Source organism: Microcaecilia unicolor, chromosome 8 (assembly GCF_901765095.1).
Source record: "Microcaecilia unicolor chromosome 8, aMicUni1.1, whole genome shotgun sequence".
Classification (NCBI taxonomy): domain Eukaryota; kingdom Metazoa; phylum Chordata; class Amphibia; order Gymnophiona; family Siphonopidae; genus Microcaecilia; species Microcaecilia unicolor.
This window is the reverse complement of record NC_044038.1, coordinates 183,454,372-183,596,876: the sequence shown is the minus strand read 5'-3', so window position 1 is coordinate 183,596,876 and position 142,505 is coordinate 183,454,372. Positions and strand designations below refer to the sequence as shown.

At 45.0% G+C, this 142,505-nt stretch overlaps 5 protein-coding genes across 11 annotated transcripts; 3 read left to right on the top strand and 2 right to left on the bottom strand.

The window, feature by feature from the left end:
* The first annotated feature begins 3,883 nt into the window (after window positions 1-3,883).
* On the top strand, window positions 3,884-12,281 carry NOP16 (NOP16 nucleolar protein). Of its 2 annotated transcripts, XM_030212021.1 has the most exons (6): window positions 3,884-4,058; window positions 6,573-6,681; window positions 7,688-7,754; window positions 7,873-7,979; window positions 11,676-11,835; window positions 11,874-12,281. In XM_030212021.1, the coding sequence occupies exons 1-5, from the start codon at window positions 3,952-3,954 to the stop codon at window positions 11,826-11,828; spliced, it is 543 nt and encodes a 180-aa protein (XP_030067881.1). In that variant the 5' UTR covers window positions 3,884-3,951; the 3' UTR covers window positions 11,829-11,835; window positions 11,874-12,281. The 2 variants fall into 2 exon arrangements, with proteins under 2 accessions (XP_030067881.1, XP_030067880.1); XM_030212020.1 differs by having other exon boundaries at window positions 11,676-12,281.
* Window positions 12,282-20,018: 7,737 nt separating this feature from the next.
* Window positions 20,019-27,437, bottom strand: ARL10 (ADP ribosylation factor like GTPase 10). Of its 2 annotated transcripts, none has more exons than XM_030212842.1 (4): window positions 27,280-27,437; window positions 25,858-26,029; window positions 22,376-22,551; window positions 20,019-22,111 (listed from the first exon to the last, which is right to left on the bottom strand). In XM_030212842.1, the coding sequence occupies exons 1-4, from the start codon at window positions 27,418-27,420 to the stop codon at window positions 21,941-21,943; spliced, it is 660 nt and encodes a 219-aa protein (XP_030068702.1). In that variant the 5' UTR covers window positions 27,421-27,437; the 3' UTR covers window positions 20,019-21,940. The 2 variants fall into 2 exon arrangements, with proteins under 2 accessions (XP_030068702.1, XP_030068703.1); XM_030212843.1 differs by having other exon boundaries at window positions 25,858-26,026.
* A 90-nt stretch (window positions 27,438-27,527) lies between these two features.
* KIAA1191 (KIAA1191 ortholog) lies at window positions 27,528-52,342 on the top strand. Of its 3 annotated transcripts, none has more exons than XM_030211189.1 (8): window positions 27,528-27,577; window positions 28,019-28,130; window positions 30,689-30,879; window positions 31,599-31,719; window positions 32,538-32,662; window positions 36,389-36,501; window positions 42,459-42,598; window positions 49,812-52,341. In XM_030211189.1, the coding sequence occupies exons 3-8, from the start codon at window positions 30,724-30,726 to the stop codon at window positions 50,018-50,020; spliced, it is 864 nt and encodes a 287-aa protein (XP_030067049.1). In that variant the 5' UTR covers window positions 27,528-27,577; window positions 28,019-28,130; window positions 30,689-30,723; the 3' UTR covers window positions 50,021-52,341. The 3 variants fall into 3 exon arrangements, with proteins under 3 accessions (XP_030067049.1, XP_030067050.1, XP_030067048.1); XM_030211190.1 differs by lacking the exon at window positions 27,528-27,577 and adding an exon at window positions 27,584-27,854 and having other exon boundaries at window positions 30,719-30,879; window positions 49,812-52,342; XM_030211188.1 differs by lacking the exon at window positions 27,528-27,577 and adding an exon at window positions 27,584-27,854.
* An 11,801-nt stretch (window positions 52,343-64,143) lies between these two features.
* On the bottom strand, window positions 64,144-101,661 carry SIMC1 (SUMO interacting motifs containing 1). Of its 3 annotated transcripts, none has more exons than XM_030212185.1 (10): window positions 101,335-101,661; window positions 90,089-90,862; window positions 89,457-89,686; window positions 88,934-89,003; window positions 88,017-88,162; window positions 87,502-87,600; window positions 86,866-86,994; window positions 65,519-65,681; window positions 65,271-65,355; window positions 64,144-65,184 (listed from the first exon to the last, which is right to left on the bottom strand). In XM_030212185.1, the coding sequence occupies exons 1-10, from the start codon at window positions 101,539-101,541 to the stop codon at window positions 64,952-64,954; spliced, it is 2,136 nt and encodes a 711-aa protein (XP_030068045.1). In that variant the 5' UTR covers window positions 101,542-101,661; the 3' UTR covers window positions 64,144-64,951. The 3 variants fall into 3 exon arrangements, with proteins under 3 accessions (XP_030068045.1, XP_030068047.1, XP_030068048.1); XM_030212187.1 differs by having other exon boundaries at window positions 90,089-90,859; XM_030212188.1 differs by lacking the exon at window positions 101,335-101,661 and adding an exon at window positions 92,069-92,467.
* Window positions 101,662-102,239: 578 nt separating this feature from the next.
* Window positions 102,240-120,546, top strand: THOC3 (THO complex 3). Its single transcript, XM_030212068.1, has 6 exons — window positions 102,240-102,682; window positions 106,791-106,950; window positions 108,960-109,164; window positions 116,861-117,022; window positions 117,456-117,556; window positions 118,949-120,546. Exons 1-6 carry the CDS (start codon window positions 102,503-102,505, stop codon window positions 119,110-119,112), a joined length of 972 nt encoding a protein of 323 aa, XP_030067928.1. The 5' UTR covers window positions 102,240-102,502; the 3' UTR covers window positions 119,113-120,546.
* The last annotated feature ends 21,959 nt before the right edge of the window (window positions 120,547-142,505 follow it).

Sequence of the window (142,505 nt, the reverse complement as noted above, 5' to 3'; positions counted from 1 at the left end):
TCTAATTTGCAATGAGATTTGGTGAATCTTTTGAGCGTTTAGGAGATGAGATCTTCCGTTAATATCTCAAAGTTGATCCAGGTTCTGTCTGCTGGGTATACACCAGGGTCTGGATCTAGGCAATCAAGGAGTACGGCGTATTTGATGGTACTGGCAGGTATTTGTAGTCGTAATTGTACAATTTTCTCATTGAAGTATCTCGCAAGATCGTCTGCTCCTGGTGTGTCTTTACTGTTGGTTGTGATTGGTGTGGTGTCTAGTAGTTTGTTCACAAGTTGGAAAAGTTTATGTGTGTCCTTGTAGTTAGGTCCAATTTCAGTTTGTAAAATAATCTTTTGGTTTGTCTTATGGTATATTTATATTTTCTTTGGAGTTGTTTCCAGGCATTAAGTGTGGAGTTGTCTTTCTTTTATTCCACGCTCGTTCTAGTCTTCTAACTTGTGTTTTGAGTTTTTTCAGTTCTTCATTGTAGTAGATCGAAGCGCTATGAGAGCAGTGAACAGCCTTTAAGATGAAAACTTCCATTGTACTTTCTTTAAGGAAGGATTTGTGGTACTTGAGGAGATGGTTTATAGAATGTTCCAAATGTAGGAAGTGGCAGAATTCTGCTTAAAACATTTAAACTGTAAATCACACTTTATAGGAAGGATTTTAAGAATGATATCCTAGATTGAGGACCAATATGTCTGAAGGTGAAGACATTCAAATAAAAGATGTTTCAGGGACCCCAGTTCTTTGACATAAGACCAGCATATGAGGAAAGGCTAAAGTGGCTAGGAGGCATATTTTCAAAGCACTTTGGGAGGCTAAGTTCCATAGGTTTCTATGGAACTTTGGGAGGCTAAGTGCTTTGAAAATGAGCCCGTAGGGCTCTTCAGCTTGGAGAAAAGGCGGCTGAGGAGAGATATGATAGAGGTCTATAAAATAATCAGTGGAGTTGAACGGATAGATGTGAAGCGTCTGTTCACGCTTTCCAAAAATACTAGGCCTAGGGGGCATGCGATGAAGCTACAATATAGTAAATTTAAAACGAATCGGAGAAAATATTTCTTCACTCAACATGTAATTAAACTCTGGAATTCGTTGCCAGAGAATGTGGTAAAAGCGGTTAGCTTAGTGGAGTTTAAAAAAGGTTTGGACGGCTTCCTAAAGGAAAAGAGCATAGACCGTCATTAAATGGACTTGGGGAAAAACACTATTTCTGGGATAAACAGTATAAAATGTTTTGTACATTTTTGGGATCTTGCCGGTATTTGTGACCTGGATTGGCCACTGTTGGAAACAGGATGCTGGGCTCGATGGACCTTTGGTCTTTCCCAGTATGGCAATACTTATGTACTTAAGAAAGGTTAATCAGGTGGGATCCTATGGGGGTTCAAATAGCTCTATGCATCAGTGGCGTACCAAGGGGGGGCGGTCCGCCCCGGGTGCATGCCGCTGGGGGGGGGGTGCCGTGGCGCGTGCCTGTCGCCCTGTCTCCGAGTTCGCATGTGTTCACTGCTCCCTCTGCCCCGGAATAGTGAACACATGCAAACTCAGAGGTGACAGGCGCATGCCGCGGCCCCCCCCCCAGTGGCGTGCACCCGGGGGGGGGTCATTTCGCCAGGGGGGGGGGGGGTTCGCGCTGCACCTGGGGGGGGGGGGCATCGGCGATCCGCCCCGGGTGTCAGCCAGCGTCGGAACGCCACTGCTATGCATTAAAAAGAACATGGATTGAGTAACCACTTGCCTCCACCTACCCTCCTCTCTTCCTTCCCGAATCCCGTTCACATTAATTGATTTGATTTGCTTACTTTATTTATTTTTTTGTCTATTAGATTGTAAGCTCTTTGAGCAGGGACTGTCTTTCTTCTATGTTTGTGCAGCGCTGCGTACGCCTTGTAGCGCTATAGAAATGCTAAATAGTAGTAGTAGCAGGGGCGTAGCTACGGGTGGGCCTGGCTGGGCCCAGGCCCCCCAATTTCGGCCCAGGCCTGCCCAGCGCCCGCCCCAGCACCCATTGCCGGCCACTGCTACTTTTCCTGTTGAGCAGCAGGGCCGGCGCTACAAAAAGAAGAAGCGCTAACGGCGCTAAGGAAGACGAAAAATGTTTTAAAAAAAGCGCGGCACCGGCAGGCACTGTCTAGGCAGACTTGAGGCATTGGCTGCTGGCTCGCAGGCGTGACGTAGAGAGGGGAGGAGCCTGCGAGCCAGCAGCCAATGCCTCAAGGCTGCCTAGACAGTGCCTGCCGGTGCCGCGCTTTTTTTTAAAAACATTTTTCGTCTTCCTTAGCGCCATTAGCGCTTCTTCTTTTTGTAGCGCCGGCCCTGCTGCTCAACAGGAAAAGCAGCAGTAGCCGGCAATGGGAGCTGGGGCGGACGCTGGCATGCAGGGCGGGCCTCGTCGAAGAAAAGAGGGAAAACATGGAAGAATGGGGAGAAAAAGAGGGAAAACAGATGGAAGGATGGGGAGAAAAAGAGGGAAAACAGATGGAAGGATGGCAGAGAATGAGGGAAAACATGGAAGGATGGCAGAGAAAGAGGGAAAACATGGAAGGATGGGGAGAAAGAGGGAAAATAGATGGAAGGATGGCAGAGAAAGAGGGAAAACAGATGGAAGGATGGGGAGAGAAAGAGGGAAAACGGATGGATGGGGAGAGAGACTCTGGGTGGAAGGATGGGGAGAGAAAGGGGAGAGACTGGAAGGATGCAGAGAGAAAGGGGAGAGACTGGAAGGATGTGGAGAGAGAAGGGAAACTGAACAGAAAAGGGTAGAGAGATAGACACTGGTTAGAAGGAGGGAGAGAGACATTAGATGGAAGGATCAGGAGAGAGGGTAGATGGATGGAAGGATGGGGAGAGAAAGAGGGAAGACATTGGATGGAAGGGTAGGGAGAAAGAGGTGACACTGGATGGAAGGATGCAGAAAGAAAGAGGGGAGACTATTGGAAGGATGGGGAGAGAGAGGGGAGACACTGGAAGGATGGGGAGAGAAAGAGGAGAGCTGCTGGATGGAAAAGGGGAGTAGTGAAAGACTGGAGAATAAGAGGAAGGGGAATGGGGAGAACAAGGGTGAGAAAAAGATGAAAAGCCATAAGTAGATGAAGGAAATTAAAGAATGGATAGTAAGAATGAATTAAATCAGGAGAGAGGCAGAAAAATATTGAAGAAAGCAAAGAAAAAGGAGAGAAAAATGAGAAATGGCCAGGAAACCGTGTCAGAAGAGTTAAGTGAAAACGAAGGAAAGCAGAATCTAGAGACTGAGAGCGACACAATGAGAAAAAGTAAATGGCCATACAAGAAAGGTAAAGAAAATAATTTTATTTTTAATTTAGGATAAAGTAATATGGTACCTGTGTTAATGAAGTTTCAGAGACCAATACTTCCTTCCTTAGGTCAGGCGAGGATACCGTAACAGCATTATACTGACCTGAGGCAGGAGGTTTTGGCCTCTGAAAGCTCACTGAAAAGGGTGTTAGGCTATGAAATAAATTTTCTGAAATCTGATGCACTGAAAAGCAGCACTTTACCCTGTGTGACAAATGCATCTGATTAGCGTGACTAAATTTTGCTGGGGGAGGGGGGGTAGAGAGAAAATTTTGTGCCCATCCAAAATTGGCAGTCTGGCTACGCCACTGAGTAGTAGTAACATTTACAGATCAAGATGCATTGAAATTAATACTCCAAAAGGAGTTCCAGTCTGTAACTTCCTGCTGCCAAATCTTTTGTCTTTAAGCTATTCAGTTTAACGATTGTAACAACCTATAAAGATAGGACGCTATATGTCTTTCCTCCGTCCTTGCTGCTTCCCCCCTCCCCGTCGCCTCCGGATGATGCTTTTGCGCGCGAGCGGAAGGTAGCCTGGAAGTGTGTCGAGAACTCCTTTTCCCAGAGTCCCCAGCGGCCAGGCGGGGGTCGCGTTCTCTTGTACATGCGCTGGAGAGCGCGGGACGGAGGCGGCAGGCAGGAAGGATGCCCAAAGCACACGGGAAAAGAGGCAGAAAGAAGTTCGATTACCGGCTGGACAGGAAGAAGCTGAGGCGGAAGGCGCGCAGGAAGGGGGCCCCCCGGATCACCTGGTAAGAAAGAGCCCGAGGGTTTGGTAGCCGGGCGCCGTTAACCAATCGTTCAGATAAGCGCGTTCGCCCGTCTTCAAAATACAAAACCGGTGTAAACAGCGCGCAGCCGGGGATATGGACAAAAGGACTCTCCTGCAATCTACGCGTAACCTTCTTAGCTTCCTTAAAAGTCTACTGTTGCGACCCCCTTGAGACGTAAACCGTCTGCCGACTGAGGAGGCAGCAGCAGAGGCCGATAAGCAAACGGGGCTTGCAATGTTAAGGTTTTTTTTTTTAGCTACTTTAGCGTGAACGTTATTGTACGCCTAATGCACGGAGGCCCCAACGCTCAGAAGCAAACGCGAGTACTAGTGGCCATTAGTGCCGGACTAGTGCCTGTGTTTGCCAGCGTAGAGGCCCTTACTCAGGGAAACAAGGAGCGTGCCAGCGATCAGCGCTGATCACATGCTACTGGATCCATACAGCATGGCCTTAAAAACGGGTTGTTGTTTTGTTTGGACAGCAGCTGATGCGTTCGGTATGCGGTGCTGACATTATCTGTCTTGCCCCCTCTGATATGCAGGGCTAGGAGGGTGGGTCCTTGCATGAGCCCTTAAGAATTTCTGTGCCTTGGGGAAGGGGTTTTGGTGGGGGTGTGGGGGTGTGTCTGTTGGGGGGAGGAGGGACCCAGGTAGAGCATTGTTTTGTCCTGTGCTAACCCCTTTGAGAGGCATACCAAGTGCAGAATAATACAGCTTGGGAGTCAATAACCTCTGGTAATGTGGTAGTGTAGTGTGTTACTGCAGATTAGCATCTACTACAGTAATCCAAGCCACAGTAAAATAATCCCCCTCCTCCCCCAAACTGGCACGCCACGCACCAAAATCCCCCCCCCCCCCCACTTAAGATCTGAGCAGCAACAGCATGTTAAAAAAAAAATGACGGCCTGTGAGCCAGCACATTCTGCACAAAAGCCCACGTTTCCCCAATCCCCACCTGCCTGTAGACATATTTGCCTAATTCATAGGGGCCCACTCCTTGCATGAATGTCCTAAGCCAGTGGTTCCCAAACCTGTTCTGGGGAAAAACCCAGCCAGTCAGATTTTCTGGATACTTGCAATAAATATTCAAGAGATTGATTTGCATGCACTGTTTCCATTGCACATAATTTTCTCTCATGCATATTTGGTGTGGATATACGGAAAACCCGACTCACTGGGATTCCCCCAGGATAGGTTTGGGAACCACTGCCCTAAGTAGAAGAAAGCAGTACAGACTTCCTTACTTATGCTGATTCCCCCACGCTAGCGATCTGATTTTGACACAGGTGACCATCCCATCATCCTGCAGCTCCCTCACTGCGTTCTTCAGGATGCCACAAGGAATAAAAGCAGCTCTGCATCCTCAGGTTAAGGTGGCTCCGGCTGTAAGGGGTCTGCATGCATTTTGTGCCACTGCTCTCTCTTTTCTAGAGTGTACACATTTTGGAGAAGAGAACTAAGGAGGTCTGACAAGATATTCAGATAGCTATTTTTCCTTTTCTTGAGAGGAGAATAAATAGAACACAATGTTGGCGTGGCGTTCTAGAGGCAACTTAGAAGCAACGTTGGAAAATATTTCTTTGTGGAACGGGTGGATATGTGTAAGGGGCATCAACTGAAAATGGTGGAAGTGTGGGATTTAGACACAGAGAATCCTTCATAGGATGCTTAAATCATTTGTGGAGTGGAGGAGTGGCCTAGTGGTTAGCGTGCTGGACTTTGGTCCTGGAGAACTGGGTTAAATTCCCACTGCAGGCACAGGCAGCTCCTTGTGACTCTGGGCAAGTCACTTAACTCTCCATTGCCCCAGGTACAAATAAGTACCTGAATATAATATGTAAGCCGCAATGAACCTGCTAAGAGTGGGAAAGCACAGGGTATAAATGTAACATAAAAATTCTGGGAACTCTATGCAAAATCATTCAGGCAGAGACATTGGCTCATCAGATATGTGAGGGGCAGAGGCTGCATCACTTTGAATACTTTTACCCTTATCCTACTCTGTATTGCTCACTAGAAGCTGTAGTCCCATTCCCCGGAGACTTATCAGCCTCATTGTTATTTCTTTTCTCTATATACTACTATATGTTCGTCCCAGAGTTCTATTCTCTTTTTTGGAAACTTATCAGCTTCCTTGCACCTACTGTTACTCTATTTTCCACTCTATGTATTCCCAGAGTTGGCACTCTCCTCTCTGGAACCTGTAAGCCACATTGAGGCATATTTTCAAAGCACTTAGCCTTCCAAAGTTCCATAGAAACCTATGGAACTTTGGAAGGCTAAGTGCTTTGAAAATATGCCTCATTGAGCCTACTGCTATGTGGGAAAATGTGGGATACAAATGTAATAAATAATGTTAGGAATGGGAAAGGAACTAAACAGCGGGTTTGAATCCTTTTTTGCAAATATCAGTTTTGTAAATAAAATGTAGAATATTGCATGAAGAATGTTTGCTTTCTTTGCTTATGAACAAGTGTCTGTTTTTATTGGTCAGTGAACAGATCCGAAATGCCTGGGATGACTCCAAATCTGTGGCCAGAAACCTGGCAGAAATGGGCCTTGCAATTGATCCCAATAAGACTCTCCCCATCCAGCAAGCAAAGGTGTGTGGATTGGTGAATGACTGTGTCTGCACATGCACGGTTACATGTCAGATCTCCCATTTAATAGTAGTTTCAGATATATTTTCCTTCCACTTACCCTCTGATATGCTGCATGAATTGCTAAAAATGAAAGGAAAACCTTAATACAAAACAGAGAAGTCCCTGTAGAGAGCATTTTATATTTGCTGTAGTCATGCGGCAGCCTATGATTTGGATATAAAGTATTGTTGCAGGGAGGTGGAGATGGGGTGGGCAGACACAGGTTTGTTAACAAAAGTGGCTTCCGCCTGGAAAAAAAAATCATTGCTTTTGGACAAGTCTGGTGGAGAATTCCACTGTTAACATACTAACCCTGCTGAAAGTCTTGCAGATAACTTCGAGGTCATATTTGCATAGCGCTGAAGGTAAATCTGCTAAGCTAAATGAAATTAGATTGTGATGCATCACATGTGTGTTTGGTACTGGTGGCATTGCTCAAGGGGCAGGTAATTGTGGTAAAGCTGTTTTGAACCACTGAAGAGTGAAGGCGAATCTGCAAATAAACTGGAGAAATTGTTTCTTCAGTCAATGTGTATTTAAATTCTGGAATTTGTTGCCGGAGAGTGTGGTAAAAGCAGTTAGCTTAGGGATTAAAAAAGGTTTGGATAATTTCCTAAAAAGATGGACTTGGGAAAATCCATTGCATATTCTAGGATAAGCAGCATAAAATCTGTTTTACAGTTCTGGGATCTTGCCAAGTACTTATGACTGGATTGACCACTGTTGGAAACAGGATACTGGGCTTGATGGACCTTCAGTCTGTCCCAGTATGGTAACACTTATGTTCTTATGAATCTGGCATTCATAGTGCTTTCAGTAGGGTAGAGAGGGATGAAGAATGGAGATGTGCTAGTTGTCTTTCAGGCCCTGGTCTACCCAAAGAAGGTTGGGAAGCTGGCAGTTGCTGCCAGCAAGACTCATAATTTAAATTATTATGCCTCAGAACACTGTTTTTCTTGTGATGCAGATGATGGAGACAGAGGTTGATCCTACACAGCCTGGTGTGGTTATCCGGAAGCCTTACGTGTTAGAAGGTGTGTACAACAGGCCCTGTCCTGAGTGTCTCTGGAAAGCGCCTCCCTTGTAAAGTGTTCCTAAATTTCAGTGATCTTTTCTGTTTGGTTCCCTCCTCTGATCTCTCATTGGTTGCAGGGCTGCTGGCTGAGGCAAGTCTTCCTGAGAAGAGCTCCAGAGGGATCTCATCTGACATGGTGGAGTATGTGCATTACATGATTAGCAACCACGGCAAGAACTACAAGGTGGGTCTGGTGGTCGAGCCGGGTGCTGCATTTCAAGCCTGAAAAGCTCGTGTTTAAAATTCTATTCAACGCAAATGCTTTGTTTGCGGTGGATTACAATGATTAACATAAAAGAATACACAAAGCATAATGAAGACGAGATAAAAATTAAAATAGAGAGCATATCATCCATAGGTCCCTCCTCTGTTACTTATATATTGATATTCTTTGATATGACTATTTGATTATGCCTTGTATTTTGCATTTCATATCCCTGTATCATTATAAATTAATAAAAAAAAATGTCAAGAGCGAAAATATTAAGTCTTCACTTTTCTCTTGCCAAAGTTCAAGTGATAAAATAAATTGAAGAATGCGTTGAGTTTCAACTGAAATGCATCCGCCCATGAGTGCATGATATGTAGACTTTGGTTGATGTCATTTGAAATTTTGTTTAGATCTTGTTTGAATGGGATGTAGACCATTACATCGTCTGCATAAATGTATGGGTTAAGGTTTTGATTTGATAGTAGTTTGATCAACGGTATCATCATTAAGTTGAATAAGGTCGGTGAGAGGGGGGATCCCTGTGGAACTCCGCATTCAGGTGTCCATGTGGCTGATGTGATCGAGTTAGATATCACTTGATATTAGCGTGTAGTTAGGAACCCCTTGAACCAGTTAAGAATGTTACCTCCTATTCCGAAGTACTCAAGGATGTGTAGTAGAGTTCCATGATCGACCATATCGAAGGCGCTAGACATGTCAAATTGCAGTAGTATGTTTTATTTTTATTTATTTATTGCATTTGTACCCCACATTATCCCACCTTTTTGCAGGCTCAATGTGGCTTACAGTGTGTTATTATGAAGTATTCATTACAAGATCTTAAATATAATCGATAATAGGCTAAAGGTGAATGGGGATAAGGATGTAAAGGTGTTAGGTAAGGTAGTGTGAGAGGTGTTTTTTGATGCACATGAGTGGTTTAAGGAATGATTAGTTTAATTGAGGATTACTTTTGTAGGCTTTGATGAAGAGATGTGTCTTCAAAGATTTGCGAAAGTTGGTTAGATTATCCATGGTTTTCAGGGCCATGGGTAATGCGTTCCATATCTGTGTGCTTTTGTATGCAAAAGTAGTGGCATATGACTGTTTGTATTTAATTCCTTTACAACTGGTGAAGTTCAGGTTGAGGAATTTGCGGGCCGATCTTTTGGCGTTTCTTGGTGGTAAGTCCACTAGATTTAACATATAGAGTGGGGCATCTGCGTGGATGATTTTGTGAACGGTTGTGCAGATCTTGAACTCAATTCGGAGTGGCCTAGTGGTTAGGGTGGTGGACTTTGGTCCTGGGGAACTGAGGAACTGAGTTTGATTCCCACTTCAGGCACAGGCAGCTCCTTGTGACTCTGGGCAAGTCACTTAACCCTCCATTGCCCCATGTAAGCCGCATTGAGCCTGCCATGAGTGGGAAAGCGCGGGGTACAAATGTAACAAAAAAAAAATTTGTTCCTTGAGCGGGAGCCAGTGCAGTTTCTCTCTTAGGGGCTTCACACTTTCATATTTAGCTTTACCAAAATGAGTCTGGCTGTGGTGTTCTGGGCTGTTTGGAGTTTTTTGATGGTTTGTTCTTTACAGCCTGCATACAGAGTGTTACAGTAGTCCAAGTGACTTATCACTAATGACTGTACTAGAGTGCGGAAGATGTTTCTTGGGAAAAAAGGTTTTATTCTTTTGAGTTTCCACATCGAGTAGAACATTTTTTTCGTTGTATTCTTCACGTGAGTATCGAGTGTGAGGTTTCGATCAATAGTGATAGCCAGTGGCTATCGTTTGTTTGAATTTAGTCATGAGAGTTACTAGTACTGTTTCAGTACTGTGGTTAGATCGGAATCCTGATTGGGAGTCGTGTAGTATTGAGAATTTGTTTAAATAGTTTGTGAGTTGTTTGGACACCATCCCTTCCATTAGTTTGGTTATTAGGGGGATGGATGCTACTGGTCTATAGTTGGATAATTCGCTAGCACTTTTCTTTACGTCTTTGGGTTTGGGGTGAGTAGGATATTTCCTTTTTGCTTCAGGAAGAGTCCATTTTGTAGCAAAAAGTTCAAGTGATTCGTTAGGTCTGTTATAAATTGTTGAGGGGCAGTTGCCATAAGGTTGTTTGGACATATGTCTAATTTGCAATGAGATTTGGTGAATCTTTTGAGCGTTTAGGAGATGAGATCTTCCGTTAATATCTCAAAGTTGATCCAGGTTCTGTCTGCTGGGTATACACCAGGGTCTGGATCTAGGCAATCAAGGAGTACGGCGTATTTGATGGTACTGGCAGGTATTTGTAGTCGTAATTGTACAATTTTCTCATTGAAGTATCTCGCAAGATCGTCTGCTCCTGGTGTGTCTTTACTGTTGGTTGTGATTGGTGTGGTGTCTAGTAGTTTGTTCACAAGTTGGAAAAGTTTATGTGTGTCCTTGTAGTTAGGTCCAATTTCAGTTTTGTAAAATAATCTTTTGGTTTGTCTTATGGTATATTTATATTTTCTTTGGAGTTGTTTCCAGGCATTAAGTGTGGAGTTGTCTTTCTTTTTATTCCACGCTCGTTCTAGTCTTCTAACTTGTGTTTTGAGTTTTTTCAGTTCTTCATTGTAGTAGATCGAAGCGCTATGAGAGCAGTGAACAGCCTTTAAGATGAAAACTTCCATTGTACTTTCTTTAAGGAAGGATTTGTGGTACTTGAGGAGATGGTTTATAGAATGTTCCAAATGTAGGAAGTGGCAGAATTCTGCTTAAAACATTTAAACTGTAAATCACACTTTATAGGAAGGATTTTAAGAATGATATCCTAGATTGAGGACCAATATGTCTGAAGGTGAAGACATATTTGACTATGCCTTGTATTTTGCATTTCATATCCCTGTATCATTATAAATTAATAAAAAAAAATGTCAAGAGCGAAAATATTAAGTCTTCACTTTTCTCTTGCCAAAGTTCAAGTGATAAAATAAATTGAAGAATGCTGTTGTGCATTTTAAGGGCCAGTAGACAGACCTTTCGTAGACAGAAAATTATAACTAGGCTTGTACATTACAAAAACAGATGTAGATTATTTGGATGCAGGCATATATGAAGTTTGATTCCCCTTTTTTTTTTTTTTTTTTTTTTTTTCAATTTCCCTTTTTTTTTTTAATTTAAATTAGGGGATAAAACTTTTATTACATTTAATAACAAATAACTTGTTCATTTGAAAAACATTCAATAGAGTTTGGGTGCAACATAATATAGAGCGAATAGGAGAGCTGCTTCTGCTTTTTGGCATTATAGCCCCCTGATTGGGGGCCTGACAGATACAGACAAACCCAAACCCCCAGTTAGATAAGTGGGTCAGGGCACTAGTGTACATAGTAAGCAAGTATGATCCCTTCATACACTGTGGCAGCAGTTCACTTTGTACTTAGCTATGGAAAAAATTAGTCAGAACCTCTGTCTGGCTTTTGACCTGTTTTACTTCAGAATACTGCAAGAACGATCTGTCCTTACAGCGGTGTCGAGATCTGAAGATGGTTGTCTTTTCATTCTGCTGTCTTCAGAGAAGGGGTGGGTGGAGGTGTTTGTCGTTAATTGCCACTTATGCTATAGGCAGCTGGGTTTCATGGCTCTTTAGGTTGCGGAAGAAATTCCTCTGCCATACACCTGAAATATTTTGTTTGCTTTTAGGCAATGGCCCGGGATGAGAAAAATTATTACCAGGATACGCCAAAACAGATCAAAAGGAAGATTGAGTTGTACCAGCATTATCACCCCGAAGACTTCAGCGCTCTCTCTGCTTCTTGTGAACATGGAGAGATTGAGCAGAAACTGTCCACCTGAAGCTGGAGTAACTGGCACTGGAAGTTGCTCCTGCCCAGAAACCAAGATGGATACGTGTTAATGTTCCTGGTCTGTTCTTTTTTTTGTCTTCAGTGGCCAGAACTGCACCTGCCCATATCCTTGCCCGGAACTGTGAGATGCTTCTGTTTGTTGGAAGAGTGAACATTTCCTTATTTATTCTAATGCCCAAATCTTCCAGTCGCTGATTTACTCAAACTTAGTTAAATGCCATTTCTGCTGCGTCTTTTTCATAGTAATCTTGTGGGGTTTGGTGCTTTAGTTTTTAGACTTGAGACTGTACGCTAGCAGGGCTCTTGTGAAATTTATCCTGCTCATACAATCTGATTACTGTATTGTGGAAAGGGGGATTTATGTTATATTAGTAAAAAAGGCCCGTTTCTGACACAAATGAAACGGGCGCTAGCAAGGTTTTCCTCGGAGTGTGTATGTTTGAGAGAGTGTATGTGAGAATGACTGACTGTGGGAGTGTGTGCAAGAGAGAGTGTGTGAGAATGAGAGTGTGTGCAAGTGTGTGTGTGAGAGAGAGAGAGAGAGAGAGAGAGTGTGTTTCACACAGATGGTAAAATTATGTATCATACCTGATAATTTTCTTTCCATTAATCATAGCTGATCAATCCATAGACTGGTGGGTTGTGTCCATCTACCAGCAGGTGGAGATAGAGAGCAATCCTTTTGCCTCCCTAGATGTGGTCATGTGCTGCTGGAAACTCCTCAGTATGTCGATATCAAAGCTCCATCCGCAGGACTCAGCCCTTAGAGAATTACACCCACAAAGGGACACTCTGCCCAGCTCACCACCGCCGAAACGGGGGCGGGGAATCCGTCCAGCTCATCCCCGCGGAGCGGGGGAGGGACACCACACCCGCTGATGCGGGGGGAACTGGCTTATCCTGCGACCGCAACCGCGGGGGGAACTGGCTTATCCTGCGACCGCAACCGCGGGAGGCGCTGGCTAACCCTAACACTGCCGAAGCGGGAGAGATATAAGGTTGCCCTACTGCCGCACGAAGCGGGAGGGAGCGCCGGCAGAATTTAGATCTCAATCCAGCCCCGTAAAATGGAGAGGAGAGGAATGTAGCAGCTCACTGTAACACAAAATCGTCTCAACTCCAGAAGAATTAAATCGAAAAAAACTTGAACACGAAGATCCTCCTGAACAGGAACAGAAGACTAAACTTGAACCTGAAATGCAACCAGAATATAAACAGTACAGATATCTGGGAGGGGCTATGGATTGATCAGCTATGATTAATGGAAAGAAAATTATCAGGTATGATACATAATTTTACCTTCCATATCATAATGCTGATCAATCCATAGACTGGTGGGATGTACCGAAGCAGTACTCACCCAGGGCGGGACATAGAAATCCCTGACCGCAACACTGAAGCTCCAAACCGGGCCTCCGCCCGAGCAGCCACAGTCAAGCGGTAATGCCTGGAGAAGGTATGAGCCGATGCCCAAGTTGCCGCCTTACAAATCTCTTCCAAGGAGACGGACCCGGCCTCTGCCATCGAGGCCGCCTGTGCTCTAGTGGAGTGAGCCTTCAGCTGGATAGGCGGCATCTTCCCCGCGGCCACACAAGCCGCTGCAATGGTTTCCTTGACCCATCGTGCCACTGTAGGCTTGGATGCCTGCAGACCTTTACGAGGACCTGCGAACAGCACAAACAGATGATCTGACTTCTGGAAATTATTGGTCACTTCCAAGTATCTGATGACGACTCGTCTCACATCCAGAAATTTGAGAGCAGAGTACTCCTCTGGGTAGTCCTCCCTACGAAAGGAGGGTAGCAGAGCTGCTGATTCACATGGAAGCGAGAAACAATCTTGGGCAGGAAGGAAGGCACCATGCGAATAGACAGTGGTGTGCTGGTAAAATTTTAACAGGCTCTCTCCATGGTCCACCTCGGCGCCCCCCCCCCCCCCCCCCCCCAAAAACAAAATTGCAGAGCTGGCTATACCCGGGGGGGGGGGGGGGGGGCCGCGGCCAACACATTACTCTCTCCAGGAAAAAAAAATTAAATTATCCCAGGTTCCAACCTAATTCATGTTTAATATGGGATAAAATGCCATAAATAAGTAAATAAATATAAACTTTTAACGTTCAGCACCTGATTCTCAAAGTGGACATATTCCAAACACTATAATGAAAATAAAATTTTTTTTTCTACCTTTGTTGTCTGGTGACTTTGTTTTTCTGATCATGCTGGTCCAGTATCTGATCCTGCTGCTCTCTATCTGTTCCCTTGACTCCGTTTCCAGGGCTTCCTTTCCATTTATTTCTTTTCTTTCCTCCTTTCTTCTTCATTTCTGGTCCTCTGCAGACTTGACTGTACAGTGGATCCAACTTCTGCCTATTTTCTCCATCCATGTGCAGTTTCTCTCCTCACTTCCTTTTTCCTCATCTAATCTCCTTCCTCTATCTTCCCTCCATGTCCAGCATTTCTTCTCTCTCCCTTCCCTCCCCTCCATCCATGTCCTGAAACTCCTCTCTCCCCTGCCCCTCTCTATCCATCCATACCCAGCAATTCTCTTCTCTCCCCTGCCCCCCTCTACCCACCCATGTTCAGCAAGTCTCTCCCCTGCCCCCCTCTACCCATCCAGCGATTCTCCTCCCTCCCCTGCCACTCCAAAGCATGTCCAACGATGTCCTTCGCTCCCACCCTCCCCTCCGTCTTTTTAAAAATTACCTCCGTCGAAGCGCGCGCCATTTAAAGCCCTGCTGCGTGCTGGCCGTCTCCAGGCTTCCCCTGCTTGATTCGGATGATGATCATGCCTTAGTCCTGCCTTCGCGAAAAAAGGAAATGATGTCAGAATGAAGGCGGGACTAAGGCACGAACATCATCCGAATCAAGCAGGGGAAGCCTGGAGGCGGCCAGAACGCAGCAGGGCTTTAAATGGTGCGCGCTTCGACGGAGGTAATTAAAAAAAGACGGAGGGGAGGGTGGGAGCGAAGGACATCTTTGGACATGCTTCGGAGCGGCAGGGGAGGTAAGTATGGCCTGTGATGGCGCCCTCCTGCCATGCTTACCTCCCGCAATGGAGCCAGCTCGCCCCCAACAACAACCGGCTCGCAAGAGCTGTCAAAATTTAACAAGCGGCTCTTGCGAGCCGGTGCGAGCCGGCTCCAGCACACCACTGTGAATAGACACTCCTGCCTCAGTGAACTGCAGGAAGGGCTCCCGACATGATAGCGCCTGGAGCTCGGAAACTCGTCTGGCTGAAGTGATAGGCACCAAAAAGACTGCTTTCAACGTCAGGTCTTTCAGAGATGCCCTCGACAAGGGCTCAAAAGGCGGCTTCTGCAAGGCTCTTAGCGCTAGATTGAGATTCTGCGCAGGTACCACCGAGCGCAGAGGAGGGCGTAGGTGATTAACTCCCTTGAGAAAGCGCACCACATCAGGCTGCGAGGCCAGGGAAGCACCCTTCAGGCGACCCCTGAAGCAAGCCAGAGCCGCCACCTGGACTTTAAGGGAACTGAGCGACAGGCCTTTCTCCAGACCTTCTTGCAGGAACGCCAACACTGAAGAAATTGGAGCAGTGAAGGGAGAAAGAGAGCCTGCCTCACACCACGATGCAAAGGTACGCCAAACCCTGGCGTAAGCAGTAGAAGTAGAGCGCTTCCTCGCTCTCAGCAAAGTGGCGATGACCTTGTCTGAGAAGCCCTTCTTCCTCAGTCGCTGCCGCTCAATAGCCAGGCCGTAAGACCAAAGGGGGAGGGATCCTCCATCACCACGGGACCCTGATGCAACAGGCCCCGCTCCGCTGGCGGCCGCAGAGGGCCGTCCACTGAGAGCCTGATCAAGTCTGCATACCAGGGACGTCTGGGCAGTCCGGACCCACCAGGATTGCCCGGATGCTTTGCCACCCGGCCTAGCACCCTGCCCAACATGGGCCAGGGCGGGAACACATAGAGGAGCTCCTGTGTCGGCCACTGTTGGAGAAGAGCATCTACTCCCAGAGATTGAGGGTCCCGACCTCTGCTGAAAAAGCGCGGCACTTGGCAATTGGCCGATGACGCCATCAGATCTAGGCTCAGCTGGCCCCAGCGCTTCGTGATGTCCAAGAACGCCTGAGCAGATAGCTGCCACTCTCCGGGATCCAAGGTATGGCGACTGAGAAAGTCCGCCTTGACATTCATGACTCCCGCAATGTGGGCCGCCGACAGCTGTTCCAGGTTCGCTTCCGCCCACTGGCATAGATTCTTGACCTCCTTGGCTAGAGGGGTGCTCTTGGTACCTCCCTGGCGATTGACATAGGCCACAGCCGTGGCATTGTTTGACAGGACCCGAACCGTCTTTGCTGCCAGTACCGGGAGAAACTCCAAAAGCGCCAACCGAATGGCTCTGAGTTCCAGGAGGTTGATGGGCCACTTTGCCTCTGCAGGAGACCAGAGCCCCTGCGCTGCCCTTCCCAAGCAGTGGGCTCCCCAGCCCGTCAAAGAGGCGTCCGTCGTGACGACAACCCACTCCGGGGTCAAAAGAGGCATTCCTGCGTACAGCTTGTCTGTCCTCAGCCACCAGCTCAGCGCCTTGCGCATCGCTGGATCCAAGGGAAGGCGCACAGCGTAATCCTCCGACACTGGAGTCCATCGCTGCAGCAGAGACTGCTGTAGAGGTCTCATATGGGCCCTGGCCCAGGGCACTACTTCCATCGTGGCCGTCATAGAGCCCAACAGCTGCACATAGTCCCAAGCCCGAAGAGGAGAGGCTACTAGGAACTGGTCCACCTGAGCCTGAAGCTTGACAATGCGATTGTCTGGCAGGAACACTGCCACTTGGGTGTCGAAACAAACTCCCAGATACTCCAGGGACTGAGTCGGGCGCAGCTGGCTTTTCTCCCAGTTGATGATCCATCCCAGGGAGCTCAGAAGAGCAATGACCCTGTCTGTAGCTCTCCCGCACTCCACATAGGAAGGGGCTCGGATCAGCCAGTCGTCCAGATAGGGATGGACTTGTACTCCCTCCTTGCGGAGGAAGGCCACGATGACCACCATTACTTTGGAGAAGGTCCGCGGAGCAGTAGCCAACCCGAACAGGAGGGCTCTGAACTGGAAGTGTCAGCCCAGGACTGCAAAACGCAGAAAGCGTTGATGAGGAGGCCAGATGGGAATATGCAAGTAAGCTTCCTTGATGTCCAAGGATGCCAGGAACTCCCCTGCCTTCACTGCCGCTATAACAGAGTGGAGAGTCTCCATTCGGATGTGCCGAACTTTCAAGGCCCGATTGACCCCTTTGAGGTCGAGAATAGGCCGTACAGAACCTCCTTTCTTTGGTACCACAAAGTAAATGGAGTAACGTCCCTTGCCAAGCTGATCTTCTGGCACCGGAACGACCGAACCCAGGCCAATCAGATTGTCCAAAGACTGCTGCACTGCCACAGCTTGGACCGGAGACTTGCAGGGAGAGTGCACAAACCCGTCTTTTAAGGGTCGGCAGAACTCTAGCTTGTAGCCGTCTCTGATGACTTCCAGCACCCAATCGTCTGAAGTTACCCTGGTCCACTCGCCCAGAAACGAGGATAGACGTCCCCCAATCTGCTCTGGGCCATGGACCAGGGCCCTGTCATTGGGTACGAGACCCTGGGGGAGGACCGGAAGACGCACCTCCGGGACGGCGGTCTGCGAAAGGAATGCTGCTTGGGGGAGAAGTTCCTTTTGAAGGAAGAGGGGGCAGAGGAGCCCGACTTGCCCGGGCGATACCGACGGGCTTCCTGAAACCGCCCTTTGGAGGAACCGGGGCGGGCACCACTGGCCTGAGCCCTGACCTCCGGTAACCTCTTGCCTTTAGACGTGCCGCGATCGGTCACAATCTTGTCCAGCTCGACCCCAAAGAGCAGCTTGCCTTTAAAAGGCAACTAAGCCAGGCAAGACTTAGAGGCGTGGTCAGCAGACCAATGCTTCAGCCAAAGCCAGCGCCGTGCAGAGACTGTCTGAGCCATGCCTTTAGCCGAGGCTCTCACGACATCATACAGCAAGTCTGCCAAGTAGGCCAAGCCCGATTCTAGGGCCGGCCAATCAGCCCTCAAGGAAGGATCCGAGGGGGAAGCCCGCTGCACAATCGTCAGGCACGCCCTGGCCACATAGGAGCCGCAAACTGAGGCCTGCAAACTTAAAGCAGCCGCCTCGAAGGACGACCTTAAGGCCGCCTCCAATCTCCTGTCTTGGGCGTCCTTTAGGGCCGTGCCACCTTCCACCGGCAACGCCGTTTTCTTAGTCACCGCAGTGATTAAAGAATCCACGGTAGGCCAAAGAAAGGCCTCCCGTTCACCTTCAGGCAGAGGATAGAGGCGGGACATAGCCCTAGCCACTTTAAGGCTCGCTTCTGGGACATCCCATTGAGCCGAAATCAAGGTGTGCATGGCTTCATGCACATGGAAGGTTCTAGGCGGGCGCTTCGTCCCCAGCATAATGGCAGAGCCAGCAGATGCTGAGGGAGAGACGTCCTCCGGAAAGGAAATCTTCAAGATGCTCATGGCCTGCACTAACAGGTTGGGCAAATCCTCTGAGCGAAATATCCGCGCTGCAGAGGGGTCATCCGCTCCATCAGAGCGGGAATCCGTCTCCTCCAAGGAATCCCCAAAGGACCGTTGGGAGAACTCGGATACGCTGCCCTCATCTACATCAGAGGAGACAGAGTCCTCTAGGGCCTGGAAATCCACCCGAGGGCGTTTGCTTCCGGAGGCCTCCACCCCTTTATCGGACATGGGAGCAGGGGCAGCGTTTTGCGTAAGAAAAGCCTGATGCAGCAGCAAAATGAACTCAGGGGAGAAACCCCCCAGACTGTGCACTTCTGCAGCCTGGGCCACGGCCCTAGACGCACCCTCAACCGGCGCTCGCAAGAGCGGGGGAGAAACATGCTGCGCATACAAAATGGCGTCCGGCGCGAAACTCTGAGGAGCCGCGCGGGAAAAACGGCGCTTTTGCCGCTTTTTTGCCGTCGCCCCAATCAAGGGTGACCATAGCATTAACGTCTCCCACCTCGAGGGTGGCCCAATAAGAAGCCGTCCGAGCAGAGTGGCCGGCCAAAATGGGGGGGGGGGGGGGGGAGCAGCGGGGGATGGGTGTTTATGGCGGGAAAAACCGCCGCACCGGAGGAAGAACCGGGACCAGCGGGGGATGGGCGTTTATGGCGGGAAAAACTGCCGCACCGGAGGAAGAACCGGGACACTGACCGGACTCCAAACTGACGCCCAAAAAAGGCGATTCAGGCTTTGAAACCCCCGCTAGATGCGCACACGTGGTCCGGGGAGCGATTCTTCACGCCCTCGCCCTCCGACGCCATAAGCCACATGGAGACCGAACAGGGAAGCCCCTGCCCGCTACAAAAGGTAAAAATTACCTGCTTCTCGCTCCAAGCTGTAACGAACTGGTGTCCCAGTGAGCAGCTGCAATAAACGCTGATATAAACGCCCTTAAAGGACGTTCAAATTTTTTTTTTGTTAACGGAGCCAGCGGGAGGGGGGAGAAAAGGAGGGACCTGGCACCACCAGGTTTGCACTTGCTCAAGAAGAGCCCTCAACCCCAGGTACTCAACAAAACCTAAGAATTAGGCTTGGAGACCTAGCCAGAGCTGCTGCTGTGTGTGACCACCACCTGCTGAGATAGAGAACATACTGGGGAGTTTCCGGCAGCACATGACCACATATAGGGAGGCAAAAGGATTGCTATCTCCACCTGCTGGTAGATGGACACAACCCACCAGTCTATGGATTGATCAGCATGATGATATGGAAACAGTGTATGCGAGCAAGAGTGTGTGTGAGACACAGGCTCTCTGTGAGACTGAGTGTATGAGACCAAGAGAGTGTGTGAGTGACTGTGGGACACAGAGTGTGTGAGAGAGAGAGTGTGTGTGTGACCTAGAGATACTCCCCCCCCACCCCCTCTCTTTCTGGTGTCTGAGCGTTACTGTGCAGGAAGCTGAGCTCTGGCTGTGCTTCAAGGAACTGACCAATCCTATTTAATAGAATGCACCTCCAACATTCTGAAGCCGAGAAACCTCTTGTGGTTGGTCACTTCTGCTTGTGACTAACCCGGAAGTACGTGATGTCAATTCAGGAGATGGATACAGAGAGCAGGAATGCCTCAGCCATGCAGTCAGCTTCAGAATGTTGGAGGTGCGTTTTATTATATAGGATAATAAAACTAAGAATAGTTTTTTTTTTTAAACTTCAAATGAAAAGTTTATTCAATCACTTTTTAAACTTGTTTAATTTGAAGTTGTTGGAGTTCTATATGCAAGTTTATAGTCAGATCATTTTTTTTTTTTAAGAAAGAAAGGGGGTGGGGGTTTGTGTTACAAATTTGTCTGATAATTTTACCTTTCTGCTTGTCCTTTTTGCTTACTGTGGCCCTGATAAAAGTAAAAATCCACACTGTTTCAAGATAAATAATGCAGGGCTACTGTGAGCCCAGTAGAGAAAAATATCTTCTCACAGATTTAGTAGGCTAGTAAGCTCCAAAGGCTGCTCCCTCTTTCAAAAACAGGCCCCAGTGGACCCTGAGACCAGCCACTCCTCCAAAGTTAGGGCTGGGGGTAGTTGCTACTCTGATGTATCCCCAATGGATCTGGTGCTATTTTACAACATGGAGATGCTGGGGCAGGACAAAGTAGGGACTGCTGCCCCCTCCCCTACATAAGGCTTGGAAGGGGGTGGGGTAAACCAGAGGTTATTGTGTCACTAGGAGTTAAAGCCATCCTTGGGGGTTCTATGTCAGTAGCCACAGGCTTCTGTTAACTGAGACCTGGGGTCCCTCATTGATTACCCCTTCCCCAATGGATACTTTCATTTATGTAAATAAAAATAAAACTTTTACTTCTCTTGGGCTGGAATTAAAATCAGTATGAAGAGGAGAAATAAAAAAAAATCAAAGTTTCACACTTTTTTTCCAGTGTTGGACATACTTCTAGGAAATATTAAACCACCATGTGTACTCTTTGTAGGAAACTTGTGGCAAAGTTTAAGCTCAGTTTAACATGCATTTTTTTTTTTTGCACACTAGAACACATCAGAAGTGTGCTAAGCTTGACTTGCATTATCAAAGGCATCAGAAGGTGGGGTGAGGGCTGGTCCCTGGCTACACCAAAATATTCCTTCCACTCCTTGGGTCCCTGCTCTTGCAGACTAGCATCTTTCTCTATCCCTGCCCCCTCTAATCTTCTGCCAAGCAGGCAGAGCTAAAGACAGGCTGTCGTCAGCCCCACTGGAAACTGTGTCAGAAGAGGTGGAACATGCCAGAAGGAAAGCCCTAGGCAAGCCTCTGCTGCTCAAAGGCAGGGCTGTAGGGGGGAAATGGCAAGCCCTGCGTGTAGACAGTTTCTTCTTTCCTTTCTTAGGACTTATATGAAACTACCCCAGCTACACATGAATTTGTTTGTGTCAGTTCACAAACTGGCAGGAAACAGACCCTAATAAGGATTAATTTGTCACAATAGGCCTGCAGAGGAAGGTTCAGCTAGGGCTCTATCACCTCAGATGATCTAAGCTAGAAGCTGATAACGTGAATTTCAGTTTGAAATGAGGTTTAGTAGGGTAGAACTATAGCTGCTAGGCCAATTTGTCCTGCCATGAGAGTGCACTGCCTTCCTGGACTGCTAAATTCTTAGTTGGCTTTAGGGAGTACCTGCTGAGGAGTTACAAAGCAACCGTACTGAGGCTTCAGGCATATTTAATAAAACATAATTCCAAAGTGCAAATACTGCTGTAAGAGAAATATACAAAACATTCAGAATGTGCAACTGTTTTGTCCTTTCAGATGGGTTTCTGCATGGAGGTACCACTCATTTAGTGCATCAAAAGCTTACATTGTCCTGCTGTTAGAGGGTTGCGTCCCTGTCACCCCCTCTCACTGTCAGAACTGGATAGCAATGGTCAGAGACTAGGGTGACAGGACAGAGGACTTCTAGATGGTGGTGTACAGGGAGGAAATGTGAATCACTTTCATCCTTTCCGCCCCAACACCAGAGGTCACCAGTTCCTAAAACCCCAGATCTGCCCTGTTGTATGGGACAATGCCAGATGTTCAATTTGGCCAACGTGCTGTGAGATACTGTTGGGATTGGCCTAATAAGATGCTCTCAGGAGCTGTCACAAGAGAAATTCAACAAGCAACGCTCTCAGGTCCTGGATGCTTTTGGCAGCTCCCATTCCATGCTGCGTGAGGCTGGTTGCTAGGATGGCAAACTTGCGTTTCCTCTGTACCCGGTCTAGTGCCAACTCTTTGTGCATCTGACAAGCACTGAATGCATCATTTTGGTCCTGGAGAGAAACAAGTAAATACTGATCAGGAAAGATGTTAAAGGTGTAGTAATCTGTCCAAGCACCCACCCCAGCCCTGGTGCACGCTTGCCTTCCAGAATTCTCCTTCACTGCTCACTTGCCTGTATTGTGAATGTGCAAAACCTAGCAACCAAACAGCAGAAGAGACTCCGGAGTGGACAGCAGAGGTAAATGAGCTCATGTCTTCCTGGGGCTTCCATTCAAGAAGTAACTCCTGATTTTAGATGCAGAAGCCTTCATCACCTGTTTGTGAGCGAGCACAATCAGTGCAAGTTCAGGCTGTTCGGCCAACAGCTGGTGCAGCTCATGCCGGACAAGAGGAAAGCGCTTGCTGTCTGCAGAATCCACCACGAAGAGCAACACGCGAGGTCTGCTGAGGTACAAGTTCCAGTAGGTGCGCAAGTTTGGGCTGCCTCCAACTGCCGGGTACATAAGTCAGACAAACAAGTTTCAGTTTGCAATTTCTGTTCTGTGTAAGAATATTTCAGTAGAGCACAGGAGATCATACACCAGGTATCTCTGAAAACTGTATCAGCTAGAAAGCATCACTGTCACCATACAGTTGCTGCATTCCTACCACAAAGCAGAAGTCAGGTTAACAAAATTGAACATCTCGATCATGGCAGTTCATAAGCTCAGTACTGTGCTGAACTGCTGGGACAATCTTACAAGATCATATTTACCCTGGGCCTGGGAAGGATGAGGCATCTATTGTTAGCAAACAGCTTTACACCTGCTTTCTTTCATTATGACAAATTACAGCTTTTCATTGTACAAGATTTAAACCACTTTGTTCTTCCTCTACCAAAGGATGTAAGGTGGTTACTATGGAACACACTACCTGCCGCTATTAAGTTACAACCTTCTTTTCCGTCCTTAAAACATCCCCTTAAAACTTTGCTATTTGCTCATTTTTCTCATTAATGTCTTGTAATCCACTTGGATGCGACACTGCAAATAGCGATGTATCAAGTGTCTAAAATACATTTTCAAATAAACTATACGATTGATTTTATAAAATGTAAAAAGTGATATTGTTCACTGAGGACATCCAACCATATGCTGCCCATTTTTGTAGCCGATACAAGCTTAGCTGCAAGTCCACAGTAGAGGATGGACTTATGAGCACTGACCAAACAAAACAAACTACATCATACCAGCAGCAAAGTAAATAGGAGTAGGGATGAACCACAGGTATCCAACATGAGAAAAGAGGCACTGGAGGTAAAAAATTCAATAATCTATATATATAAAAGGCAACCCCAACGTTCTGAAGCCTCCACGGAAGTTGAGGCGCCCGAGATATCCGGTGTGCCCTGGAGTGTCTGCACCGCCCTCGCGTCAAAACGTCATGATGTCGAGGGCGGAGCTATTGACACTCGAGGGCCGAAACGGCCCACAGCGAACAAGGCAATTAGCTTTGAGGGACGGAGGGAGGGGGCCCCTTGCTAGCGCCCGTTTCATTCCGCTCAGAAACGGCCATTTTTTCCTAGTACTTTAATAAAATCCAAGGGGTGTGGGAGACTCAGCTGGGACACGTTACTGGAGCCATCCTGCAGGCCTTGGACTACAGGAGCTGCTGTGCAAAGCCCCTTCTTTTCATCTTTAAAAGGCTGCCTTGCCGTGGGATGTAGCCATGCGCCCGAATGGGTATGATCAAAGGGGCAAGTCACACTGCCTGTTTCAATGGGTAAGAGCAAGGGAGGAAAAAGGAGTGCCCTGGGGGTTATGGTAGGTGGCCATGGATTTGCATCTTTTGCCATCTGTGATGCAGCCATTACCTACAAATGTGGATGTCTTCTCCTGAAGCTTCTCTATAATCTGGAAGCTCTACTTCTCCCCCTCAACCTGAAGAAATACCAGAGCTGGTTAGCTCTCCAGATTTGGGAGGCGTGGCCCCGGTGAACGACTTTGTCCCCATGAGTGCTACAGCTTCTGATTCCTTAATTGGATCCGTTACCTGTGAAGGTACCTTTTCCTATTTCATTTTCTTATAAACTATTAGCTGCAAATACCTCTTCAGCTGAAGTACCTCTAAAGGATGTCTATGGGGCATGGACCGGAACTTGAAAGAGAATCTTTTGACTTTTAGTAAACGGCCAAACAGGATAAGGTTGGTAAGACTATGAAAATGATGACAAGAATTGTTTTTTTTTATTAGCATGTTGATAGAATAGTTTCCTTAAACAGCAGAACAGAACAGATCATGAATACCAGTTGGTAGCTATAGAATTTTGTTTATATATGCTTTATACAATGCAATGCTAGTAGGAGCCTTTACCAGTGAAGATTTCACTTGTAGTTTATTATCTTTTTTTTTGTGATGTGTTATTTTTTTCTAGGGGGCTATTTTGTCAAGGGTTATTTTGTGGGAGGGGCCATTTTGTTAAGGGCAATTTTGTCAGAGCTATTATGTCAGGGTGCTTAGGACTGTGTCACTCTCTGGTGGACTCTATATGAAAGTCGGACAGACAGACAATGGTTCTGTGCTATGTTAATTATGTTTTCTGATATTGTCTTATCCCTTGGCTTGCAAATAAATAAATAAATGTTATTAAAGTAGTATGGATTGATTTTTACCTCTAGTGCCTCTTTTCTCTTGAGTTGGATACCCATGGTTCATCCCTATTCCTATGTACTTTGCTGCTGGTTATGAGCAATGATGACATGGAGAGATGAGAGGGAATGGATAATTTAACTAAGACACTGGTTCCACCACGTCATCCAAGATATTAGGCGTTTTCTGGTTATACTGGCTTTTTGACAGATCTTCGTTTCTTATCTGAATAGATGTCACCAACAGTTTACTAAATATTAAGTCAGAAAATTGCAGTGTCTATTACATGGGAAAGCATCATTCAGTGCTGTACTAGAGTTGCACAAGGACAGAAATTTCATCCATCCCCAATGTAATCTAACCCATACCCACCTGCACCCACTAAGATCCATTCCATCCCCAAGTTTTCTTGGACGGTATTTACCATTCAACCACTGAATGTTCCAAGCCTCATTCTGGCTCTCCAACTGCCTTTCCCATACATTTCAAGCTTCATTCTGACGCTCCAATTGCTTCTCTTAGTGCGTTCCAAGTCTCATTCTGCAGTCACTAAAGATTTTGAAATCCCAAGGCAACTTCTTCCATACCCAATCCCATTCCCAGTTCTCTATTCTGTACATAACCTGTATACCACTGACACACCACCTGGTGGTGTACATTGCACTGAGCTGAAATGGTGCTGCTGATGTGTGAGGAGAGGAGATAACTACCACAGAAAAACCGAAAAGGAACCCCTAAGTGTGAAACAGTCAGATCATGGAGTAGGGGTGAACCAAGTAGACACTTGCAGCCGAATAGGTAGAGTACAAATTTTTATTAGGCACTATTCAAGACCCGACATGGGGCTGTGTTTTGACAGGAAACACACATTTGCCTCAGGGGTCACACAAAGAGTTTGGATTTTGGCGGTTCTGATGGCGTCTTAATACATACTGCGGATTCTAGTAGCTCCGGTATTCTACAGTTTTGATCTAGCACCAACTCATATAAAATATCTTCTTTGAATGAATGACCCTGAGACAGACAGGTGTTTCCCGTCAAACATGGCCCCGTGCTGGGTCTCGTGTATGAGTGGTGCCTAATAAAGATTTGTACTGTACTCATTTGGCTGCAAGTATCTACTTGGTTCACCCCTGCTCAAAGGAGACTCATCAAGACTGGTACTTACTCTCTAGAAGGTCTATTTTGAAGCCCTCTGTGTTGACACAAAGTGAATTAAATCCATGGGTGGGCTCTGGGCGCTCCTTGACAGTATTGGTGGTCAGATAGTGCAGGATGCTGCTTTTCCCAGCTCCATCTAAACCCAGCACCAGGACTTGCCTGTCATATGAGTCCTTCTGCTAATAGAGCACAAGAATGGAATGTAAGAAGTGTGACAGCACTGGAGACAAAGGGAAGTGTTCAGATCAGTGTGTGACTGTGCAAGAGAGGTACACAATGCCAAACATGTTATGTGAAGACACTAGAGATAGTGAAGGGCCAAGAACTGTGTGCAACGGTTTTGGAGACAGTGCAAATCTGTTCCCTGTATTTTCTTTTAGCAGCATTTATCCCATAACTTATTATTTCTACAAAAGCATGTGACTTCAGAAATCTGCTCTGCCTCAGAGCCTGGCTGGCCTTTGACTTGGTAGAAGGAAGGTGTGGCAGAGACAGACTGGGGTTAGAAGAGGGGGCATATGATAACAATGGGTGGTTAGAGATAGTAGGGGCAGGTGGAGATACAGTGGGGTAAACAAATAGTGGCTTCAGGCAGCGGATGGGGATAAAAGTAAAAGTTGTAGTCAGGAGACAGAAGAGACAGTTGGAGGCAGAGGATAGGGATGGTTGGGAGACACAGCAGTTAAGAAGGGCAGTTAGAGGCAGGGGTGGGGATACAGGAACAGCACATAGGGAGAAAGTGTGCAAGATAGGAGGTACAGTTGGTAGACAGAGAAGGGGAATACAGAGTAAGGGCTGGAGACACAGGAGCAGTGGTTAGGGGATAGAGGGTGCAATTGAAGGCAAAGAGTGGGGATAGGAGGGATCAGGTGGGAATACAGGAGAAGTGGTCAGGGATTGAGAACTTGGATGATGGGGGAGAGAATACTGGCGCAGTGGATGGGAAGTGGGCAGTTAAAGACAGGGGAGGGGATACTGGAACAGTGGATGGGCAGATAAAGGCAGAGGGTGGAAATAATGGGGCAGGGCAGTTGAAGGCAGGGGAAGTGGATACTGGAGCAGTGGATGGGGGGCAGTTGAAGGCAAGGGTGGGGGAGGAGTAGTTGAAGGCAGGTGGGTGGGACAAAGTGTGCAGGATAGAAGGAGCCAGAGAGGGTAAAGGCTTGTGATACCAGAACAGTGGATAGGGGTACAACTGATACCAGATCGGTTACATAAGTATTGCCATACTGGGAAAGACCAAAGGTCCATCAAGCCCAGCATTGTGTTTCCAACAGTGGTCAATCCAGATTACAAATACCTGGCCCAAAAGGTACAAAACATTTTATACTGCTTACCCCAGAAATAGTGGATTTTCCCCAAGTCCATTTAATAACGGTCTATGGACTTTTCCTTTAGGAAGCCGTCCAACCCTTTTTTAAACCTGTACCTGAAGCGGCAGGTAATGGAGTTGGTACCGCCCTCGCCTCGTCCTGTTGCAGAAGTGCCACCTCCATGCTATGAAGAGCACTGATCCCACTGCCGCCACCACCGCCCCCAGCACCGCACCCAGCTGCCGCAGGGCTGCCATACCAAGTCGAGCACGTCCGGTTCATTTAGCTTGCTTCAGTGTGACGTCACCGCGCTCCGGCGGGGGTGGGGGCGGTGTCTTACTCTCTTACTTAGAAGGAGGGTCTACAGCTCCTAATTCTCGCGAGAGTGTGGTAGGGAACGCGGTTGCGCACTGTGTACGTGGTTGTTCTGTGTTGCTCTCTAGTGCCGTGTTGCTCGCTAGCGGTCTGCTGCTGGATAATGGCCGGGACGAGGACGGGGGCAGATTGAAGGCGCTCGGGGGTAGTGGGTGCGATTCGTGGTTTGTCTGGGGCTTTGCTTTGGCTGGGTGTCGTGGCCTAGCTGAGCTCATTTGAGTTCTTGGTGTCTGGGGCTATGTGAGGCCTTAGGCCTGGCTCTGTGATCGTGGCGGCTCCTGGGCCTGAATCGCTTTATTTGATTTTAATTTTCTAGGTATGTATTGTAAGGGTAAAACCCTTCCATAGAGTCTCTCTTTTTCCACCGTGGGAAAAGACGCGCTTTATTTAATAATTACCTCGTCCTCTTTCCTTTTTGGTTCCTGTACGTTTTCCCGAATGTTAGTTCATTTATAAAGTGTGTCTGCTTCTGTTTTGTAGCCTTTCGAGCCCATGGATGGAAACTCCATGATGTTTTACTGTAATCGGCCTGCCAGCATGATGTTCCTTTTCACATCTTGATATCGGCATAGTTTGCACGTTTTGCAGCCTGGTAAGATGGTTTTCCTCCATCCTTCTCACTCTTTTTATTACGTGGGCAGATGTTCCTTTTAAGCCTTTTCTCTGCTTGCTGCAGAAATCGAATGGTTTATTCGTGATAAAATAGCCTACCATTGACTTCTGCTGCCTGTTTCACGCTCTGCCAATAATGCATTGATTTTGCGTTGTCACAAATTCCTTCTGGGCTAGAATAGCAAGACTTGTGATGTGAATTGGGGTGGGGGGGAGAGCTTATTTTTGCTAAATAACTGATTTTTTAAAAATATTTCTGAAATTTTAATAGAAAAAAATCCGTATCAGTCTGCTGTTATGGAACCAAGACAACCTAATGTTCCTGGTAACTTCCCCCCCCCCCCTTTATCTCCTGCTGTACTAAAGTACCTTAGTCTTTGTTTATATCTCATCTGTTGTCAATGCAGACAATTTTATTTAGATTTATTAGAATATGCTCATAACCCTTTTGGAAATGGTACATTCTTAGCTCATTATTTATCTGTATTTATTTAAAAAAGAAACAAAATGCTCTGTTGTACTATGCAGAGCCAATCCAGAATAGGGGTATGAAAAATGAGCTCTCAGTGCTTTACACTGTGGTCAAACATCTTATTCACTTTGACACAATTCTGTTCTCAAGGATAGTTTTGTTATTTGAAACCCAGAGTGGCTTCTTCTTATTGTCATTTCTCTCCTTTGACCAACTGCTTTCTCTGTTGCTTCCATGTTCATTGTCTTTCCCTAGTTGTCTTGCCATTGGAATTGTTTTTGTGAAGTTTCCTTTTCCATACTCCTGAACACCAGCCTTAGAATGAAGATAATGTGACTGCAGATAACTAAAAAGGCCATCTTGTCTTTTTTTTTCCTTTTGCTACTGCAGTATTACAAAAAGTACTTCATTTCAAACTTTCTTTCCCTTCCCACACTTGAAGATCCTCCTCATTTAATCTGTGCTGATGTTAATTGCATTATTGGCTCTACCCTTTTTCTTTTCCTTTTGGAAAGGCTATATTGCAAAATACCTGATTTTGGTTCAGGAGAGGGAGATTGGCCTGGTGTCTTCTTCTCTCACCCACCAGTTCAATTACAGCTGGCTTCTTTTTATGCAATATGTGCCTTCATTTGCAATGTTGGTGTGTGCCCCAATTTTGAACCATCTTTTTAGGTTAGCCATTGTAGTGACAGTCATTGATCAGGAGCCACAGACTGTAATTCCCTCTAGAAACTAGTATGCATGTGTGCTCGATCCAGGCAGAGATTCCTCAAGCTGACTTTGAGTTGTCCTAATGCCTTCTATTTCTGCCTCATCATTTATTATTAAGTTACCTTACACACTTCCCTTCAATTTGGTCTCTTCTTAGAGATACTTAGAGGAAAATACTGAAGGTCCTGACATCAGGTATAGCTAATAAAGGTTAGGTAGGTATCTAAAACGTTTTGATGATACTCGTTTTGCCAAAATCTTTAAGTATTTTTATGGCATGAGCCTTAGTTCATGGTTACATATTTGCAGCTGGTGCAACAACTGATAAATATAATTCATACATTTTTTCTGGTGCTGGCAGATATCTTGTCATAAGCTCTAACTCCTTGAGTTGTAAAGGGCAAGCCAGTTTTCTAGTGACGTGTTAGAATAGGGGGTTGCTTTCTGCATTGCACCCATATGTGTTACAGTTATTTTATGCATGGACAGCTATGTTGTACAAGGAATAACAATTTAGGAAGAGAAGCTTGGGGGTTAGCTTTGCTGCTTAATTCAATGCTTTTTGCTACCTTCACAGTAATCTGATCTTGTGAAGGTCTAATGCTGGTCATATATATGCTTTGGGTTTAACAGGCTTTGATAGATTTTCTTAGGCAATGGCAGAGAGATCTCTCTCTCTTCCCCCCCCCCCCCCATTGTCTCCATTGAAGTGGAGAGTGGTGATTGGGGTTGGGGGGGGGGGGGAATCCAAGGGAAAGGGAAACCTAATAAACTGCACCCCTGAACACCAATGGTAAACCACACAGCCAGCAGCCCCAACCCCCACATAGTTTCCTTTGCTCCCTGTGTGCTGTTGCTCCTCCCCGCCCCCCCCATCATCTAGTCTCTTTCCACTATTCATCATCTGCCACCTCATTGAGCCCTTGTTATCCAGTTGGCTGCCACACCTATCCCTTAGAGCTAGTACCCCTCACCCTGCTGTCCTTTGACTGCCAATAGGAGCAAAAATAACCTCCTTGCCCCACATGAGGGTGTGTGTGTGCCTGAGGCACTAACTCGCATTCTCTCCCACTGGTCTCATGAGACTTGAGAGCAGTGTGAGTTCTGCATTGTGCAATCCAGTTCTGGCAGCGTTTGCAACAACAACAAAAAAAAGCTCAAAAATCTTAAGCACCAAAGATGCACGTCTGTAATTGGCATGGCAACCTGGTGCCTGAAATTTGTTGAATTTTGGGTTTAGCATACTGTTTCATGGATCCTGAAGCAAATATTTAAAGAAATGTTATTAGTTATATATAGTTTGGAAAATCATAACCATTTGAAATCATGTAAGTGAGGTTCTCTGTTCTTAGCTATTGACCACAACACAGGTGGGCTTCTAGGTAAGATGTCACTACCAATTGGAATGCATCGTCGAGCATTCAGTTATGACGATGCCTTGGACAGCACTGATCCGATGTCACCTCCACCTTCAGACATGTGCAGTAATGTCCTGTGGAAACAGCCTGTCATCCCTGAGCGGAAGTACAAGCAGCTTTCCAAGGTATGCCAGGCTGCCTTGGCTTTTACAAGAACTGCTTTTAATGATTTTTTTGTTTTTGGTGGTGGTGGGGTGGGGGGGGGGGGGGTTGAGAATTTGATCAGAGGCTGCTTTTGTACTAGTGTATGTGTATATCTATATCTTGTAGCATTTACACTTTAAAAACCCATTTCTCATCTCATGGAACTGGCAATAAACTGACCCTATATGTTCAAGTCTCTGCTGAATAAATTAAACCACCTTAAAAGTAGGTGAAATAAATGACATTGGGCAGCACTTGTCTAAATTGCAGAGCTTTGCAGGTGTATGCAGATTAGTTTAGTTTATAAGAGCTTCAGATTTTAGCGGCATTGTTGTGGGGTTCTATATTTTGAATCACAAGTTTGCACCAAAAAGGTTCTCTAATTTAGGAATGAACTAACAGATTTTGTCTGCTGGTGCTGATAGTTTAAGATGGATCTAGGTGTTCACTGTTTTTACAAGCAAATGATTAATCTAGCTCATTGATTAAACTCATTACACATTAAAGAACTCTTTCCTTTAGTAAGAACATTAAGGTTTCTTTCGTAATGAGGATAATTCGTATTTCTGTGGATGTTACAGGATTCCAGTTATTTGACATTAAGAGGGTTTATGAAAAGATCTGAGATTCATGGTACTAATGTCTTTTTTTTTTTTTTTCCTTGCCCTCTTTGAAACCTCTTCCTCTGCCTTTTATGTAGATTGAGGAAGGGGAAACTTTGTCCCCTCCTTCTATAACACCCTCCTCTTCCAATGAATCTATCAGCAAGGTCCCTGTTGTGAAAGCCAAGGCTACATCCATCATGAATTCACTAATAACAAGTAAGAGCTCTCTTCCTTAAGGGACCTGTGCTGTGAGGGTAGAACTACATTGTGCTACATTCTTGGGGAATGAGACTGCTTCAGGCTGCTTGTTACTGATTTGCTGGCCTGACTAGATTTCAGAAGACCTTTCTCTGTTCATGTTCTGCCTACTAACAAACAGTATATGTTTTGGGCTGGTCTTTACCTAGTTCAGTTTATTAACCCAGGTCAGGTAGGTATCCTGAATAAAACATTTAAATGTATAGGTTCTAAAGCTTAAATGATTAGTATAGTGTTTTGAATTGAACTCCCAGGATCAGGAAAAAATTGGCCACAATAGTGATTTGTGAATTGCATAATAGCCATGGCTTGTGGAAGAGAGGAAGTAAATATTAGTAGCAATTTGTTTTCCCTTGTGAGAAGGGTGTCTGTCATGTGTTTTCTAGTCTTACTTTTTAAGCATTGCTTGAGTACAGTTAGGAAGGTCTGGTTGAAGTATGGAAGGTCTTAACTCTAGATAGCTCACCTGTAGCTGCAAACCTAGTTACAATGTTTGATCATGGACCTCTTCATGGGCTGCTGGAAGAATTCCATGCATCTGTAAGCAACCCTGCTACACTTCTAGTATAACTGCTATGCAAGAGGACTAAGAACAATTTGTGTTTAAGTTAGAAAAGGAAATGGGCTGAAGGAATTTGCTGTAACAGTGATAGAGTGAGAGAACAGAGCTGGCTGGTTACTCTGGGAATTAATGTGATGTAGTGGAGTTCTCCTTTTCATTACTGTCTTGTCTCTAAATTTGTATGAATGCATTTGTGATCTTGTTCCTCTTGCAGAGCAAACGCAGGAGAGCATGCAGCGTTTCGAGCAGCAGGCAGGCCTGAGGGATGCTGGATACACCCCCCACAAGGGCCTCACTGCCGAAGAAACCAAATACCATCGTGTGGCCGAAGCACTTCATGTAAGGCATCGGCTGGCATTTTTACTGTAGCGGTATTCTGATGGCTGTCATGCGTGTTCTGTTCTCTGATGGTACCTAATGCACCTCTCCATATTTGGTCAGGCTGTGAAGCAAAACAGATTACACCTGTGGTGGGTTACCAATGCACTATGGCTGTAAGGTCTGATTTCCTAATACAGCAATATTTTTTTGCAGAAAGGCAGTGTACTTTGCATTCAGTTTCAAAATTGGATAGAAGCTTGAGCCCAAAATGGGGTTACTTCAAGGTAGTGTTCTATAACTTGAATGGGTTCAGAATTTCTGATGGTCTGTGTGCTCAGAGCAGAGGGACTTTCAATTATGAGTTATGCATTTATTGTCATTCTGGGAACAATTTCCCATAGGCATTGCATCCATTAAATAGTCTGAGGCAGACTAAGCCATTGTACTTCTTCTATGTAAAGCATTCTTGCATATGGGATTTGGATCTTTCTCAGTGGGGAAGGTGGAGACCAAAATCTAAGGTTTTTGATTAGCATTGTTCTCCTTAAATGTGTGTTTTTGTATTGCAAAGGTAGAATTCTCCTTGATATCAAATGTCCATATTTGGTAGGACAGCAAGATTGGTCAGCCTCCTCTGGGTGGCATCATCTGACAGATTAGCTCTCCTAAAGCTCGGTAAACCTTTTGCAGGCCGTCTGAGCATGTGCCACACCCCCAAATGCTGTCACCATCCATTTTCTGTTCCATTTATAGGCAGATTCATCCGAGAGAGGAGGCAGGCGGTTTTGTGTGACTGACTCCCCAAGCTTAGGGGTGTTGTGGAGTGTCCCATTGAGTATGCTGTAGTAGGACAAAACTGTGTTGTCGAGGTTGATGATCAGAAGGAACAGTGGGAGTCTCATGAAGTGGGCGGGGCATATACCATGTTGTGCTAGGCTCTGGATAGGGTCGATGCATAAAGGGAGCTTCAGGAAGACGTATGTAGTGTAAACCAGAATAAAGTAGGTTCACCATGAACTCCAAACACTTAAATAGAAACTATATGTCTGTCTTAAGTTGCACAGCTAAGCCACTGCTGAAGGGCAAGAGTCAGTGGTCCTGTAGTGAGAGTTAGGTCTAAGGCTAGATGTTTGGAAGAACTGGTGTCCTGCTGGAAAGCAGCGGCCTTCGAAGGGTCAGGCCCCAATGTGGCTGTGATGGATCAGATGAGAACACACATTATAAATAAGAATTTGCTTAATGTGGATTAGAATATAGGAGAATGAAAAAAGAAGAAGCCTCAGAATTTTCTACACCTCTCTAAAAGACTGGCTATGAATTGTGATACATAATCACTGGCCAAAAAACTCCCTTTTCAACTCAAATTGCATAAAATACTCTCAGGCCTTATGTTAATAGTTTGTAATGTCTGTTTGAATGTCTTATGTAAAACCAAAGCCAGTGCAATTTCACATTGTGGTCTCTCTTTCAAATTTTGGATTTCCATAAATCAAATGTGCTACTGTTTTTTGTGCTGTTTTGAAGTTTTCATTTAAGTGACTCGTGACACCCTGGATAAATGATATTTGCAATAGTCTGTGACAAAGTGGGCTAATGACATTAGCCCAATGTCAAAAAAACCTCAGGCTTAAAATCTTATCCTAAATTTCCATAAAAGTCTAAATATCTCCCTTCCACTCATGGTTTTATACAGCTCTATCATATCTTCAGGCTGAAGAGTTCAAACCTCTTTAGCCTTTTCTCAACAGGGAATCCTTCCATCTTTTATTATTTGGTCATCCTTGTTGCTCTTCTAATTCTTTTTTTGTGATGCATCAACCAGAATTGTATATATTATTCAGGTTCTGGTCACTCCATGAAGTAATAGGCATTGTGAGATTCTGTTCTCCATTCCTTTCCTAGTAATCTTGTTTTTCTGGTTGGCACTGAGCAGAGATTTCTTCTTTTCTTGTGTTCCCTATGGGCATATTCAAACTTCTCCCTTTGTAGCCCCCTTGTATATAGTAACTCTTTGAGATGACCCCACCCCCATTTTCTACAGTTATTTTCAGAAATGACAGCTCTGTCTAACCAGCTTTCATCTGTCACTTTGCTCATCTAGTTCTGAATTCTGGTTAAGGTTATATCATGAATTGTTCTCCAACTAGAATCTAGATTTCTTTCTCAGGCAGAGATAGACTATCAGTTACACAGGTTTCTAGTCTTAATACTGACCATCATTCCTTGAAGGTCCTGTGTGACAGCCTGTTTCATCTCATGGAATGGCTTTGTCATTTTAAGTTTTTTTTTTTTTTTGTTTTTTTTTGTTCAGTTTCTCCTTTTGTCAAGACTTGATTAATTCACTTTGCTGTAAAACCCTGATCAGTTAGTCAGAAATCATCCAGACTACAGCTATTAGGTTGATTTTTGCACTACACAAGTATGATTCAGTTTTTCTTTTTTTTTTTTTTTAATCCTATGCTGCATTGGTTGCTTGTTACAGCAAGGGTTTAATTTAAATTATGTATTATGTTTAAAATTTTTTTTTAACAGGGGAGGTTCCCTCTTAAATCTAATAACACTGCTACATGGCTCTAAGACAACACCAACTTCTATTACGGTTTCCAGCAATGATTAAAATCTGTGAAACATCTTTTATCTATGCAATAGCAGATGGTAAAAATCTGGACTAAATTACCTCTTTTAAGATCTTGCAGACATATCTGTATTTCTGAAAAAGTCTGAAAACATTCTTCTTTTGTAAATTTGGTTTATCAAATTAATTGATGTATTTTGTTTTGGATTTTTTGTCTGTTTTGCATTTTTGGGGGGTACAGTAGTCTGGTCCCAGGAGGGTATTTGCATTCTCAGCTTCTGTGACAGTATAGGAAATTAGACTATTCAGTGAGGAGGGATGACTGCTTACTTTGCTATTGTTTTTGGTCTGCATCATGCAGCACAGGTTTTTTTCTTGATATCCCAAGATGTGACTTTGTTACTCTGGCCCGCAATGGAGTTTATAAGTTATATTTCTCTTTAGTTGAATTATTTATTTTTTTTTTTTTGCGGTGCTGGGCTCGTGTTTCCTTATGTTTGAAATAACCTTGGAATCTCTTTTCACATGTAAGATCACCTATATTCCTTCCTGTCAGATTTTTTCACTGTGTGTTTGCTGTTGACCTGTGGCAAGATCTGATTCGACTCTTCAGAACGTTTGGAATCAAGGAAGTTAAATCTTATAGAAGATTGAAATGTATTTGTCTTGAGATGCAGACTGGATTAAATGGTGGATTTGTGTGGGCAGTAAGGTGGGAGCAGCTGTGATTTTTCTGCTTGAAGTAAAAATCTGAGTTTTGGGTAGGTTTCCAGATGAGGAAGGCGAACCACCTGCCGACTTGTTTTTGCCTTTCAAAATTCTCGGACAACAGGGATGTTACAGAAATGGCGTCCTCTGTAGTGTTTGTCAGTGATAAGGCTGGCTGTGGGTGTGCAGATTGTCTTGTAGTTGCTGCTAGTTGTCAATGTTTAACAGATGTGAAGTGAGCAGAGAATTAAACTATCTGCTGCTTTATTCAAAACCTTTTTTTTTTTTTTGTTGTTTTTTTTTTTCTAAAGGGGGGGGGGTGGGGGATTACAGTTTGGGTTTTAGGCTTGAATGGCAGTTCCAAGGTGTGATTTCTCTTTTGATCTCGTAGTCATGGTTCCTATAATGAAACATATGTTCTCTGGTGGAAGTTTAATTGACTTCTCTCTGTTTTCTGACAGAAATTAAAGATGCAGAGTGGTGAAGCAACAAAAGACAGAGAAGAGAAAGCAAACTGTTCTGCCCATTCCTCAGCAAGTAACACTCCATGCTCATCTCCCAAGCACAAACCCAGGTACAGCTGGGGCCAGCATATGCAGTTTTTGCAGCTTTCTGTGCAGCTTTGTGTATGGTGTGCATGACCTTAATCTCTGATTTCCATTATGTCCAGTCCAGATATCCATCTGCCAGGGGATGTAGATGGAGAAAAGAAATAGTTCCAAGTGATCCGCCCCTTAAGGGTATTGTGCAGCCAGGAGTGCTCAATATTTTCTGTTGTCTACAAGAGGATGGTGGTTAGACTGTGCAGCTCCTGTCTCAGGCTTGTTTGGGAGCTCCTGACCGGTTATTCTGGGTGTCAGTTGAGCAGGGGGTTTATTTCTGGCTGAATTGTCTCTCTTGGCATTTGTTGTGGCTGAGCTCAGATGACACCCGGTGGTGCTGGGTCTCTCCTCTCCCCACAGTCCAGCTACTCTCCTGCTTCATTCCTTCCCTGATCGGTGACTTCATGGAGTGAAGTTGGTGAGGTGAGGCTGAGATTCTTCATCTTACCTTCTGTGTGTGATAGTCATTGGTGGCAGGTATATAGTTTTCTTTTCGCTACGCTTCAGGAACTGTTCGCTGTCTTATTTTTGTAGTATCTTCCTATCTGGTGTTCCCTTGTTTCCTGGGGTGTCCACTCTTAGTGGGGTTTTTTTTTGGTAGTTATGATAATTAGTTTCCTGCATGTTCAGCAACTGAAGGCACTGCCCTTTGTGTACTAAAACACAGAGCAGGCCAGGAGTCCAGAAAATTCTTTGACAGATGCCCGACATGGCCAAAGTTTTCCAAAATGGCTGCATCAGGAGTTCAATAAAACACTAAGCAGGGTAAAAGCTCTGCTTGTCCCAGCAGACAAATGTATATCCAAGATAGATAGCAATCAGCAGTTCTTAGAAAATGGAAACAGGGCAACAGTCCTCTCTTCTCTCTCCCACAATATCCTCTGCCAGTACACCATGCTTGCAGCCTCTGACTTTGTATGTTTGGGCTTGAAGTCCCCATTTTCTGGCTCCACTGTGTTGCAATCCTTTTGCTGCTCAGTGCTGGATTAGGAGTTATGCCCTGGAACCAGCAGCCTTCATACTAATCTGTTGAGTCGGGGGAGATTCATAGGTTCCACCATGACAGCGTCTTCAGTGCAGCAGAATTGGCATTGCTGATGCCACGCAAGGACCTAAAATCCACTGTATGACGATAGTCTGTTATTGCATGAAGACATCGGCTTCAGTGTTCCCTGAGGGTATCAAACTCTGTGCATCCTGAGGGTGGTAACCTTGGTACTGCCCATGGGATGTATCCTTAGTGTTCATTGACAGCAGCTGCATCAGCAGCCTTAGCACTGTACAAGACACCAGCCCTTGGTACTGTGGAATGACAGCAGCCCAGTTGTGTGCTCTGTGAGGGGCGGCTGGCTTGCTATAAAAGGGTTCACAGTAAACTAACCTTGGCAGTTACATACATTTTACATAAGACATTTAACAGACATTACAAACTATTAACATAAGGCCTTCATCATGAATGCCCCGAAGCATGTAGAATGTCACAAATTCACTTAAGTCATTACTTATCAAATAGGAATGTTTTAAGTTGGTCCCCCCCCCCCCCCCAAAGGTAGAGATAGAGTTCCAGGCGGATTGTGGTAGGCAAGGAGTTCATTGAGGAATGACCATGAAAGAAAATAGAACATTAAAGAATTTGAAGAAGTGAACATTTTTTGCACTTGGGGAACAGAATATCAAATGGTGTAACCTTGCAGAGTGGCCAAACATGAAGTGTTTAAAAATGTTAATTAGCATGACTTGAAAGAATAGGCGGGTAGTTTTGAAATATCAAAGGAGAGGCATCCTACTGTATTCTGTTGTGTAGAGGTGGTGGCCTCTGCTGTTACAGGGTAGTGTCCTGGTACACGCCTCATACGCTCATTTCTTTTGTCTTCTTGGACATAGCTGCTAGAACTATATAAGCTACTGCTGAATTCAGAGCTGGTCAAGTGGATAATGTTTCCAGCTCTGTGGAAAAGCTGTGGTAGGACCCACTCCACAGAGAAGGACCCAGAAACATGAATGGGATTGTTTGCTGCAAATGGCTCCTTCCTTGAATATCAGTAGGGTTCAACAGTATTTTGGCTGTTCATCCCTATCTGTGGCTTCAGAGGCAGTGGCCCATCCTTGCCTTAGATGGCAATGTTGGCAGTGATTTCAAGTCTGGTCTCGGGTGTGCCTTTCCCAGGAGAGGTGTCTGGTGCAGCTGGCACAAGTGTAATTTCTGTTAAAAGCCTCAGGAGTAGTAGCAGCAGAACCTGCAGGGGTGGCAACTGTAGCTTTCTTTCAGCCTCCGTATTTTTCTATCAATGGTATCCCGTACGCCTCCAGTTTGTTCATGGTGTTTGCCTTCAGCAGTAGCTGCCTGTAGGTTCCCGGGGCAGTAGTCATCTGTTTTGCGGCCTACTATGTTTTATGCCATTGTACATCCTGACCCTCTCTGGTATGGTACTCTGTGCCTCACTAGAGGACTCCAGTAGCCACACTAGCCTCTTTGCCATTGGCAGGACCTGCTTTTCTTTTCATGCCTGCTTCTCATAGGACTGTGGAGTGGATCCTACCACAGCCTTTTTTTTTTTTTTAGAGCTGGCTACATTATCCACCAGATCAGCTCTGAATTCAGCAGTTGCTTATATAGCTCAAGCAGCTATGTTCATTCTTTTGAGACATTTGGTTGTTTTCTTCTGGTATCTGTTTGATTCACTTGTCTGGTTTGCTCTGGTCTGTCGGTGAGCAGTTTATCGGAGCTCTCTGTATCTCAACTGCCTCATTTCTAAGGCCATGATTCCTGGCTTTAGCATTGCATCTTTGGGGCAGAGGGTATGGTCTTCAAGGTTTCATATCATCAAAGTCCATGAGTTAATAGCATGACTCTGCATTTGGAGCCTCTTGGGTTCTCCTCCTTGCTTGTTCTATTGGCGTGTTTCTGAATTCTGTAAAATCTTCTTTTTGGGTCCCACCCTAATAGGGACACTGCTTTGCTACATCCCATTCGTCTGTACTTGTCTGGTATAATGTAATGGATGGAAAAATTCCTACCCGATTTTCCTTTAGTTCTACCAATAACTCACCTTGAGCTACTACTAAAAAAAAGTTGTGAGCAAAATGTAATAAATATAATAGTCCAGAATCCCTCCCCATCTATCATTGGGTACTCTTTTTCCACAGATCTCATTTCTTCTGCTTTCCATGCTCTAGCCTTGGACAACTAACATCTCCTGACTATGTGAAATATCTGTCCATCAGTTGAGTACCAGCCTCACTACATCTTGGCCTAGGCTGGAGGGCCACAGTGGCTGTTGAATGTTCTTTGCTATAGAGGGCAATACTGACCATTACTTGGCTGTTTGCCTTCAGCACCTAACCACCATACCTCTATTCAGGAAATCTAGACTGCCCCAACTTGACATTTCGTCCTTTAGATTGTAAGCTCCATTGAGCAGGGACTGTCGTTCTGTGTTAAACTGTACAGCGCTGCGTAACCCTAGTAGCGCTGTAGAAATGTTTAGTAGTAGTAGGATCACCTGAATTATTTCTTTCCTCAGTCTACATCTGTTGGTAGATGGACATAATGCATTTGTCTGGACTGGTCTAGTAGGACTAAAGGAAAGAAAATTATTAGGAAAGACTGTAATTTTTTTCCATCTCTTTTCTAATATGGGTTGTTGTAATGGTTTCATCATGACCTTAGAACAGCAGGGTGCACAGACATCACTAATTACAGATGATGCCATGGTTTTGATGGGACTACACTGCAATATATAGAAGCTTGCAGTCTTGTTATATGGAGTGCAGCCTTATGCATCTGTTTGAAATACTGCCAGAGTGGAATAACTAGCCCTTATCCTTATGTTTATATTGAGGTATTCTGTTTTGAGTGGCTAGTGTTGGACGACGGTGCCTCATCCCAGTCCACTCCATCATTGTTTGCATTATTTTTTTTCTTGCTTTGGAGATAGTTGGAATCTGTTGGGATATACTGAGGCATTTGTCCTGGACAGCCAGTACATTGAGGACTTGAACTTTTGTGTGGAGCCTCAACTGATACTGCAAGTTGTCTGTGGGTACAGGCCAGAATGCATACTAGCCAACATATGATTATGCAAGACCCTACAGGCACCACTGTCTTGTTGTTCTGAACTGACACCTTTCTAGTAATAAGGGGGAGGGTCCTTGTCTTCTGAGAGCTTCAGCAGATCTTTATTGTGCAAAACCTCACTCCCAGATGGTCCAGGGCTTGAAAATACAAGGGAAGTGTGCTCCTAGGTGATACCACACCCTGTTTTATTTGGAGGGTAACCAGTTCCAGTATGAGAATGTCGTCAGATGTGGAAAGATGCTTTTATCTTCCTGGAAATCACAGAACATCTGAACACCCTCTGGGACTGAAATGAGGAAGAATGATGATCTTGCACTAAAAATACTGCTTCCCTAGGACAAACCTGAAAGGGGACGGGACTTGATATATTGCGTTTCTGTGGTTATAATCAAAGCGATTTACATGTTATACAGGTACTTATTTTGTATCTGGGGCAATGGCGGGTTAAGTGACTTCCCCAGTGTCACAAGGAGCTACAGTGGAAATTGAACCCAGGTCCCCACGGTTAGTCTGCTGCATTAACCACTAGATTGCTGCTACTCTGGCAATATGCACAGACAGTAAATCACCTCATTTGACATCCTAAAGTGATACAGTGAGTGCATGTGTTGTAGCCTTTAGATCTAGAATAGGATGCAAAGCACCTCTTTCCCTAATTTTTTTTTTTTTTTTGGGGGGGGGGGGGGGGGTCTGAAAATATTTTCACTGTGTCCTTGCAAAGTGCTGTTTCGGTGAAAAGGGATGAGGGCGTGACTACTTGAAAGATGTAGAACAGTGTCTAAAGGCTTTGACCTTTACTATAGTCCTTGGCCTTTACTATAGTCCTTGAGAACCTTAGCGGTTATAAAACTGATGAGCTTAGTTCTATGGGTCCAGGTAGCACTTGCAGTCTCAGCCATGTGGCTTTCCTTCCTGAATGCTTAGCTGCATGTGTGAGTATTGCATGGCTCCACACCAGTGAATACAATGTAGACTATAGAAAGGTCTGTTCCGATTTAGCAGTTGGCTATGGAGCCATATGACCATAGGGGAAGGGAAAGCTTGATGGTGCATAACACCATTGCTTGTTGGTACTGCCCTGCCAGGTGGCTCAAGCAAGCAGTATGTCTGTCTCTGAATTGGCTCAACCACTGCTTTTTTATCAGGAGTTTTGTTTTTAATCAAAAACAGCAAGTAATTACAACTGGTACTACTAACGGCAATCCTTTTGCTATCGAGGACTGCCCACATTAGGAGAAGCCCTGGACAGGAAGTGATGTAGAACTAAAAAGTTACATGTAAGATGGTAGGTGCCAGGGTTTAACAGATTTAAATATTTTGGGCATTAAGGATCAGTCATGTAAGTGATAGAAATTGTGAAAACATATAATAGACATACTTGAAATGGAGTAGTTGGCCTGCACACGTGAAAACCATAATAAATTGAGGTACAAGCTGGCTTTCCCCCTCCTAAATACCCACCTGATTCTTCACGGTTAACTGCTGTACTGCTATTTTCTTTTCATGAGTGGTTTTATCTCGGATTAATTTATTGTAAATGCCGGCACTATTTAGGTTATCTTGACAATATCCCTATGATTTTAAACTTAAAGGTTTTTTTTGTTTTGTTTCCTGTGATGTTTAATTAGTGTGCTTTTTGAGGCATGGATCATGCATGCTTTCATTTTGATCTGTTCTTAGGAACAGAGCCTTGCATAGTTAAAATAGCTTTTCCCAGTTAATACTCTGGATATTCCCTGTGTTCTGTGTATTAGGCCCCCCTGCCTCACATGATCTGAGTCTTCCTTGCTTGAAGTGTTTTTCTTCCTGAGTATTGCTTGCAATACATTTTTGTTTCTTTCCTGTTGCCAGAGGCTGGTTCAATCAGAGATCCATATCCCCTCTCCCTGGTTCTGAATGTGGCTCCATTGACACCATGAGTGGAGACCGTGGCTCAGCAGACAAATGGAGCATATTTGGGCCTCTTGTTCAGAAATCCTCTACAGATCCAGGTAATAAATTCTCAAAAGCAAGTGCAGAGGTGAAGGGAGGGCATTTCTTGTGTGTGCTTGTAAGTAATTGAGTTGTACATCACTTTACCCACTAAAAGAGGCCTATCACACACACGTTTGGCTTTTTAAAAAAATTGTTTTATTATAATAAGTTTGTAACAGTCAACTTTCATAGAGAGCACGTCCTGCTCACTCGAGCCCACACAGGGGCTAACAATTTCTAGACTAGTACAGCACACTCAAGCTTATCTAGTTGAACTCCTCTACATTATTTGTTATAAAATTAGTCCCTTAAACAACTTCCATACCCCAAATAGACTGTGCGCCAATAATATGCGCCACCCTCCCTTCCAGCCCCTTCATAACTTGAGAATGCCCCTTGATTCTTTGAGGCCAGGGCCTCTCTGGAGGGCGCCGCCGCGGTGCTTACCCTCGCCCCGCGCCGCCGAGGCCTTTAAATCTTTTACCTGGTTGCAGCAGCGTCAGTGAAAGCGCTGCCGACGTCTCCCTTCCCTTGCACTCATTGGTTCCCTCAGTGTCCCGCCTTCTTCTGACGTCAGAAGAAGGCAGACACTGAGGGAACCAAGAGCGCGAAGGGAAGGGAGACATCGGCAGCGCTCCGCTTTCACTGACGCTGCTGCGACCGGAAGTAAAAGATTTAAAGGCCCCAGGGCGCGGAGGAAAGAGCAGAGAGGCATGGATGGGAGGGCAGAGAGACGGGCATGGATTGGGAGGGCAGCAGCAGGGCCCAGGGAGAGGACAAATTGCTGGAAGGGGAGGGGAGAGAGGAGGATTGCTAGCTATGGATGCAGCAGGGAAGGGCAGAGAGGGACAAGGATGGACATGGGGGCCCAGGGAGAGGACAAATTGCTGGAAATGGAGGGGAGGGGAGGAGGATTGCTGGCTATGGATGGAGGAGGGAAGGGCAGAGAGGGACAAGGATGGACATGGGGGCCCAGGGAGAGGACAATTTGCTGGGAGGGGAGAGAGGAGGATTGCTGGCTATGGATGGAGGAGGGAAGGGCAGAGAGGGACAAGGATGGACATGGGGGCCCAGGGAGAGGACAAATTGCTGGAAATGGAGGGGAGGGAAGAGAGGAGGATTGCTGGCTATGGATGGAGGAGGTAAGGGCAGAGAGGGACAAGGATGGACGTGGATGGGAGGACAGGACCCAGGGAGAGAGAAGAAATTGCTGGAAATGGATATAGAGCAAGAAATGAAGAAGAAAGGAGGAAAGTAAAGAAATAAATGGAAAGGAAGCCCTGGAAATGGAGTTAAGAGGACAGATAGCAGCAGACTCAGATACTGGGCCAGCATGATCGGAAAAAGAAAGTCACCAGACAAAGGTAGAAAAAAATCATTTTATTTTCATTTTAGCGTTTGAAATATGTCCACTTTGAGAATTTACATCTGCTATCTTATTTTGCAATGTATAGCAATTTGTTTCTAAGAATATTGCTGACAATTCCTGTCAGTGTAGCAAGTGGTGAGCGATCGTTTTCACCGGGGTGTGTGTGTGTGTGTGATCATTTTCACTGGGGGGGGGGGGGGGCCAACTGATAGTCTGCAGGGGGGCACCAGAGACCCTAGGCACGGCTCTGTTTGAGGCACACTCACCCCCTCTCCCCCCCCCCCCCCCCAAGCCCATCAACATCCTCTAATTCTCCACCATTCTAAATGCGTAGTAATCGCTGTTGGAATCGAGCCCACCCATCCTTATGTCGCAGAACCCCCTCCCTATGATAAGCCATAAGGCGCTCCATTTGTATTAACTGACCTAATTTGCACTTCCAATCACCCAATGTCGGGGGAGGGGGGGGCACCTTCTTCCAATGCTCTGCTATAAGGCACTTGGCTGCTGCCAACCCCCATCGCAGCCATTTGCTCTCCTCCCAAGAATCCCGCTCGTTATGCAAACCCAAGAGGCATACCACAGACTACACACCAGTGATGATTCAGTCAATATAACTAACGCTTTCATAACGGCCTGCCAGAAGGGAACCACTCTTGGGCAGGTCCACCATATATATATGTAGAAAAGAACCCAGCTGTGATTTACATCTCCAACATATGTCTGATGTACCAAGGTACATCTGCTTCAATCTCGCAGGTGTGTAATACCATCTGGATAGGACTTTATATGCATTTTCCTGCACCAAAACATACCCAAGCTTTCTGAACCTCCCCACAAATAACTTCCCACTCATCAGAAAAACGGCAATTTAAATCTTCCTCCCAGGCCCCTGAAAACCAAATGGTCTGGGATCACATCCCCTAAAAAATGTATGTTATCACTGATATTGGTCTAGGCATCCTCCTCAACAAAAGCCACAGATTTTCCAGACTTTCCATCTCTTTGAGGGTTCTCCCCCCCCCCCCCCCCCCCAGGCAGGCTGTACATGGAGCATAGCGTATCAAAACTCTTCACCCCCCCCCCCCCCCCCCGCAGCACAGATCGGAAATATGGCATTTTCTCTCCCTGCCCGAAAGGCGCCAGTGTCGGTACCCTATCAGTCTGTCCCCATGTCTTCTGCACTTCTCCCCACAATTCCACCAAATGCCTCACATATGGATTTTGTATCCCAGCCAAGGTCACTCCCACTCCTTCAGTAGTCCACAAGTAAGAACTCGTCGGCCTATGTGGGCCTGCTCCAACTGACTAGTGGGCTTGGTTATCCCCCTCTCCCAGTCCTTGATCATCCGCAGTTGGGCAGCAAAATAATACCACTCAATATTGGGCACTGCTGTATATCCCCCCCCCCCCCCCCCCCCCCCGCTGCCGCCAATACTCGTCCAGCCAAATGGGGATGCCTACCCTCCCATAAACCCTGTAATTGTTTGTGTTGTCTCGGAACAGCCACTAGCAGTGCCTGAAACAGAAATAACAATCTAGGCAGCACGTTCATCTTCACCACTGCCATACACCCCCACCATGAAAGCCACAATCCCTTCCATCAGGACAACTCCACCCGAATTTGGTCTATTATTTTCCCATAATTAAGACTGTACACCATTCCCAAGTCCCTAAGAATCTGAATCCCCAAATACCGAATGTGGTGCTTGGCCCACTTAAATGCAAGCAATGCTCTCAATCTACTTTTCTCCCCATGGGTCAAGGAAATCCCCAATAGCTCACTTTTATCCATGTTAACTCTGAGGCCAGCATATCGTTCAAATTCCCTAAGAATCTCCAACACCGCAGGTAGTGTCTGCTCAGGATCCACCACATAAAGTAGCACATCATCCGCTAACAAAGCAATACGATGTTCCATTCCCCCAACCCTAATACCCCGAAAATCTGGATGCTGACGTATCATTACTGCCAACGGCTCTATGTACAGTGCAAAGAGGAGGGGCGACAAGGGACATCCCTGCCTAGTCCCTCTACCTATTGGGAAAAAGGGTGTATACCCCCCATTAATATTAAGGCATGCCTTTGGAGCTGTATACAAGGCTGCCAGCCAAGCCCCAAAATTATCTCCCAGGCCCATGCGATTCATCGCCTCGCAAAACCCCCCCCAGCTTACCTAGTCAAAGGCCTTCTCTGCGTCTATAGCCAACAAAGCTGTACTAAACCAGGATTTTTGTGCCTCCCATATTAAATGGAGAGTATGCCTTATGTTATCCCCTACCTGCCTCTTTGGGATAAACCCAGATTGATCTATATGGATCAATTTCAGCAACACTCTAGCTAACCTGTTAGCCAGGACCTTGGCTACTATCTTTGCATCCACATTCAGAAGTGAAATAGGCCTATAGGCACCACAAACCATGGGATCTTTCCCAGGCTTAGGCAGAACTGTTATCCCAGCCTCAGACATGGATACCGGGAGCCCATTGTCCTCCAAAACTCCATTTCCCACCTGCACCAATAAGTCTCCCAGCTCCTCCACAAAACATTTATAAAACATCGCCGATTATCCATCTAAACCTGGTGCTGTAGCATTAGGGAGCTGTTTTATCACGCCCTGTACCTCCTCTAGTCTAATGGGTTCTCTAAGCTGAGCTCTTTCAGACTCTTCCAGTCGTTGTAATGGAACCTGATCCAAATACCGAGCTATATCTGCAGCCGGTGTATCCTCAGAAGCACTATGTAAATCTTAATAGTATTTCAAAAAACAATTTCCAATGTCTGAATTGCAACCTCCCCTCCCCTATCATCTTTCATCTTTTGGATAAGGGAGCGCCCTCTCCTTGCCCGCAAATAACAGGCTAACATTGCACTTGATTTATTGGCAAGCTCAAAATATTGCTGCTTTAGCTTGGTTCTCATAAAATCCACATCTGCCATCTGCAATTGTGCTATTTCCCCTCTCACTTGCTTAAGGTCTTCCCATACCTGCAGTGTAGGGTTTCTTTTATGCAGCTTTTCTAAGTGCAATAACCTCATCTGCAAAGTCAGCGAGTGGTGCTGTTTTTTTTTTTTTTCCCCTTTTCTTGCATGACCCCCACTTAATCAAGGCACCCCTCACCACTATCTTCATCGCATCCCATAACACCCCATCAGTTACTTCCCCATTGTCATTAAAGCGATGGTACTCTTGAATAGTAAGCTTAATATCTTCCCACACTTTCTCATCTCCAAGCAGTGAGTCATTAAGTCTCCAGACTCCTTGTCGTCTGCATTGACCCTACCCAGTTAATTTAATCCACATTGGAGCATGATCAGAAACACAAATAGTCTCTATCGCAGCAGCCCCCACCATATGCCGTCCATTGCGATGCACCCATAACCCATCTATCGGGAATAAGTCTGCACTGCATGTGAGTAAAAGGTGTAATTCCGCTGCACCCCATGTAGCAACCTCCAACAGTCTACCACCACCAACCCCTTCAGCCCTCCTCCTGTCGAGTGATCTAGTCTTGCATCCGGGGCAATATTAACCCCCCCCCTCCCCCCCGCCCTCCTACAAATCCCAACATTTCTTCTTTTAATGTTTGAAAGAATTCCCTCTGCCCCACATTAGGAGCATAAATGTTAGTCAGCTCCTTGCCACACAATGCCCACTGGTAACTCGAAACACCTTTTTAATCACAAACCCACAAGTTTGTCTTATCAAAATGGCCACTCCTCCCATCCTTTTTGGTCCTATTCCCTGATGTACCACCACTTCCCGAAAAGGCCTACGACGCAGCATATGAGTATCTCTCGGTCTTAAATGTATTTCTTGCAAAAACGTTACATCCCACTTCAGCCTGCCCAACTCCTTAAATACTCTACTGCGCTTCCCCTGATTATTTAGCCCGTTTATGTACCTACCAATAAGGTCTCTCACCTCCCCACCCTGCCCCCGCCCTTCCTCCCCTTCCCCACAGGCGATCTCTGCCCTCCCCCCTGCTCCAAACCCACTCTCCTCTGTTTCAACATATCCCCACCCACTCCCCCATCTTCCCCTTTAGCTGATCTATCAGTAAATCAGCCATCCCACGAGGAATCAACGCACTCTCCCAGGACTTTAACCTCTCCAAAGCTAATCCCTAACCCTCCCATCACCCTACATTTACCCACATCCACTGCATTCATTCATCCCACATCCCTCCACCCCCAAACTTGCAAAATTTTAATTCCCTCACCCCAAATCCCTCCAGTTCCATCTCACCCAACATATTCCCATACTCCCCAGGGTACCCTGCCCTCCCTCCCCTCTCCCCTACAGACCCCCTATACATAGCGCCTCCTAAATAATTGCTTATCTGCATAATGTTCTCAATGAATTAATCTTCCACTAGTCTGCATAAGTCTGTGTTCCTTCAGGAAGCTTGCTTGTCAGAATTCTTTCCCCGATCCACCACCCTCTGCCACGCTGAATCCACTCTGGGTTCCTTGGCGGTCTCCAGTAACTCCTGGATTGGAACATCTCTACACCCCAAAGATCGCAATGTTAACCATGCTTCATCCGGGGTCTTTACGCGATTTACTGTCCACCGTTAGCCACATCCCAAATGGGAATAGCCACCTGTACCGGATCCCCTTTGACCTCATAAATATCTTGGCTTCTCGAAAGGATAGATGCTTTTGCAAAGTAGTCCACGGCAGATCTTGAAACACTCCAATCTTAGTTTTCCAAAGAATCTCTTTTTGCTGCCTCGCTTTAGACAATATCTTCTCCTTCATGGGGAAGTCAGCAAAACACACTACAATGCCCCTCAGGTTAGATTCGCTCTGCGGGCCAGCCACTCTGTGCGCTCTCTGGATGCGGAGGTCTGGTAGTTGACCACCTTCCTCAGAATTCAGAATGAACCCACACAACTCTCGAATCACTGCTTCACATAGCTAAATATATCCAAGTCAGGGATTCCTTTGAATCACAAATTGTTTCGGCACAACCTATTCTCCAGGTTTTCCACCTGCTCCCTGAGTTGTTGTAACTCCTGCGTGTCAGCATTCACCACTTTATGCAGTTTCCCATGTCCTGCTTAAGAGTCTTCATCTCCTCCTCCACCACCTCACCGACACGCGTTCCCAAGTCGCGAATTTCAGCCCTAATTTCTCTCAGGGCAGTTTGTATATCCTTTCGGACCCCCACCAGATCGGCCTTCATGTCTTGAAACCAAGCCACTACTTCCGATTTTGCAATCTCGCCAGCCTCGAGTTCCTCCTCAGCGTGCTCTTCCCCGGCTGCAGCCGGACTCGCCGCCATCTTTGCTTCACTCCGCTGTGGCCCCGCCGAAGCCGCCGGCGTTTTCTTACTTTGGTCCGTCGAAAAACGGAATCGTTCTAGTCCCTTCGGCATACCTCAGGGACCTTTCTCCTTCATTGCACTCTTCAGGATGCTGCTCAAGTCTGGGGATTTGCTTGCTCTAAACAATGCCCTGACGGAGCTCAGCGTTCAAACTGCTGTTCCGTGATGTCACTTCCTCTTCCACGTTGGACACTAATGCTAGATGCAGGGTGCGATACTCTGCCGTTTCTAGGGCAATGTGAAGATGTTCTGCTTTATAAACTTAAGTTCCTGTATGCCTGATAATGTATGCATGGAATTAGTGTTAAGAACCGACTTGATGCCAGGTGTTATATTTTATATTGCATAATGTTGGCCAGCTTTCACTAAGCTTGTCAGTATGGTTGTTTCAAGGCAGCCTCTTTAATTTACGTACCTAATATTGCCTTTAAGACTGCTTGAAGTGCTTTTGTGTGTAATGTATGTATCTTTCTTTTTAAGGGGGGGGGGGGGGTGCTGATTGGCTGTAACCTTCACATTTCCTCCATAGGGGGCTTCACTGTCCAGTCCTACAAAGGTGCTCAGAAGCTATCACCTATGGAGCTGATTCGGACTCAGACCACCAGGATGGCAGAGGACCCCAGTAGCTTCAAAGCACCCAAGATGGACATACCATTGGCTGAGGGCAAAAAAGCAGCTGCCCATGCACATAATCTTAAGCATCGTGACATGAACATACTTACCCCCACTGGCTTCTAAGGGTTGCATTTTTCCTTCTTTCCTCTGCGTTGGATTAGTGGTTGTGCTGTGGAATCTGTTGTATGGGACTAAGCACTATGTATCTGCTGCTGCTGTTCCTCCTCTTGCAAACCTTGCAGTTTATTAGTATTTTAAGAGTAGGTTTTTCTGGCGAGTTTTCCTGCTGGAGGATGGTACTCATTTTTACATACAGGTGCAGATGACTCCTTAATGCTGCTTTCCCATGAATTGCAGCATCTTGATTTTGCTCTCCCATAGCAGTCAGGTGCAATGAAGTTGTTCCCAAATGTGCTTGTAGTGTTACAACAATTATTGCACAGTAATACTGCCTTTGGTTTTGAATAAGGTGGTGATTTTCCCGTGTATTACTAGGTGCAGACTGATGGAGCAGGTTGACTTCGGCCCTGTGTATTTGTGCCATTTCAGGTTACAGATATGTAGGATTACAGATGAATATTCCTATTCCCTTTGTCTGACAATATGTTCTGTGTATACACTCTTAATTCCAAGGAAGTGGAAATGACAGGGGGGGGGGGGGGGGCACATTTCTTTCCTAAAAGCCATGAATAAAGGTTTTAAGCATTGCATGGTCTCTTGGGGAGTCTGCCTGGCGGGTGCATGTAGTCCTCAAGCAAATGAACTGACATTGTATGGCCTGCTTCTTGATCTGGGGTCAGATTCTCCCAACTTGCAACCTACTTGCTGGCTGCCTCATTTGTGCAGGGATAACTACAACAGCCTTTCAGATTAGGAGGATCAAAGTATGTATTCTGCATACCACTCTGACACTTTACTGGGTAAGACTGTCTTTAGCCGTAGAGTTCTCTCATTACATAAGATTCAAGTGGTTGACGTAGGAGACTGACTATGTGAAGAGTGTTGCATGTTTATTTGCAAGCAGCCTTTTGTCCGTTAAAGGTTTCCGCTGCAGTTGCAGGAGACTTCTAGTTTTTGACTTTAGGTTGCTAGATGGGGCTGATCTAATAAGGTGTGTGTGAGACTTGGCACAGAACCTGCACTATTCTGGCTGTCCTGTGCTAGCACATAAGACAGTGTTCAGGCATGGTGCCCTGTGCCTTTACATTTGGTACTAATAAAAACATTAGCTATTTAAACCCAGCTTAACAGGAACCCTGATCATCAAGTGTGTAGCTTACTTTGAGGGCTTTTTTTTTGTTTGTTTAGAAAGGCAAAGGTTAAAGATAAATAGAAAAACTATACCAAATAAGATAATCAATGAACACAATACACTAGATAAAAATTCCCCCCAAAATCCTCTCAAGAATCATTTAACACAACTCCCACTTGCTTTCCCCGTTAGGAACGATAAGGCCCGTCTTCAAGTATTTTCTCACGCTTTCTAAATAGCAGACCCATTGCCAACCGCAATTGACATGCACATGACATTTGTTCTTTCAGTGACTTACAATAACCTTTAGAGCAGCTGAGACTAAAAAACATTTTGTAGCTTTACAGACTTGCAAATATTGCCCTAGGAGAATAGAACATCAGCATGCATGATGTCTGTGATTCTCTGCTGCAATTAGGGCATTCATACACCATATGTCCCCACTGACCCTTTGAAGCTTTTTGTGTTCTGAGAAGTTAGTGAGGATTTCATGCCTGTTTTGTCTCATTCTTGTAAGCATCAAGGACCTGCAGGTTCTCCCCCCCCCCCCCATGTTTTGTAGAAGTGGGTTGGGGGTGAGGTGCTTGGACTGGTGAATGCAGGATTTAGGTGCTATGCAATGAGCAGTAGAGCACTCAACTGCAGACACTTAATATCATTCAGTCATACTAATATGCAGAACAGCATTCCAGACATGCTTATGAAAGTGCAACTTGAGGTACTGATACAATGTTTTTGTGCATAATTCTGCTTGCATGGTAATTGGCATGTTTAAAATATGTTTGCACATATAGTTTGTTTTGATTTACATAAAATTTTGTTTACCACTTTGTTTTATTTTAACACACACCAAGCTTAATACATCAGTCACCAGGTCTTTAGACAGACATGGGAGGCTTCTTCCCCATTATTTGTACATGGCTGTAATTGGAGGAAATGTCCAAAAGAGAATGTCATACTTCTATTAAGGCCCACACTCCTAGGGTACTTTCTCACTGGCCTGACTCCATAAGGCAGAGAGCTGCAGTTCCTCTCAAATCACGATTTCAGAACTTACATAGATTCTGTCTTGGGGTTCATTTATATGTTGTACTCGTATCATATGTGTCTAACTTAAACTGTCATTTTGAAAAAATAAAATTCAAATGGTAAAAAGTGCCTGCATGTTATTACTGTACAGGGGAAGCCCTCTGAGGTTTTCTGTGATTTTGTAACTTACATTTTGTTTGGAATATTTCCATTTTTAATCAATTTTATGATACTCATGTGTTTGGTTTATGCTTATAGATACAAAATGAGTGTGGTTGAATAGGAACCATAGTTTTCAGAGACTCTGCTCACTACCTTGCAGTGTCACCTCTCACTTGGCCAAATTGCTTACTAGTGACGGGTATTCTGTAGATGGATGGGAGGACAAAACTCACGTACAGTGGAGGTGTGGTGATTCCTACGCAGGTAGGCAGGTCAAGGAGAGGGGAGCAGGGCAAAAAAGGCTCTTATCAGGGAACATTCAAATGACTCGACACAGCTGCTGTGTTTTGGCGCAGAAGCACCTGTGTCAGGAGTCTACAAAATAGTAAAACATGTATAGTATAATATACTAACGTATCCAAAACCAAACAAATACAGAAAAAAAATTATATAGATATCGAATAAAACATAATGTATTAAGAGAAAAGATGTCATGAAATGGTAATCATTCCATAACAACCTGTACTCACTGTTATTAAATAATTTTACATTTTATTCATCTTACTCTATAACACTTTATACAAAAACACTTAAATCCCCCATATCACATACATATATTATAATCCAATATTACTAACGTTGTTGAGACTTCTTATGAGTGACAAATCCTGCTCATATAGACCACCTAGAACCTTAATAATGTCTTACTCAGCATTTGTTCAATATTGGCTTCTTCTGTATCAAAAGTCCTTCCATTAGATAAATAAATTCTTGTCCTTGAATGTTATAGCAGTTAGCAATAGAAAGTTATATGTATTTTATGTAGGATGAAGGGTGCGGTTCTCCTGAAGAAGCTACGTGCGAAATGCGGTCTCGCATAGAGAACCGTGATATTTAAAGAACTGACGGGGAGAATAAGTGGGCTTGGAAGGAGCCATTTTAGCCTGAGATTGCTGGGACTTCTTATTGGAGGAAGATTACGTCTAAAGGTTTTTTGAAGACGCTATCAGTGCTTTTGTCGTTATTGTGCTGATCAACTGACTTACTGGGATTATGTAGACCTGCTATAACATTCAAGGACAAGAATTTATTTATCTAATGGAAGGACTTTTGATACAGAAGAAGCCAATATTGAACAAATGCTGAGTAAGACATTATTAAGGTTCTAGGTGGTCTATATGAGCAGGATTTGTCACTCATAAGAAGTCTCAACAACGTTAGTAATATTGGATTATAATATATGTATGTGATATGGGGGATTTAAGTGTTTTTGTATAAAGTGTTATAGAGTAAGATGAATAAAATGTAAAATTATTTAATAACAGTGAGTACAGGTTGTTATGGAATGTTTAAAAAAACGTACTTTGTTTTAAATACAATAATTTCCCGATTTGGTAGTAATGAAATGGTAATACCATAAAAATGCAAAAAATCATGGATTACCACGATGGGATACATAATCAAAAGAAAGTAATATAAGCATGCAAATGATATGACAAAAATATCCATACAAAAAGTGTCATATCATTTGCATGCTTATATTACTTTCTTTTGATTATGTATCCCATCGTGGTAATCCATACCGCTCCTCCTTTTTTTTTTGTATGCTTTGATATGTAAAATGATTTTTATGGTATCACCATTTCATGACATATTTTCTCTTAATACATTATGTTTTATTGGGAGAGAGGAGGAGAGAGGTTTTTTTTTTTCATTTGGTTTTGGAGATGTTGGTATATTATACACGGTTTAGTATTGTGTAGACTGACGCAGGTGCTTCTGTGGTGAAACATGGCAGCTGTGTTGAGTCATTTGCATGCTCCTTAATAAAGATTTTGAAACCTACATGTCTCCCTTGTGGTTGGATAGAGGCTTTTTTTTTTTGCCCTACTCCCCTCTCCTTGCCTGGGTCTTCTAGAGATGACAGGATAATGCAGCCTCACAGGTGTTGGTGTCCTTAGACCATCTATGGCGTTTGCTGTCCCAGAAAGTTCTATAATCTGGACTTGCGTAAGGATCTCTGTTTAGGTGCAGTATCCCCTCTCCCTTCAGTTCATATCCAAGCTGGTAGAGCTTCAACTGCCAAGTGGAAGGTAGGGAGAGATGGTGTGGCTGCATTATTGTGTCTGTTGAGAGCTTCCATTTCAGAAAAACAGCTTCATTTTATTCATAGACAATGAGGAGTAAAGCAACCATAGTGACACGCGCGACATCGGAGGAGCTGGGCCGCCATAAACCACGAGGGAAGGGAAAAGCTGTTCCGCAAACGCGCCAAACCAAAAACTCCCTCACACTGCAAAAGCACTGAAGAAAGCGCTGCTCTCTCGTTCCAGCAAGGAATCGAAACCCCCGTTCGGTCCGCTGAAAATAAAGAAATAAATGCCCTTAAAGGCACAGTACTCCAACTCTGGCAGCTGGAAATTGTAAGGCACTCAAGGCTACAATACTGAGAAAGCAGCCGAGGCACAAAGCTGCCAAGCAAAACGAAATAGAATAACTGACCTTAAAGGCACAGTACTCTAATTCTGGCAGCTGGAAATTGTAAGGCACTCAAGGCTACAATACTGAGAAAGCAGCCGAGGCACAAAGCTGGCAAGCAAAATGAAATAGAATAACTGACCTTAAAGGCACAGTACTCTAATTCTGGCATCTGGAAATTAATTGTAAGGCACTCAAGGCTACAATACTGAGAAAGCAGCCGAGGCACAAAACTGCCAAGCAAACAGAAATAGAGAGCAGCACAGGGGGAGGGACCCAAACATAGGTGTAACACCCCAGGGGGAAAAACTGGGCCCCACCAGACCCAGGGCCCCAAAGCACTTTTTTTTTTTTTTTTTTTACACACACGTTCAGGGTACTGCAACAGAATAAAGTTTGGAAGGAAAAAATCCTACGACCCAATGACAAACTACCTCACCAGATTATTGGAGACTGCACAGGCTGTCAACTGCTACCTCTGCTGAGACTGAGAAAATACTGGCTAGTGGAGGTTCTGCACAGGTTATATATACAGGCTTCAAAAGCTTAGTGTTTTCTCAGTCTCCCTCTGCTGGTAGGAGGACATAACCCACGCGTCTTGACCGGTCTGGAGGGTCTAGAGGAAAGAAAATTAGCAGGTAAGATCTAATTTCACCATTTTATTCATAGACAATGAGGAGTAAAGCAACCATAGTGGTGCGGACTTATGAGGATTCCTTCTTTCTAGTTGCAAGTGGCAATGCAAAGGTTACATTCTGCAGTGGAAGGAGTTGAAATGTATGTTATGAACAAGTTAAGACTGTCATCTGTTTTGTACAGCTGGGTAAGGCAGGAATGATTAAAAGTGTGAACTTATGACCTGGGGTTGTGCCTTAAATGAACATAAGTATTTCCATACAGGGACAGACTGAAGGGCCATCAAGCCTAGTATCTTATTTCCAACATTGGCCAATCAAGGACACAATTACCTGGCAAGATAGTAAAACATATTTATGTTGCTTAGCCTAGGAATTGGTTATTGGATAGCAAACAGGGTAGGGGTTACATGGCAATTTCTCTCAATGTAAGAAGGTTAACAGTGGAGTGCTGCAGGGATCTGTACCGGAACCAGTGATATTTAACATTGATATGGAAATTGGATCAAGGAGTGAGGTAATTAAATTTGCAGATGACACAAAACTATTCAAACTTAAAACACATGCTGACTAAAGGAGGAAGTGATGTCACGAGGCTGAATGGCCGCTTGATCCTCTAGCTCCGTACTCTCACCCAAAAAAAGATACCCACAGCGGTTAAGAGCTCCTTCCTTCAAGAAACAAAGCAGCGGAGAGGCGATCCCCGGCGCGATGAGCAAAAAAAATCCCGTGCCGCCCCGGGACAGCGAGCAAATATCTGCGCGGCAGTCAGCGAAAGGCCCTCACCAGCCCCCGTCCCCTAAACCGCGGAGCACGTGCAAGCCGGAACTGCTTGCCCCGCGTGAAGAACGGGAGGACCCTGCCCTGCCAATGGCCCTCTCGACGGAGATGAAAAAAATACTTTGAAGCATTTCAAGTGGAAATTCGTGCATCCAAGGAGGATCCTGGAGCACGTTGATTCTCTCAGTGCAGACCTGGGGGGGGGCAGGGTGGAGGCGCTCGAAGAGAGAATGGACACACAAGAAGAGAAAAACGAGGAGGCCGACAAGAGACTGACTAAAATAGAAGAAAAAGCTGAAGAGCTGCAATACCACCTAGACGACATCGAAAACAGAGGGCGTAGGCAAAATCTCCGCTTTCGCGGGGTACTGGAGGTAGGAGGCCTAGAGGATATCCCAGAGGTAGTGCGCACCATCTGTGCAAAGTTGATGGGGGACAGTTTGGATGTGGCGGTAATGGGCATTGATAGAGCCCACAGAGCGTTGGGGAAACCCAGAGACAACATGCCGAGGGACATCGTGGTCAGATTCACTGAATATAAGAGCAAGAAGCAGATTTGGCAAAAAGCTTGTCAGAGCCCTATGCTGGATTACAGTGGTTCAAAGGTAGCAATTTACCAAGACTTGTCACTGTTTACTTTGAACCTAAGAAGGGAGATGAAACCTGTCATTGAAATTTTGACCAAAGAGAAGATTCCATACCGATGGGCTTTTCCATTCGCTATTTGTTTCGAACTTAAGGGAGAGCGGATTCGATGTCGCAAAGTGGAAAAGGCATGGCAACATCTATTCACAGCAGGCATGGGGGCGACGGAGAACATGTTGGCCGGGATGGAACCTACCACCAAGGCAAGACTGCAGCGGTGGAAGAGAGTGGAGAAAGCAGTGAAGAAGAATACACCCCACACCTGAGCGGGACAGTGCAGTTTCATTTAATCGAAACGGGTGTCGCTGCCTTGGAGGCGGAATACTGCCAGATAAGGCTGTTGTGTTCTTGGATGGGAACTGTATATTGGTTTGAAAGGTGAAGAGCTGTTGGGAGTGAGTGAGAAATGTGAGGGTGGGAAATGGGGTGCGGGGAGAGGGGACTGAGGGGTAATTCAAGTGTAAGTATACTGTTAGTTTGTTACAACATTTGCTTTGTCTTGTTTGGCCAAGTGGGGTCTTGTTCTTCACAGTCCCAAGTAGTGAGGTTTAAACTGCTTGGTGGGTGGACCCTAGAGGACGGGGGAGGAGGGAAGGGGAGGGGTGGGAGGGTTTGGGAAGGGATAGGGAAGGGGGGGGGATACTAGGCGGGGGGGGAAGGGTGGGTATGTTTTAGGCCAGAGGCGGGAGGGGAGGTTAGGGACTAGACCAATCATTCATCCACTAGCTTGTTCTGAATGGACGTTAGATGGCAAACTTAAAACTTTTGACTTATAACATAAAGGGGCTGAATTCTCCCTAGAAGAGGCATGCATTGGGGCGAGAACTCTGTTTGATGCACCCCCAGGTGGTCTTTTTGCAGGAAACTCATCTTCGTAGGAAGAATGAGGGGCTGCACCCTTCTAAGTTATATCCCTTGGTGTGTTGTGCATCAGACGTGAAAGGGGCTCGGAAAAGAGAGGTGGCCATCATGTTTCATAAAGATCTTCAGGCCCAAATCCTGCATGAGAAACGTGAAGTGGAGGGACGTTATCATTTTGTACATGTTATGCTGGAGCAGGAGGAATGTACGCTGGCCTGTATGTATGCCCCTAACGAGAGGCAGGAACGTTTCTTCCTGCGTCTCCAGAAGGATCTGCAGTCATTTGCCAGGGGTAGGGTGCTGGTGGCAGGAGATTTTAATGCGACCATGCAGCCTGGCCTTGACAGGTCAGCACCTCCGACTCCAAGTGATAATAGAGTCTCTCAGGCTTTGAAGAACTTGGTGGATGGACTGGGACTTTGTGATGGGTGGAGATAAGGGAACCTCAGAGGGAGAGATTACACTTACTATTCCCAGGTGCACTTGCCCAGTATTATGAATCGCTCTACAGGGAGGATGCTGCTGTACAGACCGGGGACAAAGATAAATATCTGAGTGACAGAGGCCTGCCGGTGCTCTCAGAGCACAAAAGGAGGGAATTGGAAGCCCCGGTGCAAGTAGATGAAGTAATCAAATCTCTGCCGAATGGCAAGGCTCCGGGTTTAGATGGGTACACGAACGAATTTTTTAAGACCTTTTGGGGGGGGGGGGGGGGGGGGTACTGGCACCGTACTTAACAATGGTTATCAACTCAGTGCGGGAAGGTGACAGGTTTCCCCAATCAATGATAGAAGCTTGGGTGGCGGTAATCCCAAAACCAGGCAAGGACAAGACAGAATGTGCTTCCTATCGACCCATTTCGATACTTAATGCCGATGTAAAGATACTGGCAAAGGTGCTCGCCAACAGTCTGGGGGAGGTGCTTCCCACTCTAATACATCCGGACCAAGTTGGTTTTGTAGCTAAGAGGCAGGCGATGGATAATATACGTAGAACGTTGAATTTAATACATCGTGCAAAAGTAAAGGCCATTCCGATAGTGCTACTGGGATTAGATGCAGAGAAGGCATTCGATAGGGTCCACTGGGGGTACCTAGACAAAGTGTTGCAGCGAGTGGGGATTGGGAATTTCTATAGGTACTGGATCTGGGCTCTTTATTCGGCTCCACAAGCCTGTGTGAGAATTAATGGGGGAAACTCGGGGGCCTTTAGGCTGGGAAGAGGAACTAGACAGGGGTGTCCTCTGTCTCCCTTGTTGTTTGCTCTGGCAATGGAGCCATTGGCGGCGGCAATACGCGAGAATGAGGATATCTCTGGAGTAGGGGTAGGGGCCCAGGAACATAAGATTGCATTATTTGCTGATTACGTTCTCCTGTACATGACAAAGCCAGTGGTATCACTTCCCAATTTGATGAGGGAAATCGAGGGGTATTCTAGGATTTCAGGTTACAAGCTCAATGCTAGTAAATCAATTGGTATGACTGTCGGCCTTCAACTGAGGGTGTCAGATGCTTTGAAGACATCTTTTGCTTTTAAGTGGGCAGAAAGGGAAATAAGGTATCTAGGGGTGCAAATCCCAAAACATTTGCCTGACCTGTTTGAAGTTAACTACCCAGGACTTAAAAAAGAAATATTAAGAGACTTGGACCGCTGGATGTCTACGGGACTGTCCTGGTTGGGGCGTATCGCCACAATAAAAATGAACGTGTTGCCACGTTTACTGTACTTATTTCAAGTAATTTCTATGCGTATGTCCAGGGCTTTTTTGTCCGGTCTCCAAGATAGCATAAATAGGTTCATTTGGAACCAGAAAAGACCGAGGCTCCCCAGAGCACTTCTCTATAAGAGTAGAAAGAAGGGAGGCCTGGGAGTACCTAACCTCTTTTGGTATTATTGTGCCACGCAGGCACGCGCAGCGGTGGAGTGGTTTAGAGCAGATGAGCATAAACTCTGGGTCCATCTGGAGCAATCCCTGGTTGGTTCCCGTAGGTTAGGGCATTTAATGTGGATGCCGGCGAGGCATAGAGATCAGGTAGACAAATTCCCACCTACAGTACAGGCTACATTTTATTACTGGGACCTTATGTTTGGCGATCATCAGCCCTGCACCTCTGGCCTAGCGCCGATAGCGGACAACCCTGGGTTCCCCCCGGGGGTGGGGGACACGATTTTTCATAGATGGGCTAAAAATGGACTACATATGTGGGGACAGCTGCATCTAGGAAGCAAAGTGACACCCTTTGAGAACCTGGTGGAAGACTATAGACTCAAGTCGGAGGACCATTATGCATATTTACAGCCCCTACACTACATGCGGGGACCCATTTACGTGGGATGTACGAGGAGGGAAGCACACCCCTTGGAGGTTATATGTGTGGACTTTAAGACCACACGTGGATTGATATCTTCTCTTTATACCCATTTGTCAGATTGCCACAAACCCTCCCTTACACACAGGAGGAGGTGGGAACAGGAGTCGAATTTCATTTTGCCAGACGAGGCCTAGGCGCAGCTGGAGGGTAGCTTAATGAAATCTGTAAGATCGGTGGCTTTACAGGAGAACACATTAAAGGTTTTTTTACAGGTGGTATCTCACGCCAGTAAGGCTGCACCACATGTACCCATCAGTGACGAAATCATGTTGGAGGCAGTGTGGGGAAGTGGGAAATATGGGTCATATATGGTGGAACTGCCGTAAGGCACAAGCGTACTGGAGGGGGGTTCAGGCTAGGCTCCAAAAATGGATAGGAAGGCCTGTGCAGTGGCATCCCCTGGTCTTTGTGCTAGGAAAGCGGCCTGCGGGACTAAGGTTGAATCAATGGTTGCTGGTGAGGGGAGCTCTGCAGGCAGCACGGACTAACCTGGCAAGGCATTGGAAGGCCCCGAAGGTTCCCTCGCTGTCAGATTGGATCACGAAAGTCAGATATATATGTGAGATGGAGAGACTGACGGCTGTGAAAAGAAGAATGGTGCCCAAATGGGAGAAAGTGTGGCTGCCTTTTCTGAATGCAAGTTCGGGATAGTTGATGTTTGGTCTGGAATGGGGGGGAGGGCAGGGAAGGATGGGTAATAAAAAATTGTATAAAAACATGAAGTATATACTGTGGTTATGGTGGGACCAATGACACTTAAAGTACTTCTTGAAACTATTCACACTGGTGTTTGGCCCATTTGGAATATGATGTTATGAGCTGTGTTAACAATGTTCTGTATTATGTTCTTAATGCTCAATAAAGACTTCTATAAATTAAAAAAAAAAAAACACATGCTGACTGAAGACTTGCAGGAAGACTGGGCATCCAATTGGCAGGTAAAATTTAATGTGGACAAATGCAGTGATGCACATCGGAAAGCATAATCCAAATCATAGTTACCTGAGGGTAGGGTCCATGTTGGAAGGCAGCACCTAAGAAAAACATCTAAGTCTGCTGAAATCATCTGCTAGGAATTATTAGTAAAGGGATGGTAAAGAAGATCAAGAATAATGCCTTTGTATTGCACCATGGTGCAACCTCACCTTGAGTATTTGGTTGCCATAGCTTAGATATAGCAGAATTTGAAAAGCTTCAGAGAAGGGTCCCCAAAATGATAAAGGGGATGGAACTCCTCTCCTATGAGGAAAGACTAAAGAGGAGGTTAGGGCTCCTCAGCTTTAAAAAGATAGAGCTGAGGGGGGGGGGGGGGGGGAGACATGATAGGTGTACAAAATCCTGAGTGATGTAGAAATGAATTTGGCTTTTTTTTTTTTTTTTTTGGGGGGGGGGGGGGGGGTTACTCTTTCAAAAAGTACAAAATAGGGGACACTCAATGAACTTACATGGAAATACTTTTAAAACGAACAGGAGCACATATATTTTCACTCAACAAATATACTAAATTGGTCACGGCTAGAAGCAGGATACTGTGCTAGATGGGACCATTGGTCTGACCTAGTATGGCTATTCTTATGTTCTTAATAATAGTCTTCTACCACTTTGCCCAGGCTAACTGGTGTATAACTTCCTGGATCAACTCTTGGAACCCTTTTTAAAAACTAGCGTTACATTGGCTATCCTTCAGTCTTCTGGTACCAGAACGGACAGGGGCTCTCCTTCAGCGCTATAGCAACCTACCTTGACCAGGCAGAAGTTGCTTTCAGGCCCATGTTGGAGAAATGAAAGTCATGTGACAGGAGCCCTGGAGTAGGGCATTGAAATGGATCTTGCTTACCTAGCATTACCAAAAGAAGCAAGAGCGCTTGGAGTGGTATGACTTTCTGGCCAATGGGCTCCTGAACATCCTGGGGAACATGGCGTAAACAGACCTAGCTGCTGTTCAAATCCATGCTGTAAGGGCTAAAGGTTTGAAGATGGAATGAAATAGCAGGCAGGCATGCTGTAGCAGAAGCGAGGGTTAATTTCCCAGAAAGATGGGTTCATCTTTTGTTCGTGTTAGCTATAGGAACCAGATACCATGGGGGTAGTAAGATTCTATTAGAATAGGCTGGACTGAAAGTCACTGATTTTTCTTAGTAGTCTTAAATAGGTAGGACTGGTGGGAAAGCATATCCCATACTAACCTGTTCACATCTGGTTTCCTGAAGCTTAGGACTGGGCATTTCAGGTGCGCTGGTATGCAAAGAGGTCTATAGTGGGGAATCTATTTCTTGATTCGATGGTCATGGCTGGGCTGAGAGACCACCGACGGGCTCCAGGTGGCAGCTGAGTTGGTCTATTTGATTTTGGTTGCTTGATAGAAGAAATTTAAAAACCAGATTTACTACATACCTAACAGTTAACGAAAATATTAAAAAAAAAAAAAAGCAACCTTGTCTTGGGTTCTCAAAGTAGCAAAACAATATATTATAAATAAAACCATGCTTTCAATTTCCTTCTGAAAGGCAATTAAGATTCCTGCTTTAATTTCCAACAAGTGAGAGTTCCCAGTGGGTACATATTTAAAAGAATTGGAAGATAATTCCAGCCTATGGTCCTACTGAGAGCATAAAGTGCTAGTTGGAATAGTGTTTTGCAGTTCTGAAAATTCCCTTCACGCAGATTGAGGTCATTAAGAGAGTTTTCTATCTTGAGAAATGTTCACTCATTAAGTTGTTTTGTGTGTAAGTTTATTCGTGTTACAAATTTTGATGTATTTCAGCAATGTTGAATATTTTCTAAATTCTTTCCAACTCAGTGAATGTAGGAAATAAACTATAAGGAGCTAAGAATGTCTGTCTGGCCAAAATCACACTCTGAAATTTAATGGAATGGGACCAAATGTAGCATGGGAAAAACCAGTGAAGATTGCGATTTTGAAAATGGGCCAAATCAGACCAGGGGTTTCAGGGAAATGGCAGCTCAGAGTTCAGCGTTTACAGCATTGAAACTTTGATACCTGCTGCCTTTTAGTGATTCTGATGTGTATTTCATTTTTATCAATTTTGCTTTGAAGTTGTGTAGCTGTTGTTGCACCTAATGGAGTGGAAGAATAGTGTAATAAATGGAGCAGCAGGCTCAAGCCAGGTGAGCCTGATTCCAGTTCCACTGCTCCTTGTGAGCTTGGAAAGTTCCTTAATCTTCCATCCCTCAGGTAGAAACCTAGCTTGTAAGCTATCCATCGAAAGGAAAAAGAGCTAGTGTACTAGAATGTAACTTGTTGTGAGCCAAATTCAACTAAATAATGAAAAATGATGTAGTTTGCTACTGGTTTCTGCATATACTGCCTGCTTGTGGTAAACAAAGCAATACCTGCTGCTGTGGAACAATGTAAAATCCATCCTTTGAAATTACAGGTATGGGAAAAGCTGAAGTGCCTCAGGGGAGGGGTGTCGTGTACAGGGATTGATACTAAGGGATGACCCATCTCTTGCTTCTCATACACCTTGGCTTATGGGGTCAGGGTGATGACAATTGTCTGTAGCCAAGAAAATGGTATAGCTTATACTAGAAGCTGGAGAGTGCTTGAGGCTTTGGATGCAGAGAGGGCTTTTTCCTCATTTTGGACTTCTGTTGCTCAATCTTTGCATTTTCTTGCACGATTGTTTGAAAAAAAAAAAAAAAAAAAGGCTTGTCCTTGTCCTTGAAAGTTCAGGTGGCAGCTAGCACCTGCTAATAACAGTTGCTTGACAGGTTCTTTAAGTTTGCACTCAAATGTTCTCAAGGGTATGGGCTCACTGCTCATCTGTAAATCAGGAATGAGAATTAAAGTTCTCCTAGAAGGCAACCGACAAAAGACCTCGGTGACTTATACAAAAAAATGGCAACATTGGCTTTAATTCATTGATGATTTACAGAGTGGGTTTTCTTGCATAATATTGATTTTTCCATTCTGTATTCTAGAGTATTTTTTTTTTTCACACTCAAAACTAACCCATTTGGAAAGACTGCCCACCCCCCCACCCCCCAAAAAAACAGCCTGCAATAGGATGGCTTCATTAAAAAGCATTTAGGAAAAAGATATATATATACATTTACATTTGTACAGTTATTGTGCAAAGAGCAAATAAGGATAGTTGCTGCTAGGCAGATTCTCTGAGAATCATTCTGTAAATTGAAAATACCTGACATTTCATTAATGAAAACCTTAAGAACTTTTCCCAGATACTAACTATAATATTTCTCGGCTTAAATACAGCTGTTTTGTGTCTGGGACCTATGAAAAAACTGATTTAGTATGGCAAAGCAGCACATCTTAGCTAAAATGAGCCTCCAGGACTCAATATCTGAGCAGTTAGTGGATGGCAGAAGCTAGAGCAGAAAGAGGCTTCTAAAAACAGGAAGCAGTTCAGTTGTACCAGTGAGATCAAAGATAGATGCGTGAGCAAGGTTGTAGATGTTTTACCTAATGCTTTTCTGTGCTCTGCTTTCAGTTACATTTTACAAGCCTGACTTTTGTGCTTTGATAGAAGTTGAGCTTTGCGATTTGATCTAAAATGAAAGTAAGAACATAACATATAAAAATAGTTCGTATCTAAAAATGAACAGGTTCTTTCTCCTCAGTGATCAGCAGCAAATAAGGTTCTGTACTGTTGAAAGTCAACAAAAGCAGCGAATAAGGTTCTGTACTGTTGAAAGTCAACAAAAGCAGCTCATGTCTGTAGCGGCTCTTCATACCCAGCCACGTTTTGTGGGCCTCTTGCTTCTAATCATACTTCTTCACTCAACTTCATTGTTGACACTCACCATCAGGAGAGAGCCACAGTTGTACGACAGCTACTCAGTAAGGAGGGGACGCCTAAGCTGACCTGTTCTGGGACGTGGCCATGTCTAGGAGAGTTCTCAGGACACAGATCCTCATCTGAAGGGCTGGGGACAGCACCTCTCCTTGAAGCTGTGAGACCCTGTTGCAGAAAGCGCTCATATGCAGTTCAACATCTTGTGTGCTTATGTCATCATGGTGGGTCAGCTGAGGCTTGACCTCCTGGATTATTAAATTGATCCGTTCAGTCACAGATGTTCTCAGATGTTCTGAAATGAGAAGGGGGAAAATTCCACTGAGACTAGTGTAAGTAAGAAAAAGGTAGAAGGGACATAGAAGTGATGAGAAATCTTACCTGTAAGTATTCTTTGGTAGCTCAGAAACAGCAAACACAAATGGTGAAGCATTTCATCCCAACGCTGCCATTCTCCAGTACTGTCCTAACCATGGAGACAGACAAAGCATGATCCTGAGTGTGAGGCAGAAAACACCACCCCCCTCCCATAGGGACAGATTAAAGGCACGGAGAAGTGCCCCCTATGGCACCCTTGATGCACACCAACCCATTCTACTCTAATTAAGAATCTGTCCACTGTAGACTACCTGATATTCCAGCAGCAGTGTTGAGTGTTTGAGGAAATACAGGATCTTAGCCAAGGAGAGTGGCAGTGGCAAGGAGGGCAGGGACTCACAGCTGTGGTCAAACATGATATTGATCAATTTGGCTCGAAGAAGGGGGCTCTCCATACTGTTAAAGAAGATCTCCCTGAGAACAAGCATAGAAGATAATGTTGGAGAGAGCTGTTAAGTGAGCCACATAAATAAGCTAATACAAACAGAACTCAATAGCCACCACCCAGCCATTCCATACTTGATGATCGCTGAAAACCGAGACTGAGCTGCACAGGTCACTAGCCCAGCCTCTTGGATTCAGTACAGCATAGCTTGAATCCAATAGGAGTGAAGTTCACAGTGGTCACGGTATAGGAAAAACAAACCCATCTGGCGACACTGTCCCAGATGGTACACAAAGAAAGCCTGGTTTGCAAACAGTGCAACTGTTATGGATCTTATTTTTTGCCCTTAGAATTTCTGAACTGTAATGCAGTTAGGGGCTTGTAGGCACCTGTACTATTGTAATACACATTCTGCTAGCCTTCCCACAAAATGGTTTAATATAAAGTGCTAAATAGGAAAATGTTTTCCCTGTTTTGCTCACTCTTCACTAGTTCCAAATTCATTATAAGGATTAGGTTTTTAAGCTGGCTTGTCTCGCTTTCTGAAACTTACATAACATTTGGTCCATATTATCAGAGAGAGACTGGTTAAGTCTAATCCTTCATGTAGATTGCATTTCAGCCAAGCTCAAAATGTTGTGTTAGTAAGCCCTAAGTGGTTTTCTGAATTCCAAGTACTTTGAAATAGCCTACCTCAGAATTTAAAGGAAGAGGACAATTCATCACTGTTTTTGCCATCGCATGAAAACTGTATCTTATGCTTGGATATTTGCTAGGTTATATTTTAGTATTTTGCATTTTTTTGCTTTTATTATGGGTATTAGGTTTTACTGTTATTTTAAATTTATAAATGTATTTTAACTTTATACTTCGCTTTGTATGTTCTGATGCCTGAATTAGGCAGATAAGCACTAGAGTGGAATGAAATATTAACTTCCTCAGCGTCCCTCCGGACTGGCCCAGAATGTGACTGATGACTTATGATTTTGCTTTGAGCCTCTTCTAAGTCCACGGCTTTATCTATACCCAATTACGCATGCCTATGTAAGCTCAACACTAAACCCAACTAGCAACCTAAGACGACATAACACACAAGACTTGAACACCAGACTCACTCCAAAGAACAATAACGACACCCACACAACTATCATCAGAATCAGCTCACTACTAGCCGCCAGTGAATAGAAACCAAAATGAAAACCATCAAACTACTCCTAATAATCTACTGCTTATCATTAATCAACTTTACAACAACCACACCTCTTGTAAACAGAAACACCATTCGCATACTGTACAATCTTCTAAGACCCACCAGATACACCACACCTCATCAAGCAGACAATAAGATAACAAAGGAAGAACACCAACATGTGGACAAACAACACAGAATGCAAAGAAGAAGAGCCCAAGCAAACCTACCCCAACAAAGAAACAACTAATAAAAGTACACACAACACTGGATGCAGAAGACCCAAACCAAACAATCAAAGTGGGCTACATCAATGCCAGATCAGTAGTAAACAAAACAGAAATTATAACAGACTGGATAACGACAGAAAACTTTGATTTACTCTTCATTAATGAAACCTGGATCCAAGACCAAAAAGACCCCATAATCCTAGACCTATGCCCTCCGGGATACAAAATAACACACTGGGCCAGGAAAGAAAAAAAGAGGCGGAGGCATAGCACTAATCTACCGATCCCATTTTACCACCGAAACCACCGCAGAGTCCATGAAACCTCAACTTGAAATTGCCTCAATCAGAATCTACAACAAAACCTTACAGGATTACCTAAATTGTGTCTTGTTCTCCAGACATCCAGGGAACTGGAGCGAAGGCCAGATTAACTTCATCTCCAACACATGTGCAACCAACACCAATGTACTAGTACTAGGAGACATCAACTTACACCTAGAAGACCCAACCTCAACTAACGTGCGAGACAGTAAAGAATTCCTCCAACTATGGGATTTCAACTGGCCACGAATGCAAGCAACCCACGTCAAAGGGCACACACTTGATCTCATATCTCACAAACTTTCAACAGACCAGAACTTACTAATAACTGATACTAAATGGTCAGAAACACCCTGGACCGACCATTACAAACTAAACCTAGCACTACACTGGCGGAAAAAGGGAGCATACCAACTTCTAGAACACACATCATACACAACAAGAGGTCATGTAGATGCGATAAAATTCTGGCAATTGATATACAAGGAATGGACAGCACAAACAGAATCAATATACTACCTTCTGGACTGGGGAGAAAAGATGTAAAAATGTACTAGATGAAATAGCACCCTTAAGAACAAGAATCTCACGCACACGCAGCTCGATACCATGGTTCAACGATGACTTGAAAAAACTAAAAACACTAGGCAGGAAACACAAACGAGCATGGAATAAAACAAAAGATGAACTCACACACAACATATGGAAACAAGCACAAAGAAAGTACAAATATGCAATCAGACAGATCAAAAGATCATACTATAAAACGAAAATAGGGACAGACTATAACGACACAAAGAAACTATATCAACTCGTGAACAAACTCTTAGATACCAATCTGGTTACAGCACCAAACTCAGACATTCCATCTGCAGGCAATGTTGCTAAGTACTTCAAAGAAAAAAAATTATAAACCTACGCAACACACTAACATTGAAAACTTTAAGGAGTTGGACACAAACAATGGAGAATACCCTGCCAACCGCATATGGCTTAACTTCGCCCTCCTTACCAACGACACAGGTGCTCAGAAGGTTCTCCAACACTCACTGCAAGCTAGATACCAACTACCTACTGAAATCCGCCCCTACCCGCTTCATAACAGATCTCACATCCCATCTAAACTATATGCTGCAGCAAGGTTTCTTCCCAAAAGAAAAAGGCAATATCCTACTCACCCCGATACCAAAAGACACCAAGAAAAAAGCAAATGAAATCACCAACTACCGACCAGTAGCATCCATCCCATTGTCAGTCAAACTGATGGAAAGCATGGTAACAAAACAACTTACAGAATACATAAACAAATTCTCAATACTACACGAGTCTCAGTCAGGTTTCCATCCTCTACACAGCACAGAAACAGTATTACTCACTCTAGTAACCAAGTTCAAGCAGGAAATAGCTAGAGGAAACAAATGGCCGCCAGGTAGGAAGCTCCGTGGTGAGCTCCTAGGGAAAAAGGAATTACCTGTGCTGTTCTGCGCTGTCCTGGACCATCCTAGATTGGATCAGAACGGACCGAGATCACAGCACAACCGAATAGGAGACCATGGCATCCTGAGCGGGGGGCGTTTCCAAGATGGCGACTCGATGTTGAATGTGAGCGATCGAGCTACTCTGGATTAAAAACTGTTACCTTGTCTATTTCCTAAAATGCCTCATACTAAGAGGAAAGGAGCGGTAAAGAACCTACCGCCAACGGTTCGTACCTCTTCGCCTATCCAGACGACGCTTGACCGCTTCACAACAAATCTCACACAAGATACCGGCGTTCAGCGGGCCGCTGTGGGTGCCGACGAAGGAGCGTCGGCCCACCAGGCAATCGAAACAACTCTTTCGCCGCCAGAGGTTAATCCCCCACCCTGTCCAGCTCATCAACGGGAAAGGGGGTCAGACCCGATTGCTTCGGAAGATGAGGGCGACGGATCTGTGGATGGCGGCTCCCCCCCAACGAGAGCAGAGGAATCATTCTTGGAGCTTCGGGCTCCCCAGGTGGTGACACTGGAATTGATCTGGAAAGCCATACAAGATCTTACAAAGACGGTAGCGAATTCGGCCCGGGAGACCACATCACTTGTGAGTAAAGTTAATGACTTAACTGAAACTGTGGAAAACTTAAAAACAGATACAACAACTAGAATTGATTCAATTCAATCGGAAGTAGCGACTCTGAAAACGATTAATACAGCTTTGATTAAAGATAAGTTGGCGATACTGAGGAAGATTGAACAAATGGAAAATTTTAACAAACGTCTTAATTTAAGAATATTGAACTTTCCTGTAATAAATGGCCTGAGCCCGATGGAATTATTTCGAAAGTATTTGACTGAAAACTTACAATACTCCCCATCTCATATTCCTCCAGTAAATAAAATTTACTATATTCCTTTGTCTAAAAAGAAAGATGGGGTAGTGAAAGAAATCGGAGACCAGGCCGTTTGTGGAGGGAACGAACAAGAAATACAAGATCTTTCAATGTTTCTGGAACAATCTTTTTCAGTGGTTACCCAGCGTCAAACTTTGATCATATCGTTAGTTTTTGAACAAGATCTCAGTGCTATATTAAAACTGTATTTTAAAAATTCCAAGAAAATTTTTTGTGGATCCCGGGTTTGGATATACCCGGATGTGACTAAAAATACTCAAGACAGGAGGAAATTATTCCTTGCACTTCGAGAGGAAACTAGGGCAATGGGAGCCTCATTTCTCTTGTCCTATCCATGCAAATGTATTGTAAAATATTTAAATGTTAAATATGTTTTCTTCGAGCCTGAGCAACTAAAAAGTTTCTTGGATCAAAAAAGGCTCTCCAGTGGACCCCAGTGAATAGTTTAACAACTGATTAATATATTAAGAAAGTGAATTTGAGTTAGGCCGATTCCTTTATGATTTTGTATTTAAAAGATCTCCTTATCTTTAAGGAATAACCCCCAATTTTGAGGTCTAAGAAAGAGATTAATAATAATGATGTTTGTTTTGTGAAAAACTTTTTGTTTAAAACAAATTTCTAACTCTGTGTTACTTTTACAAGATGTAAGGCTTGTTAAAATAAATAAATAAATAAATAAATAAATATATATATAAAAAAAAAAAGGAGACCACGAGTGGACTACGACGGTCTCGTTGAGCGCCAACGCGGAAGAGCGATTCCGAAGCTGCCCGCAGCTACCAGCTACCTCGTGGCCTACCTCGACTTCGTGGCTTCACTGTGAAGTGGAGCGAGAGAAAGGCTGGGCTTTGAGAGCTGAGATTGGACGGCAGCTTTGGCGTCCGGGCACCAGATAGCGAGAGACATCGTGAAACCCGGAAAAGCGCTCAGGCTGCTAGTCTGGGCCACAATGCGAGAGAGAATTGATCGGGATCCCCAACAAAAACTGCCGGGCTACCTGGCCCTGATCCACAACAACTGCCCGTCGCACCGACCACCAGCATCACCAACCACCCGATCGCTCGTAACCACCTCCAACCTCACCAACTACCTGCTTGTCTGCACCCACCTCCTGCACCGCTGACCACTCGACAACCGATAACCACCTCCGACATCGCTAACCACCCGCCCGCTTGCACCCACCTCCCAAATCGCCGATCACCCGCTGCACCTACCTCCATTATCGCCAATCAGGCAGTTTCGCTGCACGCCGGCTGGCGGTAGAAGGAAGCGAAGCGCTGATCACGAGGAGCAGCAGAGAAAGACAGGCGGGAGAGGCAGGAGCGACAGAAGAAAGAAGCAGCCATCAGAGGAGATTTGCGAGGGCAGGAGAAAGGAGCAGCCACCGAAGGAGATTAGCGAGGCGACGCGAACGATCCAAGGCCCAGAGAAAGGAGCAGCCACCGAAGGAGATTAGCGAGGCGACGCGAACGACGCAAGGCCCAGAGAAAGGAGCAGCCACCGAAAGAGATTAGCGAGGCGACGCGAACGACACAAGGCCCAGAGCAGCCTGTGGTCAGGCCACGTTTCCCATACCGCACACGACTGCTCGGAGCCAGCACATGACGACAGCTACGATGATTGGCATATTAATGAGCCGGAGGGTCCCACTGTCCAGGAGTAAGTTATAAAATGCTTGACTTTCTCTACTATAGCTTTGTTTGATCAGCTGAAAAGAAAGAAAAAACAACAACAAAATATCCAACTCGGTATACCAGAACTGTGCTACCTTAATACTGCTTTAAAGAACTTCAACTCTGCACTAATTTACTGTTTATGCTGCACTGCGTTTACTGCACTGCTTAATGTTTAAGTTGCACTGATTACACTGTACTGCTTAGACTATACTGCTCATAATGCACTGCGCATACCATTTATATTGTGCACTGCTTGCTGTTTAAGCTGCATTGCTCATACTGCATTACGCACACTGTATTGCTTATACCGTACCACGTATACTATACTGCTATTGTTAAAAGTGCACTGCTCATACTGAACTATTCACACTGTACTGCTTATACCGTACTGCATATACTGCACTGCTAACACTGTATTGCTTATACTGTACCGCGTATACTATACTGCTTACTGTTTAAGTTGCACTGCTTATGCTGAACTATTCATACTGTACTGCTTATACTGAACTGCGTATATTGCACTGCTTACTGTCTAAGTTGCACACGAACTATAGCCAACATGAATACCAAAAATCTGTTCATGATAATTTACTTCCTCCCCCTAATCTACCACGCATGGACCACTCCCAACTTAAACAACAACCTACCCACAATACATAAAACCTATAGACAACCCACCTACAACTCACCAGACCAAAAGAATAACAACCAACTGAAAGGAAAAACAAATACATACGGACATAATCAATAGAAAGGGAAGAAAGGAAACAACAAAACCAAATACCAAGAAAACAGACAACTAATAAAAATTAAGACATCCACAGCCCGGATCGAACCGTACCACCCAATCCAACTGGTTACGCAAACGCCAGGTCAGTAGTAAACAAAACAGAGATCATAACAGACTGGATCACCACAGACAATCTTGAACTCCTATTCATCACTGAAACCTGGATCCACGACCTTAAGGATCCCATAATCCTAGATTTATGCCCACCAGGATACAAAATCACCCACTGGACAAGGAACGGGAAAAGAGGAGGTGGAATAGCCATAACATACAAATCCGAGTTCACTATCACAACCACAGCTGAATCCATCCTGCCTCAACTTGAAATTGCATCGGTAAGAATCAATCACCCAAACCTGCAGGAACACCTTAACGCAATCCTACTCTACAGGCCGCCAGGCAACTGGCAAGACACTCAAACACACCTCATGGACTTCATCTCGAACACATGAATCTCTACTTCAAACCTTATCATAATAGGCGACATCAACCTGCACTTGGAAGACCTTACCTCAACAAGCACCCAAGAATGTAAACAATTCCTACAACTATGGAACCTTCACGTACCAAATGCACAACCAACACACACCAAAGGATATACACTAGACATAATCGCATACAAATTCAATCCAGACTTAAACCTTATATTAGCAGATACAAAATGGACACCCACACCGTGATCAGACCACTACAAAGCACACATCTCCCTCCAATGGAGAACGAAAACCACAATCAAAAAACAAGAACGAAAAACCTACACCACGAGAGGAAAAATAGACCCGGTAGTATTCTGGCAACAGATCTATTATAATGGATGGACAACAAAGGCAGACACAACCAAATTCCTCCTAGACTGGGACAATAGATGCAGAACAATATTAGACAACATCGCCCCAATTCAAACTAGAACCTCAAACAGAAAGAACTTAATACCGTGGTTTAACGAAGAACTGAAAAAACAAAACACAAGTTAGGAAATTAGAACGTGCATGGAGTAAAAAGAAAGACGATCCTACACTTAATGCTTGGAAACAACTCCGAAGAAAATATAAATACACCATAAGACAAACCAAAAGACTATACTACAAAACTGAAATTGGACACACACAAACTCTTCCAACTCGTGAATAAACTACTGGACACCACACCATTAACGAACAACAGCAAAGACACACCAGGAGCTGAAAACCTCGCGAAGTACTTCAAAGAGAAAATAGTAGAACTGCGACTTAAAATACCTATTAGCCCCATCGAATACGCTGCACTTCTAGACTGTCTAGACCCAGACCCTGGAATATACCCAGCAGATACTATCGGAAGATCTCATCTCCCAAACGCTTAAAAGATTCACCAAATCTCATTGCAAACTAGATATATACCCAAATAACCTTATGAAATCGGCCCCTCAACACTTTATAACAGATCTAACAAAACACGTGAATTTTATGCTACAAAATGGACTCTTCCCAAAGGAGAAAGGAAGCATTCTACTTACCCCCATACCCAAAGATGCAAAGAAAAATGCGAGTGAATTAACCAACTACAGACCAGTAGCATCCATTCCCTTAATAACCAAAATAACAGAAGGGATGGTAACCAAACAACTCACAGACTATCTAAACAAGTTCGATACTACACGACTCCCAGTCAGGATTTTGCTCTAATTACAGTACTGAAACAGTACTAGTTACGCTCATGACAAAATTCAAACAAACGATTGCAACCGGCAAGAATATATTACTTCTACAATTCGACATGTCAAGTGCCTTCGACATGGTTGATCATGGAATCCTACTACACATCCTTCCTGAACACATTAATTGATTTGATTACTTTATTTTTTGTCTATTAGATTGTAAGCTCTTTGAGCAGGGACTGTCTTTCTTCTATGTTTGTGCAGCACTACGTACGCCTTGTAGCGCTATAGAAATGCTATATAGTAGTAGTAGTAGTTAATTGGTTTAAAGGATTCCTAACCACACGCTCATATCAAGTGACATCAAATTCGACTACATCAGCTGCATGGACACCTGAATGTGGAGTTCCACAGGGATCTCCCCTCTCACCGACTATAGTCAACCTAATGATGACACCCTTGGCCAAACTATCATCAAACCAAAACCTCAACCCGTACATTTACGCTGATGATGTAACGATCTACATCCCATTCAAACAAGACCTAAAATAAATTTCCAATGAAATCAACCAAAGTCTACATATCATGCACTCCTGGGCAGATGCCTTTCAGCTAAAACTCAACGCAGAAAAAACCCAATGCTTAATACTCACCTCTCAACACAACACAAGCAAATTTACTACCATCAACACACCAAAACTAAATCTACCAATTTCGGAAACCTTGAAAATTCTTGGAGTCACCATTGATCGGCACCTAACACTTGAGAATTACGTGAAAAACACAACCAAAAAGATGTTCCACTCAATGTGGAAATTAAAAAGAATAAGACCATTCTTCCCAAGGACCGTCTTCCGTAATCTGATACAATCATTAGTACTCAGTCATCTAGATTACTGCAACTCACTCTACGCTGGCTGCAAAGAGCAAATACTCAAAAAACTCCAAACAGCCCAGAACACGGCAGCCAGACTCGTATTTGGAAAATCAAAATACGAAAGTGCAAAACCCCTACGAGAGAAGCTCCACTGGCTCCCACTCAAAGAACACATCACGTTCAAAGTATGTACCCCTAGTACATAAAATCATCCATGGCGATGCCCCAGCCTACATGTCAGACCTGATAGACCTGCCATCCAGGAATGCCAAAAAATCATCTCGTACATTCCTTAATCTTCATTTCCCCAACTGTAAAGGTCTGAAATACAAATTAATGCATGCGTCAACCTTTTCCTATATGAGTACGCAATTCTGGAACGCATTGCCAAGTAACCTAAAAGCGACCTATGAACTGACAAACTTCCGCAAACTACTAAAGACCCATCTCTTCGACAAGATATACCACAAAGACCAAAACATGTGAATCTCCCGCATATATCCAGAAATGCTAATAATGCCTTCTGTTATATTACTATCATGTATTCCATTACCATGCAACCCAAAATCCTTCTGTAACACCAAATGTTTACTCCCCTCTCATTTCCACTATCCATGATGTATTGTAAGCCACTTTGAGCCTGCAAAAAGGTGGAAAAATGTGGGATACAAATGCAATAAATAAAAAATAAATAAATAACATCCTCCAATTCGACATGTCTAGCGCATTCGACATGGTAAACCACAATATCTTAAGATTACTCAAGGAATTCTGAATCGGCGGCAACATACTCAACTGGATCAAGGGTTTCCTAACCACAAGAACATACCAAGTAAAATCAAAAGCAAACATATCACCACCTTGGAAAGTAGATTGCGGAGTACCACAAGGCTCACCATTATCGCCGATCCTTTTCAACCTAATGATGACTCCGCTAGCTAAGAGCTTGTCCAACCAAGGCCTTAACCCTTTCATCTATGCAGACGATGTCACCATATACATCCCTTATAGAACTAACTTGACAGAAATCACTACTGCAATAAAGCTAGGCCTGAACACCATGGAATCGTGGGCAAATGCATTCAAACTAAAACTCAACAAAGAAAAAACACACTATCTCATCCTCTCTTCCCAATACAACACGCACAACCCCACAACAATCAACACCCCAGATCACACCGTCCCCATCTCAGATAGCTTGAAAATCCTCTGCGTCACAATGGACCGCAACTTTACACTAGTGAACAAGTAAAATCAACAACAAAGAAAATGTTCTACTCAATGTGGAAACTCAAACATGTGAAAAAATACTTCCCCGAGGGCAATCTTCCGCAACCTGATATAATCAATTGTACTAAGCCACGGAATCTATGCAGGTTGCAAAGAACAAACATTAAAGAAACTCCAGACCGCGCAAAACACAGCAGCAAGATTCATCTACGGAAAACCAAAATTTGAAAGCGCGAAACCCCACTGGCTTCCAATCAAAGAACGCATAGCCTTCAAAATCTGTACAATGACTCATAAAATTATCTACGGTGATGCACAGGGATACATGACAGACTTAATCGACCTACCAATCAGAAATACCTCTAAACCAACACGCTCGTACTTAAATCTACACTACCCACAATGCAATGGACTCATATAAATCTACCTACGCATCCAGCTTTTCTTATATCTGCGCACAACTAAGGAGCGCACTGCCAAAAGCCCTGAAAACCACATACGACCACATAAACTTCAGAAAAACACTAAAAAGTCACTTGTTTAAAAAGGCATATCCTACCAATCCAACATAATTGCCAGAACCCTGCGACACAACACCACCAAAGACCGAAACGGATACTACACAACGCTTCCGCTGAACTAATCTTTTATGTGGACCTACCACATGAACCTATCCTACCACATCTCTTTGTATTTGTTTACCCCGGAGCCTGTAAACATCTCTCCGGCGCTATGTAAGCCACATTGAGCCTGCAAATAGGTGGGAAAATGTGGGATACAAATGTAACAAATAAATTAAATAAATAAATCTGTGGCCGCTCGTCGCTCTCTTTGGCTTCGTGGCTGGTCGGCGGATACAGCTTCTAAGTTCAAGCTTAGTAAATTTCCCTTTAAGGGTTCATTGCTGTTTGTTGATGAGTTGGACAAGTTGGTCTGCAGCCTTGGGGAGACTAAAGTTCCAAGACTTCCTGAACATAGTCCCAGGGGGTCTGGATGCGGTGTTTTTACAGATAAAGTCATAGCCTTAGATGAGGCTCGAAGCAAATCACAAGTCATCAGTCACACTCTGGGCCAGTCCGGAGGGACTAAAGGAAAGCAAATTAGCTAAGGCCTAATTTCTCCTTACTCATGGGTAATAAACTGCCTTGAAATGAAGAAAATAAGTTTTGCCATACTAGATCAAAGGGCAAGAGTCCCAAAGAGTAGCAGGATTTAATCCATACAGAATCCCAAACAGAAGCAGGATTGCATACAGAATTCCAAAGGGTAGCAATATTTCCACACAAGAATCCCAAACAGTAGCAGGATTCTGATTCTATACAGAATTCCAAAGGGTAGCAACATTCCATGCAGAATCCCAAAGGGTAGCATGATTCCGATTCGATGCAGAATCCCAAAGGGTAGCAACATTCCATGCAGAATCCCAAAGAGTAGCAGGATTCCATCCATACAGAATCCCAAACAGAAGCAGGATTGCATACAGAATTCCAAAGGGTAGCAATATTTCCACACAAGAATCCCAAACAGTAGCAGGATTCTGATTCTATACAGAATTCCAAAGGGTAGCAACATTCCATGCAGAATCCCAAAGGGTAGCAGGATTCCGATTCGATGCAGAATCCCAAAGGGTAGCAACATTCCATGCAGAATCCCAAAGAGTAGCAGGATTCCATCCTTATAGAATCCCAAAGAGTATCAGGATTGCAACATTCCACACAGAATCCCAAAGGGTAGAAGGATTCCGTTTCTATGCAGAATCCCAAAGAGTAGCAAGATTCTATACACAATCCCAAAGAGTAGAAAGATTCCACGCAGAATCTCAGAATGACAGGTTTTCATGCAGAATCCCAAAGGGTAGCAACATTCCATGTAGAATCCCAAAGAATAGCAGGATTCCATTCTACTACCACTACCAAACAAGCAACTTTTTTTTTACCATGTGCTGCTCTCAGTAAGTCACACAGTGCAGACCTCCAGTTCAAACTGATGAGACCTGCATGAGAATTCATGCACTGCACAGCTTAAAAACCAATGCCAGCCATATAGGCATGTGTAGAAGAATGGCAGTTTTTTTTAGGCAGCAACAATGGAAGGGAAGTACATTAAACCAGATGGTGGTTGACGGTGTGTCTGGAACTGCTGGAAAGAGACTGGGTGAAGGCATGGTATGAGGGAATGAAGGGGAGAGAAAAACTGGTGGGGGTTTGGGCCATAGTGATACATGAAGCAAAAAGGCAGATGCAGCCATCAATGGGCTGGTATGGGGGGTGGCACAGCGGGGCAGGTGCTGGCACTGTGCCATAGTGTGTTAAGGGCATGATTTACTAAAGCTTTCAATTCCCATAGACACAGAATGGGAAACTAGTCTGGACTGTAAAGGAGCTGTGGTGGGTATAGCTTCAGGAGGGGTTCAATGGCTGGTTCCTAGATTGAAAGAAAATCATCATCAAGGTTTGGGCTAAAGCACAAAAATCCAGCAAGAACTATAACTGGAGACTTAGTTGCTGCACCTCATAAATGCTCATTGGTTATCTACCACATATCGCATCACATTTAAAATTTTACTGTTAGTATTGAAGATTCGCACCTGTGATGAACTGTCTTATTTAGCACATTAACTAGTTCCCTATTTCCCTCCTCTGGCCCTCAGATCTGCACAACTCTAGGGAAATTCACCATGACCACTCTCGACATGCCGTTTTTCTTTCAAGCTCCTGAACTTTAGAATTCATTTATGCCAGCTTTCCTCCTGAGATACCTTCAAATCCGAGCTCAAAACTTTTCTTTTTTGAGATGCTTTTTCAAACATTTTGTAATCATCCCATTATACCAAGTTCGTGCTTATGGAATCGGCAGAATCTGTGTGTGTCCTAACAGGCGCAGAGCACCTTTTGCATTAAACCCCCCCCCCCCCCCCCGCTTTCCTATCATAAATTGGAGTTCTCCCCATTTTCCCTACCATACGTCATTTAGTCAAACAATCCAACCCCTTTTAATTTTAGACAGTATGCTGCCTAGATGGTAGTTCCTGTTAGGTGGGATAGTAAGTTTTTAACGAAACGACAGTGGACTATAGACAAAATATTTCATAGCAAGCAGAGACCCCCTCCCCTCCCCTGGAGTAAAAGTCAAATGCAGATCCTTCTACTACTTCTCATTTGTATAGAGCTAGCTCACGTATGCAGTCCTGTACACTCGAACACGAAGACACAGTTCCCTGCTCGATAGAATATTGTTACACATGATGTGCTGATGTCAGAAGGGCTCTGTACTCAGAAAGGCACATTACAGTAGCACAACTCATCCACCAGAATCTATATAAAAATTAGAAAATACCTGTACCAGAAAAATACTGGGACTATGACCATATGACAACAGGATTTGATATACTGCCTGTCTGTGATTCGATTCCCAGTGCATGTCCTTGTGACTCTGGGTAAGTCACTTAACTCTCTGTTGCTCCATGTGCAAAATAAAGTACCTGTATATATTTATTTATTTATTAATTTATTACATGTGTACCCCATGCTTTCCCACTCAAAGCAGGTTCAATGCGGCTTACATAGTAATTGGGATTACAAAGTATTGATGAAGAGAAATAAGTTGGGTGTTATCGGAGTAATAAAAGAGATAAGAATGTAGAGATGCAAGGATGAGGGGAGTAGTAGAAGGATGAGCACAGGTAAGTGAGCAATTGGAGGGGTAGATGAGGCGGAAGGGGATGGGCAAGAGTGAAGGGAGTAGGAGAGGTGAGAGCAAGGGTAGGTGAGCATTAGGGGATAGAGCAAGGGATAGGCAGGGGAGATGTAGTCTAGGTCATTATATAGTATGTACACCTCAAATCTCATCCCCTTTCCCTATTATATGCAGGTATTTTCTCTGTCCCTTGTGAGCTCACAATCTAAAGTTTTGTACTTGGGGTAATGAAGGGTTTAGTGACATGTCCAGAGTTAGAAGGAGCTGCCTTGGGAATCTAACCCGGTTTCCCCAGGTTCTCATCCCACTGTACTAACCAATAGGCTGATCACCTGCAACATTCCCACCAATAAAATATCAAAACATAGAAGAACAAGAACTGCACTGCAAATAGAAGTTTCCTCAGCAACCCTCCAGACCGGTCAAGACGCTTGGGTTATGCATGCCTACCAGCAGAGGGAGACTGAGAACACTAACCTCAAACTGAGTACATATAACCTGTGCCTAGCCATCTATCTCCAGTATTTTCTCAGTCTCAGCAGAGGGTAGACATGCAGCCTGTGCAGCTTGTCCGGTCTGCTAGGATTTAGGTTCCTTGTTGAGAGATTAGTTAATTTTCAGTCGTTTTCTGGAGAACAGTGTTAATCCCTGTGCCTGGAATTCTGTGGTGTGCCATTGTCCCCTCTGGGGTGTCACACCCGGGTGGCTGGGTCCCTCCCCCTGACTGGCTCTCCCGTTTTGGGCAGCGTTGTGCCTCGGCTGCAGTGTTAATCCTGCAGCCTTGAGTGCGAAACAGATTATAGCAGCAGGGCTCAAATAAAGTTTAAAAAAAAAAGGGCACACCTCGTGTGGAGAGCTGCAGCAGCTGCACTCCGGTGTTTCCGGAGTTGTTCAGCCGGTCTGGGAGAGCTGAGCCAGTATTTAAGCGCCGGTGAGTGGTTTTTTTTCTTTTTCTTTTCGCCGGTTGTTATAATCAGCTGTTTCTGAGGCACGAGTATGTCGGGGAAGTTGCTTCGTTGCCAGCTGTGTGCGCGTCGGGGTGTAGATGCGGTTGGCGGTCCCTGTCGGTTTTGTGGAGAGCCCAAGGCCCTATCCCTCGCGCCACCAGTGTTAGCGGCGGAGGTTCCTTCTGCTGGATCGCAGGAGGTTTGTGCGGCTCAGTTTGGCGCTTCAGCGGCGGTCCCGATTTTGGGAACCGCCGCCATCCTGGATTCGGGTTCTTTGGGCGCTGAGACGGTCGTGGGGCCGCAGTCTCTCCCAATTTCGAGACCTTCTGGGGGAGAGTCCCTTAGTCCCGGGACGGGAGGGGGGGGGGGGGGGGGGGGGCTACCGCTAAAGACCACGGGTGGAGTGGTCTGAAGATGTAGAGGTTTTTTCTCCTCCAGACTCTGAGGGCGATTTTAGCCCCCTGGAGGAGGAGGAGGAGGGGTCGGCTGCAGGTCAGGATGGGGACCTGACTTTGCCAGGGGAAGACCCCTCGGTGGTTCGGATTTTTCACAGGGATGAATTATCTGAACTCACTGAACAGGTGTCTGCCACTTTAAGGTTTGATCCTGCGGCAGCTCCAATTGGGGATGGGAAGCAGGTGGATCCTTTGGTTAAGGGGATCAGGCGGGTCTCTCGCTCTTTTCCTATGAATGCGGACTTGAGAGACATGATCACGCAGGAGTGGCATTCGCCGGAGGCTCAATGTAAAGTGGCTCGGGCTATGACCAAGCTCTATCCTCTTCCTCAGGAGGATAGAGATTCTCTCAAGCCCCGGACGGTAGATGTCGTGGTGATGGCAGTGACTAAGGCTACTGCTATTCCAGTGGATGGGGGGGGCCACGTTGCGGGACCCTCAGGATAGGAAATTGGAGACCTTCCTAAAGCGGAGTTTTGATCTGTCTGCTTTGGCGCTGCAAGCGTCTGTTTGTGGAAGTCTGGTGGCTCGGGCTTGTTTTCACTGGGCTGAGAGGCTCCTGGATAGCCCGCAGGCTGATAGGGCTTCTCTTGTTCAAGATCTGGCCAAGTTGGAGATGGGGGTCGTCTTTCTTGGCAGATGCGCTGTATGATTTGTTGAAGGCGTCTGCTAAGAACATGACCTTTGCGGTGGCGGCTCGGCGGGCCCTGTGGTTGCGGGGCTGGGTGGCTAAACTTTGTTCCCTTCCTTTTAAAGGCTCTTTGCTTTTCGGGGAGGAATTGGATAAGTTGGTGAAGGGTCTTGGTGATGCTAAGGCCCCTCGGCTTCCTGAGCTTCGTCCCAAGGTGTCTAAGGGGGCTGCGGGGCGTGGGCGGTTTCAGGAGGCTCGGCGGTATCGGCCCGGTAGGTCTTCTGGGGGGACTAGGGGTCGGTTTTTCCAGAGAATCCAGTCCTTTCGAGGTGGCCGTCGCGGGGGTCGAGGCTCCTCTTCGGGAGTGTCCGGTACGTCCCGTGTGTCTCAATGATGGTTTGGGGACCTCTGGTTCGCGTGGGGGCTAGCTTACGCTTGTTTTACCAGAGGTGGGTCCAGATCACATCAGACCAGTGGGTGCTGCAGATAGTGAGAGACGGGTACGCTCTAGAATTCGACAGACCCCTTTCTCGTGTCTCCCTGTCATTCAAGATGCAAGGCAAGAGCAGTGCGGGCCACTCTGTCGCGTCTTATCGGTTTAGGGGCGGTAGTACCTGTTCCCATATTAGAAAGAGGAACGGGCTGTTATTCCATTTACTTCGTGGTGCCCAAGAAAGAAGAGGGTTCCTTCCGGCCCATTTTAGACCTCAAGAAGGTCAATGCAGCCCTAAAGGTTCCCTCCTTTCGGATGGAGACGTTACGCTCAGTTATTGTAGTGGTGCAAGAAGGAGAGTTTCTGACTTCTTTAGACCTGACAGAGGCTTACTTACACATCCCCATTCTAGAGGCGCACCAGCATTTTCTTCGCTTTGTGCTCTTAGGGAGACATTTTCAGTTTTGTGCGCTTCCGTTCGGCCTGGCGACTGCGCCTCGCACCTTTTCCAAGGTGATGGTGGTGGTGGTGGCGGCAGCGCTGTGCTTGCAGGGCATTTTGGTTCATCCGTATCTGGACGATTGGTTGATTTGGGCCAAATCAAGGTTGGAGAGTGAGGAGGCCACCGGCCGTGTGGTGACCTTCTTGCAGTCGCTGGGTTGGGTTGTCAATCTGGCAAAGAGTCACCTGGTGCCCTCCCAGTCCCTGGAGTATCTGGGAGTTCATTTCGACACGAAGAAGGGCCGGGTGTTTTTGACAGCTCCTCGCATCTCCAAGCTGCAGGGACAGATCCGTCGGCTCCAAGCGCAGAGGGCGCCTTTCGGCTCGGGCGTATCTTCAGGTGTTGGGTCTGATGGCAGCAACAATAGAGGTGGTTCCTTGGGACAGGGCCCATATGAGAGAATTACAGAGAGCTTTGTTGTCTCGTTGGTCTCCTCAGTCTCAGTGCCTGGAGGAGATTTTCCCTCTGTCGGGGGTTGCCCGTCGCAGCCTTCGCTGGTGGCTCCACTCTCCGAATCTAGCGAAGGGCATGCCGCTGGACACTCCCAATTGGACGGTGCTGACCACGGATGCGAGTCTCTCAGGCTGGGGAGCGCATTGCCTGGGTCAGGTAGCCCAAGGACGTTGGAGGAAGCGTCTTGGTCCATCAATCGTCTGGAGACTCAAGCAATTCGGTTGGCTCTTCGGTCCTTTCAGAGCCTTCTAGAAGGCAAGGCAGTCAGGGTTCTTTCCGACAATGCCACGGCCGTCGCATATGTAAATCGGCAGGGGGGAACGAAGAGCCAAGCGTTAGCTGTGGAGGCGGCGGAGTTAATGTTGTGGGCAGAAGCTCATTTTCAGGGCCACGTGGCAGGGGTGGACAATGTGAGCGTGGATTTTCTAAGCAGGCACACGTTAGATCCCGGAGAGTGGTCCCTCCATCCCTCAGTGTTCAATCGGCTGGTGTTGGAGTGGGGTCGGCCAGTGCTGGATCTCATGGCATCGGCCGACAATGCTCAGGTCTCTCGCTTCTTCAGTCGTCGAAGAGATCCTCGGGCATCGACGCGTTAGTTCTCCCGTGGCCGACTCAACAGTTGCTCTATGTGTTTCCGCCGTGGCCTCTGGTGGGCCGCGTGGTGCAGCGGATCGGGCGCCATGCAGGTCTAGTGGTTCTGATTGCGCCCAATTGGCCTCGGCGTCCATGGTACGGAGACCTGGTTCAGTTGTTAGTGCAGGCTCCGATTCCGTTGGGGCTCGGGGTGAGATTGGTTCAGGGGCCGATTGAGATGGCCGACCCCTCTCCATTCTCGCTTACGGGCTCTTGAGAGGCTCAGATTAAGGAAGAAAGGTTTTTCAGCCAGGGTAATTGATACCATGTTGCGTTCTCGTAAGAGGTCTACTTCTTTGGCTTATGTGTGGGTGTGGCGCATTTTCGAGAACTGGTGTCAAGAGCGGGCTTATGTTCCTCTACGTGTTTCGATCGCGGAAGTTTTGGAGTTCCTGCAGGACGGTCTTGACAGAGGGCTCTCGCTCTCTTCCCTGAATGTGCAGGTTTCAGCGTTGTCTTGTTTCCGTGGAAAGATTCAGGGGATTTCCTTGGCGGCTTCGCCGGACGTAGGGCGGTTCTTGAAAGCTGTCAAGTTGCTTCGTCCGCCTCGTCGTCCGACGGTTCCGCCTTGGGATTTGAATTTGGTCTTGGAGGCTCTGGTAGGCCCTCCGTTTGAACCATTGGCTTCCATCTCGTGTAAAGATCTTACTTTGAAGACAGTGTTTCTGGTGGCCATTGCTTCGGCGCGTAGAATTTCGGAGCTGCAGGCTTTGTCTTGTAGAGAGCCTTTTCTCTCCTTTGCTAAGGAGAAAGTGACTTTGCGGACAGTTCCTTCGTTTGTTCCTAAGGTGGTATCCTCCTTTCATGTAAATCAGGTGATTTTGTTACCAGTGTTGGGGGATAGGTCTGGTGATCTCTCTCAACGTCGTTTGGCTAAGTTGGATGTTCGACGCATGTTGCGGTCGAATTTGAGCAGAACTCAGGACTTTCGAGCGTCGGATCGTTTGTTCGTTTTGTTTGGAGGCCCCAGGAAGGGTGAAGCGGCTTCCAAGGCTACTCTGGCTAGATGGTTGAAGGAGACTATTGCCTCGGCGTATTTGTTGAAGCGTCGGGCAGTTCCCTCGGTACTAAAGGCACACTCTACTCGGGGGGTAGCCGCCTCTTGGGCGGAAAGTAGTTTTATTCCTCCGCAGGACATTTGTAAGGCGGCGGCGTGGTCGTCCATTCATTCTTTTGTAAAGCATTGTAGAATTGATGTGCAGGCAAAAGAGGATGCTCGGTTTGGGGCGGCTGTGTTGTCTTCTGCTTTTCGTGGGTCCCACCCTTAATGTGTCTACTGCTTTGGTACTTCCCAAGCGTCTTGACCGGTCTGGAGGGTTGCTGAGGAAGGTGAAATTAGGCCTTTCCTGCTAATTTTCTTTCCTCTAGACCCTCCAGACCGGTCAAGAGCCCGCCCTGTCTCTTATCAGAAGTATTTTTCAGCCGTGTCGATTATCAGAAGTATTTTGAGCCGTGCTCTTCTATGACTGTTCATTTCATGTTCAGTATGGTCGGAGAACTTTCTTTGACTCTAATATTCTACAGAGTGGGACGCCTGGGCGTTTCATCTGTTTAAGCACACTGTTGGTGTTTAACTATTAGTTTTCAAGGTACAGGGGTTGTTTTAGTTTCAGAGTTACTGTTCCAGGGATTTGTTTCTCTGCTTTGCTAAGTGTATACTGGAGATAGATGGCTAGGCACAGGTTATATGTACTCAGTTTGAAGTTAGTGTTCTCAGTCTCCCTCTGCTGGTAGGCATGCATAACCCAAGCGTCTTGACCGGTCTGGAGGGTCTAGAGGAAAGAAAATTAGCAGGTAAGGCCTAATTTCACCATAGTGACTATTCTGTACAACGTATGGAAAAACGAAGGTCTCAGGTCCCAAGCAATACAATCAAAAGCCTCCAAAAATGGGACAGATACAGAACTTGTTCCAATTCTATTGGACGCTATTGCCCTGATAAGTGCACAGTATCTTTCCTGTACATATGACAACATGTAAATACTGGACTGAGTACTAGCAGTACAGCCGAAACCATGCCCAACATACCCTGTTTAGTAACATAGTAGATGACGGCAGAGAACGACCTGTACGGTCCATCTAGTCTGCCCAACAAGATAAACTCGTATGTGCTACTTTATGTGTATACCTGACTTTGATTTGCATCTGCCATTTTCAGGGCACAGACCGTAGAAATCTGTCCAGCACTAGCCCCTTCTCCCAACCACTAGCCCCTTCTCCCACCTCCGGCTCTGCCACCCAATCTCGGCTAAGCTTCTGAGGATCCATTCCTTCTGAACAGGATTCCTTTATGTTTATCCCACGCATTTTTGAATTCCGTTACCGTTTTCATCTTCACCACCTCCCGCGGAAGGGCATTCCAAGTATCCACCACTCTCTCCGTGAAAAAATACTTCCTGACATTTTTCTTGAGTCTGCCCCCTTCAATCTCATTTCATGTCCTCTAGTTCTACCGCCTTCCCATCTCCGGAAAAGGTTCGTTTGTGGATTAATACCTTTCAAATATTTGAACGTCTGTATCATATCACCCGTTTCTCCTTTCCTCCAGGGTATATGTTCAGGTCAGCAAGTCTCTCCTCATACGTCTTGTAACGCAAATCCCATACCATTTTTGTAGCTTTTCTTTGCACCGCTTCAATTCTTTTTACATCCTTAGCAAGATACGGCCTCCAAAACTGAACACAATACTCCAGGTGGGGCCTCATCAACGACTTATACAGGGGCATCAACACCTCCTTTCTTCTGCTGGTCACACCTCTCTCTATACAGCCTAGTAACCTTCTAGCTACGGCCACCGCCTTGTCACACAGTTTCGTTGCCTTCAGATCCTCCGATACTATCACCCCAAGATCCCTCTCCCCGTCTGTACATAGCGAGTTCATTCCGCCATGACGTGTACAAAAACTTAACCCTTTGGAGACACAGAGCAGAACCTTTTTTTATAGTGAAATGCTCTGCTTTTTTTAAAAGCATATTTGATATTCCAGTTCTGACTCACTGCATATGCATCTTAAAAATGCCCGAAATCTTACACTTGATTGCATTTCTTTTCAGACATGATAACGTGTCTAGTATCACACTTACCTTAACCATGCCTTTGGCTGTTAGGCAACATCTTACCTTTGGCTGCGCTTAGGGATACTCAGAAAAACTGGAAACAAGGTATCAGCGATTTTAGCAGAACTGCAAGTTGGAGACTTGTCCACTTCAACAGCTATGGAAAGCATTCGCTGGAGCAGGCAGACCATGCTGCAAAGAAGGCAGGAAGTTCAGAGAACATGGCAAGCAAGCACGCACTCTCTTATACACTCACATGCTGTTAGCACAAGCAGCCAGCAGCTCTCTAGAATGCTTACGTATTTAAATACACATCTTCCTGCAGTCAGTGGGCAAATCTGCTATTTTTAGAAGGCCTGCAAACAGGTGTCTAGGTGTTTTTACAAAATGTCACCTTCAGTAAGGTGTGCTCCACTGCTACGTGGATGTGCATGAATGGGCACCTAGGAACATAGAAACTGTATTTCGCTTAAGCTGCGGTCAGTCCTTCCTGTCCCTTGCAGCCAAACATAATATGGAAATGTCCCAGTCCCCACAAATCAAGCTAACATGAGAACAACATCATAACCAGGTCTGCTGGAAGCACCCAGTAGATCTTAATGTGAACATTCAGTCCCTGCTGTTCACTGCCAGATATGGCACAGAATACTGCCGACTACCAAGAGCTGGTCAAAGCTCCTTTGCATAGGTCAGCCGTACCTCTGGACCCTGCTCCTTCTTAAATCAGTGTCAGGCTGATCTTCAGCAACATCCGAGGAAGAGAATTTCACTGCATTAACCAGCCACTCAATTACGTTCCTGTAATGTCAGAAAGACCAAATCAATACAATAATAGAGATGTCACTTTCTGTTCTGGTCTGTATTGAATAAAAAGCAGATGAAGGAGGAGTTCATGTGAATGTAGAAAAGTGAAAGATTCGTTCTCATACCGAGCCTGCTATGCAACAGTAACCAATGGCAGATACATTTAAAAGGGCTGGATCTAGGCTGAAACCGCTGTAGAATAACCCGGATATGGGAAAAGGCTGATTATTAACACACTCTGATTTCCTACAATGTGCTACTGCCTTAGCAAATATTATGGCTATGAGCATGCTTTATTAGTATACAATAGGGCCTGCAGTAGATACAGCAGGTTAGTGCACTGTAGCAACGTCGGTACACCTAACTCAAGCAGATGTGAAGGCTGAGAGGCAGGAAAATGATCCTTTTACCTGACATTGGAAAAGTGCTGATCACAAGACAACGCACTTTTGGCAATTGATTTCTGTAGAATGCGCCGGCGCAGGTTCACCTGAAAGTCATCCTCAAGTGTCTGAATTACGTACTGAAGGAAGAGAACTTGCGAGGGCAGTGCGTCCTGCACAAAACAAAGGAAGAACATAAACTATCCCAATAGAGGAGAGCATGTGTGCTTATTTCCAAAATAGCCATATGGAAACGTCTTACGTTTCTTTCAGATGAACATAGGAAACGTACAAGCTTGTGTTCAATTAATATCTAGCACTGCTATAAGCCAGAACGAACATCAGGTGTGAAACCTTAAAAGGCTTTTAACAGAAGTTATATGCACACCTCCAAGGTCACTAAGGTCCTCAAAAGAAGCATTCCTAACCACACCCTCTCCAAAGGACATCACATGATGTGATACCTGCTAACGAGCCTTCTCCAGAGTAGCCTGCACACTGAAAGGCTTCGCTCAAAGAAACATCTCTACTTCTTGGCTCTTCTCCAAAGCCTTTAATGGAAGAGACAAGTAGCTGGTCACACCAGCTGCACATATTTGAGCAGGATTTACTTATCCTCGCCTCTCTAGCTGACATCATATTCACCTTTCTGACTTCATGTGCTTCTATACGTCTCACCTCCACTTACACCCTATTAGGATGTTTTACTGTATATTGTGCTGACACTGTCAGCATAGCATGGCAGAGGGTAGTCTGTTATTTGAATATTTTTACTGCTGAAATCGGCTATTGCTATACACCGCCTTGGCTGAATTTCTTCAACAAGGCAGTAAATAAATCCAAATAAGTCCAGAGAACCAGTGAACAAACAAGATTCACCATTTCTTTTCTAAGAAAAGGATACCAACAGCCCCCCAAGTTGCTAAATGACCTTGCAGATTTACCATTTTTTCCATTACATAGGACAACAGCTTCCAGTCCCAAGTCACTGTTGATACACTTGCTGGGTGAAACCTACAATACAAATATAAATACTTATTTGAGCACGTATACCCACTCTGGAAGAGTTACTCCTAAACTTCTCTTCTCCAGCTACTATCTACCACCAGCGGTCTATGCCTCACAGAAGGTGTATTTATACAATTTTTAAAAGTTCTCCCCCCCCCCCCCCCCATAAAAGTCCTATCTTCATTCTCGTAAAGGGCCGTTTCCTTTCTCCAAGCCCCCCCTCTTCCGCCAACAGAGGTCACTATGTTCACAGTGGAGTAACTGATCCCTCTTCATATTTAAATTAGAACCCTGAAATCTCTTCTCTGAGCACACTAAGATATTTTGAGAATAGCCTGGTAGACTGCCCCCTTAGCTTTTTTCAACACCAGCCTCTTAAAATCCCACAGCCCACTCGGTGAAAGAGGCGCACATTCTCTAATGCTTGTTCTGGATTTTACTGGGATTCAAATCACATACTTTTGAATTTTCATTAGTAGCATGTAGGCATCTGTAAGGACGTCCAGGCTGTGCATGCCCAGCAAGATCTTGTTAACCACATGGGAGATGATATCCTTGGGAGGATAATGTTGGAGGGATACAAAGTCTATGAGGAACTGAAGGGTTCCCTGGGGAAAGTTCTCCTCGATGGTGGACCGGACCATCCTTAGTCTGCGATCGGGTATTGGTTTGGGCTGCAGACACTGTTTCTGATGAGAGAAGTTAACAGAAAACAATTGGATCGAGAATAATTTGACAAGTAGATATACCATGTGCTAATTACTGGTACATGAAAAATAAAAATCTTGATTAGTTGAATCTTTTCATCTTTTTTTAGCAAAAGTCTATCAGATACAAAAATAAAGACACCCAACATCAAATGCAACCATTATGCCAAAGGGAGTCTTGTGCTTAGAAAATGAAGTTTATAAAATAAATGTGTTCTTTTTCAAAACTTAATTTTGTAAATGTGTTTTCAATTGAAAACCTCCCCACAGGTCTCCAATGGCATAGATACTTTAGGGCCCCCCTCCCCCCCGTGGGAGCCTCTTTGCTCCATTTCCCCGAGTGCCACCCCATGGGAACCCCCCTTTGCTGTTTCTTGCCGTTACCTTTCTGACTTCTACATCTTGCTTCAGGTTCTGGAAAAACAGATGATGCACAGGCGGGTTCCAGAAATATCTGAGCTTGTTCAGCCATGCTCTGTTGGATGGATACTGTCTAGGACTATCAGGATTCTGTTCTGTAATCACACTTTTACTGTCCACTCCCAGGAAAATTCGTTGCATGATCTTCATGGCAGTGCTATCCTGGGAGGAAGAGGAGTCCAATACTGGAGGGTGTGGGATTCTTACTGGGGATAAATCAGATGGTGGTCTTGAAAGAGTTGAGGATGAAGTTTGAAGATCAGGTTGCATAGTCACAGAATTTTCATTAAAGCTCTTGGAGGCAGTGTCCTGAAGGTCATCTGATAGCCATTCCTCACACATGTGCACGCTTGGACTGTTTGGTGAGGAGGAAGACTCGCCTTCGAGCTGTAGGCTATCCAGTGAGCCCATGTCACTGTTAAACATGGTATGGCTACTACCGAGCTCCAAGCTGTGGGGTGAGAGCCCGTCACTACTGTCAATGGAAGAGGTGGATCTCGGAGACAATTTGACCTTCTGCTCACAATCTTCATCTAGTAGTCTGACATAAGAAACACCTCCAGATGTCTCTGGTATCTCATCCTTGATGTCTACGTCACTAGTAAAGTATGAGCATTCCCCAGTACCACTAGGCTCACTGTCCAATTCCACACCAGTGTCATCACTGACATCCATTCTCTCAGATAAAGTCAAGTCAATCACAGTGGAATCATCTTCTGTAAGATCAATGAAGACCTGCTAAGTGAAGAAAAAAAGGAAGGTAACATTTTAACTGGGAGCAGCTACTACAGGGGAAACCTACACCAAGGTGTAACTGAATACCTTTATACTGTTGCTCGTAAGTCATCTTTGACTTTCCCACAATCCACTTTGCTGCCTTCATTGCACATTCAACAGAGAAAGCCAGTAGCAGCAGAAAACATGCAACAGAACTTTGCTTTCTACTGTGTTCATCAGCAATGACTTTACTACAAAACTGAATAAAGCAAGCTACTGATCATTTGGGGTGGATCTGCTGGCCGTCACATTGATCTGGTTCACAGAAGGAAAAAAAGAGCTCATGATAGAGGAGGATCATAGACTCTGTCTAAATTTCTCCCTATTTGGTAGAAGGTGTGGTGGGCAGTTTGCAAAGGAAGCTGAGTTTTTCCCCCATATCTCATAACAGATCAGAGCAGCTCAGTGAGCCCCGGACTCTTCTAAAGATGAACAGCAGCTGAACCCACAACTTGAAATAGGGTTCAATGTCTTTTCAGAACACTTCACTACCTCCTCACTCTACATATGCATTTAAGATTTTTCATGGGACAGACCCAGGATATTTTCTGAAGATCTCTCACTATATTCCCAATCAGCCTTTACGTTCTCAAGGGGAAAGACTTTGTCCTGCTTCCAGCTAAATCTTTATGCCTCAAACGGGCAAGTTTCTGTGCATACTCTAATTTCTTGGAACAAGCTTCCATTTTCCTGTAGATTTATTGATGAGTTCCAGAGGTTTAGGAAAACAATTACATAACATAAGCGTAGCCACACTGGGACAGGCCGAAGGTCTATTATGTTAAATAAATAGTATTAAAATAGCAAACCCAGTATTTGTTAATTTTATGATTATGCTGTTTTGTAATTTGGTTTTTATTTTATTTATTTATGTACATGTTGATATCATCTGTTCTGGAATTTATTGGGAGGACAGGCTAAATACTAAAAGAAAGAAGTATTTCAGTCTTTATCTAATCCATTTCACATGAAATCATTTAAGATGTTTCCTGATCTTCTCTATGCTTAAAATAAATAAATAAATAAATAAAATAAAAAATGGTGCTACCTGGCCATAACATGACCTATCAAAGGCTGCAGGCTATTCAGACAGTTTGGTACAGTGTAGCAGAACGTCTGGACTAGATCAATAAACAAAGCTATAACTCAATGGATTTCAGTGACTACCTTCGAATTCTGAGCACCTTCCGATTCTTCTCCTAAAAGCTGCTTGAGAAACTTGAAGGCTGACACGCCAGCCATTTAATTCACCAGTGGAACGCCCGTCCTTTCAAAAACTGCACTGGAACACGAGCTCAAGCAGATTCTGCATTAGAACATCAAGTTTTCCCTTAGCAACAAGCTGTCTGTTCTGTTCCTTAAAGAGCTCCCAAGCAAACTTAACAATGTAGATGCTTGGTGTAAGTCAGGCAGTGGGAATGCACTCAAGATAACCAAAACAGAAGAACATGTCAGGAAACATATAATCATTGTATTAATTTTACAGCCACAGGCAATCCTCCCTCTAAGGTATATGGGAGTTCACTGACACAGGTGTATCCGCTGGGTGTGCCCCATTAAACTATCAGTCTGAGCTCATAACCTAGCAGGAGCTGGTGGCCCTCTATAATCCACATACCCAGCTGTCACATACATATTGGTTGGCCCCTGTGCATGTTAGAAGAACATTGCCCACAGGTGATTTGTAAAGTTTTAAAACGCACATACAGAACAAAGAGGAAGAGTCTGGCATAGAGAGGAACTGGTGCTGTGTTCATCATATTGAAAAAAAGCACTTGTGATAATGATCAAAGTTTCTCTCCTTCTACTTTACATAGATGTATTTTCGAAGTACTTAGACTTACAGTTACAAAGTTCCACAGGTTACTATGTAAGTCTATGTGCTTTGAAAATGAGCCCAATAGTGTAATGATATGTACCAGTCCACAGAATGTAATGTGTCTATCATATTTCAATCTCTCTACTGATGTTAAGAAACATCTCTTTTCACCTAAAGGTCTCCCTTATATTATCCTCAATCTTCAGTCGGGGGGGTGGGGGTGGAGGCTAAGGCATTCTGAGGCTATCTGGTGAATAGTTTAGCCCTTCCCTGTACATGGATGCAGTAAACCTGAGCATCCTCTGAAATCGAAGTTTAACAGAAGCACGGACCAAAGTTCCAATACTTAGGATGCTAAAGAATGAGCCTTGAGATAACATTTGCTCCACCAACAGTACGCCAGCAACCTAAGAGCTGTACACAGAACTCAAACCTAGGGTCTTTGCAAAACAATCAAGCTGATCATCCTCATCCATCATAAAATGTGAGAACAACCCCGGAGCATGAGATGTAGGTTAATCATCAGGGATAGATAGGAGAACATTATAATTGGTTTATTTTCATAAACTACTTCATGCCGTGTCAGAAACTTCGTATAAAGTCAAAGTGCTTTCACTTTGCCTGTTTTTTCCTTCTTGTAACACCTTGTATATTTCCCAGAACTTACATTGATGTTGCTCGCGTGAGAAGGTGCCATCCACTGCTACAGAGAACGCCAAGACAACAAGCTAGGGCCCTTAAATCAACTACATAGTAGGTACAGTGGGATAAAATTTCACAACTAAACTAGCTAGATTTTAAGCCTATTTGGACAACCGGATTTAGATGGGTCTTTTTGGTTTTTTAAGTGGACCCCCTAGGGGAAGCTGTATTGGTAGTTTTTTTTCTTAGCTAATTCAGTTAAAAATTGATCCCTCTTTTGTTCTAATTTATATTTTCACAAAATGTAAAGTTTTTGAATACTGCTCCTTGGCCAACTATTCCGAATCTGCCAAGCTTATTTTCATCAGAAGGCCATGTAGATGTCACATTGATGTATGTAATCCATTAATACAGCAGGGACCAAACTGTACCAATACAAATATATTTTTAACATTCCGCAATTACTGTGAGCTTCAATGCAGATAAACACCAAGATACCAATCTCTGGGAATTATAACAGTTTATATAAAAACATATCGACATAATAGATACTTAATGTAAAAGAAAGACTTCAAAACAAGGCATAATTATTAAGACTCCTTATTTGATTTGGTAGAGAATGCCAAATTTGGGCCGCTACGTATGCAAAACCTGAAGAAAATATCGTCTTTGGATCAGGAAATTGTAATATAAAAGGATTATGTAATCTATCCAACTTAACTAATCATGAAAAACCTATTAGGTTTAAAATATATTGAGGGGCTCTACCGTGGATTATATTAAAAATCATTGTACAGAGTTTAAACTGTATTTGAGCATCTATAGGTAACCAATGCAACTTAATAAATAAGGGCAAATGAGCTGCCATATTCTGAATAGGTTGCAACTAAGAAAAAGGAGGTGATGATGCCCTTGTATAAGACTCTGATGAGACCTCATTATGGGCTCTGTTTACTAAGCCACACTGTAAGTGCACTAACCTTTTAGATTAGCAGGTGCCAACGATAGAGACACCCATTATATTCTTATGGGTGTCTCTAGAGTTAGCGTGCACTAAAAATTAATCTAAAGATCTCAATATGTATATTTTTGAAGAAAGGCAGGAGACGGAAGATATGAAAGAGACATTTAAATACCTATGCAGCATAAATGCAAAGGAGGCAAAGGAAGCGCTGTAACAAGGAGGCATAGGATTTAGTACATAAGTATTGCCATACAGGGAAAGACCCAAGGTCCATCGAGCCCAGCATCCTGCTTCCAACAGTGGCCAATCCAGGTCACAAATACCCGGCAAGATCCCAAAAATGTACAAAACATTTTATATTGCTTATCCCAGAAATAGTGAATTTTCCCCGTCCATTTAATAACGGTCTATGGACTTTTCCTTTAGGAAGCCGTCCAAACCTTTTTAAAACTTCGCTAAGTTAACCGCCTTTACCACATTCTCTGGCAACGAATTCCAGAGTTTAATTACACATTGAGTGAAGAAATATTTTTTCCGATTCGTTTTAAATTTACTACATTGTAGCTTCATCGCATGCCCCCTAGTCCTAGTATTTTTGGAAAGCATGAACAGACGCTTCACATCTACCCGTTCAACTCCACTCATTATTTTATAGACCTCTATCATATTTTCCCTCAGCCGCCTCTTCTCCAAGCTGAAGAGCCCTAGCTGCTTTAGCCTTTCCTCATAGGGAAGTCATCCCATCCCTTTTATCATTTTCGTCGCCCTTCTCTGCACCTTTTCTAATTCCACTATATCTTTTTTGAGATGCGGCGACCAGAACTGAACACAATATTCGAGGTGTGGTCGCACCATGGAGCAATACAAAGGCATTATAACATCCTCATTTTTGTTTTCCATACCTTTCCTAATAATACCTAACATTCTATTTGCTTTCTTAGCCGCAGCAGCACACTGAGCAGAAGGTTTCAACGTATCATCAACGATGACACCTAGATCCCTTTCTTGGTCTGTGACTCCTAACGTGGAACCTTGCATGACATAGCTATAATTCGGGTTCCTCTTTCCCACATGCATCGGTTTGCACTTGCTCACATTAAACGTCATCTGCCATTTAGACGCCCAGTCTCCCAGTCTCGTAAGGTCCGCTTGTAATTTTTCACAATCCTCCTGCGATTTAACGACTTTGAATAACTTTGTGTCATCAGCAAATTTAATCACCTCACTAGTTACTCCCATCTCTAGGTCATTTATAAATATGTTAAAAAGCAGCGGTCCCAGCACAGACCCCTGGGAAACCCCACTAACTACCCTTCTCCATTGAGAATACTGACCATTTAACCCTACTCTCTGTTTTCTATCTTTTAACCAGTTTTTAATCCACAATAGAACACTACCTCCTATCCCCTGACTCTCCAATTTCCTCTGGAGTCTTTCATGAGGTACTTGGGCAGACTGGATGGACCGTGCAGGTCTTTTTCTGCCGTCATCTACTATGTTACTTTGTCAAACGCCTTCTGAAAATCCAGATACACAATATCAACCAGCTCCCCTTTATCCACATGTTTGTTCACCCCTTCAAAGAAATGTAGTAGATTGGTGAGGCAAGATTTCCCTTCACTAAATCCATGCTGACTTTGTCTCATTAATCCATGCTTTTGAATATGCTCTGTAATTTTGTTCTTAATAATAGTCTCTACCATTTTGCCCGGCACCGACCTCAGACTCACTGGTCTATAATTTCCCAGATCTCCTCTGGAACCTTTTTTAAAAATCGGCATTACATTGGCCACCCTCCAATCTTCCGGTACCACGCTCGATTTTAAGGATAAATTACATATTTCTAACAATAGCTCCGCAAGCTCATTTTTCAGTTCTACCAGTACTCTGGGATGAATACCATCCGGTCCAGGAGATTTGCGACTCTTCAGTTTGTAAAACTGCCCCATTACATCCTCCAGGTTTACAGAGAATTCATTAAGTTTCTCCAACTCGTCAGCTTCGAATACCATTTCTGGCACCGGTATCCCACCCAAATCTTCCTTGGTGAAGACCGAAGCAAAGAATTCATTTAATCTCTCCGCTACAGCTTTGTCTTCCCTGATCGCCCCTTTTACTCCTCAGTCATCTAGCGGTCCAACTGATTCTTTTGCCAGCTTCCTGCTTTCAATATGCCTAAACACTTTTTTACTATGTGTTTTTGCCTCCAACGCAATCTTTTTTTCAAAGTCCCTCTTAGCTTTCCTTATCAGTGCTTTGCATTTGACTTGACATTCCTTATGCAGTTTCTTATTATTTTCAGTCGGTTCCTTCTTCCATTTTCTGAAGGATTTTCTTTTAGCTCTAATAGTTTCCTTCACCTCACTATTTAACCACGCCGGCTGTCGTTTGGTCTTCCGTCTTCCTTTTTTAATACACGGAATATATTTGGCCTGGGCTTCCAGGATGGTGTTTTTGAACAGCATCCACGCCTGATGTAAATTTTTGACCCTCGCAGTCACTCCTCTAAGTTTTCTATTCACCGTTCTTCTCATTTTATCATAGTCTCCTTTTTTAAAGTTAAACGCTAACTTATTTGATTTCCTATGTATACTTACTTCAAAGCTAATATAAAATCCGGTCATATTATGATCACTGTTATCAAGCGGCCCCAGCAACATTACTCTCCCGCACCAGATCATGCGCTCCACTAAGGACTAGGTCTAGAATTTTTCCTTCTCTTGTCCGTTCCTGTACCAGCTGCTCCATAAAGCTGTCCTTGATTTCATCAAGGAATTTTTACCTCCCTAGCGTGTCCCAATGTTACATTTAGGTGAAAGAGGACAGACTCAGAAGTAACCTGATGAAATACTTCTTCAAGGAAAGGGTGGTGAATTCATGGAATGGCCTCCCAGTGTAAGTGGTGTAGATGAAAACAGTATCAGAATTCAAGAGAGACAAGTACAAAGGATTTGTAAGGGAGTGATAGGGAGAGTAGATGGCCTGGATGGGCAGACTAGATAGGCCAAATGGTCTTTATCTGCCTACATTTTTCTATGTTTCAAATATATCTGTTTCTTGGGCAGAGATTCTGTGTACAGCTCTTGTTCATTAGGTTGCAGGAGTACTGGTGGAGCAAATGTTACGTTGCAGTAATCTAATGGAGACAATAAAAAGTTCTGTACCACCATCCTAAAAGCTGGAAATTCCAAATCAGATAAAGCGGTATAGTAAATTCTAAATAAATATCATCCGCATACATAAAAATCTTATCCCTAGCATTGCATAATTTTTGACCTAGCGATCTCATAAGTAAATTGAAAAAAGATGGCGACAGTGGAGATCCCTTAGGGATCGACTAGATCAAAGGCACATGATAAATCGAATTGCATCAAACTAGCTCTGTGTCCCTTGCTTAACAATGATTTTCCTTCTGCCAATAGGGTACCCAATACTGTTTTGGTACTATATTGTTTATGAAATTTTGATTGTGTAAAATAGAGAATATTAAACCAATCTAAAGATAATTGGAGTTGATACAGTTGGCTTGTGACTATTATGTTTTATTTCTATTAATTATTTATTCCTGCACATAGTTAACATTTTTACATCTATCCACCATGTTGGATAATAATGTAGTGACCATGTGATACTTGTACACATGGAGGAGAGGGGGGACGTGGAACTCGTACGGGAGTGGGGCCGTTGGACTGGAGTGGGCCTGTGGAACTCGGAAGGATGGGAGTGGAGGGAGGTAGGGGGTCATGGAACTCGAGGGTCATTTGTTTACTCACCTCCGGTGGCTGCTGCAGGGTTCCCTTCTCTCTCACTTCTGATTGGTCCGCCCTGTAACGTCATCCCCATGGCGGACCAATGGGAACTGTGTTACGAACCCAGGCAGCCAGACAGCGGTGCAAATTATTATATAGGAGGATATCAAAGCATTCTTAAGATATTCAACACACAAAAAGCTTTCCTAACATATGCATGTTATTGTCTGATGAATTCCCATAATATGCAAGACAAAAAGATTTTTTGAAACATAAACTTCATATAGAAACAATAAAACTATGAATAAATTAAAACTTAAAAGGAGACACATAAAATTAAAATGGGCATGTTAATAAGAAATAACCCTTAAAACACAAATAACCCTTAAAAATGAAAAGACCAAATTCATCATGCAGTCAAGCGATACTGCTGGCCATAGTAAACCAAATATGTAAATGAAACAAACAATAATACTTCCTAGCTTACTGCAACAATATGCAGAACCCTTTTTGAAGGGATTTGCAGATATGCCACTAGACAGGGCTGAATTCGAGACAAAAGCACTTAGAATAGTAAATATAATAATCAGTAAAGATACCAATGAGCGCTAAAAAGTGCATGAGTAAGCATTAAGCAAGAAATGTGAAAAACACCCTCAAAGAGATATTAACACATGCTCACAGTGCATGGATAGCCATGAACAGAAAATGTGTAAACCACGTCCTGCAAATGATCCTCAAACAAATGTCATGATCAGTGAAGACATCAATAGGTGCTTAAAGTGTATGGATCAGCATAAGCAAAAAAAACAAAAACAAATTATAATCCATTGCTACTGTGCATGGATAAACATGCACAAAAGTGAAAACAAAGTATAATCCACTTCCTAAAAGTGTTGTCAAAGATATCCGCAGAGACACTGTCCAGCTTATTTTCGAAAGAGATCGCTGGCAATCTCCTGAAGCCAGCCAAATTGGTATAATCGAAAGACGATTTTGGCCGGCTCCAACTGCTTTCTGTCGCCGGGACGGGCAAAGTTCCCGGGGGCATGTCGGAAGGGTAGTGAAGGCGGGACAGGGGCGCCCTCGGCCGATAATGGAAAAAAGAAGGGAGTCCCTGGTGAGAATTTGGTCCACTTTATTTGGTCCCTTTTTTTTCAGGTCCAAGTCCCAAAACAGTGTCCAAACTGACCAGATGACCACCGGAGGGAATCGGGGATCACCTCCCCTGACCCCCCCCCCCAGTGGTCACTAACCCCCTCTCACCTTCAAAAAAACAAAAAACTTTTTTGCCAGCCTCAAATGTCATACTCGGGTCCATGCAGGTCCCTGGAGTAGTTTTAGTGGGTGCAGTGGACTTCAGACAGGCGGACCCAGGCCCACCCCTCTCCCACCTGTTACACTTGTGGTGGAAAATGGGAGCCCATCAAAACCCACTGTACCCACATGTAAGTGCCCCCCTTCACCCCTTAGGGCTATGGTAGTGGTGTATAGTTGTGGGGAGCGGGTTTTGGGGGGCTCAGCACCCAAGGTAAGGGAGCTATGCACCTGGGAGCTATTTTTTTTTTTTTTAATTTTTAGAAGTGCCCCCTAGAGTGCCCGGTTGGTGTCCTGGCATGTCAGGGGGACCAGTGCACTACAAATGCTGGCTCCTCCTACGACCAAATGCCTTGGATTTGGCCAGGTTTGAGATTGCTGGCCTCGGTTTCCATTATCTGCGAAAACCGATGCCGGCCTTCTCTGACATTTGGCCGGCCCCAACTGTATTATCGAAACGAAAGATGGACGCCAATCTCGTTCGAAAATACGGTTGGCCCCGCCCCTTCGCGGTGCCGCCCTTAGAGATGGGCGTCCCCAGTCGAAAATGCCCCTCTGTGTGCGCTCACTTGGAAGAGACTAAAATGAAAGAATGTTATATGTGCTAGTATTTACACAACAGTGTTCCATTTAAGATATTTCAAATACCCCTGGAGCCAACTAAGTGGAGAAGAAGATTAAAACATCACATATCTAATTTGTCCAACTAGTATAACACAATGAAAGCAAAGTGAACTAAACAATCCGTCAGAACTAATGTTACCAAATATCTTTATAGACTCCTACTAATGTTAATTGCTAACATAAAAAGTGTGAAACACAGTGTGCACAAGTGTCAGTTATAAAATTCTACTTTTGTCTGCAAAAATAAACTATAAAACATTTCATACAATAGTCCAATACGATCCGAGAAATAATGGCATCTTTAAAAACATTTTTGGGGCAACACAACCTCATGACAACGGATTTTCCATCCAAAGAAAACAATAAAAAAAGGTGCAAACAATGGACACAGCAAAATTTAAATTGGTACACATCTATATGAAGGAATATTACACAAAAGATACTTGACAGAAAGCAAAAAGCAGACCAAGAATATAGGAGTGCTGGGCAAATTTATTAGTACAAATACCTGACGCGGCCATGTTTCTCCCTACGGCTGCATCAGGAGTTAGAAACTAATAAGAAACATATAAAATGTTCAACAGTGCGTTAACATTACCCCTGCTAATGTTACTCCTATCATCCTTACCTTACTTTCTTCCCTACATAAATCAGATTGCATGGACAGGACAACTAGAGAATGGGCGGCAAACTAGAGCAAGGGGATGTGTACCAGACTGCCATGGCAGCAGCACAAGCAACTAAAGCAAGCAGAAGCCTCATACTTAGTGCCTTGCAAATCTGGCACCTTCCGCACTTGTCTATTCCAGGTCTTGTGATCCAAGATGTCCAGTACACTGATTACATGTTTGTTTGTTTTTAGCCTCGGCTTGGTAACTAACACCTATTTTCAGACATTTTTTTTGTTTTCTCCTGAAATACTTGGGACGAGTGCAGCAACACCCCTTCCCCACCACCTTTCTGTCTATTGCAGGATGCCCATAAATGAGGTTTCATAAGACTCAGGCTTATATTCTGTCCTTTAACTGTTTACCTGTCTTATCTAGATTGTAAGCTCTTTAAGCAGGGACTGTCTTTTTGTGTATGGTGTACAGCGCTGCGTATGCCTTGTAGCGCTATTGAAATGATAAATAGTAGTAGTACAGTAGGCGACATATTGCGAGTTTCCGCCATGCTAACTCCTGGCACTGCTCAGCCTTCCTTCCGCGTTGCGGCGCCTCACATGTCTGGCGGGGAGGGTGTGGCGCCGCCATCTTTGTTCTGGGCACTCGGCTCCAAGTCAGTTTGGTGTTCCCCACTGAGACTCCTCGGGACTTACCGGGTTACAATAAGGCGAGGGGGCCGGAGGGTAGCGCCTCGGCGTGCGGAGCCTTTTCCTTGGAGTTCCGCGCTCTCTCTCCGTGTCCGAACTGTCCGAGATCACTATCAGATCAGTCATGGCTACTACCGGGATCCAAGATCTGTCCCTCCGCCTCCTCCTCCGCCGCCTCCTCCTCCTCCACTGTCTGTCGCCGGGGCTTTGCATCCGACCCAAGATCACCCGAGACCCAGTAACAAGCAGCTCCGTTCTCCGAGTCCCGGACACCTCGGCCGCTTCCTTCCGGGATCCGGCGACACAGGAGCACAGACATCACTAGAGTAGCGCCGAACACATCGCTCCTCCTCCTCCCCCCCCCCCCACCCCCCAGACGGTCCAGATCCCAGCCACAGGATACTGGACGGGAGACTCGTCAACCCTGACACTCCCTCTCAGAGTTACATCTTCCAGGCAAGAAGCAGCCCCAGCCCAAAGAAAAAACCCAATGACAGTTATGCAGTGTAGCTGTCCCCTTTTTTTCTGTGTTCTTGACTTATAGTGTAGCAAATCCTGAATGTAATGCCAGCAGATACGGGGCCCGGTTCAGTTCTGTAGACGTCTGCTGATCTCCGCCTTTTATTGGGGATAAGCGTATTTCCCTGGGTGTTTATCTTTCGTAACACCTAGTTCTGATCGCATTCCCTCTCCTCTCTCCAACTTGATGGGTGGGTACAGGGGCTACATTACCAGGCTCTTCCAGGAGATGGCATTGCACCGCTCACCTAGCCGGCTTTTTAGTTAGAACTTGGTTAGTGACTCGGTAGTCGGTATGACACCGGCCGGACGCTTAATGACGCACTGCCGACTCCCCTCCCCTGGCTTTGACCAGATAGGTTCATGCCTTCTGTTGTCAAACCTCCTTGGCTGTACGTACGTAACGCTCCACCCCCTCTCGCATCGCACGAGACCGCAGTGGCGCGCGCGTTCTTGTACTAAGCTTCCGCCTGCCTCGAGTTTGAATTGGCGGGCACGTGATATGATTCTTCGCTAAGCCTCGCTCCCGTTCTCTGGTCGTGTCTGTTCACCTCCCCCCTTTCTCTGCACCTGGCTGTTCCCGGTCCCCTCCTTTACCCCACTCACCACCCCGTGCTGCTCTCGCGCTCTTCGGTCCCCTCCGCCCCTCGTTGCCATGGCGTCGCAGTACATGGTGGAGATGCTGAGCCACTTCCGCGGCAACAGTAAGAGCCGCGAGTTCCCAGCGCACAGCGCGAAGGTCCACTCGGTGGCCTGGAGCTGCGACGGCCGCAGACTCGCCTCCGGCTCCTTCGATAAGACGGCCAGCGTGTTCGTGCTGGACAAGGACCGGCTGGTGAGGAGGGGGGCAGAGGGTCAGGGCACTATCCACATCCCCAGCTCCCCAGTACTGGCAAAGTTTAGAAGATACGAATTGACGTTTACGGACAGACTGAAGGTCCAGCGAGCCCAGTAGTTCATTTACAACAGTGGCCAATCCGGTCAAGAGCCCAGAACAGTAAAACAGATTTTATGCTGCTTATCCTAGAAATCGGCAGTGCTGGTGGGCAGATTTCTATCGTTGCTGAAATTGTTAGGTGTTTTAGTAGACTGGATTAACAATAACAGCACAGCTAAATAGTGTGAGTTCTGAATCACCTTTTAAAGATGCCCTATTCTGACCTGGTTTTACAATCTGTTTTACTGACACAGACAACTCAGTAATTACTGTGGATTCTTTTGGAGTCCTATTAGGTAAATGAGACTTATTAGAGGTTATAAAATATACAATGACAAGCCGTTGAGCCCATTAAAACGGGCAAAAGAAGCACCGTCATGAAAGCGGTCGGAGCCCCGCCGGGTGCAGCCGAGCCTCCGCCCAGGAAAGTCGCAGAGGGAAGTGCCGGCTCCCAGCCCGGCCTGTGATCACAGCAGCAGCATCGGCTGCAGCTGATCGGACCTGACGGACTGTGCCTCGGAGCCCTTGTCGGACGATCCCTGCCCGGTGCTCGCCGGACACCCGCAGCTGTGTTCCTGCCTCTAACAACGTCAGGAGAGGTTCGACACACCGGTGAGGCTGACGTCGGTGCCGGGGAAAATGATAGAGGCTATTATTAAAAACAAAATTACAGAGCACATCCAAGGACATGGATTACTGAGACCATGTCAGCACGGCTTTTGTGTGGGGAAATCTTGCCTGACCAATTTACTTCAGTTCTTTGAAGGAGTAAACAAACATGTGGACAAAGGGGAGTCGGTTGATATTGTGTATCAGGATTTTCAAAAGGCGTTTGACAAGGTACCTCATGAAAGGCTACAGAGGAAATTGGAGGGTCATGGGATAGGAGGAAATGTTCTATTATGGATTAAAAACTGGTTGAAGGATAGGAAACAGAGAGTGGGGTTAAATGGGTAATATTCACAATGGAGAAGGGTGGTTAGTGGGGTTCCTCAGGGGTCTGTGCTAGGACCGCTGCTTTTTAATATATTTATAAATTGTGTTCAGTTTTGGAGGCCATATCTTGTGTAGGATGTTTAAAAAAATGGAAGCAGTGCAAAGAAAAGCTACGAGAATGGTATGGGATTTGCGTTACAAGACGTATGAGGAGAGACTTGTTGACCTGCAGATGTATACCCTGGAGGAAAGGAGAAACAGGGATGATATGATACAGACGTTCAAATATTTGAAAGGTATTAATCCGCAAATGAACCTTTTCCGGAGATGGGAAGGCAGTAGCACTAGAGGACATGAAATGAGATTGAAGGGCAGATTCAAGAAATGTCAGGAAGTATTTTTTCACGGAGAAAGTGGTGGATGCTTGGAATGCCCTCCCGCGGGAGGTGGTGGAGAGGAAAACGGTAACGGAATTCAAACGTGCGTGGGATAAACATAAAGGAATCCTGCTCAGAAGGAAGGGATCCCCAGAAGCTTAGCTGGTTGTGGGAGGCAGGGCTGGTGGTTGGGAGGTGGGGATAGTGCTGGGCAGACTTTTACGGTCTGTGCCAGAGCCGGTGGTGGGAGGCAGGGCTGGTGGTTGGGAGGCGGGGATAGTGCTGGGCAGACTTATACAGTCTGTGCCCTGAAAAAGACAGGTACAAATCAAGGTAAGGTATACACAAAAAATGGCACATGTGAGTATCTTGTTGGGCAGACTGGGTGGACCGTGCAGGTCTTTTTCTGCCGTCATCTACTATGTTACTATGTATTTAGAGATGGGAGTAACTAGCGAGGTAATTAAATTTGCTGATGACACAAAGTTATTCAAAGTCGTTAACTCATGACAGGATTGTGAAAAATTGCAAGAGGACCTTACGAGACTGGGAGACTGGGCGGCTAAATGGCAGATGACGTTTAATGTGAGCAAGTGCAAGGTGATGCATGTGGGAAAAAAGAACCCGAATTATAGCTATGTCATGCAAGGTTCCACGTTAGGAGTTACGGACCAAGAAAGGGATCTGGGTGTCGTCGTCGATAATACACTGAAACCTTCTGCTCAGTGTGCTGCTGCGGCTAGGAAAGCGAATAGAATGTTGGGTATTATTAGGAAAGGTATGGAAAACAGGTGTGAGGATGTTATAATGCTGTTGTATCTCTCCATGGTGCGAGCGCACCTTGAGTATTGTGTTCAATTCTGGTCGCCGCATCTCAAGAAAGATATAGTAGAATTGGAAAAGGTGCAGCGAAGGGTGACTAAAATGATAGCGGGGATGGGACGACTTCCCTATGAAGAAAGACTAAGGAGGCTAGGGCTTTTCAGCTTGGAGAAGAGACGGCTGAGGGGAGACATGATAGAGGTATATAAAATAATGAGTGGAATGGAACAGGTGGATGTGAAGCATCTATTCACGCTTTCCAAAAATACTAGGACTAGGGGGCATGCGATGAAACTACAGGGTAGTAATTTTAAAACAAATCGGTGAAAATATTTCTTTACCCAACGCGTAATTAAACTCTGGAATTCGTTGCCGGAGAACGTGGTGAAGGTGGTTAGCTTGGCAGAGTTTAAAAAGGGGTTAGACAGTTTCCTAAAGGACAAGTCTATAAACCACTACTAAATGGACTTGGGAAAAATCCACAATTCCAGGAATAACATGTATAGAATGTTTGTACATTTGGGAATCTTGCCAGGTGCCCTTGGCCTGGATTGGCTGCTGTCGTGGACAGGATGCTGGGCTTGATGGACCCTTGGTCTTTTCCCAGTGTGGCATTACTTATGTACTTATTTATATAGTAGGATTAAGCTATATACAAAAAAAAACCAATCATTATTACAGCACTGGTCATTAGTACATCCAGGCTTTTTACATCAGCTGAGAGAAGCTCCCTTTTTCAGCAAAGCCGGAGGCTCGTGACCAGGAAAATCAATAAAAATATATATACATCACTGATCTTGAATTATGACATTCAGGCTCATATTAGCTGGGAACCCCTTTCAGCGAAAACCTGAAGTCTCCTGATAAGGAGCGATCTTTTCTATGCGATACGTCTATCCATAGATGAGCTTCTGGCTTAACTGTTCAAAGCTCCCCTTTTTATTAGGTTTTTTCAGAGCCGTGGAAAATTACAAAGATGTGCAAGAGAATGTAGTCACATGCTCTTGGTTTCAAGTAAACAAGCCACTGGCCAGATGGCTTATCTCTTGACCCTTAAACATGCACCACTTCCCTTTTGCACCAAATAAATCAGAGAATGACTTCATCGTGTTTTGCAAGAAAAAATTAGTTTCGGTCAGAAAACATGAACTTTAAAGTAGACTGTCAGTTTAGAGCAGAGTTGAAAAACAATCTTTAAAATCTTTCTATTACACCTATCAAATACTTTCTGGATTTTCTATATTCAGTCTACAGTGTTATTTATTGATTTATTTTATTATCGTTTATTTAGGGTTCCCAGATAAACAACTGGAAAGATTGCAAATTATTTATAGTGTGGCACCTAACTTGATATTTAGTGCTTCTTGATGTTAACATGCTGCAGTTACTTCGTGAGACTACACTGACTCCTGTGAGGCCAGAATTGTTGACTCTGATTTTTGTATGGACTAAACCCTAGTTATTTTCAAGATTTTGTGACTCTCTGCGAACCAAAAAGACCCCTTAGATCAGTCCAAGGTGTCAGACTGTGAATTCTGACAAGATCTATATGTCAACTGAAGAAAACTATTAATACAACTGCACTTGGAAATGGCTCTGAACTCTGGAACTCCTTTCTAATGAATATTAGAATTGTATCAAATTATAAGAGTTTTAGGTGACATGTGAAAACAGTTATTTCAGAAATTACACCTTTAGAATAATTAAGGTATTTAGTGTTAGAAATTTACTAATTCAGTACTTCATTTATGTTGTTTTTAGAGCAGAGATTCTCAACCCAGTCCTCATGACACACCCAGTCATTCAGGTTATTCTTCTCTCCCCCCTACCCACCGGCACATTTACAGACACGTGATCACCTCTCATTCTAGGTAAAGGAGAATGCCAATTACCGCGGGCATGGGGACAGTGTGGATCAGCTGTGCTGGCATCCAACCAGCCCTGACCTCTTTGTTACAGCATCAGGAGATAAAACCATCCGGATCTGGGATGTGAGAACCACCAAGTGCATTGCTACAGTCAACACCAAGGGTGAGCATTACACTTGTCCATGGAATGGAGTTTCAATTTAAAACTGAAGGTCTGCTATTTGTTTTACATTTCTCATTTGCCACTTGATACAGAGGCTTGAAACACATTGCACTGATAATTATGTATTTGTTTCATGGGATTAAGTCGCTACTTATGTGTTATAAACACTTTCAGTAAATGTGCTATGAAAAAACCCCACATAAACAGGAATGTAATGCAAGCTTTCGGAATTCTGTAAGCTGCTTCTGACCAGGAATGGCTGCTATTGGAATCAGGATACAGGGCTGGATGGATCTTTGATCTGACCCAGTGTTGCAATTATTATGCTTTTAGGGGTCCTTTTACTGAGGTACTCTAACAGATTTGTGTGCAGTAAATGATAAGATACCCACAGGAATATAATGGGCATCTTGTCTTATTTAGTGCATGCGAAATCCATTAGCACACCTTAGTAAAAGGGCACCTTAATTATTCTAAAGGGGTAATTGTTAAACTTCTCAGGACTGGTATAGATTCACTATTCTGTCTCCAAGATTGATTACAATCTGAATATGTTGCTTCTACTTTTAACACTTTGGAATATGTTGCTTCTACTTTCTAGCAGTAGGAACATAAGTGTTGTTATACAGGGACAGACCAAAGGCCCATCAAGCCCAGTATCCTATTTCCAACAGTGGCCAATCCAAGTCACAAGTATCTGGTAAGATCCCAGAGCGGAATAAAAAACAGTTTCATGCTGCTTAACCTAGAAATAAGTGGTGAATTTTTTCAAGTCCATCTTAAGAGTGGCTTATGGATTTTCCTTTCAAGAAATTATCCAAACCTTTTTTTTAAACCCCTTTAAGGTAACGTTTACCACATTCTCTGGCAACAAATTCCAGAGTTTAATTACACGTTGAGTGAAGAATTATTTTCTCTGGTTTGTTTTAAATTTACTACTTAGTAGCTTCATTGTATGCCCCCTGGTGCTTCAGCTTTGAGATGGTTGAGGGGGAGATACAGTAGAGGTCTATAAAATACTGAGTGAAGTGGAACAGGTAGATGTGAATCACTTGTTTTGTCTTTCCAAAAATATTAGGACTAGGGGGCATGCAATGAAGCTACAAAGAAGTAAATGTAAAACAAATCAGAGCAAATATTTCTTCACTCAGTGTGTGATTAAAATCTGGAATTCTTTGCCAGAGAAAGTAGTAAAAGCAGTACCTTAGCGGGGTTTAAAAAAGGTTTGGCTCAAAATAAAATGTATTGTACTGTTTTGGGATCTTACCAGGTACTTACAACCTGGATTGACCACTGTTGGAAACATGATGCTGAGCTTGATGGACCTTCGGTCTGTTCCAGTATGGCAACACTTACGTTCTTTTGTTATTTTTGGAAAGTGTAAACAAGCAATTCACATCTACCTGTTCCATTTCACTCAGTATTTTATAGACCTCTATTGTATCTCCCCTCATCCGTCTCTTCTCCAAGCTGAAGAGCCCTAGCCACTTTAGCCATTCCTCTTGGGGAAGACGTCCCTCCACTTTCTGATTTTTGTTGCCATTCTCTGTACATTTTCTAATTCCACTGTATCTTTTTTTTGAGATGCGGTGACCAGAACTGCACACAGTATTCGAGGTGTGGTCACACCATGCAGCGATACAAAGGCATTATAATGTCCTTATTTTTGTTTTCCATTCCTTTCCTAATAATACCTAACATTCTATTTGCTTTCTTAGCCACTGCCGCACACTGAGCAGAGGGTTACAATGTATCCACAACGACACCTAGATCCTTTTTCTGGTCGGTGACTCCTAATGTGGAACCTTGCATCACGTACCTATAGTTTGGGTTTCTCTTTCCCACATGCATCACTTTGCACATTAGAAACAAACATGAAGACAAGAAATCAATTTGTATGTTTGTGCTGTTTTGGCATTGAGCTTTTGAATTTGTGTAAAACCTGTTGGTGAGTTGGAAATACGAGGACAAAAAAGTGTAAAGATACAAAGCTTTTGTTCCCATTTTAGGAGAAAACATTAATATATGCTGGAGCCCTGATGGACAGACCATTGCTGTTGGAAACAAAGATGATGTGGTCACATTCATTGATGCAAAAACACACCGCTCCAAAGCTGAGGAGCAGTTCAAATTTGAGGTGAATGAAATCTCCTGGAATAATGACAACAATTTGTTCTTCTTGACCAATGGTAATGGATGTATCAATATCCTCAGGTAAGCAGCATTTCTGGTTAATGGGATCTGCAGCTTCTAGGACTGGCCTTTACTCCTCTGCTCCTAATCTTGACTTGATACTGCCAGTTGTCAACATCAAGCTCTCTTTTTTTTTTTAAACAATAAAACACAGTAAATGACAGTATGATCTATTTTACTCTCTAGTCTGCCCAGTAAGGGTCTAGAGTTGTGCAGGTTGCAGGCCTCTGTGCTGTTTGTGAAGTGTGAAAGTCATTTGGTTTGTTTTAATTCTTTTCTCTTTCTATATACGGATCCTCTGTGTTCGTTCCATGTCTTCTTAATTCCATTGTCATTTTTGTCCCAGTCACCTCCACTGGTCCCATCACACCATCCTTACAGCAACTGGCCATAAGTCCCAGCAAACAGCGAGCCCACCAGCTAGGCTTCATTTAGCTAAAAGTGCTTCGTTTAGTAGAGGACAGGTGAATTTCACTCAAAGGGGGTGAGGTCCAGCAGGTTTTCCTTTTCTATTTGCAGAGCAGGATGTGTTGAAGTGCATGCCCTACTTCAGAAATTATGAAGTTGAAATCCAAGTAATTCCGCAGTGTGGTAGAGGATGGCAAAAAGACCAGTGCACCTATCGAGTCTGTCCAGTTGTTTTGCCACACTACTGATACTACAGCTGACAGCTAGGATGTTACTACAGCTGACAGCTAGGATGTATGTTCCTCCTCAGTACTCCACTACCTTGGATAGATAAATAAGAGCGAATATTTATCTCACACACTAGAAAGCTTTCTAAATAGCAAGCAATACAGTACTAACACGACTGTTGCCATAGCATTTGGCATCCTGCAGAGCTGTATGAGTGGCTGTGTTTTTGCTAGTTAAATTTTAGGTGCTAGTACTTGCTTCCTTTTAGACAGAAGAACATAAGAATTGCCATACTGGGCCAGACCGAAGGTTTATCTAGCCCAGTATTCTGCTTTCAACAGTGGCAAATCTAGGTCACAAGTACCTGGCAGAAACCTAAATGGTAGCAAGATTCCATGCTACCAACCTCAGGGATAAGCAGTGGTTTTCCTTTAATGGCAGTTTCCTTAGCATCCCTCCGGACCGGCCCAGGAATGGACTGATGGGTTGTGCACGTCTACCAGCAGGAGGAGACTGAGAAAAAAACTTTGACTAGATAGCCAATAAGAGCCCTGGTCATGTGACCCTAGCCTCAGTATTTTCTCAGTCTCCCAGCAGGTAGGAAGTGAGCCTATTAGTCTCTTTCTAAATATTTAGTTGTTTTATTATTATATCTTTCTCTGTGCCACAGGAATTCTTTGAGGCTGGTTAGGTTTGGTCAGCTGATTAGCTAAGCCTCAGGGGGTATACTCGGGTGCCCCGGGTCACTCCCCCTATTCCTCCCCATCTCCCTTCTATTCTACTAATCTCTAAGGGAAGGGTTCCTCTTTTGGTTAGCAAAGAGGTCTTACCTTTGGGAGAGGCAGCCAGATTAAAGTATATAAACTCTGTTTTCCCCATTGTTTTAACGAGCAGCCAGCTCTGTTTAAGTTTTGGGGTGTCTGTCTTGTGTGTCTCTTTAAAAAAAAAAAAAAAAAAACAAAGAGCACAAGTTTGGTTTTGGTATTGTGCTTAGTTTTCATTTCGCTAGGTTATTATTACTAGCACTGCAGAACGGAGTGGTTTTTTATAAGGTTTAAATATTAACTGGATTGGATTTAGGCGCGAACCGCGTACGCGCGCGTTCCCGCCATGTCTGAGAAACTTAAACGATGCGCTGTTTGCCAGCGTCGGGGGGTTTCCTCTACGGGCGCATGTAAATATTGTACCTCGCCAGGAGCAGCGTCCTCGTCTGTTTTGCCTACGACGTCGGCCTCTCTGTTGGCGGTATCGGGTCCCTCGCCGTCGCGGTCCTCGTCTGCAGCTCCTGAGGAGTCAGGCGCGCCTCCGGAGGCCGTCCCGGCGAATTTGGCGCGAACGGCGGCCATTTTGATTCCTACTCCGTCTTCTCCTTCGCGTATTCAGCAGCCTGCGGCCCTAGGTCTTTCAGATGCTGATACGTTGAACTCAGGAGCTCTGGTGCAATCTGGGGCCACTCAGGCAGGGGGTTTTCCTCCTGAGTTTGTGATCCAGATGTACCAGGCATTTTTGATGCACAGAGGCGATACAGGAGCTGGGACAGCAGATGCTGTCACACCTACACCTCCACCTCCTAAAAAAGTTAGGGAACATGTGTTCCATGGGGATTTTTGGGCTGATCACGATCAGGAGATGCCCTATCTGGAAGAGGAGGAAGATTTTGGAGACAATGCCTGTACTGATCCTGATTTTTCGCTCTCAGATCCGGAGGCGGCAGCTTTTGCTCAGGGGGATGATCCCGCCATGGCTAGGATTTTTCACAAAGATGACTTGCAGGAGCTCATCTCTATGGTCTCCTCTACTTTGAATTTTGAAGATGTTGCGCCGGTTTCACAAACCCGTAAGGTAGACTTCTTGATTAAGGGGTCTAGATCCGCGCCCAAAACTTTTCCCATGCATCAGGACATTTGGGATGTTATTAAAGCGCAATGGGAGGTTCCAGATGCAGCTTTCCGTCCGACTAGATCTATGTCTCGGCTCTATCAGATTCCAGAAACAGATAAAGCTATGCTTAAGGTGCCGGTCGTGGATGCAGTGGTGTCGGCGGTGACTAAGCGGAATACGGTTCCCGTGGATGGAGGCACGGCTCTTCGGGATGTTCAGGACAGAAGACTAGATTCTCTGCTCAGGAATAGTTTTGATGTTTCCTCCTTGGCAGTTCAGGCTGCCATTTGTGGTTCCTTGGTGGCTAGAGCTTGCTTTAGGTGGGCAGAGAGAGTCCTGGACAGGACTTCGGATGATCTTCATTCCATCGATGTTGACGTAGCTAGAATTGAGACAGGGGCGGCTTTTCTGGCTGATGCCCTCTATGATTTACTGCGAGCATCTTCTAAGTCTTTGGCTTTGGGGGTCGCTGCTCGCAGATCTCTGTGGTTGAAAGGTTGGTCGGCGGATGCGGCCTCCAAGTCAAAGTTGAGCAAGTTTCCTTTTAAAGGTTCTTTCTTGTTTGGAGAAGAATTGGATAAGTTGGTTAATTCCTTGGGTGATGCTAAGGTTCCTCGCCTTCCGCAAGATAGACCTCGTCTGTCCACTCGGGGTTCTTTGTTTGGTAGGAGTTCTGGGAGAGGTTTCCGGAAGTTTCAGGCTGGTCGAGGTTTTCAGCCTCAGAGGTCTAGGTTTGGCAATAGGATTCAGTCCTTTCGGGGTTCTCGCAGAGGAGCAGGTTTCTCCAATCCAGGCTTTCGATCCCAGAGTCGTCCGTCCCAATGAAGGTGCGGGGGCCTCTCCTCTGGTCCCTGTCGGAGCTCGTCTTTCTCAGTTCTATCAGAGGTGGGCCCACATTACTTCAGATCAGTGGGTCTTGGAAGTTGTTCGAGACGGTTATGCCTTAGAGTTCGCAAGACCTATTTCAGACGCCTTCTGGAGTCTCCCTGCCGCTCTCCTCTCAAGGCGAGGGTGGTTCGGGACACTCTACAGAGGCTCTTAGATCTTCAGGCTATCTCTCCAGTCCCTCCTTCCGAGTACAGGCAAGGCCGGTATTCCATTTATTTTGTAGTTCCAAAGAAGGAAGATGCCTTCCGACCTATCTTAGATCTCAAAGCGGTCAATCGCGCTCTCAGAGTCACAAGCTTTCGTATGGAGACACTGCGGTCAGTCATAGTGGCAGTGCGCCAGGACGAGTATTTGACAGCGTTAGATCTCACAGAGGCCTATTTACATATTCCTATTCGTCCAGCTCACCACAAGTTCTTGCGTTTTGCAATTCTAGGGCGGCATTACCAGTTTCGAGCATTGCCCTTCGGTCTTGCTACGGCTCCGCGCACATTTACCAAAGTCATGGTCGTGGTTGCAGCGGCCCTCAGAAAAGAAGGGATTCTTGTCCATCCATACCTAGACGACTGGTTAATCAGAGCGAAGTCTTATCAGGAAAGTTGTCAAGTCACAGGTCGAGTGATGCAGTTTTTGCAGTCTCTAGGTTGGGTGGTAAATGTAGCCAAGAGTCGGTTAGTTCCTTCTCAGTCTCTGGAGTATTTGGGAGTTGTATTCGACACAGCGCGGGGCCGAGTCTTTCTGCCGCAGGCCAGGATTATAAAGCTTCAGGTCCAGATAAGGGAGTTACTTCAGCACCACCATCCATGTGCTCGGGATTATCTTCAGGTGCTCGGTTCCATGGCAGCCACTATAGAGGCAGTACCCTGGGCCAGGCTTCATATGAGGCCTCTTCAGTGGTCCCTTCTCTCCCGGTGGTCCTCTCAGAGGGATTCTCTACTCATGCGACTACCTCTCCGCAACCGAGAACGCAGCTCCCTGTTCTGGTGGCTGCGGATGAAGAATCTGACGGTAGGAATGCCTTTGGAGTCTCCTCGGTGGATACCGTTAACAACAGATGCCAGTCTCCGAGGCTGGGGAGCGCATTGTCTAGGCAAGTGGACTCAGGGTCTCTGGTCTCAACTGGAAGCCATTCAATCAATCAACTTTTTGGAGACCAGGGCGATTCGGTTGGCTCTGCAACACTTCAGTTCTCTTCTGGTAGGCAAAGCGGTGCGGGTCCTTTCCGACAATGCCTCGGCAGTGGCCTATGTCAACCGCCAGGGAGGAACGAGATGCCGACTATTGTGTCGGGAGGCGGAGAGTCTCCTTTCCTGGGCGGAAGTTCATCTAACGGCCATTTCAGCATCCCACGTAGCAGGGGTAGAGAACGTTCAAGCCGACTTCCTCAGTCGCCACACTCTCGATCCGGGAGAATGGGCTCTCAGCGCTCAGGCGTTTCAGGTTATAGTGGAGCGCTGGGGCACTCCAGTTCTCGATCTTTTTGCCACCAGTCTCAACTCAAAGGTCCCTCGGTTCTTCAGTCGAAGAAGGGATGTAAGAGCGGCAGGGGTAGACGCTCTCTTACAACAGTGGCCCCCCGACCTTCTTTATGCGTTTCCTCCTTGGCCGCTCATAGGTCGTCTCCTGCAGAAAATCGAGGAACACAGAGGACCGGTAATTCTGGTGGCACCGGACTGGCCTCGGCGTCCTTGGTACGCGGATCTGCAACGCCTGTCGGTGGCGCCTCCTTTTCGACTCCCGGTGCACAAGGCTCTGTTGGTACAAGGGCCAGTCCCACATCCAGATCCGGCTCGATTTTGTCTTACGGCTTGGCTCTTGAACGAGCCCGTTTAGCTAAGCGGGGTTTTTCGCAATCAGTGATTTCCACCATGCTTCGTTCTCGTCGCCGTTCCACCTCTCTGAACTATATTCGCACTTGGAGAATTTTTGAGGCTTGGTGTGTAGAGGCTGACATTCGTCCATTCGGCGCGTCAGTGGCTCAGATGTTAGATTTTTTACAGCGAGGGTTTGATAAAGGGCTGTCTCTTTCTTCTCTTAAGGTGCAAGCGGCAGCTCTTTCCTGTTTCAGAGGTAGGATTAGGGGTAGATCTTTTGCTACGCTGCCCGATGTAGTACGTTTTTTTGAAGGGAGTCAGTCTTCTTCGTCCTCCGGTTAGGTCAGTGTTCCCATCTTGGGATCTTAATCTGGTCCTTTCGTCTTTGACAAAACCTCCTTTTGAGCCTTTGCGTGCATGTTCGTTGAAGGATTTGACTCTTAAGACAGTGTTTTTGGTGGCTATTGCCTCGGCTAGGAGAGTCTCGGAGTTGCAAGCTTTCTCATGTAGATCTCCATTTCTGCAATTTTCAAAGGAACGAGTGGTTCTTCGTCCGGTGCCTTCCTTTTTGCCTAAGGTACTGTCTCGATTTCATCTGTCCCAGTCAGTGTTTCTGCCGGTTCTAGGATCGGCCTCAGGGACGCAGGAACAGAGACGGTTGCATACTCTGGATGTTAAGAGGGTGCTTAAACGGTATCTCGCAGTTACTGAGGATTTCCGTCGCACAGACCGTCTTTTCCTTCTGTTGGCCGGTCACCGTAAGGGCTTGTCGGCGTCTAAGCCCACGTTATCTAGGTGGATCAAAGAGATGATAGCGTCAGCCTACCTTTTGGCAGGTAAGGCAGTCCCGGACTCGGTTAAAGCTCATTCAACTAGAGGGCAGGCAGCGTCCTGGGCCGAGTGTTCCTTGGTTCCGCCAGCGGAGATTTGTAAGGCAGCTACGTGGTCTTCTCTCCACTCCTTTTCTAAGCATTACAGGCTTGATGTTCAATGTCGGCAAGAGGCGGTCTTTGCGTCGCGGGTAATCTCAGCAGGTTTGCTGGGGTCCCTCCCGTAGGACTACTGCTTTGTTACGTCCCATCAGTCCATTCCTGGGCCGGTCCGGAGGGATGCTAAGGAAGGAGAAATTAGACCTTACCTGCTAATTTGCTTTCCTTTAATCCCTCCGGACCGGCCCAGGCCCCTCCCGTGTGATATATTTTCTGTCTAGTTCTCTATGTTCCATGGTTTGCAGAGATGTGTTCAGTTCTTTGTTTGTTGAGCTGTTTTGTTTGCAAGTTAAACCATAAATAAATGGGTAAAAAAAAAAAAACACAGTTTCTATTGTGGCCATACCGCTGCTCTGGTAAGGGCATGTGGTGAGCCATTATAGTTTAGGCCATACCGCTGCTCTGGTAAGGGTATGTGGTGAGCCATTATACTTTGGCCATACCGATGCCCTGGTTAGGGTACTTGGTGAGCCATTATGATAAGGCCATACCGATTCTCTGGTTAGAGTTTTCGGTGAGCCATTATGACAAGGCCATACCGCTGCTCTGGTGAGAGTTGTCGGTGAGCCTTTGAGCACGTCTTCAACAGTGCTCCCTGGTTGCTTGAATTCCTTGGGGCACAGACTGTTCTTCTTCTTTCTGCTTTGTTATTTAAATACTGAGGCTAGGGTCACATGACCAGGGCTCTTATTGGCTATCTAGTCAAAGTTTTTTTCTCAGTCTCCTCCTGCTGGTAGACGTGCACAACCCATCAGTCCATTCCTGGGCCGGTCCGGAGGGATTAAAGGAAAGCAAATTAGCAGGTAAGGTCTAATTTCTCCTTATGCACTTTTCCTCCAGGAACTTGTCCAAAAACCTTTTTTTTTTTTTTTTTTTTTTGAAACCCAGATGCTCTAATTGCTTTTACCACATCCTTCGACAATGAGTTCCAGTGCTTAACTATTTGTTGAGTGAAAATTTCTTTTAAAACTATTACCATGTAACTTACTAGAGTGTCTCCTAGTCTTTACACTTTTTTCAAAGAGTACCTTTGAATAGTTGTCATTTGCAATTGTTAATCACTTCGCTTGTTCTCATTTCTAGGTCGTTTATACATTCTTGTACATTGATATATAACCATCTATTAGTTTGATTTCAACATTATAGTCTTCTTTGGTTTGCCTGTTCAGCCTGCCGGACAAATTTAGATTCTGTATGCTGGAAAGGACATCCTAGAGCTGAAGGTGTTGAGTGAGGAGGTGGGGGAGACTCGGGAGTAACACAAGCTGTTTCATCACAGAAAGGGTGGTGAATGCATTGAGCAGACTCATGGAGAGGGTGGATTTGAAATAGTATTGGAATAGAAGAGAGCTTGGGTTAAGCACAGAGCATTTGCGGGGAAGTGAGGGGAAAGCCAGAGATGCTGAAGTAAAGCTTGAAAGGTCCCGTTCCCTACTTACCGATCTGACATTGTGTTCTTTCAAGTTGTATGACTGTAGATTTGTAACATCCTGTCTTTGGATTCCACAGCTATCCAGAACTGAAGCCAGTTCAGTCTATCAATGCTCACCCATCCAACTGCATCTGCATCAAGTTTGACCCCACAGGGAAGTACTTTGCCACAGGCAGTGCGGATGCTCTGGTCAGCCTGTGGGATGTGGATGAGCTGGTGTGCGTCCGCTGCTTCTCCAGGTGCTCAGCCATATGCTTTAGAATTCTGTGTGCTGCTTTTCTTGCATACTTTCACGGCTTGTGGCTCTCTGGCTGGAAGGGGTATTCAGCCAATTGCTCCTAGTGGTTTTCTTTTTTAATTGTCTAACTGTAGTATTTGCTATCTGTTTGGCTGAGAGTAACTGCTAGGCTAAAATGCTGTTGACAGTGTACTGCTAATATATGGTGCCAGGCATACTCAAGAGAGAGAGCAATAGGTACACCCTTGTAAACTCTCACACTCTAATAATATTTTGTAACTTGAGTTATTTTTCTAGAGGATTAGGCTAGCTGCATGTTGGAAGAATCTTTGATCCTTCAGAACACAATGTTACTATGTAGGAGATGTACAAATGGCTGGGTAAGAGGAATAATCATATTCGGTGGGTGTTTTTTTTTTTTTTTTTTTTTACAGACTGGATTGGCCGGTGAGAACATTAAGCTTTAGTCATGATGGCAAAATGTTAGCATCTGCCTCTGAAGATCATTTCATTGACATTGCTGAAGTGGAGACGGGTATGCATTCCTTTCATCTCTTTGATATACTTCCTCTTACCCATTCTCCCTTCTCATTGCTTGTCTTTTCTGGAATAGCAGGGACTGCTGCAGGGGCATTAGCGAGGGGCATTAGCAGATGTGTGTATGAGTGGGTGGGGCCCCTACTGGAATAGCAAAGGGTGTTGCAGAGCAGGAGTGAGGTGTATTGACGAGGCTGGTGAGAGGAAGCAGCACTGGAGTATCGGTGTGGTAGGAGGCAGGCATGACATTTATATAGCTCCTCTTTCCATGTGATTGGCTTGAGTTGGTGCTGGAAGTGGAGGGACGTGTTATTACTTGTGGCTGTACAATCGAACAATTGCTGTGGGATTGGCTGGTCCACTCAGGATTGCCACAGGTGATCATTGATTAGGCTGGTTGGGAGAGGCAGCAGTTCCTTGGTGTACGCTTGTGCTGATTGACTGGCTGTAAGAGTAAAATGGATGCCTCAGACATTCATCGCCTCTGCTGCTTTGTTTTGCACAGTTTGATTTTGTGATAAACCACAATTTCCAATAGAAGAATCAAGGCGGTTTACAAATTCATAAAAGAACAAGCCCAAAAAAATACCAAACAAGGGACGCCATCATAATGATAGGACAGAAAACATAAAAGATAAAACAGGTAATAACAATAAAGGAATTTTCATCAAACTTTAGGGTTCAAAGCAACAAAGCGGTCCCAGGTGGCAGAGGATGAGATTGTAGCTCATGGCTCTGCCACTCATCTCCTACTACAGGGCCTGATTAATGCAGCGTGCGAAGAGGAGACGAAGGGGCGCTGTGTGACGGGATAAGGATGATGGGGATTTGTGAAAAAGTGAGTGTGTGTATGGGGGGGGGGTGTATATGCATATTGACATGAGAGGGGGATGAATGCTGGCAATAGAAAAGGGGACAAAGGGAGCCCTAGATGGGTGGTTGAGAGAGAAGAGTTGAGGATGGCTGATAGAGATGTGAGGGAACCCAGCCCCTCTCCCCTCTTCCCCCAGTCAGTTTTCCTTTTCTTCTCCTCATTGTTAAATCATTCCTTTATTCATAATTTCCCCTCCTCCCTAACACTGGTATTTCAGATCCTTCAGAATATACAGATACAACGCAAGGCTGGAAAAGTATTTAGTGGGTTATAAATGCTGTAAATAACTGTACATCTGTTTTCAGTAACAAAACTAATCAAGAAGTAGTTTACCATAATATATAAATTAGAACAAAACTATAGCTTATTTAATAAGCAAAACATTTGAAATTTATTTAAATGTGCTACAGTATCGATCCCTGACCGATTGCAGAAAATTGCTAATTGTGCTTACTTCAACCTAGTGAATGAAGGGGATTTAATCTCTTTGGTATTGTGTTTACTTATTGGATTTAGGTGAGAAGCTGTATGAAGTTCAGTGCGAGTCCCCCACGTTCACAGTAGCATGGCACCCAAAAAGACCTCTGCTGGCATTTGCTTGTGATGACAAAGATGGGAAATATGATAGCAGTCGAGAGGCTGGCACTGTGAAGCTCTTTGGACTTCCGAATGACTCCTGACAGATGGGAAGTGGCTTGGCCTGGAAAAGCAACGGGACTGCTGGGGTCTTTGGATCATATAAAAGTTGTAGAAAGATTTTTGCTTTTAAAGAGTTAGTGGAATACAAAGAGCTGGGACTGCATAATTGGAGATGTAGAAAGAGAACTTCCTGTTGTTTAATTTGTGGTATGGCTTTGTTACCGCTCTCTCGGGTTTGGAAATGTTTGCAGTCATCTTGTTTGGCTGTGACTAGTTGAGGCATCTTTTTGCCCGTCCATGGAGCTGTTCTGAGCAGATGTGCAGGCAGCCTGCTTCTGTAACTAGCTACCATTTCTTAGAGCATGAACTGTGTGAAAATGAAGTAAGGAGAAGGTGACTGAATCACTTAGCTCCTGTCATGTGATGTAAGTATCTGGAGCTTATCACCTGCAGCCTCACATGAATTTGGCTGGCAGAGTTATGGCACGCCTGGTGGATGTGTCCCATACCACAGGTCAGGGTGGAAAATTAAAACACCAGGCAAAATGTTCAGCAGTTAGGAAAAAAAATGTGTATGTAATTTACTGTGTTTTAAATAGTACATTTGCTCATATCCTTTTTCAGCCACGTTCTCCCCTCTGTTCTTTGTCTAATTTTTCTCCTCCAAAGTCTCCTGTCTGTCTGTACTAACTAGAAGCATGTCCCTGTGATAGGGGTTGCACTGAGATGATTCACAGCAGCAGCAAAGGACCAGTTGAGTTAACTGGACATCTGGCAGTTTTGACCTGCCACAGGTGCCTGTTCTGGAAGCTTCAGCAGAGATGTTTTAGTGGTGGTAACTTATTTTATTTAGCTTTTTGATATATCGTCCTCCCATCCAGCTGGACAAGCAAAGCGGTTCATAAGTATTTAAAATACAGCTAGAGAGGGTGAAGAAAAGGGAACTACAGCTTGTGTTCTTGGCTCAGACACTCTGCTGCATGCAGCTGTGTAGGCCAACTCAAACAAATGTGTTTAGCATGTCTTTAAAATGAGATTTTGAGGCCTCCTTATGGGGTAAGATGCTCCAATGAGGAGGATTGCTATACTTTGGGACTCTGACTGCTGCTGTCTTACTTAGACCTAGATGGTCGATGCTAGTCCATATCCAGTCAGAGGCACTGAGTATCGTAGTCAGCGGCGGGACCCGGATGTTATGTGGAGCTGAAGTTCAGTTCCACACTTGGACTTTCCACCAGGACATTTTGTGTGACTCCCCTGTAAGATGCTTATTCACTTTTGCATTTGGATAGGATGATGCCTGTTTTAATCCTGTTAGTCTGATTCCCTTTATGAGAAGGACTTGCAATAACCTTGCACTGTGCGGAATGAAATTTACAATGTAATACGGTCTGCCGTGCACCATGGAGGTAGAGAAGTTGAGAAGTCATGTGTATCAATTCTGGTGTTTTTCTTTCTTTTATTAAAACCTATTGTCTAAAAAAAATTGTGCTGTAATTTTTCCCCCCTTATTCTCTTGGGCAGTTATTAGATGAATGTAGTAGTAATTATAATAATAATGAAAAGGATTGGTTGGGAGTGGGGGGTTTGTTCTATCAAGAATCCAACTGCTTTATTGAAATGGCGTATTCCTCTGCTCAAGCACAGGGCACAAGAGATGGTCATTTCTAAGTGAGATTATAAACCACTAGTTCAGTTGTAAAGCAGTCTTTTGGATTCCATTGAGGTGAAGTGTTGCAAGCATGATGAGCCTTGGCTGTGAGGGGATTCTCCCCGGCACATGTTAGGGTTACAGGTCTCCTTCCCTGCTGCGTTCTAGTCAGAACATCTGCACTGTAGAAGAGCAGGCCCCTTTGCTCACTGCCTGCAGTACTCTACTCAGTACTCTGAGATGGTCATGAGAATGCTCCACTCTTTGAGGTAAGTGCAGTAACCTTCACTAGAGGGCAGTATCAGTACTGCTTATAAATTCCTCACTGTTTGGACTTAACAAAGCTGCAAGTGCCTGTTTAAACTTATTGATTTAGATTTTATTCACACATTTTTCAGTAGTAGCTTAAGGTGAGTTACATTCAGCTACACTGGGTATGTCCCTGTCCATGGAGGGCTTGCAAGTTTGTATGTGAGGCAATGGAGGTTTAAGTGACTTGCACAAGATCACAAGGAGCAGCAACTGGATTTGAACCAGCCACCTCTGCACGTCAAGACTGGTGCTCTAACACCTAGGCCACTCCTCCATGTTCAAAGATTGTAGATGTATTGTCATGCCAAAGAAATGTTGGATTTTTGTTCTTGTAAAACCTTTTCTTGCTTCCTTTTTACTTTTGACATTTTAGTTGCTCTTTCGGGAGCAGCCAACCTCAGTCAGAAATTGAATTTGAATGGTTGATGTGGTGTGTGGATATCATTGATGACCTCATAGATTAGCTGCAATGATTCATATCTGATCCCAGGAGTACAGAGGAAATGCAGGATTACTTACTGTGCAAGACCAGATTAAAATACCTCATCGATACTTTCTTGTCATCAGGAGTCTTAGGGAAGAAAATTGGGCACCATATTCATCCCTGGAAAAAGAAGACAATTCTACAGACTGATTGATGTGGAAGGTGAAAACTACCTTTGGGAGAAAAGATGGAAATGTGCAAATGGAGAACCCAGCTTCTTTAAATTGGAGAAAGGGATCTCTACAAGAAAGTGCTTGAAGCTCCAGGATTCTTCTGGCTGATGCTATTGCAACAAGGAAGGAAGACAGCTTTCAAAGTAAGGTCATTAATCATAGGTCTTTTCAGTGGCATAGAAGGAGAATGCTGTAAAGATTGAAGAATCCAGCTCGGACTCTGTTGAGAACAAACAGGATGAAGATGAGAGACTCCCTTTAGAAAATGGATGGCGCCTGGATATGCAGCCAAGGAAGTGTTCTGCAGCTGCCCTCTAAAACTCTAGTGCTGCCACTTGAACCCTCAGGGACCCCAGGGCTAAACATTTCTTAAATCCCTCTTGCACATAGGTGAGAATCTGTTCAATAGAGGCTTGAAAATGAGACATAGCCCTTTCTCTGGAGCCCTGTTGGAGATGCAGGCATACTTGATGCGTGCTTGCTATCCTTCAGACATCCTCCACATATGCCATAGAAGTAGATCTTTCAAGCTTGCAGAAGCATGGTAATGACATTCCCCCACCTCCTCATTTAGTTTTGACCTTTCAAGAGTCAGGTCACAAGATCAACAGAGAACAGGTCTTCCATAAGAATTGGGCTTTGAATCAATAGGCCTCTGTTCTGAGGGAGTCTAAACGGTGATTCTGCCTGGAGCCATATGAGATCTACCAACTAAGATGATCCTGCCTAATTTGGAGTAACTAGAATTGCCCAACCCGGATGAGCTACAGTTTGCTGCAAGATCCTCCTCACCACTGGCCACAGTGGAAACATACAGAAAGCCCTTTCTCAGCCAGGTTTGGACTAGGCCTTTTGAGTCCTGTTCCTTTCGATGACTGAGGAAGAATGGCACCTTCGAATTGAGTGCAGTCGCAATCAAATCTATCACTGGATGACTCCCAACATACCACTATGAGCTGGAAAACTTTCTGCAAGTTCTCTTTGTCCCAGATCTAACAAGTGTTTGATGTGGTAATAGGTTGAACATTCTGTATGCCCGCAATATGTGCAGGTATTTTTCCGCCCACTAGAACAGCATCTGTGTTTGTACAGTAGAACCTATGGCCAGTTGCAAGTGCCTGTCTGTCTGTGGACATTAGCTACTGTTGTAGCATTGTTGAAGACCCAACAAGGCTTCCTTTTGAGATTCTGTGCAAATGCCAGCAAAGCCTTCCAACTTACTCTCCATTCCAGGCTGGCACCTGTGCTTACAGTTGTCTAATCCAGAGCAGGGGGACACCTTTTCTGGAGCTTGACCAACTGAAATCACTCAGTCATACTGTGCCTTGACTGGGCCAGCCAAGGTAGATGAGTATTGTAATTCTAGGGAATTGGAGACCAATGAGAGAGGAATCAAGTACTGCAGAGGCTTGGGACTACCTCCAAGGTCACTGCCATCAAACTCGGCACCTGCATGTAGTCTCGTGCTTATGGCTGTAGGTGGCTCTGTATGACATCTATATGGCCGGCCCTGTAAAGCGGCGTCCCGACCGTATTATCGAAACAAGATGTCCGGCCATCTTTCGTTTAAATAATACGGTCGGAGCCGGCCAAATCTCAACATTTGGTCCGTCTTTAGGGATGGCCGGCATTGGTTTTCAGCGATAATGGAAACTAATGGCGGCGGTCTCAAACCTGGCCAACCCTAAGGCATTTAGTCGTGGGAGAAGCCAGCATTTGTAGTGCACTGGTCCCCCTCACATGCCAGGACACCAACCGGGCACCCTAGGGGGCACTGCAGTGGACTTCAAAAATTGCTCCCAGGTGCATACCTCCCTTACCTTGTGTACTGAGCCCCCCAGATCCCCCCCAAAACCCACTCCCCACAACTGTACACCACTACCATAGTCCTTAGGGATGTAGGGGGGCACCTACATGTGGGTTTTGGGGGGGGGGGGGATGGTTTGGAGGGCTCCCATTTACCACCACAAGTGTAACAGGCAAGGGGAGGGGGATGGGCCTGGGTCCACCTGCCTGAAGTGCACTGCACCCACTAAAAACTGCTCCAGGGACCTATACTGCTGTCATGGAGCTGGGTATGACATTTGAGGCTGGCAAAAAAATGATTAAAAAAAAATTTTGGGGGGGTGGGAGGGGGTTGGTGACCACTGGGGGAGTAAGGGGAGGTGATCCCCGATTCCCTCCAGTGGTCATCTTGTCAAGTGGGGCACTTTTTTGAGGCTTGGTCCTAAAAATAAATGGACCAAGTGAAGCCGGCCAAATGTTCGTCAGAGCCAGCCTTTTTTTCCCCATTATCAGCCGAAGCCGGCCATCTCGTAACCATGCCCCTGTCCCGCTTTCTGTACCCTACCGACGCCTCCTTTAACTTTGGCCGGCTCTGCGACGGAAAGCAGTTGGAGCCGGCCAAAATCAGCTTTCGATTATACTGATTTGGCCGGGTTTAGGAGATGGCCGGCCATCTCCTTCGAAAATAAGCAGGATAGTAAACTATGTAACTTTGTAAGTCTATGTGCCTTGAAAATGAGCCTTTTTATATACCAAGAAAAAACTATTCCTTAAACACCTTTGCTAAGTGAAAAGTCCTTGAGGTTACCTATTTAACTCAGTCTACCTTTCCCCAAGAGGTTACCTATTTAACTCAGTCTACCTTTCCCCAAGTTTAAAAACAATTTCCCAGCGAATTCTTACCAGTGGAAGTCCTCGTACAGTATCTCTTCTGGACTGTAAAGCATAAACTAACCCACTGACTTCTGAGATCCAGCCAGTGCCTTGTTCTGCAGAGCTGATTTAGTACAGGCTAGTTTATGCACAAATATTCCTTTTACAGGGTACTAGACTACGTTTTGCACTCTGCTCTCAGTCATTTCTGGAGAAGTTTGTAAATCTCTATAGTGTTGCAGAGGTCTTTGAGTCCCCTTACAGGTGGGGAGATTGAGTGGTGTTTATCTGCTCTCATTTTTCTCTGGTTTTTTTTTACATAAAAAGAAGAAGTGTATATATATTTTTTTTAATTGGGGGGGGGGGGGGGGAGGAAGGAAGAAGGTGGTGCATAAAGTTATTTGCAGAAAAGAAACATTTGGATGGCATGAAATCTTGTAGGGCTTCTGTGCTCTCTGGATTTTTCTGGCTCAGCATGTGACAGTTTCAGTTGAAGTAAGGGGAGAGTTGAACTTAGCAGGCTCTCCAGTGCCTTCCTCCCTGGAGGCTGAATTTGATGGAAAAAAGTAGGAAGACCGGTTCAGCAAGTTGATGGTTAAAATGTTCTCTACTACAGGCAGGGGGAGTATGAACACCACTAACGCTGCCACTTGTGTCTGCCAGCTCTTCAGCAAATTGATGCTGAGTGGCTGAGAAGGCCTTAAAATCAATAAGTGGACACGAAATATAGCTGTGTCATGTGACCAGGAGGATAGGTTTTTGCACTGATTGTATACAGGGAGATACCTCCAGGAACAAGGACCTGACAGAATCCCATGCTACCACTCCCACGTCTACCTTAATAGCAGTTTATGGACTTCTCCTCCAGGAACTTATCCAAACCTTTTTTTTAAACCTAGATACAGTAACTGCTTTTACCACATACTCTGGCAATGAACTCCATAACAAATATTCACTGAGTAAAAAATATTTCCTCCTATTTGTTTTAAAATTATTTCCATGTAGCTTCCTTCATTGGGTATCCCCCTATTTGTACTTTTTGAAAGAGTAAAAAACTGATTTACATTTACCCTTTCAACACCACTAAGGGCCAGATGCACTAAAACGAGCCATTAACGAACAAGTAGTAAACCCTGGCATGCACTAAAAGTCATTTTACGACGACGGTAGCAGCTAACGAAAACGGAATGCAGATGAGCAAATTGTGTAGAAACCCTATTGTAATGAGATGCACTAAGCTTTTCCGATTGCCTTAATGCTGGAAACTCTAACGAGAGGTCTGTACCTCTCATTGGGGCTGCGCGGGATCGAAAACTGATGAAAAACCACTATAAAAATCATTCTGCACCCCGCCGCAATAATAAAAAAAAGTGCAGTTGAGGCCGGCCACCGAGAAAAGGCGTCCGTTTTCGCCATCATTCATCTTCGCAATAATAAAGAACGTCTTTTTTGGCCGTACTTCATTCAGCTGAGAGACCTGGAAGTCTCTGAGCCAATCACAGCGCGTTTAGCTCGGCTAAAGGCGCTGTGATTGGCTCAGAGACTTCCTGGTCTCTCAGCTGTAAAGCAATGCCAAAAAAGACGTTTTTATTATTAAAAAGGGGGGAATGATGGCCAGAATGGCCGGCCATCCAAAAAAAACGTCCATTTTGGCAGTCATTCCCCCCTTGCAATAATAAAAACGTTTTTTTTTGTAGTGCTTCACAGCTGAGAGACCAGGAAGTCTCTGAGCCAAACATAGCACATTTAGCCGAGCTAAACGTGTTGTGATTGGCTCAGAGACTTTCTGGTATCTGAGCTGAGTGAAGCACTGCCAGAAAAGACTTATTGCAAGGGGCCAAAATGGACATTTTTTTTTTTTGATGGCTGGCCATTCCCTCCTTTTTTAATAATAAAAACGTCTTTTTGGCAGTGCTTCACAGCTGAGAGACCAGGAAGTCTCTGAGCCAATCACAGCGCCGTTAGCCGAGCTAAACGTGCTGTGGTTGGCTCAGAGACTTCCAGGTCTCTCAGCTGAGTGAAGCATGGCCAAAAAAGACGCTCTTTATTATTGCGGAGGTGAATGACGGCGAAGACGGACGCCTTTTCTCGGCCGGCCTCAACTGCACTTTTGTTTTTATTATTGCGGCCGGGAGGGGGGGGGTGAGCGGCGCGGCGTCTTCCATGCACACGGAGGCGTATTTGGCATGCGCACAGCAGCCAGCATAACGCTTTGCTGCTCTGCGCAAGCTTGACCGGCTGATTCTCCGACTGTTTTAAGAAGGAATAGAGAATGCAAGTGAGCTACAGCAAGTAGCTCATTTGCATTCCCTTTCCTTGATGCATAGCCGTTCCCTACCGATTCGCTATGGAATTTGGTACGGAACGGCTCTAACAACGACTTTAGTGCATCTTGGCCTAAGTATTTTGTAGATCTCAGCTGTCTCTTTTCCAAGCTGAACAGCCCTAACCTCTTAAGCAGTATTCTTTCTAAGGAGCCTCCTGCTGTGGGTAAAAGTTTTTTTGAGTGAGTGCTGAAAGTAGCCCAACAGCTAAAAAAAGAGCAGGGTGCTATCTGTGGGGCAGATTTAGTTTTAATTATTTAAAAAAAATTATTTCAAATAATGCTAGTAAAGGGAAAAGAGAGATCTAGAGACAGCAAGGGTAAGGGGAGATATACAGAGGGAAAGATTCACAGATAGAAAGAGTGAATGAGGGGGGAAAAAAGTAGCCAGGCGGGGAGACCTGCACCTCCTCCCTGTGTCCCTCCTTCTGCCGTGTCACCTGCAACTCCCTCTTGCAGATAAAACAGTTTCCCATTTATTAATCTGTTTATTTTCCTGCTGGAAATTTCAGTCTTCAAGAATAGTTCAAGTTGGGTTTATAATAACATCAGAAATAAATGTAGAAACAGAATATAATGTAAATAAAATCCCTTAGGTCAGTGGCGTAGCCAGACCTGACATTTTGGGTGGGCCCAGGGCTAATATGGGTGGGCACTGTGTATATAGGTATGAGTAGTGTTTCTTGGGATACTACAAAATAATGCCTTAGAATGCACTTGATGATGAATTTCTAAGTAATCTGCCGAACAGCTGCCCTGCATCAATATGAACCATATACATTCTTAATGGAAAAATAATATTTTTAAATATAGCTACATTAAGTCTACTATAATGGCAAACATCTCAACGCACATGACAGGATTCTGCAATATAATTAAGCAATGATATATATACTTCAAACTTTGCAAATTTTAACACCAATAACAATACCTTTACAAAGGCAGCAGTGCATATACACAACAGCACTACGCATCCCATTGGACAAGTCAGACTCATAGATCCCCACACAAACCACATGCCAGCATACTCAGTCAAATGCAGAACACAGACCAACCCTCATCAATTACAGAATAAAGGACCAAAAATTAGAAATTGTCCTGTAACCTGACATCAGCCCTTCCCTAACCCCCCACCCCCTCATCCATCCCTATAGCCCGTCATCAGCTTTTCCCTTCCCTACCCCCCCCCCCCCAACCATCCTTGTAGGCCCGCATCAGCTTTTCTCTTCCCTACTACAACTTACTACTACTATTTAGCATTTCTATAGCGCTACAAGGCATACGCAGCGCTGCACAAACATAGAAGAAAGACAGTCCCAGCTCAAAGAGCTTACAATCTAATAGACAAAAAAAATAAAGTAAGCAAATCAAATCAATTAATGTGAACGGGAAGGAAGAGAGGAGGGTAGGTGGAGGCGAGTGGTTACAAGTGGTTACGAGTCAAAAGCAATGTTAAAGAGGTGGGCTTTCAGTCTAGATTTAAAGGTGGCCAAGGATGGGGCAAGATGTAGGGGCTCAGGAAGTTTATTCCAGGCGTAGGGTGCAGCGAGACAGAAGGCGCGAAGTCTGGAGTTGGCAGTAGTGGAGAAGGGAACAGATAAGAAGGATTTATCCATGGAGCGGAGTGCACGGGAAGGGGTGTAGGGAAGGACGAGTGTGGAGAGATACTGGGGAGCAGCAGAGTGAGTACATTTATAGGTTAGTAGAAGAAGTTTGAACAGGATGCGAAAATGGATAGGGAGCCAGTGAAGGGTCTTGAGGAGAGGGGTAGTATGAGTAAAGCGACCCTGGCGGAAGATGAGACGGGCAGCAGAGTTTTGAACCGACTGGAGAGGGGAGAGGTGACTAAGTGGGAGGCCAGCAAAAAGCAGATTGCAGTAGTCTAAACGAGAGGTGACAAGGGTGTGGATGAGGGTTTTGGTAGAGTGCTCGGAAAGAAAGGGGTGGATTTTACGGATGTTGTAAAGAAAGAAACGACAGGTCTTGGCAATCTGCTGGATATGAGCAGAGAAGGAGAGAGAAGAGTCAAAGATGACCCCAAGATTTCAAGCTGAGGAGACAGGGAGAATGAGAGAGCCATCAACAGAAATAGAAAACGGGGGGAGCGGGGAGGTGGGTTTGGGGGGGAAAATGAGAAGCTCGGTTTTGGTCATATTTAATTTCAGGTGGCGTTGAGACATCCAGACAGCAATGTCAGACAAGCACGCTGAAACTTTGGTTTGGATGCAAGGTGAGATATCAGGCGTAGAAAGGTAGATTTGGGAGTCATCAGCATAGAGATGGTAGGAAAAGCCATGGGATGAGATTAATGAACCAAGGGAAGAAGTGTAGATAGAAAAGAGGAGGGGACCAAGAACAGAACCCTGAGGTACGCCGACAGGCAGAGGGATAGAAGTAGAAGAGGATCCACCAGAGTGAACACTAAAGGTGCGGAGGGAGAGGTAGGAAGAGAACCAGGAAAGGACAGAGCCCTGGAATCCAAGTGAGAACAGGGTATCAAGAAGTATGCTGTGATCGACAGTGTCAAAAGCAGCGGAAAGATCAAGAAGAATGAGGATGGAATATTGACCTCTGGATTTAGCCAGTAATAGGTCATTGGAGACTTTAGTAAGCGCAGTTTCGGTTGAGTGGAGAGGGCGAAAACCAGATTGTAGTGGGTCAAGAATAGCATGTGAGGAGAGAAAATCAAGGCAGCGGCGGTGAACAGCACACTCAAGTAATTTGGAGAGAAAAGGAAGGAGGGAGATGGGTCGGTAATTAGAGGGACAAGTAGGGTCGAGTGAAGGCTTCTTATGGAGAGGTGTGACCACAGCATGTTTAAAGGCAGCAGGGACAGTCGCAGTGGAAAGTGAGAGGTTGAGAATGTGACAGATAAAAGGAATAAGAGCAGGAGAGATGGCATTAAGAAGGTGGGTGGGAATGGGATCAGAGGAACAGGTGGTACATTTTGAGGAAGAAAGGAGAAGTGTAGTTTCCTCAATAGTAACTTCAGGAAAGGAGGAAAGGGAATGAGGGGAAGGAGAGAGAGGGGAACGGACTAGTGGAGGGAGAGGTGGTGAGGTAGAGAAAGCAAGGTTTATCTTTTCAACCTTGTTGTGAAAGAATTCAGCAAGGGTCTGAGGAGATAATGAAGGGGGAGTTGGGGGAGGGGGCACCTTGAGGAGAGAGTTCAATGTGGTGAAGAGAAGTCGAGGATTAGAGCCAAGAGAGTTGGTCAGTTGGATATAATAATCCTGTTTGGCACGTAAAAGAGCAGATTGGAAGGAGGTCAGCATGAACTTAAAGTGTAAGAAATCAGCAAGGGCCCGAGATTTCCGCCAGAGGCGTTCGGCGGAGCGGGTACAGGAACGTAGGTAGCGGATATTAGAAGTCAGCCAAGGTTGGGGTTTTGTACGCCTTACAGGGCGGGTCATCAAAGGTGCAAGAGTGTCTAAGGCAGAGGATAGAGTATTGTTGTAAGAAGAAACAGCCTCGTTGACAGATGTGGATGGTGCCACAGTAGAGAGGAGGTTTGAAACATGGGAGGATAGAGATGAAGGGTCAATATCGTGAAGATTCCTAGATAAATTAGATAAGATAGGACGGGACTGGGAGGGAGGAGATTTAAGTGTGAAAGTTATAAGATGGTGATCAGAGGAGGGAAGATCAGAGGCAAGGAAACTAGAGGGTGAACAGTTGGAGGAGAAGATGAGATCAAGACAGTGACCATTTTGATGAGTGGGGGAGGTGGAGCATAGTTGGAGATTAAAGGAGGACGTTAAAGTGAGGAACTTGGAAATATAAGAGTTGGAAGGATCATTAGCAGGAATATTAAAGTCACCAAGGATGAGAGAGGGGGAGGAAGGATCATGGAAGAAGGCAAGCCAGGCATCAAAGTCACTGAGAGGATGAAAGGGACTTATCAGGGGGACGATAAATGACCGCTATTCGAAGAGGCAGAGGAGAGAAAAGGCGGATAGAGTGGACTTCAAAGGAGGAAAAACAGTGAGATTGAGGTGGAAGAAGGGGTTGAAATCTGGAGGGGGGAGAGAGAAGTAGTCCAACACCACCCCCACGGCCAGCAGGGCGAGGAGTATGTGAAAATAGATAACCGCCATGGCACAGGGCTGCGACTGAAGCAGAGTCATCAGGGCAGAGCCAGGTTTCTGTTATGGCGAGCAGATGGAGGTGACGCGAGATAAAGAGGTCATGGATATAGGCGAGTTTGTTACAGATAGAGCGAGCATTCCATAGGGCGCAAGAGAAGGGCAGAGAAGAGGAGGGGAGTAGAGAAATAGAGATGAGGTTAGAGAGGTCGCGGTGAGATCTGTAGAGTTGGGATAATAGTTGGTGAGGGGGGCCAGGATTGGGATTGATGTCACCGGCTGAGTGTAAGAGAAGGAGTAAAAGAGAGCGGAGGAGAGTAGGAGAGGTGTGGCCACAAAGGCGTCGAAGGCGAGAGGTATTTAGGTGGAATGGGGAAGGCAAAATGGACGGAAGAAAGAGGCGGAGATTAAAAGCCAAGAGGGAGGAAGAGGGTAAGAGAGAAGGTGAGGTGATGAAGTCGATGGATGGGCAGTGAGTTCCTGTAGCGGAGAGAGGTAGGGGGTGAGGGAAAAGATTAGGAAGGGACAGGGCTAGGAAGAGAATATGAATAGGGGCCATAAATGACTGGGGTACTTTAGCAAGATTAGATGTAAAGAGAAAAATGCCCCGGCGCGCGGCACCTAGAGCGGAGGCCCTGAGAGGATCGGAGTGGACCTGGGTGTCACCCCGGAGAAGGCTGTAAGGATATGCAGATGAGCTGCAAGTCCTCCACAGCACCTGAAAGGCAGCCGGTGATAGAGCTGGGCACCTCTCAGCTGAGGAACGGCTTACCAGGTGTTAGGCCGAAACCAGCATTCCTCCCCCTGAGGGTCGCCTGATCCTAGCCAAAAAGCACCTGGAAACTCTGTGCACTTGGAGCGAAGGCCCTGGGAAGATCGGGGTGGAACTGGAGTCACCCCGGATACAGCTGTGAGGAAATGCAGAAGGGCTGCAAGTCCTCCACAGCACCTGGTGGGAGCGCTGGGCACCTAGAGCGGAGGCCCTGAGTGGATCGGAGTGGACCTGGGTGTCACCCCGGAGAAGGCTATAAGGATATGCAGATGAGCTGCAAGTCCTCCACAGCACCTGAAAGGCAGCCGGTGGTAGAGCTGGGCACCTCTCAGCTGAGGAACGGCTTACCAGGGGTTAGGCCGAAGCCAGCATTCCTCCCCCTGAGGGTCGCCTACCCCCCCATCCATCCCTGTAGTCTGCCATCAGCCCTTCCTTTCCTTCCCAACACCCCCATCCATCCTCATAGCCCAGTATCAGCCCTTCCCTTCTCCACCATCCATCCCATAACTAGGCATCAGCCCTACCCCACCCTTCCTTGTAGCCTAGCATCAGCCCTGTCCTACCCCCACCCATCCCCCATGGTCTGGCATCTCCTCTCCCTGTCCCCCTACCCTTAAGGACACCAGCATTAAATGTGACCTTTTGTTTGTTTGTTTTTTTTAATGTTCTAGGCACTGCAGACCCACCTACACCCAGAAACCCACCTACATTAAATTGAAAACTTTTTTTTATTATTATTTTAACCTTTGTACTGCAGAAATCATCCCTACTCAAAAACCCACCAAGGCACCATGACAAACATAGTATAACCTTTTTTAAATTTTAACCTGGGTATAATAAAATTTATTGGTGGTGGATTTCTGGGTGGAGGTTGGCTCTTCACTGCTTAGGGAAAAAAGTATACTGAATAATTAAATATACCTTTTTTTGCCCTAGGCAGTGAAAGAGTCCACCCCCACCCAGATGCCCACCGGCATCACCAGCCAGCATTACACTGACTTCACTACAAGTTAAAAAAAATTTTTTTAACCTCTTTTTTTTTAACCTGTGCAGCTGGGCTTCAGTGGTGCAGAGAGGTGAGCACTCACTGTGCTGTGTGCTCTGCTCCATGTCGTGTGGGGCCGCAGGGGAGTGCTGACTAGGCCGGGGGGGGGGGGGGGGTGAGGCTGCACTGCAGGACACAAAATGCAACAGCGACATTGACGGCAGCCGGCACAGCACATTCAGCTCAACCGCGGCGCTGTGATGCGGGGGGGGGGGGGGCAGGGAAGAAAAAGCAAAGCAGCTCAGAACCAGACGGGGAGCGAGCAAGGCACGGAACAATGGAGTGGTGGCGCCGACGTGCAGCTGCAGCGCAAGTGCGCAACCGCTACAATGATGACCTGCCTACAAATTCCGGATCAGGACTCGGGTGGAGGAGGACCGGAGAGCTGCCGGCTGTCTGGGTGGGCCTGAGCCGACATTGGGTGGGCCTGGGCCCATTCAGGCCCACCCGTAGCTACACCCTTGCTTAGGTCCATCAAGTCTGCCTAATTTCCTTTCCTATTGTAATACTATACAGCCCACTTGTCATAAATAAGTAAATATACACATAAATAGACAGAAACTGTTGAGCACCTGATTCTCATAACATGATGTCTGTTTTAGTGGCCCTTTACCAGGTTGCTGTTGCCACTGTACACTGAGTGGAAGATTTCAATGTATTTTCTGTGATAACACCTAGATCTTTTTCTTGGGTGGTGACTCCTACTATGGAACCTAGTAACGTGTAGTTATAATTTGGATTATTCTTCCCAATGTGCGTCACTTTGCACTTGTCCACATTAAATTATGTTTACCATTTGAATGCTCATTTCGTTTAAGGTCCTGCTGCAATTTCTCACAGTCTGCATGTGGTTTAACAACTTTAAACATGCAAATAACACAAAACTATTCAACCACCTCACTTGTTCCCATTTTCAGATCTGTTTATAAGTATGTTAAAAAGCACTGGTCCGATTACAGATCCCTGTGATATTCCACTGTTCACCTTCCTTCATTTATCCTTGTTCTGTTTTCTATCTTTTAACCAGTTCTGAGGCCACAATAGAACATTGACTCCTATCTGATGGCTTTTTAATTTTCTCACGAGCCTCTCTTGAAACACTTACCCCTGGAACCTTTTTTAAGAAATTGGCATTATATTGGCCATCCTCCAATCTTCAGGTACCATGGATGACACCAATAGATCAGTATTTTTATTTTTGAGTTTTTTCAAAGGATGTGCTCAGTGCTTCAAGGATGGCCAAGTGTGAGGAGACTGAGTGTTGCGCTTTGTGCATTTTAGAAGTTGGCTGACTTAAGCTGCCAGTCTTGTAAATAGTGGGTCTCCTCAGAGCCATGTGTTTCTCTAGTTCACACCTGCTGTTTAGCTGGAGCAGTTTATTTTCTTTCTTTTAATAGCTTGATTGACTGCCTTGCAGCAAAAGTTGGTTTATAATTCTAGTACAACATTCAGTTTACCATTTACACAGGAATCTAAGAGGAGCTATGATGCTGACCTTTATAAACCCTTTTCAATAGGCAGTGAAGAAGACTGCTTAGTTCTCTTAGTACTGAGGGGGTGGGGGCTGAGATCTGCATGGTAACTATTTAGAGGCTTCATTTAGGGAAAGCTGAACATATTGGAAGAGAGATTGATGAGCAGGTATCACAGGCACTGGAGGGGGTGGGTGCATTCTAGTCTAAAGCCTTAGCCATGCTTCCTGGCATGTGCAGTGAGCTTGTGGATAGGATCACTGCTAAACCATTTGTGCTTGTTGCTGCCTTCCTTTCTCTTTTAGCTTGTGATTTCATTCTCTCTTTCTTGTTAACGCCTCCTGCTTCTCTCTGTGCCTTTTCCTCTTAGTTCCTGCTCTCCTCCCTATTACTCCTTTCTTGTCACCTCTAAATCCAACTTCACTGCCATTTTTACCCTGATGTGCCCTGGAGCTCTGACAGCACAAAAGAAACTGCTCATTTTGAGGGATTTTGGTTTTATTTCTCAGCATTTGCCTCAGAAGCACTGTCAGCACCATGGCCCCTACTATTGTCGCTGTAGACGGGTAATTCTGTTTTCTTGCAGAGAGAAAAAAAGTTGGAGGTCGCGTGGGCAGACTTTGGGCCTGGACTCCATGGTGGCCCAATTATGTTGCAAAAGCTCCCGCTATTTCACAAGAAGGGAACCCGTGCTTACTGCCATTACAGCTAGCCAAGTGCCTCTCAGAGCCAGCTCCTGGGGCAACGTGACTGCTGCTACCTAATGAGAGGTTGCATACACACACAGACAAAGAAAAGCAGATCAGGACCTTCCACAGGCAGGCATTAGTGGAAGGAACATTAGAAAGAGCTGGGCTAGGTCCAGCAGGGAACTCACTACACAGCTCTCGACTCACGTAAATAATGGAGGATGAAATTGGAAATAATCAAAAGTGGGACTCCGTGTCCAGGTATAGAGAGAAAAAGAAGAGTAGTAGACCTAGTGTGTGTGTGTGTGTGTGTGTGGGGGGGGGGGGGGGGGTGTATGAATGTAAGGATATATCTATCTATAAGGAACACATGTTAATAACTACCCCCCTTAAACCAGGGGTGTAGCCATACCTTGCGGTGGGAGGGGGCCAGAGCCCAAGGTGGGGGGGCACGTTTTGGTCTCCCCCCCCCCCCCCCCCGCCACAGCAAATACCTTGGCTGATGGGGGTCTCCAACTCCTGCCAGCTGAAGCGTTGTCCAGCGTTGGTCTCTGGCGCTGCCACATTGCCTACCCTGTTCTGTCTTCCCCTCATGTCCTGCATGCTCTTTTTAGTGAAATTGAACATGCTCAGTTTCACTAAAACGAGCGTGCCAACCATGAGGGGAAGACAGAGCAGGGCAGGTAATGCAGCGGTGCCAGAGACTGGTGCTGGACAACGCTTCAGCTGGCAGGGGTTGGGGACCCCCTCCAGCAAACCAGGGGCCCAGAGGAAATTTGGGGGGCCCAGGCCCCCATGACCCCACCTAGCTACACCACTGCCTTAAACTGTAAGCTCTCAAAAGAAAGGAAAATATCTACTCTACCTGGATGTATGAGCTAAATCCAAATACCTTTAGGTCTAAATGCTAAATAGTGCCGAAAAATGCAGTTGTATAAATGGTGCTGAAAGATGGACGCTGTTTAAATAATAGCGCTAAGTGCAGGAACCATGATCATTTCTACCTGTAAAACCTTGCTGTAAATCCCCCTTATTCTATAGCAGCACACCTAAATTGCTGGAACACCCCAGATCTACTCATGGCCACGCCCCCTTTTTGATCCACACATAAATTTTAGTTAATGTCAATTAGCACAGATTATTATTATGGCCCAATTATTGGCGCTAATTGCCTCATTATTCAAATTGTGTGCAATTTAAAGCACCATTTACAGAATTTGGGGGATTATGATGTTGAATAATTGTGTCATTTGCAAATGTGATGACTTCACTTGTTCTTTTTTCCAGCTCATGTATAAATATGTTAAAAAGCACGTATGTATTTATTTTATTTTTATATTTGTGCCTTTACCCAAAGTGGGTAACAAAAGAAACATACTTGTCTCCAAATTGCATCCCTCTCCCTCCCCCCCCCCCCAAAAAAAATAGAAGCCTTCCTATTGATGCCCCCGTTCTGAAGCCTCCCCCCTCTCCATTACCCAAAGCACTATCTTGGTCTTCTATAGGCCTTCCTAGGGCCTAGTTTTAATCCCTGGTATCTAGTGGGGCTAGGGCAGGATCCATACTGCCCCTTGCTTAAGCTGGGTTCACAATGGTGCTAGTGACCCCTATTGGTAGTCCTGTGGTACTACTGCTAGGGGGGGGGGGGGTCAAACTGCCATATAAGGGCATTTTTCTGGAGGATAAGCACATCATTATTAGCCAGAGAAATCTGCAGCTTGTACAGGATCCATTGGGTACTTTCACCAAGAATAGCCACTATAAGAGACAGTTTGTTGGGCTCAATGAATCTGTGATGTGATCCAACATGCTGCATCTTATCTTCTTAATGGGGTGGACTGAAGGAACTGGTTGACCTTTTTCTACCTTCAGTTTCTGTCCTGGGTCTGAAAATATTGTGTTTTTTCTTTCTGTCCTAGATTTCATTTCTCTTTTTCTCTGACTGACTTGCACAATTTCCTGTGTCCCGAGGTAATCTGGACTCACTTGTGTAAACAGCTGCTTTGATTAAGCTGCTTTATTATCATTACAGTGCTGTAATTATTGCCATTTGCTTCAGGTTGAGAGATCCCACAAGGTCTGTGAAAGCAGAAAAGCCAATTTTTCTCTGTGAAACGGGAACAAGCCATGGTCAGGGGTGTGAGCACCCCTGGTATGGGGGAGCCGGAACATCCATAGATCACACAGATATTTATAAAAGTTCTTTACATTCAATACTTTTGAACTCTGAAACTTTCTGATGTAAAACAAGGTGAATCAACTGATTACTGAACCTCCGATCTTTGGAACTTGGCTGAAAGGAAGATTTTCTGGGCTATACTGATCATTAATCAGAGAAAGCTGGTATCCCTGGGGCTGGGAGACCTTGTATTAGATCAATGTGAAAATAATTTAAAAATGAAGATGTATAGGAACATCCCTTCCGGTATTACTTCCGGTAAGACCCCCTTCTGTCTCTCCCAAACATATGTCAGTTTTGTCTGTCTCCTTTTCTGGATGTGAGGACTGTTGCGTGATGAGTGATGTGACAGTTACAGATTGGAAGCCTTGTGTCTTGTTTCTGTTGGATTTCTGCTCTCCTTCCATTTCTATTTGTAGTCCATTCACATCTTCTCCACAGTGTTACCTACTTTATTTTGATGAGAAGGGAAGTCTCCAAAGAGCAAACTTTAACCCATCCAATAGATGGTGAAAACTGTTTGGTGACAAGTCCTGTCATGGCAGGATATCACATTCATATGCTCACATGCAAGCTGGTGGAGTTCCAGGGGCTCCTGGTGTGGGATTAAGCATGTGTATGTGGTGGTGGTGGGGGGGGGGAAGATGCCTTTTTTTTCACTGTTTGTAGTCTGCTGACTTCTTGACATGCTTTCCCTTGTTACTATCCAGCAAACATCATACTTCCTAGACTGAACATATGCAGAATTATTTATCATTCATTAGCTACAAACCATGATGCATTTGTTTTCAGTGCTACTGGATAAAAGGCATTTGTTAAAATTGGACATCTTCATTCCTTTCTCTTTTTTGGCAAGCTGTTCACAAACCTGAGACATTCTTTTCTGTGTAGTTCTGGCTGCAGAATCATTATTGTGTGTATTTACTATGGGTATCTGTCATCATTCATCTACACTTCATCTCTGTAGTCTTTTTATTTGTCAGATAATTTATCCACCTCATCTCCCTCTCACTTTTCTTTTTTTTTTTTCTTCTATTCATGTTTCTCTTGCTTGGTTGGTTGCTTTTCATTCTGTCTCTCTCCCTTTATTCTCTCAAGTCTGGTAGCTTCAGTTTTTCTAGAATATGTTCAAAAGCTCTTTGGATCAACCTTCTGATATAATAAAATATAGCTTAACTCAGATCCTGAGGGGTGGGATGACTTAACTCTTCCCAGTGTATCCTGAGGAGTCAGATTTCTGCCTTAGATCAGGGGAGAAGCGAGACTGCAGGTAAATTGTCCTGTGTCAGGGCCTTGTGAGTTTTTCTAATCTCGGTCCTTATGTGAGGACCCTCATCTCTCTTTGATTTGCAATTTCAGTCCGGATTCAGTCTGGTAAAAACTTGTCAGAAAACATTCACAATATCTCTTCTCATGTTTAGTAACTGTGTTTCAGAGACAGAAGATATTAATAGCTAAGTGATTATTATGACTGCCGAAGCCAGGTCTGAGAGTAATTTCAGTGGGACATCTCCCCTACATGTAAAATTCATGTCCAGATTTTATCAGGAACCCATCAGCAGTGATGATGGGCATTCTGACTCTTCTGGCTACAGCTTCCAGGTCCTTGAAAACCTACCAAACTTAAATGTCTATCCCTCCGTTCACACACCTTGAGGGGTTTCCATAAACTGTGCTGGGCTAAATGCCATTTGCAATCACAGTAATATTTGCCTTATTTGTACACTGAGCCTTAGTAGTGTAAATGTATCTTGTCTGCGGCCTGTCCCAAACCTCTCTCCTGAGCCTCTGGGCTTATTTTGGATCTTTTGTATGGCCGTAGGACAGAGGGGGTGACACATGCCAGTAGCTTGCAAAAGCTTTCACAAATGTTATAGACATGAGTCAATAGGAGGTTAAACTCCTGCAAGAAGCACAAGAGGGATAATCATTCCTTTTAATCGTATGATGACAAAAAGATGACTAAAAAAAACCCCAGGGTCAGGTTAATCCATTTCATAAAGTTAATTGGAATTTTTTTCTTCAGCTTTCTTCAGCCACCCCCTCCTGCCTTAGCTTATCATTTCTTTAAAAACAAAGTGACAATTCCAAATATTCTGATTGTCATTCTTTAGACGAGGAATAAAATCAGTCTTGTCTGATTTAAGCGTGCTTCACTTTCTGCCCTGGTTTATCAACGTGATCCTTGAATTGTAGTCATCAGATACAGCCAGCTGAGGGGACTGAAATGCAGCCCATGGCAGACACTGGAGGCTGAAGTGTTGTCCTTCCAACAGTTTCCTGGCTTCCTTCAATATCTTGGGTTGTGCTTCTTGATCTCACAGGTGTTAATGTTGGATAGCACAGGTGTATGTGTCATTAGAAGAAAGTGACAGGAAAGCTGTGCTCATAACTCCTGCAGTTGGAGACATCTTTTTTTTTTTTAATTGCATTTTTGAAATATTACATATTTTCCACCATAACAGGAAACAAGAAACAAAAATAACGTAACCTCCTGAAGGAGAAAGAAACAATAATACAGGAAATATTCCTTCTATATAGCCCCTATCAAGAGGGAGGGAGAGGTCATCATTAAACAGAAGAAATAGAGTTCAAATGGAAATTTCCAGTTTCATTAATTGAAGAATTTTTCTTAGATTTCCCTTTACCTCTATAACTCCAACCAAACTTATGTGAAGAGTCATAGAATATATCTTGAGCTCCCCGATAAGTAATATAACACTTACACAGAGACTACAAGAAAAAGACATCTCACTTTTCAGGTTCCTCACGTTTCAGTACCTTGTCAGGGTCCTTTTCTATCCATGGTCTTTTGCCACCTACCTCCATGGAGCTGAGTTTTAAGTTCTCTTTACAAATAATTTGTTCCCTTCCTTTGCTGGGCAGAGATGACATTCTCATGACAAACCACCTCCCAGGAAGGCTGTTCCTGCTTTTCTCCCTGCTTGAGGTCACTATCTTGCAGCCCCTGTGTCTTCTACTTGTGGTCACTGTCACACAGCTCCTGCTTGAGGTCATTGACACACAGCTCCTGCATCTCCCGCTTGAGGCCACTCTCACACAGCTCCTGCGTCTCCTGTTTGAGTTCATTGCCACACAGCCCTTGTGTCTCCTGCTTGAGGTCACTATCTTGCAACCCCTGTGTCTCCTGCTTGTGGTCACTGTCACACAACTCCTGCTTGAGGTCATTGTCACACAGCCCCTGTGTCTCTTGCTTGTGGTCACTCTCACACAGCTCCCGTCTTCTGCTCATTATTGTTGGATTTCTGCTGGTGTAATTATATTACTTGCATCTGGGCTCATTTAGTTTGTTATTCCTTAGTGTTACTCATGTGCCTTCCGTAACAAATACAGTAAAGCAGTTTACAGACTAACCAGAGAGAGAGGAAAGCAACACCAAACAATTTCACAGAAACAGGGAAAGGAGAGGAGGCCAGTTTCTGCTTCCTTGTTAGGAAACAAACTCAACAGTTGATTCAATGTGGAACCGGTGGAATTCAAAGGTGAACCTCAGTTTGTTGCAGGGTCTGCACTGATCAGATTCATTAAGTGGAGCCCCTCAGGCTTCAGGTCTCTTTGCCACCTTGTGGAGTGGAGGAGTAGACTAGTGGTTAGTGCATTGATCCTGGGGAACTGAGTTCAATTCCCACTGCAGATCCTTATGACTCTGGGCAAGTCACTTAACCCTCCATTGCCCCTGGTACAAAATAAGTACCTGAATATATGTAAACCGCCTTGAATGTAGTTGCAAAAAAAACCCCAAAACAACAACAACCTCAGAAAGGCAGTATATCAAGTCCCATTTCCCTTTCCCTTGTACCCACTGGCCTCCCACCTTGGCTTAGTGCTCAGTCTACAGATGCACCATCTCATCTGGCTAAACATTGACATTCAGTTTTCATGCATTATGTATGAGTGGCTTATTTTTTTTTTTTTCATTCACTAGGTTTTTCCTTCATTTGCAGCATGGAGCTGGATGAGGCCTGGGAGGGGGTGTTGGGAAATGATTTGCAGAGCATATCTGTTTTGTTTTCATAGTGAGGTAAATTAAATGTTATACTGAATATTGAAGACCATGGTGAATCACTGGAGAAGAAGGGGAGGGAGAAGGGCCCAAAGAAGCTGATGCTGTGGGTTTGGGTTATTTGGGAAGTTCAAGTTACACTGTGTAGTACAGAAAGTAATAAGTTTTGGGGATGAAAAGGAGAGAGTCTCGCCTATCTTAGTGTGAACTGCATAGAGTGTATGCTTCACTACTTTCCACGCCAATTAGGTAATGGGGGGAACTCCGGTCGGTAGCTTGTTCGCCACTGCGTGATGCTGCTCAGTCTTGGCACCACTAGCCCTTCTCTTTCCTTTCCTTCCCCTACTTCCTATTGGACCTGTGTCCCTATTGGGTTTTCTCTCCTCTCCACTTTCCCCTCCCCTTGTCCTGCCTGCTTTCCTTCCTGGCACTGCCCCTCCCCCACCTATTCTGCAGGCCAGGGATGATATGATATTGCAGCCTGCCTCTTTACTGATTGAATCACATTCTTACATTTCTGCCACTGAGCAATCAACAGCATAAAAAAGGTTTAAACACAGAGTGGAGAATCCATGATGGGCAAGGAAAGGAGTGAAGAGTCCTGGGGGCTGTGGGGTTTCCAGTGTTTTCCAATAAAACCTGTTTTATTCCTTACACTGGGGGCGTCAATTAAAACCTAACATCAGAATCTCTAAGCATAACGACACTGGTCCTTATTACTGTACAGGATCACTCTGTATGAGGAATGCACTGGGGCTTCATTTCATTGTACCCTGCAGTGCGGTTACCTTCTTTTCTGATTTATGTTAGTCTTCCCTAATGAAAGTTACAGCTTACCCTGCTTCCCTTCTGAAGGCTTTAGATATAAACTCACTACAATTAGAGTTTTGTTCTGACTTTTTACACTGTCTGTAATTTTGCTGTTCAGAGTTCTAGCCAGGAAGCCACTCAGTCACAGCAGCCAAGAACTGCTCAAATTTGTGGAGAATTTAGAGCCAGATTCATTGTGTTCCTACAATCCGGGAGCAATTTATTATGAAGTGCCCTATCCTTGTACTGTCGGCAGTGGAGTCTTTTATCCACAAGAGCAAAGCAGGTCCCTAGGAGATAATATATAGTTTTACCATCTGCACCCTTAATATTGCAGTGGAGGAGTGGCCTAGTGGTTAGAGCACCAGTCTTGCAATCCAGAGGTGGCCGGTTCAAATCCTGCTGCTGCTCCTTGTGATCTTGGGCAAGTCACTTAACCCTCCATTGCCTCAGGTACAAACTTAGATTGTGAGCCCTCCTGGGACAGAGCAATATCCAGTGTACCTGAATGTAACTCACCTTGAGCTACTACTGAAAAAGGTATGAGCAAATCTAAATAAAAATAATATTACACTGGAATCCAGAAGATGGAGCACAACTTGATGCCCATCTATGCCAAGACCACCGATGACAACCCACTGGTGGCTGTATTACGATAGTAACAGTGAAAAAACCCCCCCAAAACTAAACAAGTGTCTCATTGAGTCTGCTCAGTTATGCCTACTCACCTAAGGATATATCCATGTCTGTGTTCTCA

Bases quoted from the DNA above. Each gene is read 5' to 3' on its own strand.
- NOP16 (XM_030212021.1), top strand. From the start codon at position 3,952: ATGCCCAAAGCACACGGGAAAAGAGGCAGAAAGAAGTTCGATTACCGG. The intron at 7,755-7,872 runs GTGTGTACAACA...CATTGGTTGCAG, and splicing joins GAAGCCTTACGTGTTAGAAG to GGCTGCTGGCTGAGGCAAGT. The intron at 7,980-11,675 runs GTGGGTCTGGTG...GTTTGCTTTTAG, and splicing joins ACCACGGCAAGAACTACAAG to GCAATGGCCCGGGATGAGAA.
- ARL10 (XM_030212842.1), bottom strand. From the start codon at position 27,420: ATGGCAGCCCTGCGGCAGCTGGGTGCGGTGCTGGGGGCGGTGGTGGCG. The intron at 22,552-25,857 runs GTAAGTACCAGT...TGTACCCGGCAG, and splicing joins CAAAATAGACCTTCTAGAGA to TTGGAGGCAGCCCAAACTTG. The intron at 22,112-22,375 runs GTGATGAAGGCT...GTTTCTCTCCAG, and splicing joins TTGTGCTCGCTCACAAACAG to GACCAAAATGATGCATTCAG.
- KIAA1191 (XM_030211190.1), top strand. From the start codon at position 30,724: ATGTCACTACCAATTGGAATGCATCGTCGAGCATTCAGTTATGACGAT. The intron at 36,502-42,458 runs GTACAGCTGGGG...TCCTGTTGCCAG, and splicing joins TCTCCCAAGCACAAACCCAG to AGGCTGGTTCAATCAGAGAT. The intron at 42,599-49,811 runs GTAATAAATTCT...TTTCCTCCATAG, and splicing joins GAAATCCTCTACAGATCCAG to GGGGCTTCACTGTCCAGTCC.
- SIMC1 (XM_030212185.1), bottom strand. From the start codon at position 101,541: ATGCAAAGCCCCGGCGACAGACAGTGGAGGAGGAGGAGGCGGCGGAGG. The intron at 90,863-101,334 runs GTAAGTCCCGAG...TTCTTCACTTAG, and splicing joins CCTCGCCTTATTGTAACCCG to CAGGTCTTCATTGATCTTAC. The intron at 86,995-87,501 runs GTACGGCTGACC...CCTTCTTTGCAG, and splicing joins AGAAGGAGCAGGGTCCAGAG to CATGGTCTGCCTGCTCCAGC.
- THOC3 (XM_030212068.1), top strand. From the start codon at position 102,503: ATGGCGTCGCAGTACATGGTGGAGATGCTGAGCCACTTCCGCGGCAAC. The intron at 109,165-116,860 runs GTAAGCAGCATT...TGGATTCCACAG, and splicing joins GGATGTATCAATATCCTCAG to CTATCCAGAACTGAAGCCAG. The intron at 117,557-118,948 runs GTATGCATTCCT...TATTGGATTTAG, and splicing joins CATTGCTGAAGTGGAGACGG to GTGAGAAGCTGTATGAAGTT.